Raw genomic sequence first — 144179 nt, 5'->3', positions numbered from 1 at the left:
GATGATATTATTTATTGAAAATACATCATTCATAAATCATTTTAATTTACAATTAAATGGGTTAAATGGGAAACACCCAAATTACTTCCAATTATATGAAGGGACTAGGGAAAGAATTGAGGGTGATGAGAATGTGAGAATCCTGGTGATTTATGTTTCATTCTTTTTAAATTTATGCACTGAGAATGATTACAGGTGCCAGATTTAGCAAATAAAAATAGAGGCTGTCCAGTTAAATTTGAATTTCAGATAAACGAGTGATATTTTTTTAGTGTAAATATGTCCCAAAGATTGCATAGGACATACTTATACCAAGACATGTATCATTGTTTATTTAACTGGACATATTCTATTTTATCTGGCAACCCTACAAGTATGATTTGTGGTAATAAATAGTTAAAAAAAAAAAGTAAATAACATATGCGACGCATGATATGTTAGCAGCAGTTCTCCCCAAATGCTGATTTCTAAAAATTTTCATTAAACTTCTCTGAAATTTCTAGATTTTAAACATAATTTTTATAATTCAGAATTAAAAAAAAATATGGTATTAGAAAAAGACTCTGTATCAAGATAGTTGGTATCCAAAGAAAAGGTAGTTATTCAGGAAACAAAATCCATGTTCCTCTCCTGGATAGTGGGTGGAAGAACTAGCTCGGTATGAGGACCCAAAATCATTACCCATGGACTAGCTGGAGAGCTAATACTTGATTTAAACCCAGGAATTCAAAATGTGAAGGAACTTTTCTCTCAGTAAGAAAAAAAAAAAAAATATATATATATATATGTATAAAATATATTTATACACATACACGTATATACATGTATATATACACATATATATAATCCATTATAATATATCCATTATATAAAAAAATTTTTTAAGTGAAAAAGAGAATGACAAGGGTTTTCTTTAATTGTCAAAGTGTACAAATTAGAAAACGTGTGAATTCAAATCTTGTATGATCCAACACTTCTTGTGTTTGGGCTTTTACCCTACCTCTTCTTCTTTTTTTAATTAATGTTTATTTACTTTTGAAAGAGGGAGAGAAAGAGAGACATACAGAGAGAGCACAAGCTGGGGAGGGGCAGAGAGAAAGGGAGACACAGAATGTGAAGCAGACTCCAGGCTTTGAGCTGTCAGCACAGAGCCAGACGCAGGGCTAGAACTCATAAACCAAGAGATCATGATCTGAGCCGAAGTCTGATGCTCAACCAACTGAGCCACCCAGGCGCCCATACCCTACCTCTTCTTAATGCATCACTGTCCTACTGAGTAAGTAGACAGCAAAAAACAAAACAAAATTCACACCCACCACCAATGTTCTTGTAACTCAAGCATCACAGACCACAGATCCATTGAGGCTTTGCAATCCTTTCAGAATCATGAACATTTGCTCAAAGTTGTTTTGTTGTTAGTAAGAAAAACCTAAAGTTGTTTTTTTCCTGTGGCTTAACAAATAGCATCAAAGAACTTACGTTAATAGTTCACTTAAGTCACAATCAGACACCAAATTTGTTTTGATTTTTATTCATTTTTAAATTATCTTCACTTCCAGGGTGATTGGTTGAAATTTGATAGTCTCTGTGGTTTTATAAATCACCCTAGGAAATGGTTCCTCACGAATTTGCTGGGGTTTTTAATAAGTTTACATGAGTAATGACTATTAAAGTTTATTAAGAACTTAATAAATATTAACTATCCATTGTGGTAATTACTGGCTCTTATTCAGAGTTGCTTTTGCAATGAGAGATGCTGTGAAACGTCTCAAGGGAAATAAAAATGTCAAAGACAAGCCTGCCGCTTAGTAGAAGCCTTGAACTTCAACTTCTGAGTTTCTCCCGCAGTTTTCCAACCCCCAGTCCCGCCAGTAAGAGGGTATGCATGGGGCAGAGCTTAGCAGAGGGTCACAAGATAGCCTCTCTGGTTTTTGACTTGGTGGTTTTCGTTTGGTTTTTATTTCCTCTGTGTTGTAGGTTCATTATTCCAAAACAGGTAGGGTCCATGTGACATGAGAGGGAGAGATATTCTCTGCCTGTAAGTTTTCTTGGATGATGAAAAGCTCACCTTTAATTTCAAAGATACAAGAGAAACAAGGCTGTCTTGTTGATAAAATAACAGGCAGTCCTGCTCTTGCTCCTTTGCATTTCAAAAACCTTGTCCTTCTGAAGTTCAGAGTGCTAACCACATGGCCAATTCACTTCAGGATACTGCCAACAAACTGTGGACTTGCTCAGGCTGCTTTCCATGTCAGCAAGCTGGAGGAAGCCAAAGAACAGGAGAGGAAAGACAGTGATTATGTTTGCCACTCGTTTAATAGCATTTCAAGGGGTGATGTGGACAAGAGTGGGGAGCATGTTGTAAGATAATATGAACTGGGTCTTATCATTCCTCAGAACTTACCCAACCTCTTCAGCCAGGGTTGATTGAGTCAATTTAAAGAAACTGATGATCACATCTCTTTCACTCAGAAAAGAATGATACAACTTAGATCCAACTAGGAAGATACAACCAGGAACTTAGATACAACCAGGAAGAATTAAAGACCAAAGCTTCAATAAGCAGATATTTTCAAAATCTTTGTCCCTAAGATCATATTTGACATGTCTTCTAATAATATCCTGAAAAGAACATAAAAAGAAAGGGCAGATGTCTGAGGAGGAAGTAACTTCATTGAAACCTGGGATCTGGGTGCAAGGGCACCGTAGCTGGGCGCCCCTTTACCAGCTATCTTCCTTCCTTCCTTGAGAATATTCAAAACAGGAATCAAATCCAAGGGCAGAATGTTCTGAGTTTTGTTCAGAATGAGGAGTCCAGCTTCTGTGTCGCTTTCTGGGAAGGTGTTTTCAGGAAAACTTATTCTCTTGGCATATTCACTTCTAAGAGCGTAAGATTTGACCCTGATTTATACTGATCATGAAACCAGAACTACCTCAGAATCATGACACAGAAAAATCATAAGTTCCTTGGGGTAAATATGAGAAACAGGCCGTTCCTAACCAGTTGTAGAATCAAAGTTCATCTCCAAGACATTCTTGGGAACTCAGAATATATTTACCCATAGAGCTATGTCAGACCACCCAACCATGGCCAGTGGCACTCATCACCTAGCCAAAACAGTGTGATACCAACGACATTCTAGAACCTCATTATCATCACTTCTGAGAAAACATATCACAAGTTCCAAACAGCATTATCAGAACCACATCCCTCTCACTCTCCTCAGTCCGTGGCAAGATCTTTCCCCATCTTACAATTCCCATCCCTCTGAGCCAACAGGAGGATTCCTCCCGGCAGCGGCCGGTGACAAGCCAGATCCAATACAGCTTGGTGTGGGGATCGAGGGCAAGGGCGGGGAGACTTAGCTTCCACAAGGCACATGGCATATGCAGGGTGGGGTTGGCTGAGGAGAAGCATCTAGCAGAAGAACAGGAGTACACGAGAATCTCCAGATGTGAGAATTATAGAGCTAAGCCCCAGCGAGGGCTTCAAGTAGAATTCTACAGGAACAGCCCCTACTGGATCTGGTGGAGGCATGAGGAGGGCTCAGGCAGAGAGTGGTGGAAAGGACCAGATGAGGAAGGGCAGCAGTGCCAGCTAGTAGAACAGAGGATTAAGGGCAGTTACTTTCTTGGGTAATGGTTTCAGTAGGGGCTCCTTTGGAAGCCAAGAACAGTAGCATTTGAGATTTTCTGCTGTCTTCACTGGTGGAGACCTCTTGAAATGAAGCTTGCTTATCTGTGGTTCAGATCCACAACTCACTGGGCCCAGGTATCCCCTCAGCCCCTGCTCTGATAACCATGTCCTTGTCCTTCACCTTGACTAGGACCTCCCGTCTCAACACAGTCTTAGTGTTTATCCTTTGGCTCAAGCGCCAGAGGGGCAGGTCAGTGATGCTTCTGATTTCAGAGCTGACTAGACCTTGGCCAATTTATAAGAACATATTCTAGAACCAAATCATTTGTCACCATATCCGTGGCCAGGAGAAGGCAAAGATTTCTGTTTTTTTTCTCTCAAATACTGAAGACCCACTATGTGCTGGACTTACTTTGGTCTTGAGGAAACAAGAATCAATAGTAATGGTGGTAGGGTGGAACCTTTGGTGACAACACACCTGTAATACGATGTGGTAACTACCGTAGAAGCCGTTGGAATCAAATGCTATTGGATCAATAGAAGGGAGTCATTCTTCACAATACGGTGTTAAAGAGACCGAAAGCAGTAGTGAGCTAGATTTGAAGACTGTCAGGCCGCCATACTGAGTACAAATAGAACCACACCTGGAAACACAAAGGGAGTGTGTCTGGGTGTAGCCGCCAAGATCAAAGTGATCACAGTTCCTCTTCCAAACTGGATTCTTTGACAACGAATTTAAACAGTTTTACCTAGATGCCAGTTCATGTTGTCCCAGAGCCACGTGATCTTTCCTTCTCACCTTCATCCCACAGATGATCTTGTTTAGGGGTCTCCATGTAACAGGCAACCTGTTTTGAGAGTGAAGGACAAGAGCCAAGGTCTGTTGGACTGAACCCTGACAACTCTATCCCCTGACTTTCAACCTCTTTGTGGCTTAACTTCCTCATCTTTAAAACGGGGATTCACCAACCTTGCAGATTTGTTATAAGGGCTAAACGATAAAATGCATGGAAACTCTGGTACACTGCCTGGCAGAAAGTGGGCACTGGATACATGGAAATGGCTCGTTCTATTTGCCTCTTCTCCCTGGAGGCTGTCCTGGGGAAAGAAAGGAGAAGGTTGCTTCCCCTGTGATTCTTAGAAGTTCTGTACCTCACAGCCCATGTTCCCGTGCCGGCAGCTTCCCCCTCTTCGGGCCCCAGAGAAACGTGCTTACGAAATTACCGATGAGGACTTGGGCCACATTGTCCAGAGCCTGATACCAGGAGGCACCACCAGATGGTTTCTCCCTTCACCCGAGAGACTCTAGGATTTCTACCATGTAAATATGCCTCACTGCCACATGTTCCCACCCTCGGGGAAGTGCTCCCTGTGGGGGCCGTGCCCTCTGGCCAGAGCCTGGGGAACAATTTCCTTTCTGTTTCCCACAGGCTGATCTGGTGCCATCCTGCAGCACGTAAGGAATGTAGCCAGGGCAGGGCCGGCAGTCGTGTACAGGGCCCCACTGTCTCTCGGTCACATGCTGCCTCTGATGTCCCTTCCGGGAGCCTTTCCCCTGCCATGTCTAAATTCACACAGCTGTGGGACGAAGCTGTTGGGATGGAACAGGATGTACAGATACCAGTTTGTGGAGCATTTACCCCTCCCTGTATTATTCTCTTTCCTCTCCCCACTTTCAACCAGGTAGTAGGCTCCGATTGTTGTCTAGGGGTAGCAGGTGGTGGCTCTGAGTGTTTTGAGGGACGGAGGAGTGGGGGAGGGGTGCAGCAGCCTGCAAGTCTCTGGCTTTCACTTTCTGAACATCGAAACTTTAAGAAAAATGGACAGCATTTGAAACAAATGAAAGGTTATAAAGAGAGTGTCTTGAAGAAATAAGGGCTGCACAGACTTCCCTCTCACTTTCTGACTTTCCTTCCAAACTGGAAACAGAGACTCCAGATGGGAGAAGAGGAGCATGAGCAAACCCTTCGGGGCCTGTATTCATCTTCTATTGCTGCGCAATACATTACCACAAACCTAGCAGCTTAAAACCCTATTCATTATTAGCTCACAGTTCCACAGGGGCCGTGCCTTCTATGGTCCTACAGCTCACGGTTCTGTAGGTCCAGTACAGTGTGTGCTAGAATATCACAGGCTGAAACTGAGGTGTCAGCGAGGCCGAGCCTTGTCTGGAGACTCTGGGAGAAATCACTTCCAGGTTGGCAGAACCCAGTGTCTTGTGGTCTTAGGGCTGAGGCCCATGTTTCCCAGCGGCTGTCAGTCAGGGTCACTCTCCATTTTACCTTCAAGCCTGTGATGGTGTGTTGAATCCTTCTCATGCTTTGAATCTTTGATTTCCTGTCCTGCAACCAGCAGGAAAAAAGACTCTGCTCTTAAAGGGCTTACATTATTAGGTCAGGCCCACCTGAATATTCTCTCTAATTTAAGGCGAACTGATTTGGGACTTGAGTTACACCTGAAAAATCCATTCACACCAGTCCCCTAGATTATTGTTTTCTGAATAAGAAGAGGTATGTGTATTCCTAGGACCAGGAATCTTGGAGGCCATCATAGAATTCTGCCTACTGCAGTCCCAGAGCAAAGAACTGGACCCTGATGCTTGGCAGCACCGTTAAGGCTATGAAGGGACTGGCTGGGTGATGTGGCCAAGAACACAGGATCATAGGAAGCCCTGCAAAGGTTCTCACGTGTTCTAGGCTTGGTTGTGAAACTAGTATGACAATATCTTCTCCCCAGTCCTGAAGCCACTATGTGGAACTAGACAGTGGACACCTGAGAAGTGACCAGTAGTGATCATACTCTAGAAACTAGGTACTGTGTCAAAGCTTAGACATGCAGTCAGAAATTAAATCGAGTTATGTACGTTAATGACAGTGATATTTCTTGCACATCCACAAGATAGCAGTTGGAGACCTGATATATTTTTTCATTATTTAATGAATGAATGAACAAAGGAATAAAGCTAGTAATTAATAGTTTGCAGACGTTCACAAGAGCCACCGGCTCCTTGAATCAATCTCTTTCAGTAACAAAAAAATGCATTAGGGCAGCTCTTCTTAAAATTGTGTTTGGAGAAAGGCTATTACGTATTATATAAAAAATAATTCTTGGGGTGCCTGGGTGGCTCATTGGTTAAGCATTTGTCTCTTGGTTTTGGATGAGGTCAGGATCTCATGGCTCATGAGATCAAGTCCTTCATCCAGCTCTGCGCTGACAGTGCAGAGCCTGCTTGGGATTTTTTCTCTTTCCTCCTCCTCCTCCCCCTCCTCTGCTCACACATGTGTGCATGCTCTCTCTCTCTCTCTCTCTCTCTCTCTCTCTCAAAATCAATAAATAAACATTAAAAAAAATTCTTTAATCAAGATAATTGGGAAAACGCTAGATCACAGTAGTAAACTGGGTTCTTTCCTGAAGGATTTATTTTTACATGCTTTAAAATGCCAATGTGCATTATTTTGAGTGGGATAGCATATGCCTCATTTCCAGAATTTCTTCAATAACCTTTTGATGCTGGTAATGCATCAGGAGGGATGGGTTGGAATGCTGCAGTAACAAAATTCAGTGGTTTGCAACAGCGTGCTTTATTTCTTACTCACTTTACATGACAGCTGCTTGGTGGCTGTAGCTCTTTTCAACATCTTTACTCTTGGATCAAGGCTAAAAGAGCAACTCCCACTCGGGCTATTGTAGGTCTCATGGAGGAGATAAAAGGAAAACTGCAGAACCTCATGAAGGTCTTGGGCTTTTTCTGTGAGTGGCACACGGCACTCCTGTGCCATTTCATTGGCTGAAGCAAGTCACGTGATATCAGTAGGAAGAAGATATATAATCCCCCTACAGGGAACATGTGGTAATACTGGTTTTGTGTGGAATATGGTTTGAAAACTCCACACTAGGAACACAGGACTTGAAAATCACTCTGGGTTTCGGGGAGCCTGTATTACATATGACAGAGGAAGAATCAGAACCACAGGGCAGTGCAAAAATTCACGTACAAATCTTGGATTGTATTCTAAATCTGTTTATGCTTTTCTTTCAATTTAAGAAACACTAGAAACAAGAGAAAATGGTATAATTATCCAAAATTTCACTCCTTCAGTTTAATTGGACTCTCACCTGTCACTGCCCTACCATCCACTAAAGCCCCTTCATTAAAGGAACTTTTAATATACACGCACACAACTTAGGCACTTATATGTCTAAGTTAAAACTCACACATGTATATATGTACTCATATATATGCCTGATTGGCTAGTTATGTATCAATTATATAAAATCTCTGTAGTTTTAAATTCAAATAGTTATACACTGACAGCTAAAGAGTCCATGATCGAATCTAACAAAATACCTTATGGTGGTTTTAACTGATGCCCTTTCCAAAAGCCTGGAACTGACCCAGTGACTGCGTTTTGTGATATGTGTGGGTTTACCCTCTCCTGGGCCATAAGTTTTGAACAACTTAACTAGTAACACTTGCATTTTCATCTCTGCCCCAAATGTCTTTGAGTCATAGACAGTGAGACTGACCTGGATTTGACTTTGCCTGAATGAAACTCGTCCTTGTTCTCAGCCATGTGTCATCAGAAGTAGAAATCTGGAGGTGGATGTGATCCATGTGCTGGCTCTTCGGAAATAATGCAGCTAGAGAGGCTACATACAAAAGATGTTGTATTTCAAGTCCCTTAAGTGGCTTTATGCAAAACAAGTCATGTTACACTGCCTAAAAGAAGACAAACCCAGCAGCAGAGTGTTCACAAAACAATAATCCATGCTCTTTCCTCCTCTACATGGTCTTTATAATAGTCAAATTAGCTTACATTATTTTGTTAGCTAAAACCTATAATAAAGATGTAGTAAGAACCTCTCACTAACTTATAACTAGAAATCATAGCTAATCACCTTGAAACATCAGTGTTTCAAATTGATCTTATTATAAAACTGACCAGAAGAATGGAATATGACACTTTCTTCTTCATCTAGGCTATTAAGAATATGCATTTTAGTTATAGCTTTGGATAAGTGTTATAAATTTCATTTCCAACTTTTCACAGCACCAGAGAACTAGAGGAAATTTAAAGAAAAAAGAAAAGGCCAGGGCTGTGTCAACAAAGAGCACAAATACAAGCTAATGTGACTATAGCAAATAGGTACTCCATGTTGGAGGGGAAATAGTATATATGTCATTGGCTTGTAAATATTTTGAATGGCAAGTTTTAAATTTCCTTTTTATAAAACCAGCTTTAAGAGAATCTGAATATAGTTGCCTAAACCTTAAACTGATAGTAAAAGAAATGCCTACCTCCATCATCACCTCCAACCCCATTTATGCACAACAAACTTACAAAACAGTTATAAAGCATCCCTTTAACTTAACAGATAAAAAATTCACTATGAAGAGTTTTTGCAACTTCCAGACTATAAAAGGTCATTTCCCAAGAGCCTAAAAAAATTTCTGCCTGCTGAGAAGTAATGACCACATGTTTGGCCACACTCTTTCCCTGTGTCCTGACAGATGATGCTCTGATGCTCACTTAATACTCAGCTCAGAAAATCGAACAGGGGCTTCTCCATCTTCTAATCACAAATCCCCACATCTGCTTTTATCCGTGCTTATGTACTGTGCTCTCCCCTTTGACAAGAAAAGGAATGTTGCTGCCCCTATGAAGCATCTCCCCTCACTCTCTGGCACCCAGTGCCTTCACCTGTACAAGGAATTGCTTTTGCCATTTTTCTTCTTTCCTGCAGCCTCTATGTATTCTTCTCTGAATGGTTCCATCCAAACATGGACCAGCTCATGGTTTTCAAGCTCAAAAAATGAATGGCAGTGGCAACTAAGACAAACTCTCCTAATCCCACAGCACCCCGTTTCTGACTCCCTGTTCTCCTCTTCACAGCAAAACTTGAAACATGAATCCTTTCACCATCTTCACACCCTCACTCCCTTTTCCTCTGGTCTATTCTGTCTTTCTCCCTCCCCTCCACTGGCTGATCTTGCTAGGGCCACTGACAAGCTGTGTGGTGCCATTTCCAAGGGTCACATATCTGCCCTCATGTTACCTGGACTCCCAGGAACTCTCAAAGGGGTAACCACTCCCTCATCCGTCAAGCACTTTGCTTTCTTTTTCTTTTGTCAGTGACCCCACACTTTAGTCATTCTCTTTCTACCTTCTGTCAGTTTCTCCTCTCCCTTTTATGTTCCTCTTCTTGGCCCAATCTCTAAGGTTTGAATGCCCCAGGATTCAGTCTTTCCTCTCTACATTTTCTACCTGGGCTTACATACTAGTTATGTGCTAATGACTCAGGAGTCACAAGTTAGGACTCAAACTGCAAATAACCAAAAATCAAACTGTCCTAAGTAATAAAGGGGGGAGGGACTCATTGGCTGACATGACTGAAAAGTCCAGAGGCAAGGTAGGCTTCATGGTTCAATGATGTCATCAGCGAACCAGTTTCTTTCTAATTCTCTGTCCTGCCTTCCATGTTATTAGCTTTATCCTCAAGCCAGTGTGTCCCTTATGTTGACAAAATAGCTATGGCAGTTCCAGACTTTACATCCACAAATCATGCTGTCCGAAATGAGAAACAGGATTGTTTCATAGTAGGTTTCTCAATGCTCTCAGAAAGAGAAGAAACATTCTTTCTTAAAAGATCCCCCAAAATGTGGGGTGCCTGGGTGGCTCTGTTGGTTAAGCATCTGACTCTTGATTTTGACTCAGGTCATGATCTCACAGTCATGGGATCAAGCCCCAATCTCCTTCTACCTTTCCCTCCCTGCTTCCATTCATGCTCATGCTCGCTTGCTCTCTCTCTCTCTCTCTTTCTCTCTCTCTCAAAAAAAAAAAAAAAAAAAAAAAAAAAAAAAGAGATTCTCCCAAAATGAAACCCTGCATTTGCCCAAATTTTTCACAGACCTACTTCAGATCTGATTCTTTTCCATAGGGTAATGCCATGTACAGGATGGCTTAAATCCAAGTTTCCTGAATCAGTTACAATGTGAGAGAGGTATGCAAAAGGCCTCTATAAGCTTATTAATCCATTTCTTCTCCATCTATGTTGAACTTAGGCCAATTACATTAAGATATATGTCCCTTATTCTTAGTTCTTTGTATAGCCTTGCAACTTTCCTGTACAAAATTTTCATATTCTACATATTTGAAACCTCTATCCTGAAGGGGCTGCTGATTCTCTATTATTGTGCCTTGATTTTTATAACAATGTATCAATTGGAGAGGCTTGGAAAGAAATAGGATTTAATTCTATTTGGTTATGTTTTGTTTGAGATGTGAGAGTAAGATTGGACCAAATGGCTTTTGGATATAGGTCTGGAGCTTAATTTTACCAGTTTTTGTTGCTATCTATAGTAAGTGATATGAATGACTGGATTTAGGAAGGTTTGTGCTTCTATCATGTAGACCTTTCTCTTTCTTTGCATCCTAGAAAGAATTTTTGGCTGAATAAGTTTTATAACTAAAATTAGAATCTTTTTGTGTATAAGCATTAATAGTGACTCCAAGAAATAATTGCCTATAAGGAGATGAATAGATTTTTTTAAATATAAATTTTCTCAAAAAGTATACATCAGAAATTATAGTTCTTAAATTTAGACTTAAATAAATACAGAACAAGTGTCTTCAAATTATCTTGAACTCAGAAAGAATGGAAGTATGAATGTATTAATGGAGTGAATAAAGAACAAGAGTTGAGGGGCACCTGGGTGGCTCAGTCGGTTAAGCGTCCGGCTTTGGCTCAGGTCATGATCTCGCAGTCCGAGAGTTCGAGCCCCGCGTCGGGCTCTGTGCTGACAGCTCAGAGCCTGGAGCCTGTTTCAGATTCTGTGTCTCCCTCTCTCTCTGACCCTCCCCCGTTCATGCTCGGTCTCTCCCTGTCTCAAAAATAAATAAACGTTAAAAAAAAATTAAAAAAAAAAAAAAGAACAAGAGTTGAATCCTGGGCATTTACATGGAAACTAGGTTAATTTTGTAAAGCTGCATTATGTTTTAATACTTCACATATTTGCCTTTTAAGAAATATGTACATAAATTCAGAAATCCCTTGAGACATCTTGGACTGTTCAGAAACAGAGTAATTTACAGTCATATTACTTAAAACTTCTTGATTGCTAAACTACTTGGTGAAAAATTAATCACATGACTGACTAGAAATCATTTTGGCTTACTGTATTTGAGGTAGGGTCACCTTAGAAAACAATCTTTATATTAATTAGAATTGAAATTACAACTAAACAGATGAAATGTGTTTTGAGTTCTTATCCAGAGAGTTTATAGATACTTTGAAGTAAACAAAATCTTAACAAAATTTTATAGTCAAGAAAGGAATAAGAAAAAAATGGCTCTGACCCTATGTGTTGTCTCTATGCTGAATTCTGAGTTGGGAGATTTATTCAGTCTTTCTTGTCTTTCTGGCAGAACTATCCCCAGATGGATATCCTCCTATGGCAAATAGAGGTGCCATAGGATTTGCACATTGAGGGTCTCCTTATTGATGGCTAAAGAGGGATTCATGGGAAGAATTTGGGCTGAGGGGAAATGGGAGTGGAGAGAGGAAAAGAGAGAAGGAGAGAAGCTCATAAAATGTAGACATAAACCACACTAGATGGGAAAAAATTATACCCTGTCCAAAGTTACATGATATCATTTTGTCTTCTTTTTCCCTGCCAAGGAGAGATCTCACGTACATAATATAGGCCACTGGTGACTGTAGAAGGGTGTGGAATTGGAAAAGAAGAGGGTACCAGATATTGTGATGTGCCGGGAGCCCCAAGGCCTCATAATCCACACTTTGATGTTAGTTTCCTATTTTTGTTTTAAAAGGAGAAAAGAACTGTGATTATTCCATTAAAACATGAGTAGAGTTCATCTTTTATTTTGTGTGGAGATACAGAAAAGGAATGTCTTTGGGTTATTTTGGAAGTAGATTGACAGTTGGGGTAACAGCAGAAAAACAAAAACAAAAAAACACAAGAAGTTCTCTGAAGTTTTTTCTTTTGAGTAACTGAATGGATGTTGGATGCTACTGACTTAGAAAAACGGTTAAGAAATAGGATTGGGGATGAGGATTGAAAATGAAGAGTTCTAATTTAGCCATGTTGACTTTGCAGTGTCTTCAGTAGTCCAAGTGAATTGCAGACATCACAAGTTCCATTGCTGCACTTAGAATGACCTATTCCTCTTTCACTGGGATGACACCCCCATCCACCCTGTCTCCCGAGGGTAAAGCCTGAATGTCATCAGAGACCAGGCCTTCCCTTCCCCTGCCAGCCATCACTAAGCTCTGCATTTCACCACCTTATTATATCTGAACTTCATGTCCAGCCCCACCTCTATGATCCAGTTCCCACTACTCTGTGCCTCTTCCAGTCATTAGGACCAAAAGAGTATTGTGTGTAACTGTAGTTGGGTGGTACCCATCATCACTTAAGACACAACTCAACAGATGATACAGATTTGGTGATCTGGAGTATTGTGCATTTTGTAAGTTTCTTTTAAGTCTTTCCTTTTTGTATCTTCCTCAGGCACCCTAGTGCCAGCACTGCTCTCTGTATATTACAGTAATAATTAGGTGTTATCTGCCTTGCTGACATTTAGTTTCCTTGACCAGGAAAATGGGAAATGACAATAGGTAATGTTACCAGGGCGCCCGCCACATTCTGGTTGACCAGAGCTCCAGTTAAGGCATCCAGACTGGTTCCAAAGTCTGAAAAATGTCAGCATCACCCCGTTCAGCCCAGAGTTTCCAGGTGTGTCCAGCTCAAGAGCTCCAGCTGAACCTAGTATTTCCTTGTCTCTTTCAAGTTATAAAGCAAGAAGGAGGGAAGGAAAAGAGGAAGAGAGAGGAGAAGAAAAAAAGCTGTGTGTCTGTCATCTCGTGTCCACCCTCTCAAACATTATCATCATTCTAATATAGTATGATATTTGGATCATTTTCCTGTTTCAAGGAATGGATCTCCAGTGAATGCCAGAGTCTGCTGTATATATAACCAGTGTTGCTTATGGAATACAAAGAGAAGAGGTGATCATAAGTGATTAAAAATTGTTTCAATTCAATTTCTTCAGAAAAAGTTCTTGGGATGGGAGGGTCTGCCTTGGTATTGACGGGAGAAACAGAGATACCAGGCATGGCGGAAAGGAAGACAGAAATTATTCTGATTAGGGAAAATGGGGTAAAACCAGTTTAGAGGCAGCTCGTGAGGAAGTATGCATCAAGAGATGGGAACATACACATGAGACTGGTGTCGGCATTTAGCGGAGGTTAGTAGAGCCCATGTGCAGGAATCCGAATTTCATGCCTGAGGTAACAGAGAAATTCTCAGAGCAAATTTGACCAATTATCTGCAACCCCACTGCAGCAGCCATGGTTAGAAGCACACTTCCCTTCTGTTTTCCAGACCCCACCTCCATAAGAAGTTAATTTGTGTTGCACAACCCAGTCTTCTGGCTTAGACAGAAACATTTCAGTTTTTTTAGAAATTACCAAAAATATTTATAGCTTGACTAAGCTAATTTAAAACACATAGCAGAAGCATGCCGTGCCTTACGCTCTCTGGGCTGCAGCTGTGGGAGCGGCCCTGCGCCTCTCAGCCAGGGGTGGCTCCATCAGTGGGGACACCGTTAGCAGCACTCTGCATTCCTCAGGAACACTGCATAGATTACATAGGACCTCTTTGCTCACTAGGTAACTAACTGTTTGGCATGGATGCAACCGTTTCCTGTCACATTTCCTTCAGAACCTAAACTTTCGAGGCATTGGAGACTTGAGTAAGACTCTGCGCTGGTCTCAGGGTGAGGTATTTTGTGTCCTGACCCAGCAAAATATTTTACAATCTGTTTCCTAATCCTGGAAAAGCTGAGTCTTACCCTTGTATAAGTCTAAAATGTGCCCTAAAAAATGAAAGCAATTAAATAAAACAATGGGGAAAAGATTTCCTTTGTTCTGCTGAGAAGATTCAACATTTGCCCCAGGGCCACACCCAGCCCCGCTATCAGGAGTCTCCACTGAGTAAAGGCGGCCAAGGGAGCCCCGAGCACCTGAACCAGACACCAGACATTCTGCACCTTCCCCCTCGTCCTTAAGTGGAAGCACTGATTATTCTTAGCTTCTGTAATATTAAGAGACACACCAAAAGTTCTCCAATCTCCATAAAACATAAAGTTGATCAGTTATAAGTATACCGGACAGACTCTTATTTTTCTGATTAAACTAGTAACGCTTCCTCTGGAAAAACTGTTTTGCCATATATTAGGGCACGGAAGGAGAAATAATTTTTTTTATTTTTGCTCCAAAATGTACATGGAGAAAAGGAAAATGGAAGAAGGGACAGGAGGGGAGGCCACTAGGAAGTGGGAATGACCACCAGCCACTTTTGTGCTGAAAACGAAGCAGATATTGGTTTCAACAGTGCATTTGATACATATATGCCTCCTGATAAAAGCAAAGGGAACAAAATTGCAAAGGCCAACATTATCATAGCTGTCAAGCGATATGCAAATTGTGGTCTTAAAATAACCCCGGGAGAGGCCTGGGCTTCACCCACACGAAGGCGACCTCTTTGCTAGGCTGCTCTTATTGTTTATACTAATCTCTGGTAAAGTGACCGTGGAGTTTCTATGAAGCGCAGTGTTGTGATTCATGACATTAAACAGATGAGAAAGGGCCCTCTCCAGAAATGAGCCTCTCGGCTGAGGCTGGGCAGAAAATAGCCTGAAATGAGTCACACCACATAAGACGGTACAAAAGATGATTCACTGGGTCCCAAGGAAAATAAATAGGAGTGAATGGCTAGTGTACCCAGGGAAACCCAGTCTCAGCGGGCAGAATTTATTGGTCTGCCTCACATTGAGCCCAGTCACTGAGGCTGGTGGGATGAGGTGCTGGCACTGAAAACGTGAAGGGTGGCAGTGAGGGGACAGCTGTTTTTGAGGTGGCAGCGCCACAGCGGCCACTTGCTTTCAGTTAAGGATCTTTGTGGCTGAGCGATACATCTGCCCTAAATGCTGTGAAGTATATGACGTGAAATGGTTTATCCAGAAGGCTGCACAGCTGGCATCGGATAAAACATTTGGAATCATTTTAGATGTACATTACCTAGAGGCAGCATTCCCTCCCCAGTGCTAAATTTAAACCATTCCTGTCATTTCAGACTCTCTAATGAAATCTGTTTCTCATACGATGTCTGTCTTGGAAATAGCATGCAACTCCGCACCATAAAATGGAAGAGAATTTGAAACCTACAAATCACCCATTCTTCTACCTTCCTCTCCCATGCGCATGCTTGTGCACACACACACACACACACACACACACACACCCCTACCTCTCTCTTTTAATAATTTCACAACAGTAAAAGGGATGCATGGAAGTGATAAAGATGAGCTCCCCAGGATGGCGGAAGGAGAGGGAGGAGGTGACTGATGCCGGCCAATAACTCTCAAACAGCGGCACTGAATGACTCATGCAAAGGCCCAGAGGGATCATCGGTTCCCTCAGTCGCCCTTTAGAAGAGAGACAGAAAACGTGATATTATAAATGTTCCCACAGAATCACAGCTTTACTGGATCCAAGAGAACCACAGGCTTACGCTGCTGCTCACTATGCTGCGGGGTAAATAAGCTGATGTGCCCTACATAACTAGAAACCCAGCAGAAAACATTCAACACACACACGGTTCAATATCCAATGGGAAAGTTTATGTAGTCCGATTGAGTCTATCCTATTCTATTCTTGAATATTAAAGTAAGTTTTAAAACTTTCCAATATTTCCTCAATTTAAAGGCAAAATCAATATGTGAATGTTAATGTCCTTATCTCAACTGTAGATTCCAAAACTATTTTAAGAAAATTAAAAACCAACTTTAAGCAGAACCCAGAAAGAGTTCCACTTTGAAGCTAAACACAAATGCTCTTTGCTATTCATAAAGAGGGGACTTGCTCACATCACTGATGATTAAAACACACAGTCATAGGAACACCACATCTTTAACTTTTCCCATATGTCTTGGTTTTGCATGATGATGATGCTACTGCTTACCATAGTTCTTCACCTCATCTGGAATTAGTTAGCCAAGGAATTGGATGCTATTGCAAGGGGGCCAGGAAAGATGCCTAGGATCCTGTCCAATGTGTAGCAGTGCTCATAAATGTCTATAAGTGTAAAAAAAAAAGGGGGTTGGCAAGCCTTGTTTTGTCTGAATAACCTCCCTCCCTTCAGTGTGGCTCAGAGAGAGGTTTCTATGGCCCTCTTTCAAGCTGAGCAGACAGACAGGATACCAGCAGCCCTTATCAACAATGGTTCATGAAGAACTGGAAAAAGTCTTTGTAGGATGCCAAGGCAGTAGATCCTCTGAACACTACCTTAGAGTCCAAACAATCTGGGTTTCTGGATCTCTTGAATTTTCAGGTTTTTCTATCAAAGCAGTTGGCCAAACTTGTTGTGGCCACCATGCATTGTGACATTACATTGCTCAAATAGTTTATGTAGCTGAAAGCGTCCACTCGACATTTCAAGGAATGTGCATAAAGCCACTGGGGAAGAAAGTGGTTCTCCATAGGAAGTCCTTAAGTCTGACGTCAAACATCACTTCAGGTGTGAGAATGTCCTCTTTTTAAGCCATATCATCAATACTTCTAGCCTTAATTAATGCAAGGAAAACCACCTGCCATCTTCACTACCGCAGCTAAGAGCTTTAGCCTTCCTGAGGTTCTACCATGTTTTTTCATCCATATTAAGTATTGCTGAAACACCCAGTCCCCTCACACATTTCTTGATGTGGGACTTGCCATCAAAAGTATAAAAGTCAATCCATTATGGACAAGTAGTGTATATCAGTATATACTGATGAATGCAAATTACTTTTGTATCACTTATCATATTACCTTGTGATGAAAGATCTGTGAACTCACAAGATCAATTGCAAAGTCATCTACAGAAAATATCTGCCTCTATTGCGACCAGATGATATTGCTATATTATCAAGCCGAAATATCCTATACTGGCTCTGTCCTACAAATTGGACTGCTAATTATAAATACCTTCTAGATGGAGTCAGCCCAAAGTAAAAGTTACCTCAGTGAAGGTATGTTAATGAAGGTCAGTTCATTCCCACTTGTTACTAAAATCTTTACTCAGTGCTCAGAACAAAGTTTGATCAATTGTCTATTGACTTTCAGAATGCACACAGAATCCATATTTTCTCTTTGATTAAAGCATGCAGTGATTAGCAGAGCAATATATACATACTCAGTCACTTAAATCTTTTTTGAAAGTATCACAAGATGCTTCAGAGCCAAGAGTCATGAAACCAAGACAAATTGTCAAACATAAACCAAGGCACAATTCTTAGGCATGTTCCTTTTCTAAGGAATTCCTTTTCTAATAGCAGTTTATAATACTGGCTGTCCCTTCAGGGTTTCCAGTGTTCCTGGTCAAGGCTGGGCTGTGCTTTCTACAGAGTAATCAGGGTAACCTAACGGCCACTGCCAATGTGTAAGGGGGACTCTGAGCTATTCCCTAGGGCATAGGTCCAGAATTCCACGTTCTGTTTTCCCAAGCAGCGAATAGCCTATTTTAGAACAGAAAATGAAAGGTGATTCCTACTTAGGTCAGAGAAGCTCAAAGAGCTTTGTGTTTTTTAAAAAAATAACTTTGATGGCAACCCACTGAGATAAGGATCAGGTGTCAACCAGATTCTCATTGGGAGATAGCAATCGTAGGCAGGGAAGGGCATGGTATGCCAACAAGCAGGCTAGAGTACAGCCAAACATTGGGGGTTAAAAGTCTGTACTTGGCTTCCTGCCGAAGTATCACTTCATGCTTTCATGCCACACATTTTATTCAATATGTGAAGCTAAATTCAGAATCATCTTCTTGTTAGTGTACGAAACTTCTGATAATTGAAGCCCTGACCATTAGAGCCAGTACTGTCTTTGTTAAAATATAGCCATTGTTATGTTTGGTACTACTTGGAATTATATTTTGATGGAAAAATCTGTATAAAATAAATACCAAATTTAAGTCATTAGGGCTACTAAGCAAGTTATTTTATCACCAAAACTATTATTCACAATTTCTTCAGTGTTTTTTTTTATTCCATATGTTCTGTTAAATTGAGAGCATGCATTTAAATAGTATCCTGCACTAATCAGAGGTTTTGAAGCCCTTATTCAGTAGCCAGTGTAAAATAATTCACTATCGAATTGATTTTTTAAAATGTGTTCTGTGCAGATCCAGGCATCCTTAATACCTTTAGAAACCAAATTAGGTCCTAAGAAAGCATTTGAAGTGTGTGCCCGGTACCCAACATTTCTAACATTAAAATAGGATTAAGTTACATCTGTATACGGGCATAAAGAGCATGGAAGTAGTTCTATATAAAACATTCTTCTCAAGAATGGGGTGGAAAGGCAGGGGCTCTGAATAAGACATCAGCATTTACTCACATGACCATTCACAATGGGAACAAGAACTCAGCCTATTGGTGTAGTCCCATTATACTGGGGTGTAGGGATAGAAGAAAAAACAGAAAATAACTTGCCTTTTGCCTATCTTGGAAAGTGAATAGGAGTGCTGTTCAGTCAGGGAATTTTAAGCCTCAATACTTAAATGTATTGACATAGCTTTGGGGGGCGGGGAAAGGGGATTTCATTGAGGTTATTTTAAAAGTTCTTCCTTCTGTTCAAAGAAAAAAGCAGGGACAGTGTCCATAAAGTACATTGCCATTCAGAACTACCACCACAACCACCCCACCACCCCCGCAAAGAAACAGAATGACTTCAGTCACCATATGTGGTTTGATTCCATCTAAGTATAACCTTAACAATTCTTGCTAATCAGTGTTCTAGTTCTATAAAAAGAAGTATAGTACTTTGCAGTCATTTCCTAATTAAAACCATGTGCAAGAAATGCAATGGTAAAGGAAAGGAGGTCAAATGTAGAATTCCTTGGAAGAGGAAAGTGCCTATTTTCTCTTTATGCTTTGACCTTTGCTTGATTTCCACTGTCTACATTCTCTAGCTCCTCACCATGATGTCCCTTGAGAGCTCAGGCCTGTCCTAGTTCCAGAAGTCTTTCAACAGTCTGTGCACTTTACCTGCCTCTGAATCCAACACTGTTGGATTTGGTGATGAGTCATACCGCCAGCACAAGACCCACTGGCTCAGATTCCCCCGTTGCCAAAACTCCCAAGGTTTGTCTAAACCCCACTTTGCCCATTCCCTTCTCCAGTTTGGCCTCATTTTCAAGATTGTGTCTCTGCCCAAGTTTCCCTCTATTTTTTGGCAGTTAGTTGCCCTGTCTAGTAGACTCTTTACCCTCAGAGACAAGCACTACATCCTGAGCCTGAGTTAATGGAAATTGAGCCCTGATGGTTCTCACCAACCCATAGCTCTTGCCTCCTGTCCTCTTAACCAAATAGGGGAAGATCATCTGGGATCATGACTTTTGTTTGCTGACTCCTAGATCCCAAGTTCTCAGTTTCTGTGTCACTATTTACTCACTTAGCTGGAGGATTGTGCAACTTTTCTCCAAGATGGTGAAGATAATCCCTCCTATCCTGCGTGCACTTTTTTTTTTAACTTGCATTTTGAAATAATTATAGGCTGACAGCAAGTTGCAAAAATGGTACAGAGTCCCATGTAGGCTCAACCAACTTCCTAAAATGGTGGTATCAAATATATAGCTAGGGGTGCCTTGGTGGCTTAGTTGGTTAAGCGCCAGACTTCGGCTCAGGGCATGACCTCGTGGTTCGTGGGTTCGAGCCCCACGTCGGGTTCTGTGCTGACAGCTAGAGCCTGGAGCCTGCTTCAGATTCTGTCTCTCTCTCTCTCTCTCTCTCTCTGCCCCTTCTTGGCTCACTCTCTCTCTCTCTCTCAAAAATAAACATTAAAAAAATTAAAAAATACATGGCTACGGCTTATTGGACAATATATAGTGATCTAGCACACTATCAAAACCAGGAAATTGACATTAGTATATTGCTAACTAAAGACCTTTACATCATTTTTATTTTTTTAATTTTTTTTAACGTTTATTTATTTTTGAGACAGAGAGAGACAGAGCATGAACAGGGGAGGGGCAGAGAGAGAGGGAGACACAGAATCCGAAACAGGCTCCAGGCTCTGAGCTGTCAGCACAGAGCCCGACGCGGGGTTCAAACTCACGGACCGTGAGATCATGACCTGAGCCGAAGTCGGACGCTCAACCAACTGAGCCACCCAGGCACCCCAAGACCTTTACATCATTTTTAAACCTTTATTTGTGTGTGCATACAGTTCTATGCAATGTTATACCATGTATAGATTTGTGTAACAACCACCACAATCAAGATACAGAACTATTCTAGCACCACAAAAGAACTCCTTCAGGCTGTCTCATTGTATCTGTGTTCATCCTCTCCCAGTCACACCATCAACTCTAGTCTCTGTCCTTTGCCAACCACTAATTTGTTCTCTATCTATATACTTTTCTCATTTGAGAATGTTATATAAATGAAATCTTACAGTATGTAATCTTTCAAGATTACATACTTTTTTCACTAAGCATAAGATCCTTGTCTATCCTGGCTGTTGCTTATATCAACAGTTCATTCCTTTTATTGTAGTGTAGCATTGTTTGGATGTACAAGTTTGTTCAATTGAATGTGGGATAAGGAGGGATTATGGCTGCCATCTTGGAGACAGGTTACATAATTCTGCAGCTAACTGCATAAATACTGGCACAAAGACTGAGAACTTTTCACACACATGTAGGAGACTGGGTTTGAAGATTTAAGTTGCTTCCAGTATTTTGCTATTGTAATTAAAGTTACTATGAATATTTGTATACAGGTTTTGTGTGAACATAAGTTTTCATTTCTCTAGGATAAATGCCCAAAAGCGGAACTGGTGGGTCATATCTTAAGTGCATGTTTAGTTTTACAAGAAACTGCTACACTATCTTCCAGAGTGCCTGAACCATTTTTACATGTTCAACCAGCAAATGAGACCCAGTTTCTTCATATCCTCCCAGACTAGTAATTGGCATTATCACTAGTTTTCATTTTAGCTGTTGTAGTAGGCGTATAATGATCTCTCATTGTGGGTTTAATTGGCACTTTTCTAATGGTTAATGCTGTTGAATGTAGTTTCATGTGCTTATTTGCCATTTGCATCTTCTGTATGGTGAAAAATCTGTTTATATCTTTTGCATATTTTATAATTCTTTTTTTAGATGTGGTTCCTTATTTTAGATATAGTCTGTAGCTTGTTTTTCATCCTCTTAACAAGGTCTTTCATAGCACAGAAGTTTTAAAATATGTGAATTTTTTTTAATGAATCATGCTTTTGATGTCCTAGAACTTTACACTTACAGGAGAAACTAAGAACATATATTTGTATGTGCTTGAATCTGTGTAAAGGGGCTGAAAAAACACCTAATCTAATGAAAATGTGGGGCATCTGAAAGCAGGAACCAGAGGATGGGGGAGAGGTAGATGTGACTTTTCATCTTTTTATATTCAAGTTTTTAACAATATACATATATTAATTTTAAAAATGGAGTATGGGGGTGCCTGGGTGGCTCAGTCAGTTAAGCATCCCACTTCAACTCAGGTAATGATCTTGTGGTTTGTGAGTTCGAGCCCCATATTGAGCTCCTCGCTGGCAGTGCAAAGCCTACTTTGGATCCTCACTCTCTCCTCTTCCTTTGCCCCTCCCCTGCTCACACTTTCTCTAACTGGAGTTAGATCAGTTTTTTTTAATGTTTATTTTTGAGAGAGAGAGAAAAGGGGGAGGGGCTTAGAGAGAGGGAGACACAAAATCTGAAGCAGGCTCTAGGCTCTGAGCTGTCAGTACAGAGCCAGACAGGGGGCTGGAACTCATGAGCCACCAGATCATTACCTGAGCTGAAGTCAGACACTTAATTGACTGAGCCACCCAGTCACCCCTTCTTTCTTTCCTTTTTCTTTCTTTCCTTTCTTTTCTCTTTTCTTTCCCTTTCCCCCTTCCTCTCCCCCTCCCTCCCTTTCTTTCCTTTTCCTTTCCTTTCGTTCTTTCCGATCAGTTTCAATACTGGCTCCACAGACTAGTTAGAGCTTGGGAAGGTTATTTTAGTTTTGTCATCTATAAAATTAAATGTAAAAATAGACATAGTATCAGCCGTTTTTATGAAGATTAAAGAAGATTATGTGAAAATTAATAGTGAACTAATTATGGATTGAATTATGAATCATAAATCAAAGTAAACTTTATATTTTAATATAAAATAGTTCAAATTTTTTTCTGTTGCTTCATAGTTATCTTTGGTGACATACTGCTCAGTTTTTCTAGGCTTTGTACTTTCTGAGAAATTACAGTGGCTATGTTTGTGGATTCTGCTCCTCTAATTAATGTTGTTTTGATATGTAAGAATTTTTTATTTGTGCTTATAATAAGATATATTCTTTGTGCTTATAATAAGCTATATTCTTTACATGAACTAGCAATCTCTAGTAGCAATTATTCTTAATGTATCAGTGAAAACCCAGGGCTCAGAGGTAAAGTGCCTTGGTGGTTTGTCTAATTCCAGAGCTTCGTATTTAATTTTGATGCCAGTGTAATCCAGAATATTCTCCATAGAACTCCAATTCCTTAGGGGTATTGCTCAAAATAATAAAATAATAATAATAATAATAATAATAAAGTTCACTGGTTAAATGAATTTAGTATAAATTTTAAAATAAAGCACGTTGGAAAGGGCCCTTCTTGCGAGTCTGCAATGCAGAATCTGAGGAATACTATAGTCTTGAACCCAGCATTTCCCAAATTAAGTTTACCACAGGGGTTTTAAGAAATACACAGCACTATTAGAATCACTCAGAATTAGCATTCTATTGAAACATTTTAGGGAGCCCTGCATTTAGCATATATTCTGCCCTATTTTCAAATACTTGATATTTCTGTAAACTAATTCTAATATAGCTTCACAAGAACTCCAGATAGTTCATTTACATGGCATTATAGCATCTTACTGATGAAAGTAATCCTGTGGCAAACTTAATAAATATGCTTTAGATTTATGAAAACCCCAGAGGAGTAACAAGTTTTACACCAACAACTCTGAGGACAAATGGTGTTAAAGAGAACATAAATGTCCTTTCTGATAAGCCTGCAACTTTTCACCTTTAATCGTGTACTATCCTGAAAAGTTGAAGATAAGGTCTTGTTGTGGGGGCTGTATCTAACTAATGCAAAATAATTGTTTAACATACATACAAAGAATCAAATCTCAGTCACAACCTTTAATTCTAGTACTTTTTACCTATCTCTTCTTATATAAAGCTCTTAGAAACGTAAAACATTACATTATTTTCTGCCACCTTCAGCTCAAATGTCACTCCCTATATAGAAGAGAATGTACTCGCTAGTCCGTGTCCTTGAATTTTACCTTCTATGCAGTAGCTATTTAAATAAATGCTCGGTGATGAGTGTGGTGTTGATGATGAAGGCTTTAGACACATAGTTATGGACATGTATCTAACATAAAATAATACTAAATGGCTCTTTTTCTAAAAGTTTTCACGTCTAATGATTGCAAAATGAGTCAAACACACTATTTTATTGCTTATTAGACTAGTCACTGCTACGTTATTCTTCTTAAAAGGTAAAAGAAAATTCATCTTTTCATTTCAGCCTACTGTTATTTCCATTTCACTGGGATTGGAAATAAAAGGAATACTAGAGTTCTAAAACTTGCATGTTTTTCTATTTTTATTGATAAATGCAGTTAGTAATTTGTTTCAAAAACTTTAGGTTTTTTTAAAGAAACGTTAGAAACAATAGAGGATTTAAATGAAACCAGTGACATAGGTAACAAATAGAACTTTAGAGATAAATAGCTATAAACTAATTTTCTCTAAAAAATTAATTGAAATTAAAATAACAGTAAGTTTTAGGGGCTCCTGGATGGCTCAGTCGGTTAAGAGGCCAACTCTTGATTTCGGCTGAAGTCATGATCTCATGGTTCATGGGATTGGGCCCCACGTCAGGCTCTATGCTGTCAGCACAGAGCCTTCTTGGAATTCTCTCCCTCTTTCTTGTCCCTCCCTCACTCGTGCTCTCTCTTTCTCCAAATAAACTTTAAAAATAAAATGACAATGTTTTATATCCTCTAAATATTATGGAAGGAATGAAGAATTGAGTTACAATGACACAATAATTATTTTTAATAGAACCATCTGTAATTTCTACCAATAGAATACTTCAAAAACGTTTAAAATAAGACATTCAATAGTGTCAGGCATAAGTTGTTATGAATTGAACTTAATTATGCTTTTATTTTCTATCTTATTAAATGACTTTTTTCAGTGAGGGTGGATATTACTACTTCCTTTGTCATAAAGTATACAAAATACACTTTTGTAATATTCCAGAACATGTTCCACAGAATTTTAAGACTTACTCATTAAAGTTATACACTATATTGGAGCAAAATTTAGCTTGATTTGATGTTTATGACTTGATGTAAAAAAATTTTTATTTTGCCTTCTAATTTTAAACTTGCTTATTTGGCACACAATAAAATGAAAACAGAAAAATAAAACTGATGAATGTACTTTGTGTAATTCTGTTTAAACATTTATCTATGTTTAAACATTATCCACCTACCAACTGTAGGTATGTTCATACAGAATGCAAAAAACCCTTACCCTTCCAATTCTTAAGCTAAAAATTTTGATACAAATCACAACTAAAAATTCTAAACTAATACGCCATCTGTTTCTATGAATCTGAAAGATAGTGCTTCATTTGAAGACTTTTATTAAACATTAAAATTTGGACTTTTGAACTCCTGGTCACCTGCAAAAAAGCTCTAATTTCTAATTTTAGAACACTTTTAAGATTCACATGTTCTTAAAACACAAACTTCAAAATGATTCCAAAGAAGAATCTTAGCCTGAAACGGTACACAAAACTGAAACCAATTTTTAAAATGCGTAGCTTTAATAGAAACCAACCCAGGTACTGATAAACTTTACCTGATTTTGTTAACTTCCTGCTTCATTTAGAGTTATTTTCTTTACCGACTCATATACCATATAGGAACACCCAGCAATTAATATGTTTATTAGAAAAGGGTCTAGGGGCACCTGGGAGGGCCAGTTGGTTAAGCGTCTGACTCTTGAACTCAGGTCATGATCTCGCAGTTTGTGGGTTCGAGTCCCATGCTGGGCACTGTGCTGGCAGCGAGGAGCCTGCTTGGGATTCTCTCTCCCTCCTCTCTCTCTGCCCCTCAACCGCTATCTCTACTTCAAAATAAATAAACTTAAAAAAAAAGAGAAAAGGGTCTATTCAAATATGCTTATCTACTGCTGGTATATTTTGGCAATTTATCAGAATACACAGTTATCTCTATATCATTTATACATCACAGTAGGATTCAAAAGTCTTTAACAAGTCTAAAAAATAGGGCTATGAAACAATTTTAATATATGCAAATAATCTAAATGCTTATGTTATATTCCATCACAGATTTTTGTCTTAAAATATTTGATAGCTATAGCAAATGAAGATGGAGGCTTTATACTTGTGCATCTTTGGAGACTGGGGCTTATTTTATGAAGGAAACTTGGCTGAATAATTAGAGCTTTCATATTAACCAGGTTCAGTGTACTTGTTTTACAGTCTCAGATTTTAAGATCAAACACAAGTTAAATCAGTATTTATATTGAGCAAGAATTGTCTTTCTTTTCTATAAAGCTATGTACTTATTGTAGTTTTTAGTTTATAGTTAATTTTACAATTTTTAAATTATTGTAAAATAATTAGAAAAGCTTATAAGTCAATCCCTGCTAAAAAAGACTTGTACCAAAATAGTTGCTCTTTGACCCCAGCTCAAAGGCGATCATGTTCAGCTCTTTCAACCTATTTCTTCTTTATTTCAATGAGTTTTTAAACCACTTTATTGAGATGACTAACATGTAAAAAGCTTTACATATTTAATGTATACAACTTGATAAGTCTGGTAATGTGAAACCATCACCACCTTTACCACCTTCAAGGTCATAGACCTATCCATCACCTCCCAAAGTTTCCTCCTTCCCTCTGTAGCAGCAGCAGCAATAGTCATTGTCATCGTTGTAGTGTGTGGGGGGTGGGGTGGGGGGGGCGCGGTAACAGAAGATCTACTGTCTTGGCAAATTTTAAGTATAAGATCACTACTGTTTGCTATAGATGGTATGCAGTAAAGTAGGTCTCCAGAACTTATGTATACAAAATGTTCTGGGCTAACTAGGAAAGGTACACACACACAAAATCAGGAAGCGAGACCATGCTTTGTGGACTGCAACATAGGGGTGACTAGTAGGACTGATGAGCTCATGAGATGCTATTGTGAGGTAAGCCTGATGATACTGAATTGGCTTGGGCCACAAGAACAAAGTACTGTGCTGAAGTCTGCTAAAAGCTGAAGTTGTCAGTTAATCCATGGTTCCTGAAACTCCTCAGTATAGATAACCAAGTCTACTCTGAGAAATGAGAAAATTCTAAAAAACCAGGATACATGTGTTGGACCCAAAAGAGGTCAAACTGGAACCAGGCAAAGAGGAAAATCTGCAAGAACTAGAGCTTTTCTGTAGTTCCAGTCAAGTAATAAGTGGAGGCCATTCTGCTTTAAGTTTGATGGGATTCATACACATTTTGTCATCTTATACTGAGATTCAGTCTTAAGGATAACCCCCGGTTTGATCAAAGGTGAAGCTTGTATTTACTTCTTTTTCTTGTTATTCAGAGTTGATTTTCAAGAGGAGGCTGAAGATGTCTTTCCTCTGTCATCTTAAAACTGGAAGTCCTACTGCACACTAAATTGTGCCTTGAAAGTGTCTGTAAGTAAAAAAAACTTACACCGCTTCCAAATCTTTCTTTTATCATCTCATATGCACATGAAAGGATTGCAGGTTCCCTTAATATTTTAGCCTAACTTTAAAAGAATACTATATATATATTTGCCATCTATTTCAAATGCCATCTATTTTAAAAGGAGTGTATTTATAGGATTTTATTTAGGAGCTCCAAATGCATCCTAAACCAAGCTCCATATCTAAAGAAGTTTGTAAATATTTTGAAAAATACTTGTATTATATAAACTCATATTCACAACTTAAAAATGTATCCAGTTCTGGGGCACCAGGGTGGCTCAGTCTGTTAAGCATCTGACTCTTTCAGCTCATGATCTCATGGTGGTGAGATTGAGTCCCATGTGGTGTTCTGCACTGGGTGTGGAGCCTGCTTAAGATTCTCTCTCTAAAAAAAAAAAAAAAAAAAGTATCCAGTTCATTTTTTGTGCAAATTAAACTCAAAAGTTCATATGCACATAATTAGTGTATAAAAGACACATAAAGGGAGAGCTTATAGCACAAAATACCTGATTACTTAGGAAATGATCTGTCTTGGATATCTGAAAATGAGTTTGGCCTTGTAATTTTTCCCCACACAGTTTCAGTATATACCATTTAACTTTTATTTTCTAACAGAGAATGTAACTAGGAAAAATTTTCTCATTGAGGTATAATTGACTTACGTTAGTTTCAGGTGTACAACATAATAATTCATTATTTGCATATATTGCAAAATTATCACTGCAGTAGGTCTAGTTAATATCCATCACCATGTATCATTGCAAAATTTTTTTCTACACACAATATGTGTGTGAACCACAATTTTTTAGTCATTCATCCATCAATGGACACGGGCTATTTCCATATTTTGGCTACTATAAAAATTCTATAAAAGATTTTTATTTTTCGTTTTGTTAATGTGATATATCACATTGTTTTACAGATATTGAACCATCCCTGTAATAAGTCCCACATGATCATGGCACATGATCCTTTTAATGTATCGTCAAATATGACTTGCTAGTATTTTGTTGAAGGTTTTGTATCAATGTTCACTGGGGATATAGGCCTGTAATTTTAGTTTTTTTGTGTGTGGTGTCCTTGCTGGTTTTGGTATTAGGGTGATGCTGACCTTGTAAAATGAGTTTGGAAGTGGTCCCTCTTATTTTTCAGAAGAGTTTGATAAGGACTAGTGTTAATTCTCCCTTAAATGTTTGGTAGAATTCACCAGTAAAGCTGTCTGGTCCTGGAGTTTTGTTTGTTGGGAGGTTTTTTGTTTTTTTTTTAATTTTTGAAAAAGACAGAGTGTGAGCAGGGGAGGGCCACAGAGAGAGAGAGAGACACAATATCTGAAGCAGGCTCCAGGCTCTGAACTGTCAGCACAGAGCCCAACGTGGGCTGGAACTCACCAACCTCGAGATCATAACCTGAGCTGAAGTCGGACGCTTACCCAACTGAGCCACCCAGGCTCCCCTGTTGGGAGGTTTTTGATTGCCAATTCAATCTCCTGAATAATCAGTTTGTTCAGATTATCTATTTATGATTCAGTCTTACATGTTTCTAGGTATTTATCCATGTCTTACAGGCTTTCCAAATTGTTGGTAACTTAGGTGATCCTTTGTATTTTTGTGGTATTAGTTATAATGTCTCCTCTAATTTTGTGTGCTTTTTCCCTTGCAAAGTCTTGCTAAAGGTTTGTCATATTTATCTTTTCAAAAATCAGTTTACTCTCATTGATATTTTCAATGGTCTTTTTAGTTTCTATTTATTTCCATTCCGATCTTTCTTTCCTACTACTAATTTTGGACTTCATTTGTTCTTTCTCTAGGTGTTGAGGGGTAAAGTTAGGTTGTTTGGAATTTTTTCCTTGTTTCTTGATATAGGCATTTATTGCTATGAACTTTAATCTTAGAACTGCCTTCGCTGCATCCTCTAAGTTTTATTATTTTGTATTATCATTTTCCCCAAGGTATTTTTTGATGTCTCTTTTGACTTTTTTGACCCATTGGTTGTTCAGTAGCATATTGTTTAATCTCCACATATTTCTGAATTTTCTAGCTTTCTTCCTGTGATTGACTTCTAGTTTATACCATTGTGGTCAGAAACGATGCTTGATATGATTTCAATCTTCTTAAATTTATTAAGACTTGCTTAGTGGCCTAACATGATCTATCCTGGAAAATGTTCCATGTACACTTGAGAAAAATGTGTATTCTGTTGTTTCTGGATGGAATGCTCAGTATATCTTATTTTTTTAACGGTTATTCATTTTTGAGAGACAGACTGCATGAGCGGGGGAGGGGCTGAGGGGGAGAGAGAGAGAGAATCTGAAGCAGGCTTCAGGCTCTGAGCTGTCAGCACAGAACCTGACATAGGGCTTGAACCCATGAACTGTGAGATCATGACCTGAGCCAAAGTTGGGTGCTTAACCAACTAAGCCACCTGGGTACCCCTGGAATGTTTAGTATATTAACTGTTAAGTCCGTTGGTTTAACATGTCATTTAAGGCCATTATTTCTTTGATTTCCTGTCTGGATGATCTTTGGAAAAAATTTATTTTCTTTATGGCAAGTTATAATTAGGACTAGTGAGTGGATTTTAGGGCACTTAAGAAAATTCAAAATCTTTTTTTAAAGTGTACTAAATATTTGAAATTAAAAGGGAATTGTAAGCAATTTACACATATTCCCCTCTTGCTATCAATTAGTAAAAAGCCCTCCATTTGGTGATAAACAAAATTTAAGCTTTTAAGTTTCTATAGCAAGTATGTTTGCCACTCTCTTCCAGTTACCAGCCTTCTTTGTACTATGAAAAATATAGATTATCAAGCTAAGCATATCTTCCCTTTTCTTTCACCTCAAAATGGCCCCTATACTGTGGTTTTTTTAAACTTTAGCATGCATCAGCATCCCCTGGAAAGCCTGTTAAAACACAGATTGCAGGGTTCCACTCCAAGTTTCAGATTCAGTAGAACTGGAGTAGAGCTCAATAATTTGCATTTCTTACAAGTTCCCAGTAGTTTTGATACTGCCGATCTGGAGATCAAATGGAGAACCACTGCCCTATGATTATACTAAATTTTCCCCCTCAGTTTAAGAGAAAAATAAGTAACATTTCTCTCCAATAAATTTTACTTTGTACTCAATTCCCTCTTCATCTCCATTCTGCAATTATTTCCTCTACCCCCAGCATCTCCAATCTCTGTATGCACTGACTTCTTCCTTTTGCCTTCTTGATGAGTAAAGCTCTGTTTTTAAAAACACAAAACAAGTGCGCAATCTACCATTTTTCTCATGCATTTACTTATTCACTGCCAAATGGAGGTAGAGACAGGAAAAAAAAATAAAGGTTCATTCTCTTTCCTCTTGTCAATATGCCAATATTATATTGGTGCTCCAAACTGCCTAAAGTTATCAAAATCCAGAAGGAAAATGAGCTGGTTGATAAAGTTCTAGACTTCAACCTCGTAAGACAGAATAGCAGAGAGAAGAACAGAGAATGGATCTGAGGTGCAAATAGATAATATCCAGCACAGTCCAAACCTTTTGATCTTCACCTATTCTTGTCCTTTATTTAGGTAACAATTTCATTCTTCAACATAGAAAACAAAGTTCTGTAAACTGCCATTTCATAAGATGTTGGTATCAATTCAGTCATATTCTTCTCATTAACACATGGAATAATCTCCAAGATTCTACACGTGTTAGATGATAAAATACATTTCAACAAATTTAAAAGGTTTGAAACAATACAAAATAGGTTCTCCAAATTTAACAAAACTATAGAGAAATTCTCAAATATTTTGAAATTAATATACTTTTAAATAATCCATGGCTCAAAAAAATCAAAAGGAAATTAGAAAATATTTTGAACTGAATGAAAATACAACATATAAAAATCTATGGAATGTAGGTTAAACAGTGCTAAATGGTAAATTTATAGCTCTAAATGCCTATATTTGGAAAAAAGATATTAAATCAATAAGCTAGGCTTAAACATCTAGAAAAATAGCAGTAAATTAAAGCTAAAGCAAGCAGAAAAAGTGAAAAAATGAAGACCAGGGTTAAAACCAATGGAAAAAAACACAGGAAAAGATCAATGAATCCCAAAGTTGATTCTTTGAATAGATTGACAAAATTAGTATGATCAAGGAAAAAAAGAAAACACAGACTACCAAAATTGAGAATGAAAATGGAGACCTCACCAGCAACCTTACAGAAATTAAAAGGATTAAAATACTGTGAAGAACTTTGTGCCAACAAACTAGATTTAGATAAAGTCCTAGAGACATAAATTATTGAAACCTACTCAAGATTTAAATAAAAATCTCAGTAGGCCTGTAGAGAAATAGAAAATCAATAATTAAAGATCTTCCCACAAAGAAAAGCGTACATCCAGTTAACTTCACTTGTTAATTCTAGCAAAGATTTAAGTAAGAAATACCAATCATTTATAAACAGTTCCAGAAAACAGAGGAAGGAATACTTCTCAACTTATTTTATGAGGCCATTATTACATGGATTCTAAAGCCAGAATAAGATAACAAAAGAAATGAAAACCACAGACCAATATCCCTCATGAATTACAGAAGCAAAAAACCTCAATCAAGTATTAGTAAACCAAATCCAATGCCTCTTTTGAGGTGCTGTTAATGGTGCATTTCTTGACTACTGGTAAATCACTGAGCTGAATATTTTTGTGTTGTGCACTTATCTGTGTTACGGTTCAAGATTTTAAATAAAATACACACAAGAAAGAAAAGAATGCCTAGTCTGTGCCTTCAAAGCATAAGTAGTTTAGTGAAAGATAAAGACTAATAGAAAGACAAAAATAATGGCAAAATATGGCAAATACCCTAAAAAGTATAAAGTGTTAAAAGGAAATGGGAACACAGTTAATCCATGTATATACTATCTTTTGTTTTTCTTTTGGTGGAGTATGGGGAGGAAAAAAAAACAGGAAAAAGTTTATAAAGAAGCAGAATCTGGGTTGTGTTAATCATGGATAAAGAGAATTTCAACAGGTGAAGAGAAAGAAAAATTTAGGCAGAGATCTGCATGAACAAAGCAAAATCTATTTGGGAGAAATATCAGGTCAAGTTTGGCTCTACCACCACATGTAGAGATTGGGGAAAAAAAAACATCACTGGAAGGCCAAACCGAGGAAATATGCATTTACTTACTCAAAGTGTAAAGGGAGTGACTTAAGTTTTCAAAGCAGAAACAAGACCTATGCTCTGGGGCTATTAGTTTGGGAATTAATAAGTGTATTGGGTTGGACAAGGCAGATGGAGAAAGGGGTAGCAGCTAAAGACTAAAGCAGTGGTTCTTAACCACATTCTCAACCTTTCAGGAGGAGTTAGATCAAAATGATTTTCATGTCATTTGCCTTTTTCTGTCTCAATCTCTCAAGTTTCCAGATGCTATATGACAAGTGACATTGCAACAGATTGAATGCAGAAGCAGATCAAACCAGGCAACAAAGACCTAAACCTGAAATACTGAGTCATATATTTTTATATGTAAAGACAGAAAATGATTCCAATCTCCTTACTAATTTTGTTTTATAAAAATATTCTCATTAAAAATGTTATTTATGTTTACATATGATGGTTTCTGGTTTTTAAAGGAATTGAATTTTTACAGTTTTGACTTTGAATGCATTAAATACAAATAGCTATAACACATAAACAAAAGCTCTTTGGAATTCTCAATAATTTTTATCAGTATAAACCTTTGGTCCTGAGACCAAAGGTTTGAGAATTTTTGTAAAGAAAAAAGGACATAAAATGCAGTAGTAGTAAGAATGAAATGGAAAAGATTAAATAAAAGATATTGCAGAGACAGAATCAATAGGAGTTGGACAACTGATAAATGTAGGGGTCAAATGGGGAAAGAGAAAAAGTAGAATCCAAGAGTTCAGCCCAAATGACTTAGAAGAATGACAAATTGAGAGATAAGGAAATAAAGATCAGGAAGTTTGGGGGTGTCAAGAATTCAGTTTTGACACAAATGAAATGCCAGCCAAGTAGAGAGATGACATGTAAGAAAATACAATACATAAGGTCTTAAAGATCTAGTTTGATGGTCATGTGGATAGGAAAAACCAGCTTGTTCTGGTATCTTACATAACTGAGCATCACTTCAGGCAAAAAAGATACACATAAGCATTACCATAAATCTTGGATCACTTGTCCCAATTCCTTAGTAGAAGGTTGTTGTAGTTTGTTCTGAAAACCTCTCTTAAATTGACAATTCTGGAAAGCTTCTTTCTGGATTACATTTATCTTTACTAAGTGCTTTTTTATATTTTCTCAGTCTTGGTTAAATTGTTACAGACAATTAGCAATTTCTAAGAGGCACAGCTGTAGGGGAATCGGACTGAAAGAAGACCTCATTCTCATTAGTCACTTTCTCTGGAATTCATTTTCTTCAGTTGATCAAATAGAATCTGCAGGGTTAGTCTATTAGGCTTCTTCAGATCTAAAATTTTATGAAACAGCTATTAACACCCTTATGAGCAAACACATGTACCCCAACCTCCAAAAGAGTTACAGAACCAACTTAGATATTAACTAGCAATATTTCTCAACTGTCTCTGTCATTTCTATATAGTAGGAAAGTCTTAAATTTGTTTTAAAAGCCATCTCTTCTGAACTTTTGACAGGTCCCAAATCCTAGTATTTTGTCAAAATATTTGACTTTACTTGACTGGTAGAGTTGTCAACTCTGCAAGTTTTCAGGATATTCTTATTTTATACCCCCACCTCCACGTAACCATCACCTTTCCAGGCTAAAGAGTTCTAGGATTGTTTTGGTCCACCTTAAAAACCTCTCCATCCCCTGATCCTTTAAATTGTCAATTTCTAGATTTTCTTCACTATTAGGTCTTAAAGTCAAGGGATTAAAGATGAATTATTATAGGCAGAATATTATTTTAGGGGGAAAAAAAAAACCTTTCACTTTCCTGGGCTTTTTGGTGGTAAAGTATTTAGGTTACTATTTTCATGGAATTGTTTACAGAGTTATAGTGCATAGTAGTGCTTCTCTTTCATTTTACTAGCAAAAGAACTCTTTTTCCCAATGAAATTTCATATAATACCTTATAATACCAAATGGGCCATACAGTCCAGTGCTCTGATGGAGGTTCGTAAAGGTCTGAAGCTCCACAGACTCAGTCAGCCTTTGTCCTTCCTTCACATCCCATCCAACAAAGATCCTTTATGGTGCTTCCTATAGGCAACGTGGAGTACACCATGAAAACCATCCCTTTATAGCATCTTTAAATGTTAAAGATGCCAATAAAGAGCTTCGAATGAAATAAATCCATTACTTCAGAAGGCCTCTTTACTGCAGCTTCAATAATATAAAATCCATTTTTTTCAATGTAGTCAAACATAAAACTGTTCACAGATGCATCTTAGGAAAACCGCCTTATTTTAAGCAATCAAGGAGTGAATATACAACACCAACTTATTACATCTATTGTATATCAGGTGGAATAATTAATAATTCCTCCTATGGTAGATGTCAATATAGTATATCAAAGACACATTAGCAGTAAAATAGATCAATTATTTTTTATTGCACATTTGCTTACAAATTTACTGTTTTCGGTAGAGCTAAATCTCAAGTATTAAGTTAATTTCAGCCATATTTCCATCAACTGAATTACAGCAGTGACTTGCCTCTATGTCCCCCTACGATTATGTTTCAGAAACTAGAAGATTAACCTTCCCAATCTGTCTAGTTTACTAGAGCACACATTTAACATTTGTTTTTAAAAAATTTAACCACTCAAAAACAAATAGCATACTGTAAAGAAAACAATGTTTATGTCTATTGATATAACTCAGGCTCAGAGAACTTCTGATTATATAATATTGTAAAGGGTCTTCAAAACTATTCAATTCTTATATGTATAATTAAGCATTTATTTTGGAAAATTTTAACATTTTGAGAAACTGATTCTCTCACAATCAGGCTTTTATAATGTTTCCCCTCCCCACCAAAAAACAACCCACAATGGCTCCAAATTTTATAAAGGAACCATTATCTTGGACTACATTTCAGAATTGTAATCATATTCTTTTCTCACTGGACTCTGTAGTTTAATGCAGAATGTGCTGTACAAATTGAAAAACTATGGCATTCGAGCAGTCTAAGCTTTAAATAGACCTAGAACATGATAGCCTGATCAAAAAAGACCCAAGAATGGAAACAACTACTATAGCGAATACAAATTTTTGGCCATTAATGGATCAGAAATAATGGCTGATGCTCCTACTTTAAGCTCATCAATATCACATAAAAAAAGAAGAGTGACAACAGACATTTGGCAAAATCTACTTATTTATCTCAAATTCTCATGGAAACTTATTTTTAATGCCTCACTCTTAAATTTTACACTTCAATCACTCGTATTTTTTAAGATTGTTCAGAAGAAATAATTCTACTTAATCTTAACCAGTAAGTTTTTCCTCTCACACATTTTTACATAAAAAGTTACTAAAATCACAATTCTGTGGCATTTGTTTTTAATCATACAAACATTAAATACCTAAACTTCAGTAATTATATCCTTTCTTATTCTATCTAGAATGTTACCAAATTGTAAGAACTCTTTTCCACAGCTTTTCTTTATAACAATCATGATTTATGAAAAAATGCATTTCAACTCCACAGCAAATTAGCATCCATGCTTATTCCACATAGGTACTGCTAATGGTCCCTGTGGTGTCCTTTCAATAATGACAAACTCATCAGGGTTTCCAAATGCCTCATAGAAAACCAACAAATCTTGTATCGCATGCTCCTCGATCTGAAAGAAGGGTGGAAAAAAAAAACAACAACAAGCCTTGCTTTACTATTTTAGAAGAATTATATTAGCTTCCCAATTTCCTTTTGTGGAAGTACCACTTTTTGTGAATACAATGCAGCAAAACTAGGTATCCTGCTATCCCCTTGGCAAGAAGGATTAAGGCCTAAATTAGAATAATCAGATACCTACCCAGCCTTGAATTTTAATCTTGAGCAGAAAGGAAAAAAACAAACAAACAAACAAACAAAAAAAAACAACACCTGAAAATAATTGTTGGAATCCATTCATTCCAGTAACTTCAGTGAGATACTGTACAAGTCTTCTAATTCTTGCTTCTAAGCTCTCTGGGGCAACTGTGGGTCTTACCTGTTTCTAAGCCTGGTTCTCAAGTCTTTCAACTAAGTCTGAGGAATTCTAATAACCCTCTAATAGTTTCCCTTTCCCTTAAGTTTGCCAAAGTTGGTATCTGTGGCTTACAACCTAAGAACACTTACTGACACAGAAGCTGGGTGTAGAACTGGATATTGCTAAGTTCGTTATCGATCACTTTTAAAAACTAAAATGGTCTAAAGTATCACCAGTGCTAAAAAAAAAATGAGCTTATGATAATTGGTTCTAAATTAATTATCCTGAATACTTCAACTGATACTTATTGAGTGCCTCAGTTTAATTTTATGTTTACATTTTAATGTAATAAATATACGCCCCTTTGCAATGAAAACAAACATAATTTTAAGACATGTGGATGATATGTAATGTAGTTCTTCCCTAAATTAAGTCCATTATAGGCAACTTATTTACCTGAATCAAAGCCAAGGGTTTTTCTCGACTTCTGATAAGAGCTGCTTCCTGCTGTAGTTCTTCTTCTACAATAGATGCAAAAGTGACGGGGGCTACCATGGAAGGAGCAGTCAATGAAGAAGACAGCCAGGGACTGAAAGAATAGTAACAATGAGTTTTCATTCATCTTCCCAAATTTTGGCATATAAAATCTCCTCTCAAATACTCTTCCACATTTTTTCCCAATGACCTACAATTTAAGGGGACTTGGAAGCTTTTGCATTCTCTTTATAGAATGGTAAGGTGAGAAATAGAAGAAAGGAGAGCTAATACTTTATTTGGATCAGTGCTGCAGAGATCAGTGCTGTAGAGATAACTTTAGAAAACACCAATAGGTGAGATGGAGCAGAAACAATATAACTAAACAGAAAGGTAACTAAAACTGTGGAGCAGACAGTAGTTAGATAATACATTCTATTCAATATCATACTATTCTCAATGTCTTAATATTATCTTTCAGTGCTAAGCAACAGCGTAGCTTTGAAGGCTCCAAAACTAATCAGTTAGCCTTGGGACTATCCAGAAGTCGTAAATCTGAAATATGGCTGCCTTCTAGTCCTGGAGAACCATGAGTGGAACATCTGCAAAACAAATGCCAAAACTGGAGATTAAGACCTCTGGTAATATTAGCAAAACTATTAACAGAAATAAAGAGGAAGAATTACGAATCCCTGAGTCAGGTCAGATTTCCCTTTAAAATTATAAGTAAAAAACAAAACACAAAAAAACTATACTCATAAAATCATGTGTATAAAATACCACAGAGGATGATCTTGCAAGAAATGGTCTATTTTTATAATAATATTCATATAAGCATTTACTATTATCAAACATACATTAGGAAATACAGAAAACTTTGTAAATAAAGTTCCACATTAATAGTTTATGAATAAAAGTGAAAAATTAGCACTGTTTCAAAATACATATAAACAAGATAATTAGCAGCCAAATTCTGTGAGCAACTATTATAGTAAATACTTTGACAAGCCAGGAATTAGAATATAGAGATCATATCTTATATTTCTATCCTATAAGAACTCACAAACTAAATGAGGAAGAAAACATATAAAATGACATAGTATAGCAGAAAATAATTTAGTATCTAACAAGGACTATAAAAATCAAAAAAGATTTGGTTAGGGGCACCTGTGTGGCTCAGTCGGTTAAGTGTCCAACTTCGGCTCAGATCATAATCTCACAGTTGGTAAGTTTGAGCCCCACTTTGGGCTCTGTGCTGACAGCTCAGAGCCTGGAGCCTGCTTTAGATTCTGTGTCTCCATCTCTCTCTTCCCCTCTCCCCACATTGTGCTCTCTCTCAAAAATAAACATTAAAAACATTTTTTTTTTTTTTTAAGATTTGGTTATTTGAGAGGGCTTCATGGAAAAGACAGTAACGGGGTACAGGATAAGGGGGGTAGGAAGTATTCCTGTAAGGGAAAAACTTAACAAAGGTACTACAGAGACTGGCCTAATTGTGGAATTTTACGGCTAGAAAGGTACCCTAGAGACTATCTGGATTTATCCAATGCTCTCTTTCAGGAATGAGCAAATGTAGGCCTAGACAGATTTAAAAGAAAGTCAGAGAATGAACAAACAGGGCCTAAAATATTGACATCTTGATTTGTTTATGCAGTTACTGGGTATGTGTAGCACTATGGTGCTGAAAATCTGACTGATTAAAACTCAGTCCCTCCCCTCAAAAAATTTTGGGAGGAGAGATTTAAAAATCTATCTAAACAATGATGAAAGAACATGAGATAAAACAACTGATACCTGTACCAATATGTACTAAGTAGTATGGATTCACAGGAGAAACTGGTATACTATGGATGAGGGTATGTACTGCTGTCTTCACTGAGGAAACTGCATTAAAGCTGAGGAAGGTGGCACTGACACAGGGTTTTTGGTAGTACAGATACATGGAATAGTAAAAGATTCTGGTGGCTTAAGTAAAGGTAAGTTGTTCTTTTCAATAAACAGAATGATTGGCTTAAGAGTTTGGATGCGATTAAAAGGGATATAAAGTTAATAAAATGAACCAGTAGGGCCAGAGTACAAAATGCGCTGAAAGCTAAAATGTTCAGACCTGAAGTGTGGGCAAATAAATTTACTGAGAGTATTTTCATACACATTATCTCATTTAATCTTCATAATACTCTGTAAAAAAAGCAGCATGTATTATTCCATTACACTGATTAGGAAACTTAGACTCAAAGAATATTACATGATTGCCTTATTCACAGGTTGGGTAAGTAGCAGGGACAGCTGAAAGCTGGTCTTTTTTACTCAGAGTACAGTATGTTTTCCATGATCACAAATGCCTTTTTTCTATTATTCCCCTTAGTTTAGAATACATTCCACTACAAATATCTTCTTATTCTTTAAGGATTGGCTCAAATATCACCTCCTCTCTACTCCTAAAGCACTTCAACTACTATTACAGAACTTTACACACTGTGTTATTATTATTTACACGCCTGCCTTAACTGCTCGACTAGTCTCTCAAGGTACACACTGTGCCTCATTCATGTTTGTCTCTCAGTGTCCAGCAGGACATGTGGAACACAGTCATTTGTAAAAATATAATTAGGAATAATGAACTGAATCAGCCAAAGGATTTTAAGTATGAGATAAAAACTACAAAATAAATAGAAAAAATTCTACATTCTGATGGAATAAAGAGGTATCTTAAAGACTAAATGCAAATTCCCATGGTTAAGTTCCTGGAAAGGTTCTTAGGAAAAAAAAAGTCCTAAAGTCAATAAAGTCAGTCCAAGACTGGAGATTAGAGGCCTTCCAGGGGCACTGAAGCATAGCATGGAATAAACACAGATAATGACTTAAGTGGTGCTCAAAACTCCCTCTGGTGTCTGGGGATCAGCTAAAAGTGTTAGACACTTGCAAAGAAATGGAAAAATATTGTGTAATCAATTATTATTCAATTAAGTAAGAAGCAGCAGCTACAAACTGTCTGTGAAAATGCTATGATACTGGCTAAAACAAACTGAGTATCAGGACTACACTATCTTATACAGGCCTTATTAAATCAAAGTTAGGAAAATCAGAGCTTAAGTATAACAATTCACCTGTATAACAGATTTTATAATAAAGTACTTTCATATACATCATCAGATATAAGCCCTATAATAAACCTGTATGACAGGCATTATTGTTCTCATTTCATGTGATAAAACTGGTTCAGGAGAGGTTCACAGAGGGCTACTATGTTAGACTGAAACTCAAATCTGTTTTATAAAATGGTAATCCCAGAAGTCTTTCCATTAATGGTTTTTCAATGGATAATCTCATTAGTTATAAATTTACCCAAACAACTGCAAGTCCATGAAAATTTCATCTTAGAATGAAGCAAAACTGTTAAACAGAGCTCTGATTAAACAAATGTCAAAACATGCTAAGTTTCCAGATAATAAACACAACATTATTAAGCTTTAGGTATTTGCAAAACAGACATCTCAAAAGACAATCTATAAAATTTAGCCTTTTGAAAATAAAAGCAACATTGAAAGGCTGGCTAAAATAAAATCTTCTTTCAGAGATTTTTGTTCAAAGAACGTTAATCTTGCCAAATTTAGACTTTGAGAATAAATTACTTCTTATACAGTTAAAAAAATTCTGTATTAGCTTAATTATAAAGATTTTTATGTAAGTTTAGAGCTGATGTAACAGTTTTTATCTCACAACTAGTTTTCCTAACCAATAAGAAACACGAGATCAGTTTCTGCCCAGAATTACGTAAGGGGGTGTTTAAGTGAAAGGAATATGAAAGAACACACAAGTAACAATAAACATAAATTACACAAACCCATTTTCTACATTTTAAAATCCCCAAATAACATTGCCATTCCTAGATTTCTCTAGCCTCAGGGGAAAAAAAAAATCACAGTTTCTACAATTAAAACAAGATGTAGGATTTGAGGAATTTCCTAAGATGAGTTCCATCATCCCTGCCATGAAAATTCCCTAAAGAATCATAGCATTTCTGCTTTTTGCTCTAACACTGTTTCCTCTATTTACACTATTTCCTCTATTTACACTACCCCCTCTCCTCTCTTCTTTTCAAAAACAAGCTTTTGAAATGCTTGTGGTAATGCAAATAGATCAATATTTTTCTAATACTATTCATATGGCCATATATATAATGGTCAAATATTTGGCACTGAATAAGAAAAGTGTTTATGAACTAAACACATCTCCAGCCCATGGCCATTTTTTCCCCTTCTCTGAACCACTCATCTATCACTTAAATCATATATTGCCTTGTGACTTCATATTATTATACTGTACTCCAATTTCATTCCTGACCTTTAATTTAACTTCCATGTAGTGCCTATATAGACTTACCAAGTAGATTTCAAATACATTTAAGGGACTAGGCCTGTATATAACACTTTTATATATACACATAATAGAGGCTAGCAGAATGTTGTGCATATATAATTTGGTGAATTAATATTTTACTTCACCTGTTTTATTATTTCCTTTTTAAAGAGCTCACTTATGGTTACACATTTTCTGTGATGAAATTAAAAAATGAAAGTCAAGCTATTTTACTCGTTAGTGATCAGATAAAACACAGTGCTCAGTGATAACTTAGAGCTATTTAAAACATTAACTTCCACTTACCAAACAGTCAAGCTATGGATGGCATGACACTATTATACACTCCTTTACAATTTCCAAACCAGTGTAACAGCAGATGCCACTTTTCACAATTAAGAGCCTTGATGTTATAGCACACTCTAGTGATCAACTATGAAACCACAGATCCTCCATATTTTTCGAGTTCTATGACAAATAAAGACTTATCCAAAGAAAATAAAATTTCAATCTACAGCATTAATATTCAAAATGTAAAATTATTACAAAAATGAACTTAATGTTCATATCTTACAATTTATATACCTAAGGCACATAACTCACTCATTAGAAAAAAATGTTACTTGAAACAATTTTACCTCATTTATTCATCTTTTTCTCACTGAGCACCTACTACATGCTAGAAAATAAGCGTTGGTAATTCAGTAAGGAGCAGCGATCAATCTTCTCTCATTGAGATGACTCTCCTCTCCTATGCTTTCATTGAATATATAGTTGGATATAAAAACATTAAAATACTTGTAGGTGAAAACACTAAACAATGAATCACACTAATAACAACTGTAGAAAGTGTGATGAATAAGAAATGCTATGGGAACACATAGAAAACTGACGCAGGAAGGGAAGTCTGACTTCTCCGTAGAATATGACTGAATAGAGACTGAAAGAAGAATCAGAGTCAACTAGTCAAAGGGTACGCAGGTGGCCAGAAATAAATGGCATTTGAGAAAAGAACTAGAATACAGAGATGTTAAAAGAGAAAGAAGAGGTTGGCAGGAGCCAGACTATGTAGGCCTTAAAGGCCATATACAGATTCTAGCTTTCACCCTGCATTTCAGTAAAGAATATACTGGCTCAATATACTGGAGGAATGTAAGAAAAGCCATGGCAAGTACCAGTTAGGCTACTCAGGTGGCCCAAGTGAAAGATCGCAGTAATATGAATGAGGGAGAAAAGTGAAGATAAAGTTTACTATATGATCTGATAAATTTTCAACATCTAAAAATGACATGTCCTAATGGCAGACTAGATATTGGTCAGGAAAATAGAATGTTAAAGACTTGCAAATGCCATTTACCAAGGAAGAAAACTCAGGAAGAATGGGCTTTTTAAGAGAACTTTTGTCTTAATTTTAAGCTAAGTATTATGATATACCTTTTTGTTTCCAACTAACCATAAAATATTCCATTCTTCTCATTAAGAACTGGACTTTTTATATGTATTTTTTATTTGAAATAGAATTGACAATGTCATCTTAGCTTTAGGTGTACAACTGTAATTCAACAGTTCTATACATTATGCTATGCTTAACCACAGTAAGTGTAGTCACCATCTGTCACCAAACAACATTATTACATATTATTGGCTATATTCCCTATGCTGTACTTTTCATCTCCATGACTTACTTATTTTATAACCCCAAGTTTATACCTCTTAGTCTCCTTCACTTATCTTGCCCATCCTCCCAACCCTCTCCCCTCTGGCAACCACCAATCCATTCTTTGTATTTATGTCTCTGTTTTTGCTTGTTTCTTTTGCTTTTTTAGATTCTGCTTATAAATGAAATGATATGGTATTTGTCTTTCTCTGATTTATTTCACTTAGCATGGTACTCTCTAGGTCCATCCATATTGTCACAAATGGCAAGATCTCATTTTTCTTCATGGCTAAATAATATTCCATTACACACACACACACACACACACACACACATATCTTCTTTATCTATTAATCTACCGATGGACATTTATGCTGCTTCTATACCTGGCTATTGTAAAAAATGCTACAATAAATATAGGTGTGCATATATCTTTTTGAAATAATATTCCTGTTATCTTTGGGTAAATCAAGAAGAAAAAATCTGGAAAATTTTTGGAAGAAAAATCAGGGAAGGGGATGTTTTTTGTATATATTTAAAAAAAATTTTTTTAACGTTTTATTTTTGAGACAGAGAGAGAGCATGAGCAGGGGAGGGGCAGAGAGAGAAGCAGACAGAATCTGAAGCAGGCTCCAGGCTCCAAGCTGTCAGCACAGAGCCTGAGGCGGGGCTTGAACTCACAGTTTGTGAGATCATGACCTGAGCCAAAGTCGGATGCTTAACCGGCTGAGCCACCCAGGCGCCCCATGTTTTTTCTATATTTTTGTTTGATTTTATGAAAGGGGTATGAGAAAAAACATTGTTTGGTTTTGGACATAAAGTTTACAGTATTTCAGAACATCTAAGTGGGATGAAGATATCAAGAAGACAGTTAAGTAAGTCTGAAGCTCAGATGATAGTTGTGGGCAGGTGATAAAATTTTTGAATCTTTATAGCTAATAACTGAAGATAGAAGCTCATGAAATAGTGTAGAAAGAATATAAAGTGAAATGAGAAGATGACCTGTAATTGAACTTCAAGTAGAATGAGTCATAAAAAAAAAGTTCATGGTTTTGGCAATATGGAGGTCACTGCTGAACTTCGCCTCAACTGTTTCAGTTTAGTAATGGGCCTGGAAGCCAGACTGGATTAAGAAGTGATTGGGAGCTGACAGCCCTTTTGAGAAATCTGGCTGTGAAGGGAGTAAGGGATTGGTAATGATAGGACAACTGTTAGAAGAAAGTGTGGGAGATGACTGAGGGATTGATTACCTCACCCAGACCACAAGAGAGAGATTTGAGCATATTCAAAACCAGATGGGAGGTATCTACCTAAAAGGAAAAAGGCTGAATATCCACAAGAAAAGAAAGGGATAATTAGCAGCTTAAGGCTTTTGAAGTGGAAAGGAGTTAAGATGCCAGCACAGGTACAAATACTAACCTTAGATAGGAAAAATAACTCTTCCAGTGCAAAACAAGAAAGGAGGAAAAAAAAAAGAATACATGCAGATGCAGATTTGTGTTTCATATTAATAAGGAAGTTACATGTCTTTCTATTTAAAAGTGGGTCTACATCACTCATCACACAATTTACAAAAACCAATGGTATTCTTATTTCTTTTTATTATTGAAAAAGACTATATTCAGTTTTTAAGAGTATTATGATACAGGATCATTACTGAGTATAACAAAAGCCAACTTAAAATTTTTAAAAACCTGGGATTGAAAAACATGAGAGATAATGATTTAAAACATCTGTTTAGAATTTGTAAACATACACATTTATGAAATATATAAACAAATGCATGTGTATGTGTACAATGGCATTCAAATGAAGTTGAAAATAAACACTTTTACTGTGAGAACTTAAGAGACTGACTGTTACTTATGAATGGAATAAAATGTCCTTCCCTCAACATTGTTAAGAAAACACCTTATAAATACTGAATAGTTTGTCATTTCAGTGTACAATAAAATGTTCACCAAACATTTGTTGGTATTTTTTTTCTGAAATACATTTTTAAAACTAATTAAAAATATACAAATACTTTTAATACATTGAAGATCATTGGCATGTTAACTTCTATTGCCAGGTTCATTCATTCTTACATTAATTCAAGAATAAAATTTCTTCTGCCATCTTTGTTTAAGTGAACTGTGCTCTTAAAGAATCTGTGAGTTGATTTTTATATCATTTATAATTACTTATTTCAGTCAAGATTTTCTTAATATTAGAGAATTAAAATATGCTTTGTACACTGAATTGTGTAAGGTTTTTCTTCTCTTTTGGACTGTGTTCTAAATAGGCAGGGGCAATGTTAATTTTATCACTGTAACTCTAGTACCTAGCATCATGTCTGATAGAGAGCAGGTAAGTCATGAAATATTTGTCAATTTTAAGACTACATATGTCTTACATCACACCCAATTCTGTATTTATGACCCTAACAAACCAGCCTTAATATTCTTACTTTTTCCTAAGTAAGCATATAAAAACGTTTATCTGTTTCATATGTTAGAGTTACATTTAAGATTTTTATTTTAAAATCATGTTCTACTAATAAAAGTTTTCATAAAGATAGAAGAGAGAGCAAATGATTTTTTCAGATTCTTTCTGATCCCTGATTTTCCATATTGTAAGTAAATGGCTCAAGATCTTTGGTCCCAAATATACATTTATCTATAATAAGGCAGTCAGTCATGACATAAACTACAAAAATCGTTTAAAGAGTTCATCTAAACCAGTAGTTTCCAATGTTGTTAGAAGACTTTGACAGTTCTTCAGGAGCTGCTTGTAAGGTAGATATGATAAGGTTAAACTAGTAATGGTTCCCACATCCCTCTTCTTGATTCAATCAGCAAAACATATTTGATAACATTGGAATTGGACATAAGATTTCATTTAAAAAAAGGGTTTAGGGGGAAAAAGGCTTAACAAATAGTGAAAAAAGGTTTATCATTACCTAAAACAATATTAATCTGGTCACAGCTGACATTTTTAATTATGTTTTTGTTTTGTCTAAAATACTTTAGGGATTAATATCTTTGGGAGATGTCGTATTAGCAAAAATAAAAAAAAATTCCATTTAGTCAACCAACTTGAAACACAGTTCTTTCTTCCAACACAGGACTATCTAATGCTCTAAGAATGTTCCTTTTTGTACAGTGATTAAGAGAATTTACATACCATGGCAAAGAAGCTATTTTTATTAGAAAATTGCTCTTAAATTATGCTTAGATTTTCATGTTCCACGTAAGCATTTAAAATACGAAACTCTTTTAAAATACACTGGACCTTTCAACAATAGCCAAATTATGGAAAGAACCTAAATGTCCATCAACTGATGAATGGATAAAGAAGTTGTGGTTTACATATACAATGGAATACTACTTGGCAATGAGAAAGAATGAAATATGGCCTTTTGTAGCAACATGGATGGAACTGGAGAGTGTTATGCTAAGTGAAATAAGTCATACAGAGAAAGACAGATACCATATGTTTTCACTCTTATGTGGATCCTGAGAAACTTAACAGAAGACTATGGAGGAGGGGAAGGGGAAAAAAAAAGTTACAGAGAGGGAAGGAGGCAAACCATAAGAGACTCTTAAAAACTGAGAATAAACTGAGGGTTGATGGGGGTGGGAGGGAGGAGAAAGTGGGTGATGGGAATTGAGGAGGGCACCTGTTGGGATGAGCACTGGGTGTTGTATGGAAACCAATTTGACAATAAATTCCATATTAAAAAATTAAATAAGATGTATATACAAAAATAAATAAATAAAATAAAATACAATGGACTTTAAAAACTTGTATCAAAAATAGCTAGAGAAAAAACTGGAAACACCCAAAGTCCATCATCTGTTTTATATCTACATAATGAACTACTACTCAGCAATAAAATGGAATGAACTATTGATACACACAGCAACATGGATGAATCAAAAACTACATACTGAATGATCCTACAGGTATAAAACTAGAATATACAAGGTGGTCTATACTGACACAAGCAGGTTAGTAGCTGCCTAGAGAGCAAAATGGGGTAGGGAGGAAGAAATTACAAAGGGGCATGAGGAAACTTCTAAGAATGATGGTTATATTCACTGTTTTGAGTGTAGCTGGTGATGGTTTCACAGGTACATATGCCAAAACATCAAATTAAATACTTTAAATATATACAAGCTTACTATAAGACAATTCTACCAAAATAAAGCCTCAAAAAAAAGACATGTTAATTTTCAGTGTAAAAGAATGTGTAAAAATCCACCTGATAAATTTTTAAAGATTTCAGAATGTGAAACTACCATAGAATTTTTTAAGGTAGAAAATGTGTAAGTTTAACTTATTACCTTTCAACTTTTGGAGACTGGGAATTTTCTATTCCTTTAAAACAAACTTTTTTGACATGATCTCCTGAACTGTGACCAGTAACAGATTTTTTTTCTTCTACTAAGAAATCCCGGAATGACTTAGATGAAACTGAATGTAGAGAAGATGCCCTGCAAAAGACAAAAGATCATGTTAAGACATCCATTTTTTAAAAGGTCAGTGCTAGAAATCACAATGGGAGAATGGGGAAAATGTACACCAAAAATTTTACAATATTATGTAATTAGTTTTTAAGGCGATGCTGGGTTCTTGCTGTCAGTTGTGAACTAATCAAAATGATGTGATTTAAAAAAAAAAAAAAACAATGGAGACCAACACTGAAGATAACCCAGATGTTGAAATTAACAATGATATTAAAAACAAGTATTATAGCTATGCCTAAGGCAACAATAAAAAAATGTGCAGAATAAATTAAAGAATAAGCCCAGAGAAAAATAAAGAATAAGCCCAGAGAAAAACTATGAAAAAGAATAAAACAGAAATTCAAGAACTTTTAATTCAATATTTAAAAAACAAAATTCACTGGTGAAGGTAACAGCCGATTAGAAAATAGTCAGTAAAACTGAAGATAAAGCAATACAAAATTTTGAATCTAAACAGAGGGAAGACTGAAAAAATTTCCACCATGGTGACTTAGATAATATCAAAAGGTCTACCATAAATATAACTGGGAGTCCCAGAAGGGGAGGTGAGAAATATGGCTGACAAAAATATTCAAAGAAACAATGCCCAAGCATTCCCCAAATCTGGTAGAAGATACAAATTTAAAGATTGAAGAATTTTAGCAAACCCCAAAGATCAATCTAAAGAAAACCATACTTAGGCACATGAGCAAACTGCTGAAAACCAAAGATCAAAAGAAAATCTTGAAAGCATCCACAGAAATACAACACAGTATGAAAACACTTAGATTATTAGAAACAAGGATAGCCAAAAGACAGTAGAACAACATCTTTAATAAGAGGAAAGTAAGGAAGAAAACTATCCATCCAGTTCTCTATATGAGTGAACCTGGACAAGGATCCTTTCCCAAGTCAGGCTCTGAAATGATTACAGTCCTCGTTGAACTCTGATTGCAGCAATGTGAGACTTGAGCCAGGGGCACCCATAAGCAATAACTCTGTGAAGCCATATCCAGAGGATATGAGACAATAGGACCCAAAGGAACTATGAGACAATAAACACTAGTTGTTTTAAGTCATTATTTAGGGATAATTTGTTACAAAGCAATAGATAATACAAGATACTACTGGAATTAAAAAGATGATAAAGATTATAATAACTTTGTGCAAATAAATTTGACAACTTACATAAAATGGACAAATATCTTGAAAATACAATTTATCAAAGATAACAAAAATAGAAATAAAAAAATATATAGACCTAGCTCTATTTAAAAAAATTGAATAATCCCGCAGTTTTTTTTTATCGCAGAAATTGACAAATTGATTTTAAAATTTATATGAGAATACAAAAAAAAATTAGATTTGTCAAAGTATTCTTAAAGAAATACAAAGCTAGAAGAAGATAAAACAAGTCACAGGAATCAAGACAGAGTGGTACTGACATAAGGATTAACAGATCAATGGAAAAGAATAGAGAGCTTACATATAGAACCTCATATATACAGTCCTTCTACTTTCAATAATTAAATTACCAAAGCAATTCAGTGGTGAAAGTAATTATCTATAATAAACAAATGGTTTATAAAAGAAACCTTTACCTTTATCTCACACCATATCCCCAAATTAATTCAAGATGGATCATATATCTAATGTAAAAGCTAAGTAACCTAGAAGAAAACAGACGACTATAACTTGGTGGTAGGCAAAGTTTCTTAGGACTTATATAGGAATAAACATCAAATACAGAAATGATGAATTAGACTTAATGAAAATTAAAACTCCTCATCAGAAGGTATTAAGAAAACAGAAAACATTTGCAAAACACATATGTGACAAATGACTTGTATCCAGACCATAAAAAGAACTCCTGGAACTAAAAACTTAAAAACACAAATAATAAAAGTCAAGGGAATTTCAAAAAGCGAAAAGGATTTGAATGTACACTTCACAAAGAAAGTATGCTAATGATGAATAAACACATAAAAAGTACTCAGTATTCACCAGGGAAACACAAAACCTCAATGACAGGCTGCTACACACCTACCAGAATGGGTCAAATTAGTTGACAATACCAATGCTGGCAAGAATATGAAATAACCAATACTCTCATACATTGTTGCTGGGAGGATAAAATGGTACCACAGTGCTGTGGGGAAAGGACTGGCAATTTTGTAATAAGTAAACATGTATCTTCTGTATAATCCAGCAATTCTCCCTGGTATTTATACAAAAGAAATTAAAATATATGTCTATTAAAAGGCCTACACAAGAATGTTCAAACAGCAGCTTTATTCACAATAGCCAAAAACTGGAAATAGTCCAGGTGTCCATCAACAGGAATAAATACAAACTGTGGTATATTCATACCTTGGAATACTACCGAGTAATAAAAGGGAATAAACTATTGGTTCACACAACCCAGATAAATCTGAAAAACATGCTGAATGAAAGAAAAAACATGCTGAATGAAAACAGAAAAAAGTATATTATGTTTTGTTCTCATATAAACTTCTAGAATGGGCAAAACTAATCTGTGGTCAAAAAAGAAAAATCACCACAGTGGTTGACATTGATATGGAGAAGGGACCAGGATGAAAAAGAACTTTTTGAAGAAAACTTTCAGCGATAATGGTAATGCCCAGCAATTTATTAAATAAAGATAATAAACAATGACCAAGTGAGGTTTTTTTCTCCTGGAATGCAAGGGTGATCTAACACTCACAGGATAAAAGAGAAAAATCCTATAGAAAAGTCCTACAATCTGAAATATGACATATATTTAGGGATAAAATTAACAAAACACAGATAGGCATGATCTATACACTGAAGACTATAAAATATTGCTAAGAGAAACTAAGGAAGATCTAAAAGATATTACATCGTTCATGATTGGGAGACTCAATATCGTAAATTGTCAATCCAATTCATCTACAAACCCAAAACAATACCTAAAAAATACTAGTAGGCATTTTTGATAAACTAATCTAAGATTTATACAAACATGGAAAAATTTAAATTACAAAAATAATTTTGTATAAAAAGAACAAAGCCAAATAAATTATACTATCTGATTTCAATATTTACAAAAGCTATCATTATCAAGTCAGTGTGATATGGGCATAAGGATATATACATGTAGATCAAATGGAACTCAATAGGAGTCCAGAATTAGACTGACACATATATGGGCAACTGATTTCCAGCAAAAGTGCCAAGTAATAAAATGAGGAGAGGACAATCTTTTCAATAAATTGTGCTGGAACAACTAGATACCTGGTGAGGAAAAAAAAGGGGGGGAGAACAAAAACCTTGGGCTCTATCTTACCCTATATATAAAAATAAATTTGAATCACAAACCCAATCATAAAAGCTAAACTTATAAAACATCTAGATCAAAACAAAAACAAAATTTTTGTAACCTTAGTCAAAGACACAAAAAGCCCTAACATCAAGTAACAACAAAAAACTGATGCAATGCATTTTATCAAAATGCAGAACTTCTGCTCCTCAAAAGATAATGTTAAGAAAATGAAAAGCTAAACTACAGAGTAGAAGAAAATATTCACAAAACATCTATATCTAACAAAGGTCTTACTTCCAGAATATAAAACTCTAACAGTACTATATTAAGAAAATAAATAGCCCAATTTATAAGGCAAAAATCTGAAAATGCATCCCAAAGATATGAAAATGGCCAATAAGCCCCTGAGAAATGTAAAATAAACCACACCTACCAGAATAGCCAGAATTAAAAAGATTAAGTGTACCAAGTGTTGGATAGGGTATGGACAACAGGAATTCTCACACACTACTGGCAGAAATGTAAAATATGACCATTCTGGAACACCTGGTGATTTTCTGATAAAGTCTAACATTCACTTAATATATGACCCAGCAATTTCAACCCTAAGTAAATAAAAATACAGGTCTATTAAGACTTGGATATAACTTTTTTTTCATCAAACAAACTGGAAACCCAGTATTTCTCAACAAGAAAGGAAGAAATTACAGATACATGCAACAACATGGATGAATCTCCAAAACTTTAAGTTGAATGAAGGAAACAGAATATACTGGACTTCTACCATTTATATAAAGTTTGAGAGCAGGCGAAAACTAAGTTATAGTTACAGAAATTTCATCAGTGGTGGCATGGGAGGAGGGTAGAGACTAAGAAAAGGTATTTGGATGATGGACATATTTTTAAAATTTTCATTGGGGTGGTGAATATGTAAATGTAAATACATTTGCCAAAACTTCTATATACAAAGTTAGTTCGTTTACTGTATTTAAATTATACCTTGATAACGTTATTAAAAAAAGAACAGAATAGAAAAGGAAATCTGCACTCCTTCCCAAAAGACTAAAATAAAGTTAAGACATTCCAAGTTTTGGTAAAGAGGTGGAAAAAGAACAACTCATAGACCACTGATGAGAATGTTTTGTGATATTCACTAAAAATGAATACATGCATATCCTATGACCCAGTTATTCCTAGTTATATACCCAATAGAAATGCAACTGCATGTATACCAAAGACATGAACTAGAATATCTATAGCAGAACCGATCCTAATAGTAAAAAAAGGAGGATACTCAAATGCTAACAAAAATTGAATGAATATTTACACAATGGATATTAGTACTCATCAAAATATGAATGAGTTTCATAAATATAACATTGAACAAAGGAACACAATTCTATTTATATATATTAAAAGAAAATCTATGGAAAGAAAAGTCAGAGGAGAGTGGATGATAAAAAAGATAGTGGGGTTGGTGGCTGGGGAGGGGGCATGGCAGGGTGGCAGGAGGGGACTAGATACTGGTAATGTTACTTCTTGATTTGAATTCTGAGTGCGCAAGATGTGTTCAGTTTGTGAAAATTCAACCTATACACTTGTGATAACTGCACTTTTAAGTGTATATAATGTTTTAATAAAAAGTTACTTAAAATGTAAACCTAATTTTACATGGATAAAATAGAAATAAAAATTAAGTTGACCCTAAATACACAAAATTAATCACACTCACTATGGGTATAATACTTTGATAATTAAAAGTAGAATGTATTTTAGAATAATATTCACCAAAAACAGGCAAAAATTTAATCATCTATACAGACGAACTGAGCTTTCAAAGATCTCATACTCAGATTTTTATGATATCAGAATCTCTTAATAATCAATGCTTTATTTTACTATCAGTACAAAAGCAATTTGCAGGATAACAGTCAGGATTAGGCACACAGGCTCTGTTGCTAGACTTCCTGGGTTCAAATTTTGGCTCTGACCTTCATAAGTGGAACTTTGTGCTTCAGTTTCCTCATCAATTATATGAGGATACAAATACCATCTCCATCATGATAATGTTTGAGAATCAAATGTTAATTTATGGAAAAATACTTAAAATAGTACCTGTTACAGAGAAATGCTATGTAAGTCTTACTATCCATAATTTTCATAGCATTTAACAAAACTGTGATTTAAGAGAAAAAGAAGACAATGAGAACAAAGAAGTTCTGACATGAAGAAATATAATCAGTTATAATAGGCATAGGCTTAGTATTTTTCTAAAGTCTGAGAAAAATTAAAAAGATAACCCTTACTTATTATTTTGCACACTAGATCTACACCATATTCTTGGCATCATTTTCAGAATCCTTAACATTAGATAGTCAAAATTCTCAGCAATAATAATGTAAACAATTTCTAGGCCTAAGTTATTTTTTTTTTCTATTTTCTTTACTCAGAAAACAAAGTGGCCATGTCAATAAGTGAATACAAATGCTAACTGGATAATTCTCCAAAAAGTTAAACTCATATTTGGAAGAAACCTTAAAATCCATACCTAGATTAAGTTCATAAACTATTTGAGGTAGTCCATAAAAAAGTGAGGACTTCTAAAATCCTGTATCTTGTCTGAATAACTCATTTGTACCTGAATCTGACCTAATTACCAAATTATATTTGTAAAACACTTTAACATGCATCCTGTCATTTAATTCTTACAATAACAATCCTGAAAGATAAGCATTTTTATCATCTCCTATGTTTAAAAGAAGAGTATAACCAAAGTGCAGGGATCACGAGAGATAAGGCAGAACCAGTTCTTAATGATGGAACCCATCCTTGCCATCTAGTCTACTGTTGCCTTCTGTAAGAAATCAAGACAATACTTCCTATAAAGTGCCAAAGATAACACAGATACTGATGATCCACACTTTGTTTTGCTATTGTATGAGATAAGCATCAATTCATAACAAAACTAAAAATTTTCACCAAATTTCTATTTGCTCAATAAAGATTAGATCAATACAAAATGTCTCACATAAGATTTTTCTAAGAAAAAAGTTCACCAAAATTTAATACATATTATAACCATATTACAAATTAAGTTATAATTTATTAAAATATTAATGGCTAAAATTTACATATTTGATTAGACATTGTTGAATATACTAAATGTTTCATGCTTTGACTCAGTTTCAGCTTCATAATACTCCTGTGAAATAGGTACTATTTTTAACTCTATAGACAAGGAAAGTAAGACCAAGAAAGATTAAAAAACTGATCTAAGTTTACATTATTCCCAAGTAGCAGATACATGATTTAAACTCAAGTAAGACTCACTCCAGAACCTAAGCTTAATCACTATACTGCTGTGCCATATTTAAAAGTTCTTTACTCTAAGTAAAACCTTAAATCACATCAGAGAAATTTTCCTTAGAGATTTGTACTAGAAACATGATCTACTAAGGTATTCATGCTAAAAATATTTCTTCAAAAGGAACTTACCTATAACTTGATGAAAAATTTTCCCAAAACATGTACATACACAAAACATAATAAAAAGTTAAACATATATACAAAAGAAATCACTCCCCATTTCTTTAACAACTCTTTCCTCCTCCCCAAAGCACACATACCTAACAGTTTCCATTGACAAGGTAACTATGGTGTAAAGTACAGTGTAACATTAGCAATTTGCGAACACTGCTGGCAAAAGTTCTTGCTGGAGAATCTACTGAATGTCCCCTGTAAGTAATTCATGTTTCTAAATACAGAAATTTCATAATGATCTGAAAAGCACAAGTTGTCAGATTTATCCTAGCAGTAATTTAGGGACTCCTAGATATAAATGATATATATACTTCTTAAAAACTCTGAATTTTTTTTTTTTTTAAAGCTACTGATAATATCTCCTTTGGAACAAATGTAAGTAACAGCGCTTCCAAAATATCTTAAACTCACATGTTCATTAATCATGCTTAGTGGTTACCTATAAAAATGACTTACCCAGATTTCTTTAAATGAGTTCTACTATTCTTTCCACTGATGATGCCATAATTTGGAACAGTGTCTGATTTCCCATGATTTTGCTTTCCTAACCCAGGCTCTGGCTACTTGCCATCTTAGCAGCCACAGTAACTTTATGAAGAAGCATTTGTAGACACTTACAGCCACACTAAAACTTAATCAAGATTTTGTTTCTCAGCTACAGCAGCGCTGAAATTTTTGCCTTAATAAATAAAATTTTCAGCTCTAAAGAGTTAAACATTGAAATTAGTTTATAATTTGTGGGTTACCTGCATATGGAATTTGGAAGAATTTATATTTATACATCAAGCCAGGCCACAAAGCTTGCGCATTCTTCCACTCAAGATGGTGAGAAATGTATTATTTCTCCAAGTAAAACAGTTGATAATGAAAACTGGCCAACTCTCATATACACTTGGTGTTTGCACACTAGATTTAAATTCAGCCAATCAGAACTTATTCTAATGCAAGAAAACAGTTGTCTTTAATACATAATATTGCCACACCTAACTGTAGACAGCAGGAGCACAACTATGTACTATGAGTTATATAAACTAGGTGAACGAATCTGCCAACAAACTAGTGAAAATCCTTCCCATAATCAGAAGCAGACTCACAGGGCTAATTTGGGATGTGCTAAGAAGTTGCACCTTAACCTCAAGATAAAAACATAGCATAAAAAATCTTGTAAGGAAAAAAAAATCTCGTTAGAGGATTCTTCAGGATGAGGAAGATACACTTTTAAGAAATATCTTTAAAAACTTAAATCACTACAATACTGAATATACGTTATAAATACAATCTGTAAATCAGATTAAAATGCTAATTTAAGCTTTTATTTTATTTTATTTTATTTTTTTTAATTTTTTTCAACGTTTTTTATTTATTTTTGGGACAGAGAGAGACAGAGCATGAACGAGCATGAACGGGGGAGGGGCAGAGAGAGGGAGACACAGAATCGGAAACAGGCTCCAGGCTCCGAGCCATCAGCCCAGAGCCTGATGCGGGGCTCGAACTCACAGACCGCGAGATCGTGACCTGGCTGAAGTCGGACGCTTAACCGACTGCGCCACCCAGGCGCCCCTAATTTAAGCTTTTCTAATTTATTCATAGCACAGTAAAATTTAAATCTGACCAAGTTTCATTAGATGAACACTTACATGGGATACTCTCAGGAAAACAAATCTATTTCATTTTTAGTTTCTTCAAACATATACTACATATATTTGCACCCTATGTGTAAAAAGTATTCAACGATCAAACAATGATTATTTCCATTTATACTAAATATGGATCAAAATCCATGAATATCAAACAACCATTTTATAAATAGGTTCTTAAAATCTCTAACAAATATTTTATTAGTTCCATTAACTTATAAAATTTCCATAACAAAGCATATGTATACATTTTATATGCTTATTTGATTTTTAGATACATATTGACAAATTAATACCTATATTTTACTAAGTTCCATCAGCTCACTGTACAATGAGTACAAATAAAAGTACATATATTCAGAAGAATTTAGCAGAAAGAAACTTTAAAAGATCCTTCAGATACCAAAAATATAGTCTCAAGAAGCCAAAAATGCACAAAAAGTGCATAAATAATTTTATAATTCACTTTGATAATAATTCAGAATAAAATTATAATTAAACTTACTTGGTATCCTAAGATACATAAAATGATTAGTTTGTACTTTTTAATTTTATTAAAGTATGGTTGACATACATTATATTAGTTTCAGGTGATTCAACATTTATATACACTGAAATGATCACCCACCATAATCTAGCTACCATCTGGCAGGAACATTGTTACACATTATTAACTATATTTCCTATTCTGCATTGTATCTATGTGTCTTATTTATTTTATGACTGGAAGTGTGTTCCTTTGACTTTTTAATCCCCTTCCCCTTCTCCCATCTGGCAACCACCAGATTGTTCTTTGTATGAATGAGTCTGTTTCTGTTTTGTTCATTTGTTTTTTAGATTTTATATATAAGGAAAATCATAGAGTATTTGTCTTTCTCCTCCTTATCTCACCTAGCATAATATCTTCTAGGTCCATCCATTTTGTTGCAAATGCCAAGATTTCATTGTTTTTTATGGCTCATATACCACTGTGTGTGTATACACACACACACATACATAACACATCTTTATCCATTTATCCATCAATGGTACTTACTTGTATCATATCATGGTTATTATAAATATTGCTGCAAAGAACACAGGATTCTATATTTATCTTTTCCAATGAGTGTTTTCATCTTCTTCAGATAAGTACCCAGAAGGAGAACTGCAGGATCATACGGAAGCTCTATTTCTAATTTTGTGGGAAACCTTCATGCGGTTTTCCATAGTTGCTGTACCATTTTGCATTCCACCAATAGTGCATGAGAGTTCCATTTTCAACACATCCTCACCAACACTTACTATTGTCTTTTTGACAATTATCATTCTGACAGAAGTGTGGTATCTCATTGTGGTTTTGATTTGCATTTTTCAGATGATTAGTGATGTTGAACATCTTTTCACATGTCTATTAGTTACCTCTTTGTATGTCTTCTTTGGAAAAATGCCTATTCAGGTCCTCAGCCCATTTTTTACTTGAGTTGTTTTTGTTTTTTTTTTTTTGGATATTGAGTTGTAGGAATTCTTTATGTATTTTTGATATTAATCCCTGATCAGTCATATCATTTGTAATTATCTTCTCCAAATTAGTAGGCTGCCTTTTCATTTTGTTGTTCACACTGATGTCTAAGAGCTTACCACCTCCATTTCCTTCTAGTAGTTTTATGGTTTCTGTCCTTAAGTCTTTAATGCATTCTGAGTTTATTTTTGGATATGGTATAAGGAAATGGCCCAGTTTTCCCAACACCATTTGTTGAAGAGATGTGTTCTTTTCCCATTATATGTTCTTGCTTCCTTTGTCAAAGATTAATTGACCATATAAGCATGAGTTTATTTATAGACTCTGTATTCCGCACCATTGATCTATGTGTCTGTTTTTGTGCCAGTACCATACCTGTTTTGATTATTACAGCTTTGTTCTTTCTCAAGATTACTTGGGCTCTTCAGGTTATTTTGTGATTTCATACAAATTTTAGGATTATTTCTTCTAGTCCATGAAAAATGCCCTTGTTATTTTGATAGGGACAGCACTGAATCTATAGATTGCTCTTGGTAGTATGGATCATTTTCTGGGTTATTTAAAATGATGTGTGTGTTATCTGTTGTATTATGGGACAAAGTGAGCTTACGGTCCTCCTAATCTGCCATCTTCCCTGGGATCCTCCCCTACTTTTTGTTTTTAAATAATAAAAGTGAATAATGGCATAGCTAAAACTATATTACTAAGCCCAAAGCTTCCTCATGTGCTTAGTTAATTCTCTCAAGTTATAGCATATTTAGTATCTTGAGAGCTGATCCAAGAACTTTTTTTTTATCTTTTCTATACTTTTCTTAATATTTATTTTTTGAGAGAGAAAGAGAGAGAACAAGTTGGGTAGGGACAGAGAGAGGGAGACACAGAATCCAAAGCAGTCTCCACGATCTGAGCTGTCAGCAAAGGCCTGACACGGGGCTCCAACTGACAAGCCATGAGATCATGACCTGAGCTGAAGTTGGACGCTTAAGTGAATGAGCCACCCAGCTGCCCCTCCATACTTTTCTTTAGGGAAAACACAACTCAATGTTCTAACAGCTATCCCACAAACCCTACAGAGGGTGACCAAATCAGTCTACCATAGTCTCATATATAGAAGGTGTGCACAAATACTGATGAATTTAAACATTCTACTAAACCCGTTCTCTCAAGTTTTACTCTCTTTTATTCTTTACCTGGGTTTTCCCACATCTTCCTTTACTTTCTTTTCTGTGATCATGCTTTAGATCTGTAGTAAGTGGTTCTGACAGGCTACAAAGAAAAGGGAGGATGGAAGGGGTGCAGGAAGTACAATACCCTATTTTATACACCTCAAAACTGCTATCTGACCTCTTTGGAGATTATTCCTATTAATCTCCAAATTACAGGTAAACTGTAATGGAGAAAATCTCTATAATAGCAAGTAAATACTCCTGCTTACAGAAGTGACAGTGAGGGGTGCCTGGGTGGCTCAGTTGGTTAAGCGTCTCACTCTTTTTTTTTTTTAACGTTTATTTATTTTTGAGACAGAGAGAGGCAGAGCATGAACGGGGGAGGGTCAGAGAGAGAGAGAGGGAGACACAGAATCTGAAACAGGCTCCAGGCTCTGAGCTGTCAGCACAGAGCCTGACGCGGGGCTTGAACTCACGAACCGCGAGATCGAGATCATGACCTGAGCCGAAGTCGGACGCTTAACCGACTGAGCCACCCAGGCGCCCCAAGCATCTGACTCTTGATTTCGGCTCAGGTCGCAATCTCTGTGAGATCGAGCCCCACATCAGGCTCTGCACTGACAGCGTGGAGCCTCCTCAGGATTCTTTCTCTCTTCTCTCTCAAAATAAATAAACACTTAAAAATAAACAAGTGATAACGAAAACCAAGATTATTAACACTGCAAAGATATTCATGATGTATACAGAAGGACAAAGAAATTAAGGTGGTAAAAATTGTTTATCCAATTTTTCTATGCTATATATTGTTTCTTACAACAAATGAAAAAAATGTAAGGCTCCTTCCTTAAATTACTTTAGTAATACATGCTAATTAGAATACAAAGAAGAAACTGTATCTATACAAAACATTTTGAAATCTATAATAGAAAGAATGACGAACAAATGAACACACCATGGTGCATATGTCAAAACAAAAAAATTATTTCCCAAGGTCTAATTTTTAACTTAAAGAGAGGAGTGAAATACTTGAAAAGTTAGGAGGGAAACCCAGAAGCCAAGAACTACCTTAAAAGGTAACACACAGATCTCTGCCTATTTTAATAAAACTTAAAGCATACCATGCATTCACTGGTTTCGGAGTTTTTGAAGGAGCAGTTAAAGCTGTTTCCATGCTACTTGTTCCTGAATTATTTTCTTTGGTAGTCATTGCAATCATTTTTCGTTGCTTCTGAGAAAGTTTAACTCCATGAGAAATTATTTTGCTAGAAATTAAATGAATTAGCATTAATTTCTGCTTAATGAAGGTTACAGGTAATTACACTGCTTTCTGTTTATTTGATGTGATTTTACTATTACTGGATCAAAATGGCCATAAGATTCAAGAGTGACAATATCAGTTTATACTATCGACGATCAAATAACAGTTACTAAATGAGCCTTCCTACTAATACATTTACATCACACTTGCACCAGAAATAGTCCACAATGATACTTTAGAGGCAAATTTCTGACAACACCATATTCTACATGAGTTGGACTACCAACCAACTCAATCTTTGGCATGTATTTAAGAAATGTTATGAAGGCTATAACCGTAAATAAAAAAGAGTTTATAACTTAGTTTGACATCAAAAGCAGAAAAACAAAAACAAAAAAAAGTCCAGTATGTCTTTCTAATTGAGTTTAACATCAAATGCAGAAAAAGAGTATAGTAGGTCTTTCTAATTCTTTAGGACGGAACTATAAAACAACATGGTCTTTCCTTTTTTATGAGTTTTTAACCAACCCCAAATTTGTCTTTGGTGTAGCTCCACATTTTTGTCTATTTTCTTCAATTTGCATGATGGTTCGGAGATCCATGACAGGAGGGCTGACAGGACTAAAATACATATAAAATTTACTTTACAATACAGTTATTTATCCATAAAGTCCAATACCCAAACTTCACTGAAACTATAAATTATATGTAAGATTGATAATGAAAGGATAATTTAGGTTTATTTTGTCAGCTGTGGCCAACTTCAAAAAGGATACTTTGAATGAAAGCTACTTTTATATATATAATATATATATATATATATATATATATATATAACTAAAATGCATCCAAAGCCATAACATAAAACTAAAACTCTTAAAAAAACAAAACCCAAAAAAAAAAAAAAGCCAAGCAATAGAATAATTCTTATCTAACTTAGGCATAAGAAACTGAAGTTATGTTTAAATTCTTAACCTTTAAGATGAACAGAACTTGAAAATTATATTCTGTTTTTAACAAAATTCTTCCTACTGTCTACTGATACCAACCACAAAAATTTTAAAGTAAAATTTGGGGATGCTCAATAATATTAGAAACCCACCAGAGGAAGTTGTACTATAATGAGAAAAAACAAATTCTACCATCCTTAGAAACAGCCGATCTATTTTGCTGACTTTACATCAAGCCAGTTATCTTAAAACACATTCAATAAAATAGTCTAGTGATTAGAAGATGCTTCTTGGGGTTCCCACAAATATGTTTACTTAAAAGGCAAAAAAAATTGAGACTGATTTCTAAACTACTTTTAGACTATGAAACAACATAAACTGGCACATAATCTGGTCTTCCAACTTTGCAAAATACAGCATATTTCAAAATAATTATGTAAATATAATTGGTAAGTCAATTAACAGTTTTAGCCTATTATAAACCATAGCAGGTGTATAAATATGAAGCGCAAGCTCAATAATTACTCTGAAAGAGTGCATTCTAATTATATCGACTCCTTCAATTAAAAAAATTGACTTTTCTAAATAAAAGAAAACTATGGATGCAATACAGGCAAGTTAAAAGCAGTGTAACATTGTTCTGAAAATTAACTGTGAATAACAATGTATTTTGTGAGATCTTAAATACCCCTTAACTTGCTAAAAAGAAAAAAGAAAAAAAAAGAAAAAAAAAGATACAATAAACCTACAAATGACAAAATGGTCTTCCTGAATGGGAGTCTTAATATACACTATCAAAAAAATAGCTTATTATTAAGTCACTATATATCTAGATATAGATATCTGTGGGTTATATAGTATTTACTGGCATTCACAAATGACAGTACAAAGGGAACTAAATTCTGTCTGGGAAAAAAAGTGCCTATTTTAGCTAGCTAGTAATCTGTATGCATCTAGGTAATTTTCTGTGTATTAGAAATTTACATTAATACTTTTTAAATGTGCTTCATTAAAAATTTCAATTTGACTAAAAATAAATAGTATTTCTCCAACTAACAGGTACAGAACAAAATGAAAATCCTACCTGAAAGAGCCAGCAACCCAACTGGAAGAGCTTGTAGTATCAATTTTGTTACTGGGAATGGTCTGTGGAGCAGATATGTTAAGTATTGGTGATTTTTCCCATGGTTTTAAATCTTCCCTAGAATATGCAGGAGGTGTACCATTAAGATATGGTTTAATTTTCCCCTGGAGGTTAAAAACAAAACAAAACAAAAAAAAAAAACATTAAAAAATAAATAATAGTAGACACCTATTGGTACTTAATAAATATTGGTTAAATTATATTAAAGCATAAAATCTTATAACAATAATCATCTAGCATTCTTCTACTTTAGCATCTTAACCAATTCTCAAAACTTCTAAGTCACTATAACCCAGTTACCATGAGCTTTGAGAATAATTTTTAGGAAAATAAGTTTGCACATTAAATTCCCATTAATATGAGCATTAAATAAAAATGTTAATAAAAGTTGCTGAAATAAGATATGAAGCAGTAACTTTAAAATTAATGTCCATGACTTTATACCAAACTTTCATTTTGTTTCATATTAATGTCATATAATTCATTCTGAATAAAATTAAAGGTAAATAATACTGACAGCTGAAAAGGAACCTTAAAACAATTGCCATTATAATAGGTCAAGGAAGTTATTAAAATGGTTATTTCCATTGCTGGGACAGATTCTTATTGCCAAACATTCACAGCATGCCTTTAATTTTCCTTTTAAACCCCAACTGTCCTCTACACCAACCTTGGTGTTAATACGAATTGCCCCGAAACCTCTATCTAGCTACATTAAAAAAAAAAAAAAAAAATCAATTCTTGAGGCCTAGAAGACTAAGAAGAACAGATAAATTTTCCACTGTCTCATGAATTTCTCGAAGTTCTAATAGTTTTGTGGAGGACTAGGGATTAGAGAAAAATGACCTATATCTAATAAGTTATTTTCCTTTCCTGTACATTAACAATTATGGAATAAAATGTTAAGAGAGGTCTAAAAAATGGACTCTCCGGCGTGCAAATGGACTAGAAATTCTGCATTTTATGTCAATTGTGCTGGACCAGGAGAACTCCATTCCAGACTGTATTGCTCCCATTAACATGATAGAGGGAAGAGACTATGCAGAATTTGAAGTTAGGCTTCCTTTCAAAATCATTTTCCTCTGACAGTTCTTTGGTGTTAACTGACATTTCACAAAGTAAATTTCAAGTAATTTAGCTATATTTTTCCAGATGTCTATACAGTGTTGCTATCTTTTGCATCAACATTATATTTTAATTTACAGAAAGAGGATTAGAAATGTAATGTCGTAGAGGGCTGAAACTGCCATTAAAATCTTTAAAACTAGAAACATAATGCAAATTTGAGAAAACTAATACTACATATATTACTAATCATATGTATTTTTTTATAAACCAGCCAGGAGAGTATTTTAAAGTTAGAGCAAAAAAATAATAAAAACTAAAAATAAATTATATAAAGATCTAAAATCTGAAGTTAAGAAAACAGTGCATTAATAAATAAAAACAAACCTCAATTTTATCTGACTGAAATCCTGCTGTGAAATCTGGGGAATGTAAATCTCTAGGACTACCCACTCCTGCATAGCTTCCTTCAGAATCTGATGTCAGCAGTTCTGGAAGAGATTCCACAGAATTGGTCTTACCAGATTTTAATAATCCTAAAAGGTAAAAATTTTAAAACATTTAAAATACAGTAAACATGTGTATATTACATTCAGTGAATTAAATAGAGCTAAAAGCTTCCATTTATCCAGATTTAATAACATTTAAATTATATTCACTGTATCAAATCTTGACAATTCAAGCTAACTGAAGAAAAAAGTTAAAGTAAAAAACTAAAACAGGGGACTTTAATAAAACAGCAGTTTTATCCATTTCAATTATACAGCAATTATGCAATAAACATTAAGGAAGACACTTCTTTGGGATGTGCTTTGAGAAGTGATTCAGAACTTCTTTCTCCCCATTAAAAAAAAAAAAAAAAGACAAAATTAATAAGCTTCAGACCGTCCCCTTTCTCATCTGTCTCTCTGTACCAAGTTCTCTGCATGCATGCAGACGGGGATTGGCCTCATTCTGTGTGGGAGGAACACTGTAGCCTTTCTACCTCTCATCTAGTCAAAGACTGGATGACTTTGGCCCCGTAGCAGAGGTTATGCTGAAGCCAACCGTGGCCTGATTGACGGTTTTTACTTCTGGAGAGGGGGGTGGAATCTGTGGATTGACAGCTACTTTAATTAGCCTATTGCCTAAAGCAAAGGGCTGTTATGAAATGTACATACCATTTCTTCTCCCAGGCAAGCTAAACACCTGTTTCCCTGCCATATTTGGTATCCAGATTCATTAGTAGATCAAAGTCATTTCAAATATAAACAGAGAAAACAAACTTTTGCTTAAGTTCATGTGTTTACTTTCACATATTTCAAATTTAGTAGAATCTAAATGAGGTAGCAAAAAAACACATGACATGAGGTATAACTAAAAATTTGACTTAAAAATAAATAAAACACATTTTGCAACAATGTGGATGAACCAGAGTGTATTATGCTAAGTGAAATAAGTCAGAGAAAGACAAATATATGACTGCACTCATTTGTAGAATTTAAGAAATAAAACAGATGAATACAGGGGAAGGAAAGCAAAAAAGATAAAAAACAGAGAGGTAGACAAACCGTAAGAGTCTCTTAAATACAGAGTACAAATGGAGGGTTGCTGGTGGGGTGCTGGGTGGGGGGATGGGCTAAATGGTAGGCATTAAGGAGAACACTTGTTGGGATGAGCATTGGGTGTTATATGTAAGTGATGAATCACCAAATTCTATTCCTGAAATCATTATTACACTGTATGTTAACTTGGACTTAAATTTTTAAAAAGGAAAATAAATAAAACATACTATCTCTTATATATTTAAATAAGTGGGTTTTCCTTAAAGTAAATCACTCTGACAAGATATATGCCTCTTTTGTTCCTGTCACTGCTCAAATAGTTTGGAAATAACATTCAGCACTCCCCCCATCTTTTAAATATTTTTAAGAGCAGCAAATTTTTAAGAGAGTATATTTAATGCCAGAATGCTACCAAAAGTCAATTAGAAATAAATCTAATGAATAAAAGGATGTTTAAACTGGCCAACAATTATTTTTAGTATAAACATTTTCACAGATGGTCTTCTAACATAAAGGATCACACAACGAAGTTTACTTCCAGAACAGGCTTTTTGGCCCCAATTAAATTTGACCTTTCAATCATTATCTGCTTTGGCCACAGAAAGAGTAGTAAAGCAGGAAGAATAAGAACTGGAATCAAAAAAAATAAATTCTATTTCTGTCACTACCTCAAATCACTGAAGTTTTCTGCACTTTTGTTTCCTCAGGTTTAAAGGAAGGGACAAAAATTTAGTTCATTACTAATGTCTCTTCCATCTCTGAAATATAAAGATTCTAACAAGTGTGCTAATAATACCATTATTTAAAACAAACCAAGTATCTGCTTTTTCCCTAAGTCTTTTAGGCAACTGAAAAATAACTAGTTTCATAACTTCCTGTCCGTCCATTTATTCATCTTTCCATCAATCCACCTACACGTCCTTCTACGCACTAGAGGTAATTCGTGTAACAGAGAGAACACAAAATCACAGAATTTTACATATTAAAAGGTCCTAAGTAGGAATCAGGAGATGTAGTAAACGTGAAAGACCGAGCTTCAGTGCTTCATCAATCAATCCAGGTATATTGTCTTTTTTATATCTTTCTGTGTTATCTAAAACAACTATTCTTGACATTGTTTATTCCTTTGAACATTATCAAACACATCAAGTACCTCATTTATAGATCATGTTAAATATAAAGACATTCTTTCTTTACCCTGAATGACAGCTTTTCTTTTTTTTTCCACAGGGACAAAATGTGTACTTGTATTTTTCAAAGTTACCTCATCAGGCTGACTAAGAAAATACTGCTGACAGAAGTTATACCTGTTTATGTCTTCCTACAGACACACATACTATTTCTTAGAGCCATACTGTAGTCTCATTGTGGTCACACTTCTGTATTTTCATCTAAAGCAAGTATTACAATTTCGATAGTTTAGATCTAGATCTAATCAGAGGAATCTAGAATGTGAGATAGTCTATACCACTGGCCTGAACTTTTGAAAACAAAACAAAAAGGTGTGAGAGGTGCTGCTCTAGTTAAGAGACTAAAGAGACATTAATAAGCAAAGGCAGTATCTATCTTCACAGGATACCAGGTGTTTTTTAAGGTTAAAACACAAAAGGCTATAAAAACATTCCTGGACAACTGGAGAAATCTGAATAGAGACTGTAATACTAGGTAATATTCATGAATTGATGTTAATGGTCTTCGATGTGCTAATGATATTATGGTTGTGTAGAAGAATATCCTTATTCTTAGGAAATTCGTATTAATTTATATTAAAATGCCATGCCTACAACTTCCAAGTGGATCTGTAAAAAATGATAGACTGTCTGGAGAATGAAGGAAGTGAGCATGCAACAGAAAGTCTATAAAAAATAGCAAATGTGGTAACAGGTTAACAATAAATTTGGAGGAAGGGTATCCAGATTTTCATTCTTTCATCTCTTCAGTAAAAGATTTTCAAACTAAACTGCGAAAACCATTTTAGAAAAACTACATAACCTTTACTTTCAAACAGCTCACATAATGCATAGATATAAAATATGTTGTATTCTATTACTGGATTATAACCTTCTAATGCACATGAATGGCATCTAACTTGGAGTACTGATGTAAATGAAATGAATCCATGTGATAATAGTGTCTCTGTCCTGTTTTGCCCATCACTAACAGTCTATGCCACTGGACAGAGTGGTCTCTCTAAAAAAAATTTTATCCACTCACATTATATGCCTTAAAAATCCATCAATCGATTACTCATAGCCCTCAGAATCACATTTAAATTCCTTAGTTTAGCATAAAATCCCTCCAAAATCTGACCATTGCCAATTACCACTTATCTACACATGCCCTATATGGCTGAAGCATGCTGACCAAAGCACAAGAAATATGCAGTTCTTTCCAGTGCCTCTAGCCTTGGGAGTATATTGCCCCCTTTGCTTCATATGTCTATCAGCGTGCCTCCTTTTCTTGGCCAATTTCTCTTCATTCTTCAAGATCCAACTCATGAATCATTTTCCTCAAGAGGTCGTTCTTGATCTTCTCAGATTAATATGGGCTTTTTTTTTTTTTTAATACATTTATTTATTTTTGATAGAGAGACAGAGCACAAGTAGGGGAGGGGCAGAGAGAGAAGGAGACACAGAATCCGAAGCAGGCTCCAGGCTCCAAGCTGTCAGCACAGAGCCTGATGCAGGGCTTGAACTCACAAACAACAAGATCATGACCTGAGCTGAAGTCAGACGCTTAACCAACTTAGCCACCCAGGTGCCCCTAATATGGGCTTTTCTTTTGTGCTCTCAAAGCAAACTTCAATCAGAATATTTATTACAATATACGATCATTTTCCATAGCCTCCCTAAGACAAAGGCTATTTTCTTTCAGTAGGCCTGGCAAATGGCATACAATAGTATTTGATACATGTTAAATTAATTAGATAATAGAGACATGAAAGATTAGATCAGGAAATATATCCTAAGACACTTTCACTAACCTGTAGATGGTGGACTCTGAATAACGTCTGAAAGGTTATAACCTCCAGAACTATCCGAACGCTTACGTGTCTTCTTTTTTGCTCTTGTTTTTGCCTTCTTGAACATACTTTCCCTACGAAAAAAGCAAATACAAAATTCATTTTTTAGAAATAAGTTAGAGATTAACAGCAAAAGAACTGTGCATTTTGAGCAAGAGAATAAATATACATATATATGTGTGAGTGTGTGTGTGTATAGCATTTTAGTCAAACAGAGAACACAAAAAATAGGCATGCTCTAGTTGCATTTATCTATGTTGCTCAGAGTAAATTACTCAGTTTTACTGAACCTCAGTGTGTACTCTTACTAGATGTAACTCTACTATTTCTGTGAAAGTTAGAAATAGGGAAATACTTTTAAAAGTAAATAATCAAATATCATAAACTTCAAGTAACCCAAATGCTAACAAACACTAGAAAAGAGGTTAAAAACAAATCTGGAGCCTAACAGCAGTTTCTCAGTGGGCTACACAGTTAGTTACTATTATATATATAGTAAATGACTTGAATGCCCAAAGATTTTAACAAGGCATTTACCAAGTACAAGGTAAGTAATTCTATAACCAGTTGATAACTGAGCCTAACACACAGTTTGGAAATACTAAACAGGGCTTGTCATATGTTTGGCCACACTACAGGGAGATTATGTAGAACCTGGGATATTTTGTTAGAGGATTCCCAAACGTCAGTCACTATAGGTCATATCTCTTGAACCAGTCAGTAGGTTCTCTATAGAGAAAAATCCATAATGGCTGATGTAGTCTTGGTTCAATCTCTCCAGAGGGCAAATCTTTCAGCCAAGATGGAGGAGGAACAATCACTTGGTTGAACTGAGTTCAGAAAAAGGTCAATTTTCTTTGAAAGAAGCTAAAAAAATGATCTTTTTCAAATCTAACCACTCACCCTGGTCTTCATAAACCTGCTACCTCTAATTCTTAAAACTTTCTGGAATTCTGTCTTAGTTTTTTTTCCTAAGTCATTACTGCTCAGCAACCACTTTCCAACTTCCAAAACTATTAACACCTCCTAACTGCTGTTTCTCCTTTCCTGTTCTCTCTGCTCTAGTGCAATATGCCTTTTTTATTTATTGTAATTTTAGCAGGGTTTGGGAAGGTAGCTAAGATAAATGCATTTATTCAACCTAACATGTTAACTTAAAGGTTGTATTCCTTTTATATTTATAGTTAATTTTGTTACATCTGCAAATAATTATGCATTTACTTTCTTATAGCAAGACTAAGAATAAACATAAATACATACTTCCTATTTCAGGATTCTCCAATTTTCTCTTTCAGTATAAACGTGTTAATAGTGTCAAAGATCAGGGAGAGGAGTGGAAGAAGAGGAGGGAAGAAGAAAGAGAAACAGAGCTTACGAATAATTCTGTTCCGTATTTATGTCTTCTTTCAAAAAGATATCTCCATCTTCTACTTCCAAATAGCTAATATCTGGTCCGTCCTGATATGGTGTAATGACTCTTCTATCCATTGCTGGAATCTATTTTTTTTTAAAAAGTCACTTTTTAAATATAAAATGTGTAAAGATTTTTTCAAAATAGGTATAATATCCCACTTGTTTTGATATGTGGGGACATTAACAAGGAAAAGTCTAGAATGCCTAATGACTTCCTACGTTTACAACAAAGGGAAAAATGATTAGACTCATTAAACAGATTATTCCAAAAAATATCAAAAAACACTTTCCATAAAAACTCATTATTAAATACAAATTAATCCAATTTGGGGGATAATATGAATCCATGTTTTTGTACTGTCCTGATGTTTAGTAAATTAACAAGTAATGAAAGACTTGAAAAGTCTTCAATAATTTTCATTTATAAAGGAATTAAAAGTTATTAATCATTAAATACTTTCAATTATGATTATCATACTAACCTGTGGAATCTATAAAAAAAACAAACAAAAACCCTATGTCTTCATTTTTAAAATATCCTAATGTATTAGAATTTATTAGGAAATTATTTCAGTGAGAAGTCTGATCTAATATACTACTTTAATTTGATTATATTATTGAAAAAACATAAACCTTACCATTTTTCTATAAAACACAGAAAGATCCTTCAAAACACCATCACTTAAAACATCAAGAGACCTAAAAAATAAGATACAAAATTCTATTTTAAGGCTTAAGTAACTTAATACCTACCAAGATTTTCAAATCTGTTGAGACACTTTACACTGCTGAATAAGTACATTATTTTTAAAATCATCAATATGCCATCAATATGCTACAAATTCTTTTTGAAAGTATGTATAGTTATATATTTCAAATAAACAGGAAGATACATACACAAACATCTTCAGTAAAATCAAACCCTTAGAAAAGATTTTTATATCACTTATATCATAGCAAAATTGTAAATATAGTTCTTCCTCAACATCCCAATAAATCTCTTAAGTTGAAAATCTCTTAGGTCAAAAATACATTTAATATACCTATTTACTGAACAGCTTAGCCTAAACTACCTTAAACGTGCTCAGAACACTTACATTAGCCTTGAGTGAGCAAAATCATCTAATACAAAGCCTATTTTAAAACAAAGTGTTAACTACCTCATGTAATTTATTACTATATGAAAGTAAAAAATAAGTGTGTCAGTTGTTTACACCCTTGAAAACCCTGTGTGTCACTGGGAGCTGCGGCTCACTGCCACTGCCCAGGATCACCGTAAATGATCACCAGGATCACTTATACTTTTCACTAGTATGCGGAAAAGATCAAAATTCAAAGTTCAAAGTACAGTTTCTACTGAATGTGTATCACTTTCACACTACTGTAAAGTCGGAAAATCCTAAGTCAAACCATGGTAAGTCAGGGACCACCTGTATTCATTTTCCACATCTGTAATCTTTAGTTCCTAAAGTATTATAGTGATAGAACAATGGCCTGTCATGATACCTGAATTCTATCTACAGCTATCACTGCTAGCAATTACCTGCATGACTTTGAGCAACTAACTTTATCTCTCTGGACTTTAGTATGTTCATGATGTATAAAATGTTTGGACTACATCAGTTGTATTCAAAGTAGATTTCAGGGAACTCTCCAATTCCAAAGAGATACTTTTAAGGCATGAGTAAAAACTTAAAGTTTACATTCTAAAATATATGTTAAACTATTTTTATGAGTGCAAAACAATTTGGATATTTAAATCTGTACCATACCAGTTTTTAACATTTTGAGGATAATTAACCTGTATGTTATATCAATTTTGGTGCAGCTCTCCTTTTTTAATATCTTTATACATATTTATTTATACTCCCAGCAAACAAATAGTTGTCTAGGAATGGTTAAATTTGTACAAATCTTTGTTTTAATTCAAGTTATGCATGTCTACTCATGTAAAATTATACAAGTAGAGACATCACCACAGCGCACGTCCCATTCTTAATGGTTCATCTGACACCTGTCACAACGTAACTATTGAACAATGGTAGTGACACACATCATTTTCCAATATCATATTTTTTTTTATTTAAAAAAAAAATTTTTTTTAATGTTTATTTATTTTTGAGACAGAGAGAGACAGAGCATGAACAGGGGAGGGGCAGAGAGAGAGGGAGACACAGAATCTGAAACAGGCTCCAGGCTCTGAGCTGTCAGCACAGAGCCCAAGCGGGGCTCGAACTCACGGACCGTGAGATCATGACCTGAGCCGAAGTCGGATGCTTAACCAACCAAGCCACCCAGGCGCCCCCCCCAGTATCATATTTTAAGTAGATCCAGTGCTTGTTTTGCATTTTGGTTGATTCTTATCTGACAAATGAATGAGCTTAGTTTGGCAAAGCAAAGTAAAAAAAAAAAATTGCTTTGATTAAAATCATTAATGTGATGTCAGCAAAGAAATTTATTCTGAAACCCTAGCGAGATTCTGATACCAAAATACCAGAGGCATTTTAAAATCATACTAATATCCCATAACATTAATATGCACTTGAAAAGCATTTTCACAAAATAACAAAGCATTATACTGCCAAAAGAATTTCCTGTGAATTGAATCCTACATAGCAATTATTAAGAATCAGTGATTCACCTCTAAAAAGTAGAGCACTTTTATTTCATATTTTAGAGTTCGTTTCATTAAAGACCATCCTGACTTTGAAAGCTGAGATGTGAAAAACCTATTACCATATATAATAAATTATGCAGATCAAAATTTTGATTCTTTGAAAAAAAAGTGTCCCTGGGTTTTCTCATCTATAATATGAGGACATAAACAGAATCTATGTCATCATAAGGTTTACAGGAAAATCAACTGAGATCTATATAACACTTTTAGAATGCTGCCTGGCACATAGTATTAGTTATCATTATTATATCCAAAACAAAATACTGAAGCTTCAAAAGTGCAAACTGACATGTGGAACTCTAAAACTTCTATGTTCACCAAAACACTCATTTTCTCACCACCAACTTTATAGTAATAAAAATTAGACCTTATATTAAAAAATAAATCTGCAAATTTATTTCACCAAATAATTCCACTACTAAAAATAGTGGAATGCTTAGATATAAAGAACATACTTGTAATTTTTTTCCCCACAAATTTCCAACAAAAATGTATGCTTTCCATTGAGGGCAAGAATTTTACTTATTTTGTTCACTCTTGTAGCTTAGCTGTGGCTGGCATATATCAAGCAAGCACTCAAATATTGATGGAATGATTGAATCCCCTTACATTTTTTTCTACAAAGCTGTAATTTGTCACTATTCTTTTAAATTGCTAACATGTCTGCTATTATGTATAAATAATTGCTTTTGCAACAGTCATACAATGTATGCACCCAACGTACCTTGCTTCAAGTAAAGCGGCCATATTCAGTCCTATAAACTGTAAACAAGACAGTTTCAATTGTTCAGCATTGTACATTGCTGCAAATTCCAGTAACATAGCAGCATTCTTAAGGGTAACTACAAAGAAAAGACAAAGTGAGACAAAAGCCATGTTACTACAGCAAATAATACATACTTATTTTTAAAGTTGTCAGGTTTGAACAAGGAAAACTGAAAGTACTTTCTTGCCAAAATAACTATAGTAGGGCAAATATAGAATGCACTTTTCATCCCCATGTGCCAAAGTATTTTAAATGATTGGTTATGAGGCAAAATAAACACACCAAAAGAAAATAGAGATGATATGTGTCACCTAAAAATTGACAATTTTCTATCTAAGGATTTTAGAATAGTTTTAACTTTCACAAATAAACCTTCCTTTTCATTTATATAGACAGAACAGTCTCTTTTCTATAAAACTAAGAAGATCTTAAGATTAAGAGAAACCAGGGGTGCCTGGGTAGCTCAGTTGGTAGAACCTGCAACTCTTGATCCTGGGGTGGTGAATTTGAGCCCAACGGCACAGAGATTACTTACAATTAAAAAATAAACTATTTTAAAAAATAAAAAATAAAAAACGTCAAGAGTAACGTTAAGGGTAATTTAAAAAAAAGACTAAGAGAAACTGACAAAATCATTCTATAAAATATATTTACATTGAGTAATCCATCAAAATTTATGTGGGCATATTTACATAAACACATATACACACTATATATTTGGAAAATATTCACATTTAAATATTACTATATCAATATTCATGGCCAGTACAGAATCTGGTATAACTGTACAAAAGATTCTGGATTTTATTACAATCCTAGTAACTTTATGCATGAAGTGTCCTATTTTGCTAGAGACTATCTCAGAATATTCTACTCACCTAGTAAATGACTTTGGCTTTCCAAACCCCTTCATTCTTTATTTACTATGAGTCCAAACCAAGAGAGGAACATAACTATTTTCTACACCTGGCTTACCCTATGTTTTTTTTCTTCCTTCTAATTCTGTCAAAAGGTGTAATTGCAGTCAATAATGGTTTTTGCTTCGCTCCTAACCAAACCTAATATGAACCCAAACTCTCCCATTTCACACACAAAAAAATGGATCATATAAAAACTTTACAGTTGTTCAGTTGAGAACAAGGATTACCCAATAATAAGAGATCAAACTTCTGTTGAACTCTTCTCTTGCTAAGTTCTAGGAAGATCAAGATATTCATTAATAAGGAAGCTGTGTAGCATGGACCGAAAAAGAATATCCAAGGAATGCCAGGAAAGTCAACTGAACAACTAAAAATATCTCCAATATGTATACTTTTTATTTTTAATGTTTATTTATTTTTGAGAGAGAGAGAGAGAGAGAGAGCGCTGCGCGCGTGAGCGCGTGAGCAGGGGAGACACGAATCTGAAGTAGGCTCCAGGCTCTCAGCTGCCAGCACAGCACAGAGCCTGATGCAGGGCTCAAATTCAAAAACCATGAGATCATGACTTGAGCCAAAGTCAGCCATTTAACTGACTAAGCCACCCAGGAGCCCTTCCAATACGTATACTTTATTCCTGTAGTATGTTGTATCCTTTATTTTAATATATTTCCATTTTGTAGCTTAAAAGATTAGAGATGTTGGGGTTTTTTGTTTTTTTTTGATAACCTAGGAGAAGTCTCTCCACAAAGCTCAAGAAAAGTAACTATATAAGACACCAGAACTAAGACAAACTATCAGCAAGAAAAAATTAGAAAATTCTGACAGGAAATCCTTTCATACTTCCTAAAGTATGACAATGTGACAATGAAGATGAACAAAGATTAACAAAGATAAAATTAGAAACTTTTATATCAGGCTAAGAAAATCTAACCTTTATCCTAGAGTAAGCAATTAAAAATACCTAAACACGAAGACACGATTACTCCCAACAGAAAAATTAAAGAAAGTAGACAGAAAGAGGACTTAAAACATTACAGTAACACTACACAGAAGGGATGTATAACAGTTACCTGAACTAGCATAGACACAGAATAAAAAGGTAGGGGGAAATATGATTAATAAATATAGTTAAGATGCATCAGTTCTGACAACTGGAAAAATTTGGACGTAAAGAACAAAAACAATATAAAAAATAGCTTTGGGTTTCAAAATTTCAATGTTCAAAAAGACAGCCATGCAATGAACTGAAATAATGAATTATTTATTAAATGAAGTAACGAACAGAGACAGAAATAAGAGTTTAAGGGAAAAGAGATAAGTTTTGATCAAATATATAAATAAGATGATTATATAAAAATTCTAGCAAGGGGGCGCCTGGGTGGCTTGGTCAGTGGAGCGTCTGGCTTTGGCTCAGGTCATGATCTCATGGTTCGTGGGTTCAAGCCCCACGTCGGGCTCTGTGCTGACAGCTCAGAGCCTGGAGCTTGCTTCGGATTCTGTGTCTCCCTCTCTCTCTGCCCCTAACCCACTTGCATTCTGTCTCTGTCTCTCTCAAAAATAAATAAACATTAAAAAAAAATTAAAACAAAAATTCTAGCAAATAGTAACAGATAGCTAAACACAGGCTTACAGCCAAGACCAGGACAAGAGTGAATAATTTCTTTGAGGGGCACCTGGGTGGCTCAGTAGGTTAAGTGTCTGACTTTGGCTCAGGTTATAATCTCCGTGAGTTTGAGCCCCATGTCAGGCTCTGTGCTGACAGCTCAGAGCCTGCTTTGTATTTTGTGTCTCCCTCTCTCTGTGTCCTTCCCCCACTCCTGCTCTCTCTCTCAAAAATAAATAAACATTAAAAAAATTTTTTTTAAATTCTTTCAAACTTTCATCTTTGTAATTTCAAAATAAATTTCATACCATCTTCATTATTCAAGGTTTCATGACATTTCAAAAAATTTACATATTTCAATTATCAGATGTACATATTTTCACATATTAACATGTCTGGAAAATGGATGTGCTTATTGTTACACAAAATAGCTTAAATGTTTTAACATTCTTCATAATTCAAAAACATAATGGTGCACTTTACCATATATGGTAAAATGGTAAATTTATGGCATCAAAAGTCAATGAATAATCCTGTATCAACCTGCAAACATAGTAATATTCAAATTCAAAAATACTTACGTTTCTCGGTTAATGCAACTTCACAAATCCCTTTCAATCGAGTTATGAGAAGCTGATCAGCCACCACAAGAACACTACAAATAAAATCCACATTTTGAGATTCTAAAAAAAGAAAGAAAACAAGCAAAACTATTACTTTGTACATTATACCTATGACAAAAGTTCAAGTAATTAAGACACAAAGAATGAGAATTATAATGACTATTTTCTAAAGAGTGGCAACTATGATAAATAGTAATAATGTGAGACTTTTCTACCTTTTAAGTGGAAAGCTGTAAAGAAACACACCAAAATGCCTTGGTTCATACTAGGACCATAAAATGGGTAACTTGAATTGATCTTTTTAGTCTATAAAGCATTTAGTCTAAAATGACTGATTTATTAAAATCTCCCATATTATTAAACATTTCTCAATCTAATAAATAGAGGGAAAATTCAAATCTCAGTATCAAAATTATTATGTAGATATGTGTTAAATACATATAACATATACATTAAGAACAAATGTATATACAGGCAGTGGGGTGAATAATGCTTTTAGATGCTCATATTTGTTTTAAATAAAGAAGCCTAAGGAGCTGGGAGGCTCAGTTGGTTAAGCAACCGACTCTTGATTTCAGCTCAGGTCATGATCTCAGTTAGTGAGTTTGAGCCCCACATCGGGCTCTGCGCTTACAGTGCAGACCTGCTTGAGGTTCTCTCTCTTTCTTCCTCTCTCTCTACCCCTCCCCTGCTTGTGCTCTCTCTCTCAAAATAAATAAACATTCTAAATAAATAAATAAATGAACAAAATAAACAAGCAAGCAAGCCTAAGAGTACATTTTCCTTTTAAATTATAGGAGTTCCTTATTTAAAATAATCTTTCTCGTCCCGAGTACTATTAACGCCTAAAGCAGTAACCCTGAGCCACTGCCAGAATAACATAAATACAAAAACAAAACAAAACAAAACAAAACAAAACCACAATAGGAAGAAAAACAGATTAAGAAGAAAAAATGTCGAAAAACTATTTTTGACAAAAAGGGAAGAGGTGAACTCACTATGAATAGCAAACTAAGGACTACTTCCAGAATTCCTCTTCTCCACAAAAGCAATGAAGATACTAGGAAAATTGTCAACTTTTTCAAAATTCTAGAAGTTAGCCAAAGGCTAACAGTAATCTAGGGAGTATTGACTCAAGAAAAATGGCTGACTCTTGGTAAGAACAGTGAGCAATGGAGCACTGTAGTTTTTTCTATTTAAATCTTCCCCTTCCCTCCTCCAGTCTTAAAAACCAACAAGCCTGCAATCACAGTGAAAACAAACAACCAAAGCCACTGAAGACAACAGAAGAGTTACAAAGCAACATTATTAAAGATAAGTCATTATTTGACATGTGCGGCAGGGCTTGTCTTTATTTTGACCTGACTCAAAGCTTTTACTGGTGTGAACAGCCTCTTCCCCCAGGGTGTTTGTTAAAAACAATCAGTTGCAATTAATGTTGAAGCTGACTGAGACAATGATAATAGATGGAGCAAACAAGAAGCAGATAAAAAACATTTTTTTTTTTTAATAAAAGCTAGGGAAAAGGATGTTAATGATTAGATGTTTGTATCCCCTGAAAATTCACATGTTGAAGCCCTAATTTCCAGTGTGGCTATATTTGGAGATGGGGCCTCTAAGAAAGTAATTAAAAGTAAGTGAAGTTATAAAGGGTAGGGCCCTGATCCAACAGGATTAGTGTCCCTCTAAGAAAAGAGATACCAAAGAGATAACTGTCTGTCTCCCTCCCTCCCTCTCTCCACAACACACACACAGAAAGACCATGTGAGGACATAATAAGAAGGCATTCATGTATAATAAGCCAAGAAGAAAGTCCTCACCAGAAACCAACCTTACCAGACTCTAATCTGGGACTTCTAGCCTCCAGAATTATGAAAAAATGAATTTCTGTTGTTCAAGCCACCAGTCTATCATATTTTGTTATGGCTGTCCCAGTTGACTAATACAAATGTCCATGGGGGCTTTGAAAAGTCCCAAAATATTGCTGTGAAACCAGAAGCCCACATGTATGTGGATGACTGTATACACGCCAAGGAAAAACTTAAGGTCCTAAATTTTTACCTCTGGCTGAACTTGAGGCTCTGCTAAAACAGAAAATAAGAGCTAAAGCAGAGTCATGAACTGCTTGCCTGAAAAATGAAGGCATGCCCCAACACACACAAAGAACTCCATGGCAAAGGCTGGGAATTTATTGGTTTTAGGCATTTAAAGAAATTTCTAACTTATCAGCTGACCACTAAGCTAACCCAGTAGACACTTCAGTGGTCACACAAGACAAAGAATAGAGATTTTACAATATTAATTAGTTCAGAAAAGTCAAAAAGCAAACAGCAAAGACTTTTTAACAAACCCCAGGGAGGGAAGAGAATCTGACTTCAAAAGTTACCACATCATATTACTTAAAATGTCCAGTTTTCAGTTTGTGAGCTCAAGTCCCACATTGGGCTTGCTACTGTCATCCTGTCATCACAGAGCCCAGCCCACTTCAGATCCTCCCCCCTCTCTCTCTGCCCCTCCCCCACTTGCACTCTCCCAAAACATAAATAGATATAAAATAAAATGTCCAGTTTTCTATGAAAATTATGCAAGATGCAAAATACATGTTAAGTACGGCCCATCCACAGGAAAAAAAGCAACTAAGAGAAGCTCTCCCTGAGGAAATGAAGATGCTGCATTATTAAAGTTTAAATCAGCTATTTTAAATATGTACAAAGAACTAAAGGAAATGTCTAAAAAATTAAAAGGATGTATGAGGATAATGTCTCTTGAAATCAAGAATATCAATGAAGAGACACAAATCACAGGTCAACTGAAATAAGCAATCTGAAGAACAGAAAGAAAAAACAATGAATAAAAATTAATAAGGCATAAGAGACCTATGGGGACGCCTGAATGGCTCAGTCAGCTAAGCATCTGACTTCAGCTCAGGTCATGACCTCATTACTCTTGAGTTCAAGCCCCACATCAGGCTCTCTGCTGTCAGCACAGAGCCCACTTTGGTTCCTGTCTCCCTCTCTCTCTGCCCCTTCCCAGTTCATGCTTTCTCTCTGACTCAAACAAAACATCAAAAAAATTTTTTGAGACAAAAAAAGAGACCTATGAAACACCAGCCAGCATATCAAGATACATACGGGAGTCGCAAGATAAAAGTATGACCTAAAGAATATTTTAAGAAATAATGGCAGAATAGGGAAAAGTAAAATGTAGAGGTTTTGTATGCAATGGAAGTTAAGCTGTGATTAGTTTAAAATAGACTGTTTTATGTATACTGTTACATATATGTAAGCCTCATGGTAACCACAAAGGAAAAACGTAGAGCAGATACACAAAAAATGCAGAGAAAGGAATCAAAGCATACCACTACCGAAACATCATTCAATCACAAAGGAAGACAACAAGAGAGAAAAAGGAAACAAAGGAACTACAAAACAGAAAACTGACAAAATGGCATTATTAAATCTTTACCTATCAATAATTATTTTAAATGTAAATGGATTAAATTCTCTAATCAGAAGACAAAGTGGCTGAATGGATAAAGAAACAAGATTCAACATTATGCTGCCTATAAGAGACTCAATTTACCTGTAAGAACACACATAGGCTGAAAGTGAAATGATGGAAAAAAATACCCCATGCAAATGGTAACTAAAGGAGAGCTGGAGTGGCTATACTTCTATCCGACAAAATAGGCTTCAAGTCAGAAACAGAAGAGACAAAGAGGTTATTATATCATAATAAAGAGATCAATAAATCAATAGGATAGAACTATAAATACACATACAACAAGTATACAACAATGAAGCACCTAAATATATAAAATACATAAAATGAAGGCAGAAATAGTCAACAATACAGTAATAAAAGGACTTCAATATGGATATTCATATTCAAATACAGATAGATCATGGAGACAGAAAATCAACAAGAAAACATCAGACTTGACCAAAACTACAGACCAAATGAAACACATACATATGGAACATTCCACTCACAACAGCAAAATACACATTCTTCTCAGTGCACATAAACCATTCTTCAGGGCAGGTCATACATTAGGCCATGAAACAAGTCTTAACAACTGAAGAAATTGAAATGATACCAAGTATCTTCTCCAACTACAGTGGTATAAACTAGAACAAGAGGAAAATAGGGAAATGTGTAAATACGTGGAAATTAACACAGTAATTCAAAGAAGAAATCAAAGAGAAGTACAAAATATCTTGAGACAAATGAAAATGGAAATACAACATGCCAAAACTTATGGGATACAGCAAAAGAAGTTCTAATTCTGATAAATGCCTTAACAAAAAAAGAAGATCTTGAAAGAACTTTAAGGGTTTTATATAATAAGGAACTAGAAAAAGAAGTCAGCCCAAAGTCAGAAGGAAAAAATAATAAAGACTGAGCAGAAATAAATGAATTAGACATTAGAAAAACAAAAAAGATCAATGAAACTAAGAACTGGTTGTTTGAAAAGATAAAATTAACAAACCCTTAAGTAAACTGAGAAAATGATCCCTCCAAAAATTAAATCATAAATGAAAGAGAAGATATTACAACTGATATCACAGAAATGTAAATCATTAGAGATTACTGTCAATAATTATAAGCTAACACATGGATAACCTAGAAGAAATAGATAAGTTCCTAGAAACATACAAGCTGCCAAGACAAAATCATGAGGAAACAGAAAATCTGAATAGTCAATAACTGAGTAAGGAGACTGAATCCATAAATCAAAAATCTCCCAAAAGTAAAGCTCTAGACCAGATGGCTTCATGGGTGAAGTCTACCAAATATTTAAAGAAAAATTAACACCAATCTTTCTCAAACTTGTCCAAAAAAAACTGAAGGAGAGGGAACACTTCCAAACTTATTTTATGAGGCCAGGATTATCCTGATACCAAAAGGAGTCGAGGACACTACAAGAAAAGAAAATCACAGTACGACACCCCTGATGAACATAGCTGCAAAAATCCTTAATAAGAAACTAATCAAATTCAAAAGCATGTTAAAAAGATCATATACCACAATCAAGTGGGATTAATGCTTGGTGCAAGGATGGTTCAATACATGCAAATCAACAAATGTGATACTATCGTAACAAAGAGGAATAAAAATCAGGGCAAACTGATTTTCAGTCAGTTAAGCGTCTAACTCTTGATTTCTGCTCAGGTCAGGATTTCACAATTCATGAGTTCAAGCCCCTCATCAGGCTCTGCAATGAAAGCACAGAGCCTGCTTGAGATTTTCTCTTTCCCTCTCTCTCTGTCCCCACCCCCCATCATTCTTGTTTTCTCAAATACATAAACTTAAAAAACAAAAGAATAAAAATATGATCATTGCAGTACATGCAGTAAGTGCAGAAGACAAAATTCAACACCCATTCATGATAAAAACTCTCAACAAATTAGGTAGAGAAGGAAGATACCTCAACATAATAAAGACCATCTGTGACAAATCCACAGTTTAATATCATACTCAACAGTAAAAATCTGAAAGCTGTTTGTCTAAGATCAGGAACAAGACAAGGACCCCCACTCTTGCCACTCCTATTCAACATAGTACTGGAATTCTTAGCAAGACTAATGAAGCAAGAAAATGAAATAAACATCATCCAAATTGAAAAGGAAGAAGTAAAACTGTCTCTGCAGGTAACAAGATCTTATATCTGGAGAACCCTAAATACACCATCAAAAATCTATTAGAAGTAACAAATAGGGGCACCTGGGTGGCTCAGTTGGCTAAGCATTCCACTTGGTTCCAGCTCTGGTCATGATCTCACAGTTTGTGAGTTCGAGCCCCAAGTCAAGCTCTGCACTGACAGTGTGGAGCCTGCTTGGGATTCCCTCCCCCACACCCAACTTTCTCCCTCCCTGCATCTCTCAAAATAAATATAGAAACTTTAAAAAAAAAGAATGAACAAATTGAGTAAAAATTGCAACATAAAAATCAGTTGCTTTTCTATGTACAATGAACTATCCAAAAAAGTATTAATAATCCCTTTCACAATTATATCAAAAAGAATAAAACACTTAGGAATAAACTTAACCAAGGAGATAAAAGATCTGTATTCTGGGGCACCTGGGTGACTTAATCATTTAAACATCCAACTCTTAATTTCAGCTTAGGTCATGATCCCACAGTTTGTGAGTTTGAGCCCTAAGTCAGACTCTGCAATGGCAATGGAGAGCATCTGCTTGGGATTCTCTCTCCCTCCACCACTTGTGCACACTCTCCTTCTCAAAATAAATAAATAAACTTAAAAAAAGAAAAAGATCTGTACTCTGAAAACTATAAAACATTGATGAAAGGAATTAAAGATAACAATAAATGGAAAGATATCCCATGTTCATGGATTGAAAGAATTAATACTGTTAAAATGTCCACTCAATCCAAAACAATCTACAGATTCAATAAAATCCTATTAAAATTCCAACAGCATTTTGCACAAAACAGAAAAAGCAATCCTAAAATTTATATGGAACCACAAAAACCCTGAATGACAGAGTAATCTTGAGAAAGATGAACAAGGCTGGAGGCATCACACTTCCTAACTTCAAATTATGTTGCAAAGCTACAGTAATCAAATACAGTGGAACACAACACGCAGCCCAGAAATAAACGCTCATTTTACAGTCAATTAATCCTCAACAAGGGTATCAAGAATACAAAATGGGAAAAGGGTAGTCTTTTCAATAAAGGGTGCTAGGAAAACTGAATGAGCAAATGCAAGAGAATTAAGCTGGATCCGTACCATATAAAAAAATTAACTCAAAATGGATTAAAGATTAAACCTAACACCTGAAACTGTAAAACTCGTAGGAGAAAACAGGGAAAAAGATCCTAGTCTTGTAAATGATATTTTGGATATGACATCAAAACCACACACAATAAAAGCAAAATAAGCAAGTGAAATTACACGAAACTACAAAGCTTCTACAAAGCAATGTTGAAAACAATCAACAAAATGAAAGGCAACCTTCAGAAAGGGGAGAAAATATTTGCAAACCATATCTGATAAGGGATTAATATCCAAAATACATATATAAGAAACTCCTACAACTCAATAGCAAAAAACAAACAAACAAAAAAAAAAAAAAAACCCACAAATAAACTCAGCTAAAAAATGGACAAAAGAGCTAAATAGATATTTCTCCAAAAAACACATACAAATGGCCAGCAAGTACATGAAAGGTGTTCAATGTGAATAATTATCAGAAAAATGCAAATAAAAAGTATAAAAAGTGAGAGGTGCCCTTACACCTGTTAGAATGGCCATTATCAATAAAACAAAAGATAACAAGTGCTGGCAAGGATGTAGAGAAAAGGGAACACTTGTGTGCACTACTAGCAGGAATGTAAAATGATATAGCCACTATGGAAAACAGTATGGAGGTTCTTCAAAAAATTAAAATATAACCACCTTATGATACAACAATCCCACTTCTGGGTATTTAGGCAAAAGAATTGAAATCAGAATCTTGAAGACATTATCATGTTCACTGCAGCATAAGTAATAACAGTAAAGATATAGAAATAGCCTAAATGTTCACTGATGGATGAATGGATTTTAAAAAATGTGGTATATACATACAGCTGAACACTCCATCACACCTATGACCAAAAATACTTTGTAACTAAAACATCAGTGTATTGCTTGACAAAGTATATAAACATAATCTCTTCATAAATTTTGATTCAATTCTTCGTCTAGTTCTTTTCCCTCAGATATATTATCACAAGGGGGAAAACAAACAAGAAAAAACTTTGTAAAGTGTTTGTCAAAACCATATTCCATATCATCAGTTCCTCATCTCAATCATGTAAGTAGTAGGGTATGAAACTGTTCAATCTAATCTCAACCATTATATATAATTCTTATAGAACTCATTTTCACAGAGGTAATGAAAATTTTCTTTATCCACTCCTTTACTATTAGTAATCATCCCTATTGCTTATTCTAAATTAAGCCTCTGTTGATGGCTTATTTCAATTAGATTAAAGATTCATGTTGATTTTGCCATTATTCAATTATATCTTAAACATCTAAAATGCCCTCTTATGAATACCTTTTATAACCACAGCTTCATCAGTATAGAGGTAGTCCAAAATAACTTTCAGTATGTCAGAATGTATTGGCATCTCCAGAGCTGTACAAGTGGAAGCCTAAATAAAGTAAAATAATTAATTTTAAACTACAAAAAACTACATTCTGACTGGTACAGAAAATTCTGAACAGGAATCACATCAAATGCAAAAAAAAAAACCAAAAAAACATTTATAAAACACAAAGCTAAAATGACATACGTTTAATTTTAAAATGCCTTATAGCATGGAGTAGCAAGAAAAATTGAAACAAAAACCAAATACACTGGTACTCCAAATACACGTCTAAATAATAAAGGGGAAATTTTGATTTAAGAAGCCTTTCTGCAATAAGTTTTAATTCTAAATGCTGCTATTTTCCAGCAGGCTTCAGCATAAATCAAGTTTAATACAAAAATAAAATTAAGTTAAAATATCAGGCTCCCATTTTAAATTTCTTTAATATATTATACTAAACATATAGAATATATTTTAAAAAGTATGATTACCAGCCATGTGTTTTCAACTTAAATCTTACCTCAATCCATGAGCTACTCAGCATACTATGAAAATATTCTGAGAAAAGAAAAAGTATAAGCTATTAGAACAGTAAAACAATACTAAAACCAACAAATCAGGAACTAATAAAAAGTATATTTACCAAGTCTGGCACAAAGAACACACTTATGACAAGGAAATTCCTTTCCATCCACTGATTTCATGGTCACATCACATAGAAATGAACTGAAAAAAAATTTTTTTTAATTGAAGCAAGAGTGATTTCTTTACATATTTAGCAAGTAGAAAATTTATTATAGGATTTGGCTTAACTTGATTTTGTCTTAATTAAAGATAGCAGACAACAAACAACTTGAGGGCATACATACAAATAAAGTACTTCATCTCCTTCCACTGGAGGAAAGATAAAAAGGGCCTTATAATAAAGAATATTTAAAGGGAACTGAATACAGATAAATATTCAAGAACAGACTTCTAATTTTCCTTTTTCGGTACAGGCCAGACCAAGTTTTAATAATATAATAGTAAGTGACATCATGATCAAAGGTCTTTAAGTCAGTTCCTTTTACAACCTATTCTTTGCTAAGCACAATCTAGATATCTCCATAGTTTCTTTCTCCAGAACTTTTCACCTACAAAGTAAAAATACCTAAAAACAAAAACTTTTTGTTTTAATATGTATGTATTTTGGGGAGAGCGCAGGTGGGGGAGGGGTGCGGGAGGGAAACAGAGGATCCAAAGTGAGCTGACAGACTGACAGGAGCGAGCCTGATGTGGGGCTCAAAGTCAGGAACTGCAAGATCACGACCTGAGCGGAAGTCGGACGCTTAACCAAGCAAGCCACCCACATGCCTCACAAAAACTTTTTAATAAATTATATTCTAAATATTTTTTATTATTAAAAAACTTATACTAAAGGAAATAATCATCATAATGATGCAGAGGCATAATTAGTTTGGTTTTAGGGTAACACTATTTCCTACCTATTGAAAAATACAAAACTTGGGCCAAGAAAAAATAAAAATTTTTTTCATTTATAATGAAAAAACTGTTAAAAAACTGTTTAAATGTCTTACTGAGAAGTTAATATTTTATCCACTTACCTTAACCGTTCTCCAATATTTCTAGAAATGAAGACTAGTAAATTCACTAGTCTATTGAATTCACTAGTCTAAAGACTATTCACATATTTTGTTTCATATGTCAGTAAGAAGAGCTCTGTTTTCATAGTTAGGTTCAAAATCTAGAGATGAAAAGTTTGTCTTCATTTCCTAACTTACCATTTTTTCTGATTTAGCTTTGATTTGTTACCAGTTTTCTTCTCAATAACATTAATTTTTCCATTTTCAAATCTGACTCCATCTAACCTGTCAAAGAGTAGATAAAAATTAAGTTGATGGACCAAAACGAAAATCCAGCAAATTACAGTACCTTACATCTGAACCTAATTATATAATTTATATCACCTAGAAAAGTATCTCAACAAACCCTACTCTGTGATAAAAAAAAAAGTACCATATATTCTCCTTCCAATTTTAGTTCAATTCAAAGTACAGTTGACTTGTGAACAATGCTGGGGTTAGAGTCACCACCAGCACTCCCTCCAAGGAGGTGATATCTGCATATAACTTTGACTCCCCAGAAACTTAATGACTAAGAGCCTACTGTTGACTGGAAGTGTTCCCAGTATCAAAGAGTAGATCTGTTTGTATGTCTGTGGTTTGTATGTTATATTCATATACATATTATATTCTTGCAATAATGTGGAAAAAAGAAAATGTTAAGAAAAACATAAGAGAAAATACATTTACAGTACTATACTGCATTTATCACAAAAAATCTGAATACAAGTGGATCTGCACAGGTCAAACCCATGTTTCTCAAGGGTTAACTGTATATTAAATATCATCACTGACAAAAAATATATCAAAATCATACCACAAAGCCCATTAGTGTTTTTATATAGGAAACAAGATATACACTGTTCCTCTGCTCCTACCCCACACATAAGGTTATACTTTCACAAGCAATATACATACTTTAAGAAAAACAAGAATTCCAAAGAATCTGGCTTATATGACAAATACTGTCTTAGGCATTTTACACATGCTATATAACAAAACTACATGAGATCACAATTATCCACCCCCCCCCCCCATTTTCTTTACTGAGAAACTGAAGTTCAAAGAAACTAAGAAATCTTGGCTCCAGCCAGTCATAGTAAAGAGGCACATATAGGTATTTCTAGTTCAAAAGATAGTTCTCTTTCCAGCATACCACACTGCCTACCATTCCAGATCCCTGTTATACAAACACCATAGAGAGTTCAAACCGACTAACAGCCTCCTCATCCTTTAATGTTTTAATCCTCATCCTTTAATGTTTTAATCCAGTGAGTCCTGCAGAGATAGCTTTAGAAGAAAGGAAAGAAGGAACATATCCATGTACCTCCCTCTAAAAAGGAGGGTTGGGGAGAGAGTTGGGGGAGGGGAGAAGAGGAGTAGACAAGAAAAAGAATTTCTAAAAGAAGGACATAATGAGGTTCAAGAATAGATATTAAGGAGAGGCCATACCTACTACTCAAATTACTGAAACCAAATTTCTTTGCAACATTTTGCAACATTCTTACAGGATCATCTTCCCCAATACTTTTCCCTTTATTGGAAGATTTAGGTTTGCTTTTCTGCTTTTCACTAACTATGTGAGCTTGATTACTTCTGTAAACTTCAAATGCTGACTTCTGATTATCTTCATGGCAATTCATTTTATTTGAATGAGAATTCAGAGCGCCCTGATATTCTTCTGGTTTTTTGTTTAAGTTTATTCTTGGTGTGAAGCCATGAAGTAAAAAGTCACAAGTATCTGTGTATATAAATTGTAACAGGTACTCAAACAAGTCAGGATGAACCTTCTCTATCACAAAGAGATGGCATCCCGCAGAATCTTCATCTTTCCGGTAAACATCTGCAAAGTCTAAAGTAGTCCCATCTGAAAGAAACAATTTTTGAAAAAAGTCAGAATGCACTGCCAAAATATATTTATGTGCAGGGAAGATTCTATTGCCAACTTGAAATGTCACATCATGTATGTTGTCCGTTTCATCTGTTTCCCTTAACAGTTTGCCAAACTCTTCAAAAAAGGATGATGAAGATACAGCTGGAATTTCATAAAGGCTAGAAATGAAACAAAAAATCATTTTTACTTTCAAGAAAATGAAAAAAAAAAAAAAAAAAGCATCCCTAGCCTTTTCTCCTTTTAAAGTACAATTTCTTTTTTAGTTACAAACTTACAAGACTTTATATCTGGTATTTCCTAAAATATAAGCATACTGCACAGTCTTAGATACTATATTACTCTTTAAAATGTTTCTATTCCTTTTTCTGTTTTTCTCCTAATCTAAAATGACAAGATTTAAATTTTCCTTTAAAAGCAGTGTTTTCTATTTCTATAGGGAAACACTAGGCTATAAATCCAAATGACCACTTCATAGAAATTTTCTAAGTGACTGTAACACAAAGAACTATAAAACTAAAAACATCCAAAAAAGGGTACAGTTCTCAACCTTTTCTTTTGTATCCTTTTATTCTTTATCCTTTTAAGTGAAGAAAACCAAATATACAAAGAAATGAGCAAATACTTCAGGTATGATCCCAGAATAGGTCAGAAACTCAGGAAGTAAAGATAAACACACACACAGACAATCACTCCACAACACTGATTGTTTCAATACTGTAAGAATGTTATCACACCTTCCCAATCCACATTCCACCCTTCCAGGTAGGGGAACCATCCTCCCAGTTTGTCCTGGATTGAGGGGTTTTCCAGGAGATGAGACTTTTGGTGCTTTAAATGGGACAGACCTGGGCAAACCAGGTTGGATGGTCACCCTGCTTCTAGGATTTCTTTCCAACAGTACCCTATAAACATTTATTAAATATTTAATATTTATCTTAACCTGTCATCTCTCTACCAATGTGACTTAGGAAAGATTTGCACTGAGAGTCACACTACCCTACAGATGACTATATTCTACCTCTTCTTTTATTAATTTTCATATTCAAGGGTTAGATATTTTTTCAAACTACGTAACAAATATTTATATTTCTCAGAATCTGGGAACCTAGAGTACATCTTAAGTACTACAATATAAATAAATATTGTGCATGTACATATGTATCTTCAGTATTTTCAATAAATATCAGTTTACAAACGAAAAGAAACTCTCATCATTTCCTATAACAAATTCCACCTTTGAGTTATCCAGCTAATATGATTTTATGTCTAAAGTCTCTTCAAGTCTTGGCAAAAGCAGTTCAATTAAATTTGTTCCAGCAGCTACTGAAAACAAAAGAAAGGGATTATTTCTTCTAAAAAATGAAATTTAATATATACAAGTGTACCTTGTTTTAGGATCTGACTGCAGGATTGCAAAGTTGCATCCACTTGGATCTGTGCTGACACTAACAGCTCTATGGGCAAAAGTAAGTTTCTCAAGTCGAATTCTTTCATACACACTATTTATATCAGAGACACAAGACACATCTGATGAGGAATTATGAAGATTTGATAAAATCTCTGCTAAAAAGAAAAATAAATAAACTTTCATTAATGGAGGCTTTATTGAAGCTATTAAAATGGTTTAAGAGTAAAGAAAATAGAAAAACAACTAGAATATGGAAATATCTTTCATATAGAAGTCAGTCCTCTTGAAGAACTATATCCTACCTCTCTTCAACACAATTTGTACCCTATGTACAGGTATTAAACAGGAAATTTTGGTGAGTCCATTCTCAATTATCCACAATTTCATCCCTTTCAGCAAAAACATCCTCCACACTGCAACCAAAGTTATCTTTCTAAAAAACAAATCTAGTGTTATACTGGCTTCTAAAATTCCTCAGCTTGCATTAAAAATATGTAAATTTAGCATGCTCATAATTTCTATGCTTGTTTGTTCCTCCACTTCCTTCTCCATTCTTCCATTTATTCAGCAAATATCTGAGTGACTACACTGTGCTCCTGTGATACAGTGATCATCAGTCTATCCCTTGTGATACAGTAGTGATGTTAGGCATGTCCCTACCATCTTGGAGTACAAAATGTAGCAGAGAAGACAGATGTTTAAACAAATGATTGTATCATTACAAGTCAGATCAAGGCTATGAAAGAAAAGTATGAAATCTGCATGCAAAGAAATGACTCCAGCTGCAATATGATGAATGTTGGAAGTAATTAAAAATAAAAACAAAGAGATCATTTAGGAAATGACTTTAATAAGAATCCAGAAAAAAATAAATGATAACACTGAAGTTACTGTAGCAATGAAACTCGAGACAAGTGGAAAGATTTCAGAAATACTTGAGACTGAAGTGAAAAAACTTGGTGACAGATTGGATACAGGGATGGGTGGGGGGGGGGGGATGTGAGGTGTCAAAGATAACCATTTAGTTGGAAAGAAAACATTGCAAAACAGATGTGGGAGCAGAGATCATGAATTCAGTTTTAGACCACTAAATATGGCTAAGATACAATTCCAAGGACTTCCTACATTTACAAGTCAAAACCTGCATTTTGGTTACTCTCTCAAATCCACTCTATTTCAGTCTTAGAGGGCTTTCCTAATCTTACTCTGATACTCAAGTTATTTCAGTTTCTGTGCTCTCAAAAAACCTAACATAAATATATTAGTATTTTTAAACTGTAAATATTTATATACATGTCTACTATCCCTACAAACTTACGAGTGTCTGAGAACAGGGGCCCATCTTACATATGTTTTGTATCATTAAAGCATAGTCCTATATCTGGCATGTAGCAAATATACTTTAAATGTTTACAGACTTGCATAATCTATAAAGAAATAAAAGAAATACAACAAATCATTAATCACCCCACTGTGGCTTTATGATTTCGAAGAATGTTTGTAATTGTCTGAGTATAAATGTGCTCTATATATGTTTTAGCATACAATAACTGATTTATTTATTCAACGGATAGCTTAATAAGGGACTACTATCTGTCAGAAAATATGCTGAATGCTAAGGATACAGTAAAGCAGTTAAGGTCCTTGCCATCTTAACAGTCTGATAGGAAAAAAGCATTAAAAAAATTAGTCACAAAGATAAATACATGAAAACAAATAAAAATGAACTGCATCATGAAAATACAAAGGGAATATGAGAAATGAAATCGGGTACCCTCAATTTAGATTATGGGATCTGTGAAAACATTTCTGACATATAAATTAAGCTGAGATGTGAAAAATTAGAAAAAGCCCTGGGACTACTGAACAAAACTGAAAATCTGAAGGTCAATGTGACTCGAGAGTGGTAAATGAAAGGGAGAGAAATCAAGATGATTTCAGAGACACAGACAAAGGTCAGAGCAAGGGCTGTAGAGGCCATGTTTAGCAAGTGCAGAAACCATTAAAGAGTTTTTAAAAACACAGGAATATTAGAATCAGATCTTAAAAGATCGCTCTGATAATCAGTTAAGAACAGATAAAAAGAAACAAGAGTACAAATAAGGCAACATATTTTTTTGCAGTTGTCCATGTGACATGGGCTATGGTGGGGCCAATGAACTGTGAAGAAGTAAATGTATTCTAGTTTCTCCAGAAGAAAAATCAACAGAGAATAATTATAATGAAAGAAAAAAGTTGCTAACCTAAGTTAAAAAACAATGCAAGTAATCCAAACATTTATAAATTTATAATCAGAAAAAATTAAGAATGAACTATATAATGAAAAGCTTCTATTTTCAATGGTGGCATCTTAAAGCTATCCTTTATATTCATCAAGGAATGAAATAAAACATCTCTATCTAGCAGCTGTTTAATATAACTACCTTTTCTTTTTAAAATTCTCAATAAATATGAAAACTTTATTCTTCCCATAATTTTCCCTTAAGTTATGAAATGTACTGTTTAAAAACTTTAACTGTATATATACATGTAAAAACAAAAGTACAAGCCACTCAATTCTCAACGTAGGGAGGAAGAGTAAAAATGGAGCTTGGAAGATGGTTCAAATGCATCTGAGGGGCACCTGGGTGGCTCTGTCAGTTAAGCATCTGACTTTAACTCAGGTCATGGTCTCGCGGTTCGTGGGTTGGAGCCCCACATTGGGCTCTGTGCTGACTGCTCAGAGCCTGGAGCCTGCTTCGGATTCTGTGTCTCCCTCTCTCTCTGCCCCTCCCCAACTAATGTTTTGTCTCTTGCTCTCTCTCAAAAATAAACAAACATTAAAAATTTTTTAAAAAAAGAAAAAAAAAAAGCATCTGGGAAGCTGTTTTTTTTTTTTTTTTTTAAACTTTACACTTCCCGACCCCTTGAGCCAAGGCTAGCAACAGTGTTATGTTCTATTAACAGTAGTGATCTTCTATTACTGATAGGAAGGAGCCGTGACCTCAAGATCTACTGAGACAGATGAAAGGTTGAAAACTCGATTTAAGTGGACTGAATTCACTCTGCTTACCTGCACACACACAAACCACAATCAAAAGAGGAGACCTAAGGGTAAAACCTAATAATACTTGTCAAACCTAATGATAAATACTTGCAAAATTAAAAAGTTAACTGAAAGGTACTTTATGTGCTACTCACGTATATGAACTGACCTTTCTTTTCAGAATTCTTTCTTTTTTCTTCAAACCACTTCCCTTTAAATCCTTCTCCATCCTGTGTGACAAATAAAATGTCTTTTCTATTTAAAGCAATATCAGAAATGAACACCTGGCGTGGATAGGCCCATCGACACTGCTTCAGGGAACTGCTGACTGATCTCCAGCAAAATACCTAAAACCAAATTACATTGGAATATAAATATATTCCCATACAGCATTTGAACAACCAAAAACTGAAATCAGGAAAGAGTATCTATAAAATAAAAGTTCTAATTAATGTTTCAATGTTCATTCTTCTATGGAAAAAAGATACTATAAAAATCTTTTAAAGAACTGTGTCTTTCAGAAAAAAGTATATCAAACAAATACGAAGCATTAAAAATATTTCAAAGACACTCCTCTTAAGAAGAAGCAATCTTCAGTATTACTTGTTTTTGGCAAACAGATTTGCTACAATGATAAAGAAAAAATTATGAAAGCTAAATCTTAGATATCAGACTTGTGCAGTACCATCTATTTGCAAGAATGAAAATCACCCTATGAAAACCCAAACTTTAACTCTCAAAAAAAAGATGTATGAATAACCCAATTATAAAACTAAAACAAAATCTTAGAGATAGAAAACTCATAATACAGTTATGGCTTCCAAGTGGTTCTGCAAATCTTAGTGTTCCTGAGAAATGGCTTAGACGCTGATGCTCAGGGATGGAGAAAATAATGAGAGGTGGGGTGCTGAGTTTCACAATCCAGCTTTATCCAGAGCAGCAACTCTTGTCTGCTTTATATATTTGCATTCCAAGAAAGATCTCATTTGAAAAATTAATACTGCTTAGTTTTAGAAGTTCAATCCCCTCATAATTAAAAAAACTAAAAATGGTTATCTGCCAAGGTCACTCAAATTTACATAAAAAAGACTATACTGATTGATTCCTTCAGAGCTTGGTTTTCATAGTAAGATTCTAATTTTGCAGAAAGTAAAAATCCAGAGGTATAAACTAGATCCATATTAATATAAATGAAACATATCCTAGAGTCAAATGTTTTTTGTACTATTTTGTGTAATCCCATGCCTCTGCTTCCATTAGTACAAATTAGAACTCTAATTCTAATATACTTCCCTATGTTAAAATGATCAACTATAGGTTTATATCTGTTCAGTACCAGTAGGTAGAGCTTTATGATTAATTCTTCAATTTCAAAAATGTCAAATTTTATAGCACTATGTAAACCTCAGAAAATATTCTCATTGTATGTTTCTACTTCATTAACAAAAAGCAATCTGTGTTTTTCTAGCCACAGTGTAAAATTCTTTATGTTACTAATGTATACTTTTAATTTAACAATTTCATTAGAGAAATGTACTGACATATTTGAACAGGGAACTAAAATTAGAACTCTACTTAAATGGAGAGAGATTAGAGAGTCATCATATAGTGATCTAGAAATACATTATCTTTTATATATGACAGTTACAGCCTCTGAAAATATACATATGTGTATATTTGTTTAAAACTAAATCTGGAGAAGGGCAACTAGGCGACTCAGTCGGTTAAGTGTCTGACTCTTGGTTTCAGCTCAGGTTATGATCTCACGGTTTGTGAGTTCGAGCCCAACATCAGGCTCTGCACTGATGGTATGGAGCCTGCTTGGAATTCTCTCTCTCCCCCCTTCTCTCTCTGCCCCTCCCCTGCTCACTCTCTCTCAAATAAACTTAAAAAAAAACACAAAAAACACTAAATAGGGGGAAAACTTTCTAATTATGCACCAAATTTTTATTACTATCTGTTTAGCTATTACTTTTTTTAAAGAGTAGTTACATATATCATATCTATTCAACTTGATATCTTTATCAGTACTCAGTATACATATCAAATAATCCATCAAAATCCCGTATTTCCATTTTAAGCGCAGTAAATGAAATCTGGAGCTACAGTTTTAACTAATGTTTCACAGGGCAGCTTTGTTAATGTCCTCAAACTTTCCCCGAAGTACCAGCTCCATATTAATTAGTACTAGATGTCAAAAAGAGAGAAATAAAGTCAATAGAAATCATTATCATGGTAATTCATGTTCGCATTATCAGATCCTCTACAGCTATCAACTGAGAACAAAATTACTACATTTTTGCATAAATATACACTCACCCTTCCAGCTCCATCCATTGCAAGAATGCAGATTTTCTGACCTCCATTTTCCTTCAAATTTTCAGGATCAACCTTGTATTCCATACGCCCCCCAGAAACAAGAACTTTTTTCAAGTTTAGTTGCCTAGGTGAAAAAAAAATTCTACATTAATATGTTCTCTAAAATACACATGCTCGATTTTAAAGAAATTACTATTCAAACAATAATCTAGGGTGATTATTGTGAAAGGTAAAGGAAGATGATTTGGACTTTGGTATCCTTAGTCCCTTCTTTCCATAAGTTTCCCCTACATAATGGCCATTTCTTTTTATAGCAAGTCCTTCCCTCCCAAATGCCTCTACCCACACATATACACACATTTGACACTTAAAGCCCCACTTGCTAATGCACACGTTCACTCTATTTTAAGTAACTGATAAAACTAAAAGCTCCTAAGTATATTTGCAATTTAACAGAAATGAAAAACTAAATTCAAAATGAAACAAATTCTTAATTTCAAATATGGACAACCCTAAACAGCTACAGCTACCAGGAAAATCATTACTAATTTAATAACACATCCACTAGCCATTCCATTATATCTGCACATGTGATATGCCCATAGCATTGTGTGAAACCTACTGCTAGTCCAGTCATTGTACTCCCTTTCAGATATTTTGCTTGCATTAAGATTTTTTATTCTTTAGTTTTCAAAATTACTATGTTGTAGCAATTTGTAACAAAAGAATTTTCTTAGTTAGAAACTTGGCTATAACATATTTACACAATTTAATGTTATTAATCAATAACAAAATCTAATATCCAAAAAAAACTACCTCATGATCAGAAAAAAAGCTAGTCAGTTCCAAGAAACATTTATGTTCACACTTTCATGTTTCTAAAACTGAAATATGACCTACAATTAATACCCTTCCAATTGTTACACATAGAAGCTAAATTGTGGCAAACTGATGGTTGACATTCTCTGCTCATAAGCTAATTTCATGGATGGAATCTGTTTATGAAGTACCATCTCATTTACAATAGCAAAAGCACATTTTGTTGCATTTCAAATTAAATGCCTGATTGCTTATTTAAAAGTTAGATGGCTAATCTTTAGAAATCCTGCACACTATTGCTTCCACTAATTGAGCTATACTCTTCCAGGTAGTTGAATTTCATCTTATTTGTTCCAAGATGTATTTCTCTACTTGTATTTATTACTGTAATTATTGAATAAGATAACATATAAGCCAATAAAATATTACTCTTAAAAGAATGTTTTTTTCTGAAAGTTGAATACTTTGGAATGACACATGAAATATGTAAAGCAAAAAGCTGCCGTCAAACCAGAAATGGATTAATCGACTATATAAGATTGAAAATGTATGAAAAGTAAAGGACGCTTACCATATTAATTTATCTCACAATTGTTTTAATCACTTGCTCCTTACACTGTTCAAGATGAAATCAGAGATGACACCTTCTGGGTATGGCTTATGCATGAAAGATAGGGAGGGAACTCCAACTGGTGGACCTAGTGATACTTACACCTTAGTTCTAGGATTCCCTGCTTTACCTGGCTTTTTGATGAACCAACCAACTGCTGCTAAATTAACTGCATTCTACTAGACTTACTTTCAGTAACAACAGGCTACACAAATATAAAGATAAAAAATATACCACTTAGTTATAAATACATGGACTGAATCCATGGTATATGATTAACTATTTTTTTTTTAAATAAAGAAGTGCATAACAAAAAAAAGGGGGTACACATGAACCAATGATGATTGTGTCACAAACCAAGAATTATGATTAATCTAGTTTTGTGTACCTGAAGCATTAAAAAAATGAAATTTATAGGTCACCCTTAACCATATGTTAAACATAATTCAGAAATACTGCTTTATAATTTACAGAGAATTTTAATTTTTTAATGTTTGTTTATTTTTGAGACAGAGAAAGACAGAGTGTGAGCAGGAGAGGTGCAGAGAGAGAGAAAGAGACACAGAATCTGAAACAGGCTCCAGGCTCTGAGCTATCAGCACAGAGCTGGACATGGGGCTTCAACCCACGAACCATGAGATCATGACCTGAGCCGAAGTCAGACGCTTAACCGATTGAGCCACCCAGGTGTCCCTACAGAGAACATCTACTACATACATTCCCTGGATGCTTGTCAAAAGACTAAGGTCATCAAATGCAAAAACCCTTTCCTTTCAGATTTAAATTTTCTCCATTCCACTTTCTCAATCCGACACTTCAGATCATATAGCATAAAGCTGATAATCAGAGTTTTGCTGGAAGAGTTGAGTTATTATTAAAGTGAGATTTCTTTACAGAAATACACTTACTTAGAAGCCATCTTCTTGCACTGATAGTCTGTAAGTAAGTAAATATCTCCCCTCGTGGTAACACAGACTGTGGCCCCATCACTTGCAGCAACCAAAGACAAAGTGATATCCTTATGATGAAGGGCAGAGACCTGACGAGGAGCAGTTACATACTTTTCTCCATTGGGATCTGGCAAATAACCTAAAAAATTGCACAAATAAATCACAAAATATCCACTTTAAGAATTCAATTTTTTTTTCAGACATTGTCATCAAGATTTCTTACCCAGTTGTCCACCATTTAGTCCCATAGTGTAAACAGCTTCTCTAGTCCATAGCACTGTATGAAACCTGCCTGCTGCTACTCCAATGACTGTCCTTCCTTTCAGATATTTTGCCTGCATCTATTCAAAAAGACAAGACAGCAGTTTACTATGTATCTATGAACTAGTACAATTTTTACAAGATCCAGTTGATGAAGGTATCAATATATGGCATACTCACCATCAGTACCCCTCGTTCTAATGACAGAATTCACTAACAGATCTCAGCACTAACACTGAGACTCCAACTGTTCTCAGAACACAAGACATTTTGATATAGCCATTTTAAGTCAGCAATTTTAACATATAAAAAATTGGCATGGTATACAAACCAAATCATTCAAACTATCAACAAGCAATATGCAAAACAGGCATTTTCATTTCATCAGAAAATGTAGTACTTTTAAATTTGACACATTTAGGGTCTTTCAATGGCACTACTGACATTTTTAGCCAGATGACTTATTGACATAACATATCATACTGATTGTTGTGCAAATATTGGCACATTCAGGGTCTCTCAATGGCACAACTGACAGTTTTAACCAGATGACTTATTGATATAACATATCACACTAGCTGCTGTGCAAATACTGAACCACCCTCGCATCCCAGGAATAGCCAAAGCAATCCTGAAAAGGAAACACAAAACTGAAGGTATCACAATTCCAGATTTCAAGTTATATTACAAAGTAGTAATAATTAAAACCGCATGGTATTAGCATAAAAATACTCATGTATCAATGGAACAAAACAGAAAACCCAGAAATAAATCCACAATTATATGGTCAATTAATCTTTGATTAAGTAGGAATGAAAAAACAATGGGAAAAAGACAGTCTCTTCAAAAAATGGTGCTTGGAAAAATAGACAGCTCCATGCCAAAGAATGAAACTGGATGACTTTCTCACACCATAAACAAAAATAAACTCAAAAATGGATAAAAGACCTAAATGTGAGACCTGAAGCCATAAAGATCCTTGAAGAGAATACAAGCAGTAATCTCTCTGAAACTGGCCATAGCAACTCTTCTCTAGATATGTCTCCTGAGGCAAGAGGAATAAAAGCAGAAATGAACTACTGAGACTATATTAAAATAAGTTTCTGCACAGCAAAGGAAACAACCAACAAAACCAAAAGGGAACCTACTGAATGCGAGAAGATACTTGCAAATGACATATCTGATAAAGGGTTAGTATCTAAAATATATAAAGAATTGACACAGGGGCGCCTGGGTGGCGCAGTCGGTTAAGCGTCCGACTTCAGCCAGGTCACGATCTCGCGGTCCGTGAGTTCGAGCCCCGCGTCAGGCTCTGGGCTGATGGCTCGGAGCCTGGAGCCTGTTTCCGATTCTGTGTCTCCCTCTCTCTCTGCCCCTCCCCCGTTCATGCTCTCTCTCTGTCCCAAAAATAAATAAAAAACGTTGAAAAAAAAAAAAAAAAAAATTTGAAAGAATTGACACAATTCAATTCCCAAAAAACAAATGATCCACTCAAAATGGGCAGAAGACATGAACAGACATTTCTCCAAAGAAGACATACAGATGGCCACAGACACATAAAAAGATGCTCATCATCAGGGAAATACATCAACACTACAATGAGATATCACCTCACACCTGGAAGAATGGCTAAAAACAAAAACACAAACAATTGTTGGCAAAGAGGTGGAGAAAGGGGAACAAACCCTCTTGCACTGGTGTGAATACAAACTGGGGCAGCCACTGTGGAAAACAGTATGGAGTTTCCTCAAAATATTACAAATAGAACTACCCTATGATCCAAGAATCACACTACTGGGTATTTACTCAAAATTTAAAGGAATACATGTACACCCATGTTTATTGCAGCATTATTTACAATAATCAAATTATGGAAGCAGCCCAAGCATCCATCAATAGATGATTATTCAGCCACAAAAAAAAAAAAAAAAAAAGAAAGAAATCTTTCCATTTGCAACAACACAGAGCTACAGAGAATAATGCTGAGCAAAATTAGAGAATGACAAATACCGTATGATCTCATTCACATGTGGAATTTAAGAAAAAAATGAGCAAAGGAGAAAAAGACAGAAATCAAGAAAGATGTTTTTAACTATAAAGAACTGAAAGTCACCAGAGAGGTGGTGGGTGGGTGGGGAGATGGGTGAAAGAGCTGATGGGAATTAAACAGTACACTTACCCGATTAAAAAAAAAAAAGGAAAATGAAGAAAATGAAAAAAAAAAAAGAAAAAAATTTGACATATTCAGTGCAGCTCTACTGACATTTTCAGCCTGATGATTCTTTGTTGTAGGGGACTATCTTGTAAATTACAGGTTTAGCAGTGTCCCTGGACTCTACGTACTAGATGTCAGTAGCACCACTCCCACCCCTACTCACAGTGCAACAACTAAAAATGTCTCTGCACATTGCCAAATGGCTCCTGGAGATGCAAAAGTAACCCCAGTTGAGAATACTGGGTATGTCCAAAGCTCCAAGACAGCCACACAATGAGAATAAAAACAGAAATAAAATCTACCATTTCTAAAGAAATCTACAAAATGATTAAATATCCACAAATTCCACACTATAGAAAATGGATCTTCCAACCAAAAAGTACCACAGATTGGAGAGTACCTCTATTCCTGAGTAATACTTCCTTTTGATCCATTATTCATCCACAATGGAAAAGCATTAGATTTAATAATTTACTAAATAAAAAATGTATATCTAATAATTTTAGTTTTTAAGTTTATGCATTCATTTTGAGAGAGTGCCACACGTGCGTGAGGGGGAGGGGCAGAGAGAGAATCCCAAGCAGGCTGTGCACAGCATGGAGCCTGATGTGGGGCTCAAATCCACAAACAGTGATATCATGACCTGAGCCAAAATCAAGTCAGATGCTTAACCAACTGAGCCACCAAGGCACCCCATATACCTAAAAAATTTAAATCCAGAGGATTAAACCAGTAAAGAAATTTAACCTCTGAAATACAAAATTTTATGAGCTGAAAACACGTTTGTTATTAAGTGATGATTCTAATAATATATTAATTTAGAGCACCACTCCTAGTTCTGTGAACTAGGTCTGTGAAATTGAGCAGTGGTGGCTGTGCAAATGGGAGCTGGAAATTAGAACAAATAACAGTGGCTTTTGAACGTATGTCCCCGCAAATAATCTTGCCAGGTAGGATTTCTGTGCAGAGGCATATTTTCCATGAGCCCAATAAGCTCAGGCTTCTGGGTAACTCATTTGGATAGCCCATTTTGCATTTATTAATTTCATGTCTTTTCTTAAGGACGCCCTCAAAATTATTTGTTTCAAACCCCAAAAATGTGGATCCCCCTCTGTTTGTGAATACTTAAAAAGATGAGCGGCATCTGGGTGGCTCAGTCGAGCATCTGACTTTAGCTCAGGTCATGATCTCGTGCTTCACAGGTCCCAGCCCCGCATCCGGCTCTCTACTGACAGCTCAGGGCCTGGAGCCTGCTTTGGATTCTGTGTCTCCAATCTCTCTGCCCCTCCCCTGCTCACATTCTGTCTCCCTCTCAAAAAAAAATAAACATTAAGAAAAATTAAAAAAAAAAAGCTGAATCAAAGGCAGTTTGGGGCCTAATTTCCCAAGTGCCTTCTTTCTTACTCCAAACAAATGCTAATTTATACTATGCTTAATGACTCCTGTGAAAAATAAAGTATATACCATGGAATATAAGTAAAATAAGTTGCATATCAATATCTTCCATCTTTTTATCCACACAGGTTTTATAACAGTCATCTTGTTGTTTTAAAAAAAAGAAGTTTACCTGTCTGGGTACATTACAACTGGAAGGTGGAGGAATAATTCCTAATTGATGAAAAATATTTAGTCCAAATGTATAAACACATCCATCTTCAGTCAGTACAACAGTATGATCCTTTGCAGCTGCCACCTGGGAACAATTATGACCACTCAGTCCTTCCACAAGCCTAGGGATCTACAAAGTAAAATTAGCTTAGTATAATATATTAGTCATTTATACAAAAATGCAAATAGAATCTGGTGATACTGTATCCAAAATGACAACACTGATAAATGGCTGTATCTATCATAGGTAAACCCTACAATTCAGCAAGGGACAGGTGAGTTTAATAGGATATGGACATTGGCTTATGAGTAAAATACAAAATCCCAGCAAGACATTTCAATAAAATAATTCAGTCCAACAAATGATTTTTGAGCCCTTATCATACACCCAGTGCAAATTTGTTTGGTATAAATAAAGGCAGCTCTTCAGCCAAAGTATTCAAGTACTGAAAAAATAAATAAAAATACAGGAAAATACAGGTGTAAGGAGTAAATGAGTTTTTAAGTATAAAAAAAAAAGTCTCTGACACAACATAAATGAAGATGATAATGCCTATAATCTCACAGGACTGCTGTCAGGCTTAAGTTAAGGTAATAATACTGCATGAAAAGTATGACTGATGCCTAGAACATATAAACCCTCAAAAAATGGAAGCTGTTGTCATACCTCTCTATTCTTTGTAAAGCACCCTGTAATAGATGACAAATATACCAGTAATCCCTTCAAAAAAAGTTACCTTAAAAATACCTACTGAGGCAATTTTATTGAATGTAATGATTAGCAGGTTTCTTCTAATTAGCACTAAGTTTTAGTAGCTTGAGAGTCAATTTTGTGATTATACAATGAGAATAAGGGCTCAACTTTTAGACCACAAATACTCTGATGAGAAGTTAAAAAAAAAACATATCCAGCTACTTTAAGAAAAGCATTTTACAATTAGTCTGGCTTTTAAAATCTCAACTATGGAATTATTTTAAAGCTTATTTATACACTCTCATCTAAGTATTTGCTATAAGCAAAATATAATTTTTCTATGATGCTTTAGAATTGTGCATATCAAAATCCTATAATTTGAACATGATATATACCAGGAAACTGATTTTTTTAACTATATTATCAATTGGTATATAACTCTCTGCTTACAGTAGGTTAAAAATAATGTTTTTTTTTAGTTAACAGAAGCTTCCAGTTTATGGAAATTTTACTGAAGTTACCTAAAATGAGTAATGACATTTCAATTACCAAGCATGTCTGTTCATCTCCATGGCCTAAACGTCCTCCAGGACCATGACCACAGGTATAAACCTGCCCTTTCTGAGACAGAAATACTGAGTGAAATTTACAAAGCACCACCTAAGAGAAAACAAGAGAATATTATTGAATTTCTCTGAATAAAATAGGTTTTATTTTATATAAAAACACAAACTACAGAATATTGCTAACTTTACACTGGATGATAGGTATGTGTGGATTTAACTTTTCTCTACTTTGTACATGTTCTGTAATAAAAATTAAAACTATATATGCTTTATTTTAAAACTATCCCTAAAAACACTGATAAATAGGAAAAAGAACAAAGAAATTAAGCATATATTTCCCACAGAAGAGACTAAACAAAGGGAAATATAAATATCAAGTGTTCAACCACAAAAAGCAGTAGCCAGCTGTTTCCCAGCTTTATAAAATCCCAAACAAGAACTGGGCAATGCAACATGAAACACAAAGATTAACAACTAGCAATATATGTTATTAAAGCAAACAGTGAAAATGCCTTAAGCATATTTTTTAAAAAACATCCTATGTTAGACTGGTGGTTAGTATGTCCTTTTAATATCTCTGATTTTGTCTAATATGTCTTTAATATCACTACATGGATTTAAATAATTTTATATTTATTTTCAAGTTTTACTCTTTTCCCCACTTCCTTTTTTACCTGCCATGTTTCCAACATCCCCCTTACCCTCTTGGTCCACACACTTATATACTCACAAACTCTTACCAGAAGATAAGGGTACTTAAATGACTGAACTTCATCAAAAGGCAATTAACAGGAAACCAAAAGCAGTTTTAAATACAGGCATATCTTGGAAATATTGTGGGTTTGGTTCCAGATCACCACAATAGGGAGAATTTCTCAGCAATGTGAGTTAAATTGATTTTTGGTTTCTAAGAGTACATAAAGTTATGTTTACACTATACTATAGTCTGTTAAGCATGTAATAGCATTGTGGCTTAAAAAAAAAAAATAACGTATATATCTTAATTTTAAGAATACTGGGGCCCCTGGGTGGCTCAGTTGGTTAAGCAACCGACTTCGGCTCATGTCATGATCTCGCAGTTTGTGAGTTCGAGCCCCACGTCGGGCTCTGTGCTGACAGCTCAGAGCCTGGAGCCTACCTCAGATTCTATGTCTCCCCCTCTCTCTACCCCTCCCCTGCTCACGCTCTGTGTCTCTCAATAATAAATAAACGTTAAAAAAATTAAAAAAAAAAGAATACTATATTGCTACAAAGTGCTAACCATCATCAGATCTTTCAGCAAGTCGTAATCTTTTTGCTGGTGGAGGCTCTTGCCTCATTGTTGATGGCTACTGACTGATCAGGGCGGTGGCGGCTAAAAGTGAGGATGGCTATGGCAATTTCTTGAAACAAGTCAACAATGAAGTTTGCCAAATCAACTGACTCTTCCTTTCATGAACGATTTTTTCGGTAGCGTGCGATGCTGTTTGATAGCATGTTACCCACAGTAGAATTTCTTCCAAAACTGAAGTCGGTCCTCTCAACCCTGCCACTGCTTTAGCCAACTAAGTTTATGTAATATATTCTGAATCCTTTGCTGTCATTTCAACAATCTTCAGCATCTTCACCAAGAGGAGATTCCATCTCAAGATACCACTGTCTTTGCTCATCCATGAAAAGCAACTCCTCATCCCTTTAAGACTGATCAGGAGATTGCAGCAATTTGGTCACATCGTCAGGCTCCACTTCTTGTTTTAGCTCTCTTGCTACTTCCACCACACCTACACTTACTTAACTCTCTCAAACTCATCCACCAAGGCTGGAATCAATTTCTAACCTCCTGTTCACGTTAATATTTTCACCTATTTCTATGAATCATGCAGGTTCTTCACGGCATCTAGGATGGTGAATCCTTTCCAGAAGATTTTCAATTTACTTTGCCCAGATCCACCAGAGGAATCACTGTCTATGGCAACTATACTTGCATGAAGTGTATTTCTTAAATAATAAGACTTGGATGTCAAAATGATTACCTTGGTCCATGGGCTACAGAATGGATGCTGTGTTGGCAGACATAAAAACAACATGACAACAACAATCTCGTGGTGGCACATCTCCATCAGAGCTCTTGGGTGACCCGCTGCATTCTCAATGAGCAGTCATATTTTGAAAGAATCTTTTTTTCTGAGCACTGGTCTCCACAGGTGGGCTTGAAACGTATATTTAGTAAACTATGCAGTAAACAGATGTGCTGTCATTCAGGCTCTGTTGTTCCAGTTGTAGAGCACAGGCAGAGTAGATTTAGCATAATTCCTAGGGGTCCTAGGGTTTTAAGAATGGTAAATGAGCACTGGCTTCAGCTTAGTCATCAGCCCCTAACAAGAGAGTTGCCAGTCCTTTGAAGCCTGGAAGGCAGGCATTGACTTCTCTCTAGCTATAAAAGTCCTAGACGGCATCTTCTTCCAAAAGAAAGCTGTTTTGTCTACGTGGAAAATCTGTTGTTTTGTGGAGCCACCTTCATTAATTCTCTTAGCTAGATCTTTGGGATAACTTGCTGCAGCTTCTACATCAGCACCAGCTGCTTCACCTTGCACTCTGATGTTATGGGTACGGCTTCTTTCCTTAAATTTCATGAACCAAACTCTGCCAACTTCAAATGTTTCTTCTGCAACTTCCTCACCTCTCTCAGCCCTCACAGAATTGAAGAGAGTTGGGGCCTTGCTCTGGATTAGGCTTTGGCTGAAGCAAATATTATGGCGAGCGTTTGATCTTCTATCCAGGTGATTAAAACTTTCTCCATTTTGGCAATAAGGCCGTTTCACTTTCTTATCATTCACGTGTTCACTGTAGTAAGCACTTTGAATTTCCTTCAAGAACCTTTTCTTTGAATTCATAACTTGGTTCACTCTTTGGTTCATAAGGTCTAGCTTCCAGCCTATCTCAGCTTTTGACACTTTCCTCACTAAGCTGAATCATTTTTAGCTTCTGAATCAAAGTGAGAGACATGCAACTCTTCCTTTCACTTGAACACTCAGAAGCCACTGCAGAGTTCTTTTTTTTTGTTATTAAAAACAATTTTTTTCAATGTTTATGTATTTTTGAGACAGAGACAAATGAGCGGAGGAGGGGCAGATAGAGAGAGACACAGAATCCAAGGCAGGCTCCAGGCTCTGAGCTGTTAGCAGAGAGCCCAACGTGGGGCTTGAACCCATCAACCGCAAGATGATTACCTGAGCCGAAGTTGGGACACTCAACCACCGAGGCACCCCCGTTGCAGAGTTCTTAATTGGACTAATTATAATAATTTGTGTCTCAGGGAATAGGGAGGCTCCAAAAGAGGTAGAGACACAGGGAACAATGGACAGTGCAGTACACATTTATCAAGTAAGTTCATCATCTTATATGGATGCAGTTTGTGTTACCCAAAAACAACTACAATGGTAATATCAAAGATAACTTATCACAGCTCACCCAGAAGAAATACAGTTGACCCCTGAATAACATGGGTTTGAATTTCAGTGAACATCCACTTATATGCAGATGTTTTCCAGTACATACAGTACAGTACTTTAAAGGTATTTTCCAGGGCACCTGGGTGGCACAATCGGTTACATGTCTGACTCCAGAGCTCAGCTCAGGTCATGATCTCACAGTTTTGAGTTCAAGCCCCACCTTGGGCTCTATGCTGATGGCATGGAACCTGCTTGGGTTTCTGTCTCTCCCTCTCTCTGCCCCTCCTAGCTTGTGCTCTCTCTCTCTCAAAATAAACAAACTTTAAAAAATAAATAAATGTATTTTCCTTTCCTATGACTTTGTTAATAATATTTTCTTTTCTCTAGCTTACTTTATTGTAAGGATATAGAGTATAATGTATGTAACATACAAGTAGTGCTATGTTCTCAGTAAGACTCCAAGTCAATAGCAGCTAAGTTTTTGGGAAGTCAGAAGTTATGCACAGATTTTTGATTGCATGAGGGGTCAAGTGCCCCAACCCCCAAGTTTTTCAATGGTCTGTATAATACTAAGGAAAAAGTTTGAAATACTGAGAGAATTACCAAAATGTGACACGGAGACATTAAGTAAAGAAACGGTATTGAAAAAAAATGGCAACGAAAGACTTAATGCAGGGTTGCCACAAACCTTCAATTTGTAAAAAATGCAGTATCTGTTAAGTACAATAAAGCGAAGTGTAATAAAACAAAGTATGCCTGTTTGTGTACCTACATACTTAACCCTTCTGCCACACTTTACTATTTTTTTAATGTATCTAACATTCAGTGTATTTATTTTACCTTATATAGTATTTAAAAATTCTGTTCGCTTACTTTTAAAAATCATTTGCATTTACATTTCTTAGGCCATCTATAAATATTTCTAACTTTGGATATAAAAAATGATTAAGAAATAAAGAAATCTTAGGGGCGACTAAGTGGCTCAGTTGGTTAAGCATCCCACTTCGGTTCAGGTGATGATCTTGCAGTTTTTGGGTCTGAGCCCCGTGTCAGGCTCTGTGCTGACAGCTCAGAGCCTGGAGTCTGCTTCAGATTCTGTGTCTCCCTCTCTCTCTGCCCCTCCCCTGTTCATGCGCTATCTCTCTCTCTCTCTCTCTCTCTCTCTCTCTAAAAATAAACATTAAAAAAATTTTTTTAAAGAATTAAAGAAATGTTAGGATTATCAGAAATTGACTTAGAAAAAAGTCAAGCTCTTATGGAAAGTAAGAAAATTAGAAGCTGAATTGCAAGCTCTACTTACACATATCCTTTAACTACTTAGTAAATTCTGTGAATATGTACACTTATGGTAAGTTATGTATAAAGTCATTATCTCATTTAGCTGTATCACAAATACCCAGAAAGTCTAAAAACCCAAAATTGTACTCAAATTTGTAATACAAAGATAGCATTTGTAAAGGAAAAAAATTTGAAGCCAGAAATACATTTTGTTCAATTTTATCTCCAATCTTAGAATGCCACTCTATATTTCTGACTTCTATTAAACAACCAATACCAGAGTCTAATAAGTCTTCCAACTTTAAAACCTCCGAATTTCTTTTTAAATCTTTATTTTTGAAAGAGTGAGAGACAGAGAGAGAGAGAGAAAGTGTGAGCATGAGAGGAACAGAGAGACAGAGAGAGAGGAAGACACAGAATCCAAAGCAGACTCCAGGGTCCAAACTGTCAGCACAGAGCCTGACACAGGGCTTGAACTCATGAACCACGAGTCCGTGACCTGAGCCTAAGTCAGACGCTCAATCGATTGAGCCACCCAGGTGCCTCAAAACCTTGAGTTTTGTTTTGTTTTGTTTTTAATTTTTTTTAACATTTATTTGTTATTGAGAGACAGACTGGGAGTAGGGGAGGGGCAGAGAGAAGAAGGAGACACAGAATCTGAAGCAGGCTCCAGGCTCTGAGCTGTCAGCACAGAGTCCGATGCAGGGCTCAAGCTCACGGACTGCGAGATCATGACCTGAGCTGACGTCGGACGCTTAGCCAACTGAGCCACCCAGGTGCCCCAAACCTCTTGAGTTTTTTTTTTTTAAGGAGATAACTAATTACAGCTTTTCACCTTAATTCTCTAGAATATACTGTGCTAAAATTAATAATCTCAGCTAATTCACTTGGTTCTATAGTACAATATCAGCCCCTTTCAGTGGCTAATGGGATTCTCTATATAACTGGTGCTCAGTAAATATTCCTGTAAAACTTGTCTTCTCTTTTCTGACTGTACTTTACACTGTTTTTCTTCCTCTCTAACCTATCCATAATGCTTGCTTCAACCCTCATTCTGTGGTAAATAAAATTCCTTAATCCTTAATCTCTTCACAAAATATTCTCACTTCCTTGCCTTACGTGTTGCTTTCTCCTTAAGTGTACTGTTTCATGTATAAGCCTAACCAAGTGGAATATGCTCATTTCCTCTGTAACATATATATCTTAGGATCAGAAGGTAGTCTCTGGTTTCCTAATGCCACCATTTCTTCCTTCACTAGCTTAAAAATTCTTGTTCCTGAAAACTCTCAGCTCATGATAACTACATCCTATATTAATTCATAAAAGGAAAAGAGGTATCTTTTGTAACTGCCCTAATTGTGATCAATCATCAGTGGCTGCTAATGGGTGGAATAGCATTTTAAGAATTCTGAGGACCTAGTCAATCTCAGGTGAACACACACACACACACTGCATTATAGAAAAAGAGGATTATGTCAACAGTAGCAAAATCCATGGAAGTGGAAGATATCCTTCAGCATAATGAAATAAGCCCAAAGACCAAACCTTCGCAATTATATTAACTAAAATTTTATAATTACTCATATTTAGGAACTCAGGTTCCCTCCCGTAAAACTAATAACAATGAGTTGCAATAACAAATTCACTTGAGAAACAATGTAAAGAACTCTTAATTTTTGTGAAATGGAAACAAATGCTAGAAAGTCAACAGAAGCTCTACCTTTTTAAAGCTAAAGTAATATCTCTATAGTGCCTTCTAATTTCGAACCCTGCTTGCACAAACATCTCATAGTTTTATGGTATTTATCACAGTCTAGGTAGGATTAAAGCTAACAACATCTAAAACAGAATTAGTGAAGTTCTATTGATCAATTTGTTTATTAAAATGTTATCATCCTTTCAACAAAGTTAACACAATCTAAATGAAAAAAAAATAAACTATCAAACACAATAGTTCTTTTTAATCTCTGAAAGTACTCAAATTATACTTCAAACTACCTGCTTGATATAAACCCCACTCCTGGAGAACAGATCCACCAATTCTGGATGGTGTTTGCTATTCTGGCTCCCATGACCCAGGGTGAAATTTGTATTATCTCCCCAAGTGTAGACATCTGTAGGATCTAAAATGTAAAACAAATACCAGTTTTAGTTCAATCTATAGATACACTCTACTAATCAGTTTTCCTCAACATAGACTCTTTACAGGAACTAATTTAACCATCATGTTTAGAAAGATGCTGCCAACATTATCACTTACATTATGAAACTATTAACACATTATCTAATTCTAGGAATAGAAACAGAAAATCCAAATCAGCACAGTCCTGTATCAATGTTAGGAATCTAACATTTGTTCCTTGTTTCATTAGCAGTTAGTTTAACTGCCAAATGAGTAAAATATCACCTGCCATATCCATTTAGTTGCCATGAAAATAATACCTATAGTTATTTAAATATAGGATGTTTATTACATTATATATAATATATAATATAAAGGTTCTAGATGAAGCAAATGTGATATTAGTTACTGTTCCTACAGAAACATTAACTTTAATAGTTTACTCTTGATAGATGCAAAAATCACACCAGTGATCAGGGTAATACCCATTAAACTGGGATAAAACTTAATCACAGCTAAGTTTTAAGTCTTCATTTTTATTTTGGAAGGCATATAAATTTTTCGACTAGATCTATAACTGTAACCTGCAATATAGTACCCAAGGTAGAAATAAAAATGAAGAATGTGTCCTTGCTTGTTCACTAGTTAAATGCAAATTATGGAGAGGCTCCATTTAAAACTCTTCTCCTTTTCCACCAATTTCCATTTCCAAAGTTGAAAAGCAAACAAATTGGAGAAATAAGTGAAATCAGAAGGATGTGAGGGTAGAAGAATCACATCCTTTCCCTCTCTACCTCAAGTACTGATGTCACTTTCTGGATGCACATTAATTACAGTAGTTACAATTCCAACTGTCTTCCCACTTAGGCTGTGTTCTTACTCTAACATAGTATAAATTGAAATTGAAAATGCAAAATCAATCAGTGTTCTGAATAAAACCCTAAAATTATCAACCAATATACACCAAAAGTATTTTTACCAAAGTAAAAATTCCTTGCAGATATCCACACACAAATTTTCTCAGGTATTTTTTTTTTAACGTTTATTTATTCTTCAAAGAGAGAGAGAGAGACAGAGAGACAGAGAGAGAGAGAGAGAGAGAGAGAGAATGAGCTGGGGAGACACAGAATCCGAAGCAGGCTCCAGGCTCCAGCTGTCAGCACAGAGCCGACACAGGGCTCATACCCACGAACCATGAGATCATGACCTGAGCCGAATCCCGAAGCTTAACCGACTGAGCCACCCAGGTGCCCCTTCTCAGGTATTTTAATAAGAACAAAGTTTCATTAAAATTTTCTAAGCTATACCTTAATGGGATATATTTGCAGAATTTTCTTACCAGTAGTTTTGAATACTACATGAGTTGGTCTATCCTTCATTACAAGATCCAAAGCTGACAAGCCTTCTTTGTCTTGAATATACAGACTAACACCATGCTAAAAAAAAAAAAAAAAAAAAAAAAGAAAGAAAGAAAAATAGAAAACAAATATATATAAATATGTTACCTCCTATGCCCACTCACATTTTTCGCACACACAGAAGAGAACTAAGAAAAATAAGATATCTAATTCTTAGAATATAAAAGAACCAGAAAACATTAAGAAATAAAATAAGTAACATTTAAAATCAAAATGAACTAGATGTGAAAGTTTAACACAGTAAAGCAAGTCTGGTTCCCTAGAATGCCCTAGCTCTGGTCTCTCTGTCTGTGCCTGTCCATGTACACATACACATTATGTATTTAAAGAGCCATGTTCCATGTCTAGTCCAGTTAAGGGCTATAAAGATTTCAAGGCAATGACAGAACAATCATTCTATTAGAATTTACTGTTTATATAATGTGATCACCTTGGCCCCATCTCTTTTTGCCTTGAATGTTATTATACCAAGTATTTACATTTAAGACAACTATATTCCTTTATTTTTATATTTCTATTTATATTCCTCTATATTTCTATTTGTGTGATATAGGTTTTCATCTTAGTATCGTTTAATTGTGGCTTCTCTAAATCACATATAATTAATGGTATCTTAAAAAAATCTGAGGATGTGTGTGTATATGTGTTTTAAGGATGAATTTAAACTAATCTTTAATTTGTATCTTCACAGTTCAAAATCCAACACGAAATAGAACATTTAAAGCAGTTAGCACACCCCTACCCCTATCACCATACTTTTGTATCTTCTAAAATATGGTGCAAGGGGGCAGGAGGGATAGAAAGCAAGGTTCGATTCATATTATTGTTATTTAACTGTAGTTTTTAAAATATAAAACATTCTTTTCAAAAACAACTATTACTATTTGTTGATAGTTTAATAAGACATTCAACTATTAGACTTATCCTTATTTTAACTGGTGCAAGTCATCACAGCCCATCTGTACACACAGTTCACCTGGGTAGTTACAGGCAGAGATGAACTATGAAGTTATTAAACTCTAAGTGTAATATGTTGGAACACTGTTTTAGGTTACTTAAGAAAGAAGAATCTCCTCTTACCTTGAAACAATGGATTCCTAATACACTAAAACCAATTCTAAATTCATTGTGTTCTAGATTCATTGTGTTATAATACTTGATTACATAAGGACTGTCAATGAGCAAAAAAGACTAAAATGAGCTATGAGCTAACCAGTAAAAAAAAAAAAAAAAAAAAAAAAAAAAATTAAATCAGAATGATCTAAGATCTTAATAAATTTAAAGTTATATGTTACCTAGTATTTTTTTTTAATTAAATGTAATTAATCCATATGAGAAGACCTGAGCTTGACCTTTTAAGAGTAACAAAGGTAAGTTCCAAGATAGGGTACTCCAAGCTAAGAATTTAACAAATGGGCTCCCAGAAACTGAGATCCCTAGAAAGTTTATTTTGCCAGTTTTATAAATTTTCCTAAACTTTATACATACCAACTAGATCTTAGTAAGACTACATACATTTGTATCATTCTAAGTAGCTCCAATTGCATAAGACTACATTTATTTATTTATTTACTTACTTACTTATTAGAGCTCCCTAGATATGGGACTCATATTTTCTAATATGCTCATCTTAAATTCTAAAGGTTGTAGGACCAGTGTGTAGTCTATCCTACTTATTTAAAGATCAACTCTTGGGCTCCTGGGTGGCTCAGCTGATTAAGCATCCAACTCTTGATTTTGGTTCTGGTCATGATCTCACCATAGCAAGATCAAGCTCCACACTGGGCTCCACGCTGGGCATGGAGTCTGCTTAAGATTCTCTCTCTCTCTTCCCCTGCCCCTCCCCAGGTCACATACATATACACACTCTGTCTCTCAAAAAAAAAATTGTTTAAAAATAAATAAAATACAGATCATGCCTCCGAAAGAATAGGTAGATTCATTAGTTTGTTAAATATCATCTAAGTATATACCAGGCTTATAAGCCTGAGCATTTGTTGAGAATATCTACAACAAGGAGCAGATGCGCTTTATATAGCTATTCCACTAGAAACCATTGGTAACACTACTGAGATACCTGTCTGCAAATACAGAGAACTGTTTTGACTGTCTTCCTCAAAAACAAAGCATATGATAAAGATTGGCATGCAGATAATTTCCTTGGGAAAAGATCCTAGAAAGTGAGGGGCTAGGAAAGTAGATAAAAGGAGGAAAAACCAACACAAAAATGTGTTATCAAGTAGGCCACTGCTAAGGAGACTTGTGAATGATCCTGCCAGGGCATTCCGGAAACCTTATACAATATATCACTGAATAATTCTCCAGTCAAAGAATAAAAGGGCTAAGTGTTTACCTTCATTAGCAAACAGTTGCTCTAAAGGGGATTTAACTCTCCTGTATTTTTGGTCGGTTATGCATGAATGCCAAGCTCTGGGGCATAAAATAAGGGGCATGCATTAGATGCTAGAAACAAGGTGCAGATTTACACCTACACAAAGCTGCTAGAAGCCTATGCACAGACGTGAGGCCAAAATGACATGAAGTGGTTCAGCAAAAGTATCTGATACACCAATTTTTCCAAACTTAGTTTTCCAACTTAGTTATGAGCTAAGTTGAATGAGTTTAATATGGCTCTCTCACTATTGCTGCCCATATACTGCCAAAAAAGGGAGGATCAAAAGACTATCTTGAGATTATAATTTCCAGTGGGATAAATTGAGATATACTCTTCTCTTCTTCTTTCAAGCCTATTCTTTAAAGATTTGGAAGTACATTTGGATAAACTGGCTAGATGTCCTCATACTAGAAAAAACAGAAAAATAAGCATTCTCTTATATTCAAAGGACATGGTTTTAACATCATAAACTAGAATAATTTTAATAAACTGGTCCTGCTACCTAATTATCCTGGAGGAGGGAGGTGGGAAGGTACTTCATATCAGTTCTATTTAGTTTATAACCATTCTATTTGAGTTTAAGGAGATTTGTCTTGCTTATAATTTGACAGTGAATTTTATTGTTCTGGTTCATGACTGGTCTATTCTGCGAGGTATCGGATATCCCTTCTAATAAAATATCTTTTACTTAGGTAACCGTAGTTGGTTTCTGTTTCCATGAAATAAGATATCTAATACACCAACACTTATTGTCCCATTTGTTTATTTAATTATTTGGTTTTGGTCTATCTCCTTCTACTAAAATAAAAACTCAAAAAAAAAGGATTCTGTCTGTTGTGTTCATTACACATCCCTAGGACCTAGATTAATGCCTGGCACTCATCAGGCACTCAAAAAAAAAAAAAAAAAAAAAAAAAAAACAACAAAATTGTTCCAAATAGTATTATAGTATTGCTATAAATAGTATAGCATTTAATCCACTAAATCCTATGATTTAGTTCTTCTATTTACAAATAGAAAAAATTAAAGTTTTTCCAGAACAGTACCATAAATAAACCACCAGTATGAAAGAATAATGGTATAGCAACAACAGATACAGCAAGACCCTACAAGCATAAACAGTCTTTGCCAGGCACACATCTTGTCATAGAATCAAGGAACCAAAGAAGATATGCATAAAATTCGCTGCCTCTACTCCAGCTTTTGATAGACAAGAAGTTTCTACTGAGGTGGTTGCTGTTGTTGTTGCTGTTGGCAAACAGGAACTGAAAGTATGGGTTTATATTTATTGTACAATTTATTTTGGCAATTAAAAAATCTTACAACTATAAAGTTTTTAATCAATGCAATTTATTTTATTTTATTTTTTTTTTTTAATTTTTTTTTAACGTTTATTTATTTTTGAGACAGAGAGAGACAGAGCATGAACGGGGGAGGGGCAGAGAGAGAGGGAGACACAGAATCGGAAGCAGGCTCCAGGCTCTGAGCCATCAGCCCAGAGCCCGACGCGGGGCTCGAACTCACGGACCGCGAGATCGTGACCTGAGCCGAAGTCGGACGCTTAACTGACTGAGCCACCCAGGCGCCCCAATGCAATTTGTTTTAAATGTATATTTGTGTATGGTCTCTTTCTGACAACCATAATATCCTAAGGGCTATAGTTGACCAGAAGTAGAACTGACATGAACACTCCTATAACTGCAGCTCTTCCAATTAAACAACATTGAAAGGTCAAAGGACAGAAGAATATGCTAAAAATCAAAATGCAGATAGCATATGTTGAGACCTGAATACTAAAAGGATAGGAAAGATTTCTGTGGGAAAATTTTATCAGTGGAACACATCCACTGTTAGATACCTATCATTGATCAATAGGGCTCTGATGATAACAAAAGACAGTCAAACCAAGGGCAAGGAGGCCCAAGGCCCAATTTCCTGGCTTCTCTTAGCCAAGGAGAAAAGAATGATTAAGGATTTCTAAAGGAAAATGAAGCCCCAAAGAGAAGGAAGGCCCAAAATTCAATCCAGACGCTATTTCAAACTGAAGCCCCAAATCCTGACACCTGAATAACAACCCCTATGATAACAGAAAATCCAAGGACCCCCTCAACCTTGATGAGACTAGCGGTAATCCAGCTTTCTAGCAGATACTTGAAAACAGCTGAGGTTTTAGAGGTGGGAAAGGGTGAAAGTAGAGCTGATAAAATGCTTTAACTCATACCAACTAGCTTCCTATATAAAATAAGATTAAAGTAAGGGAATTAAACCAATATTCAAACATTTTACATAGTAAGAGGAATTAAATTAGCAAACATTTTTAAAAATCAAAAATAGATGAAGACCCTTAAGCTAAGCTCCCTAATGTGACCAAAAGTTCCCTGAGGATAGGAAGTGTTTTGTTTTTCTCTGTGTCCTCTGCAAACATGACAAAATGCCTATACAAAAGAAATTTTTCAATTTTAATATCATGATGTCTGATTTTGAGTTTTTCATGTGCATTCATTAGTGAAATGACATTGAGGTATATCTCAAAACACTTCATTGTTTGGCTATAGAGTACAACACACCTAAATTTAATCTACTTGATGGGAAATTTCAAATAAATTAAGCTGACTCTAATCATTAATGTTTTCACAACTAATTTTATCTTAGCCAAACAAGAAATAAACATACTACCCAAAAACAGTCCCTAAATGTTATATTTCAATAACTAGTACCCTTTTAAAGTAGCTAATAATAGTTACATAAAAAGCCTATTTCTTAAGAATACTAAAAGATACATAATACTGATTAAATGATAAAATGTGTGGGATTTACTTCAAAATAGTATGAGATAAACAAAGTCAGTGGGGACATATAGAACACAAAACTAGCCAACAGTCTATTATATATTGTAAACTTTGGTACATCACAAAAAGTTTAAGTAAAAATATATATGGGATTTGAATTCTAAAGAAGAGTAGTTACAATAGAAAAAAATACCAAACAATTGATAAGAACAAACTCAAATCTTTGGAAAGTAAGTGGAGTCTTTGAAAAAGACTAAGAAAAACATATGCCAGACGAAATAGTTTTAAATAAACAAATGACACTTACCTTCAACAGAGACCAAACACAATCAATATGTCCATAAAAAATGCTTCTGTGCAAAGCTGTCCATCCTGATTCCTTGTCTTTCACCAGCAGATCCACTCCTTTTTCAATAAGCCAATCTAATACTCCTTTCTTTCCACAGGAGGAAACAAGGTGGAGAGCGTTTCTGCCAAAGGCATCTTTGATAGTTGCAGCATTGTAACAATAACTGGAGAGAAAGGCCTTTATCTGGTTTTCATTCCCCTTTGTTACCACAGAAAGGACATCCAAAGCATGTTTCAGGGATCGACACTTTGATGTACAGTCAGGGATGGAAGAATTCATCCTAATTGTTTTTAGACTGCTTAATTTTAGTTCAAGACAGTCCGTTAAGACTAATTTTTAAAAATGAAAAAGCCAAGACAAAACGGTGCTATTCAGAAAGATTTATAGAGAATAAATGACCTTTTTAGGATTATAATTTAAACCCTCACGGTAGTAGTATAAAACTATATACCTTTATACAATTTATTTTGGCACTTTAATCAAAAAATTATAAATAGCTCTATAAAGTTTATATCAAATACAAGTTCTTTATTAAAAAAAAAAAAAAACTTTCCACAGTTTATAAATTATTCCTGGAGTCAAGCACCAAGGGGGAGTGAGGAGGGGAACTCCCCCCTCCACACTGTCTGGTCCTTTTAAATATCCATAATTGCAAGGGTGACCTATAAAAAAAAAGGGAAAGAAAAAGTAAAAAATACAAAATCCACCTCTTGCTCTCCTCAAGTACTTTACAGCCACCTCCATATTTAAGTGCCCCTAATTCCTATTTCAAAAAAAATAAAAGTCTATCAACTTTTCACCTTCACATCCACAGTATTCTAGAACTATACTAATCATTCTCTTCTCCTTTAATCCAGTCTCCTGTTTAAGGTTAACCTCTGTATCTGTATTCTGGAGTCCACCTCTTTGCTTCCAAAAGCTTCATTCCTTCTCCCTTACATTTTTACACTTTTATTAGCTATGTCCCCACAAGCTATAAACACACTTAAATTTACCCTCTTTATAGCAATCCCATCTCAACCTTTACCCCCTAAAATTACTTAATTACCACCACCAGCACAACTCTCTCATCATTTGGTTTTTACTAAGAGCCAGGCACTGTGATAATGTTCTCTCTGCCTAGAAAGTCTCTACTATAAGAGGAGATAATAATTAAACATCAGGTATCAAAACAACTAGGTATCAACCTGGAAAAAAAAAAAAAAAACTTTACATACTTACTTTATACCTTACACCAATATAAATTCCAGATGAGTCAAAGACAAACATATAAATACCATAAAAGCACTAGAAGAGCATGGGTGACTCTTTTTTATAATTTCAAACAACAAAAAGTCCTTTCTACCTATGATCTGAAATTCAAAAGGTATAAAAGATTAATACATTTAATCAGTTTAAAACCTACATTAAAATAAGAAAGGAGAAAAAAACCTCAAAGAATATAACATTACTCCAAAAAAAAAAAAAAACCAGGAAATTTATTTTATTTAAAAAAAAAATTTTTTTTAATGTTTATTTACTTTTGACAGAGAGAGAGAGACAGAGCATGAGCAGAGGAGGGGCAGAGAGAGAGGGAGACACAGAATCCGAAACAGGATCCAGGCTCTGAGCTGTCAGCACAGAGGCTGATGCAGGGCTCAAACTCACAGACCGTGAGATCATCACCCGAGCCGAAGTTGGACGCTCAACCGACTGAGCCATCCAGGTGCCCCAAAAACCAGGAAATTTAGACAGATTTTAAAAATGAGACTCATCTCACTAAAAAAAAAAAAAAAAAAAAAAAATGCAAATTGAAACTAAACTGAGATACCATGTAACAACATGGATGGATCTACAGAGTATAATACTACGTGAAATAAGTAAGTCAGAAAAAGACAAATACTATATGATTTCCCTCATATGTGGAATTTAAGAAACGAAACAAATGAACAAAGGGGGGGGAGAGAGACAAATCAAGATAACAGACTTAATCACAGAGAATAAATTGATGGTAATGGGGGGATGGGTTAAACAGGTGATAGGATTAAGGAGTGCATTTGTCAGTGATGAGCACGGGGTGAGTCACAGAACTGTTGAATAACTATTTGTATACCTGAAACTAATATACCAGTGTATGTTAACTAACTGGAATTAAAATAAAAACTTAAAAAAAAAAAACAAACTATGAGATACCATTTTTTATCTATCAGAATAGCAAAGGTTGGTATTACTACGTACTGACAGGATTGTAAGAAAATAGGTTCCCTACCCCATTACCAGTGAGAATATAAACTTATACAATCTCTTTGGAGAGCAATTTACTAGTATTTATGAAAATGTAAAGTGTACACTTTTTTCTAACCCAAGCAATTTTACTTCTAGGAATTTATCTTAGAAAAATATATCCATGTGTGAAATGGCATAAGTATAGGATTATTCACTGAGTCACTGTTTGAAATAGTAAAGTGTGGAAAAAAACCTAGTTAGAAGTAATTATGTTATGTCCATGCAACAGAATAGTATTCATGTATGAAAAAAACAAAGTAGCTATATATTTACTGATATGAAATAATCTGCAATATATACTTCAAAATGTTTTTTAAAATGCGAAGTATATGTAATATCATTTGTGGAAAAGATGTATATGTATTTACATGTTCATGCTTGAAAATGCATGGAAGAAGTCTAGAAGAATACACAAAAGAATGGTTCCTCTGCAGAAGGGCACCAATGGTTGGAGTCAGAAATGGAAGGCAGACTTTACCTGCATTTTACTAGGAACCACTTTTAAATGCTTCACCATGTGCATGAAAAGCTATCCAAAAATAAACATCTAAAAATATACATAAATGCTAATATATTGATTAGAGAGGATATAGAAAATATAAAAAAAAAAAAAAACTCAGCCACCATATAAGAGCCTCTAGCTTCCTTTTTTTCCAATATGCTACGCTGTCTGCTTTGCCCCATTCAGATCTGGAGAAATGAAATACTATTTGTAAACTATCTGACAAACTACTATTCTTCAGTTTCTTTACTTCATGTTAGAAAACTAACTACTGATATATTAGAAATTTTATACCTAGAGTGGACTACTTTACAATCAACATTTCTCCATCATCTTTTTATCATCTCCTAATTTTTTTTTTCAGTATTTTTGTCCTCTGGATTTTTTTTTAATCTCTGGATTATAAGTAACTAATCAATCCATTTCATAATGGCTATATTTTAAAGATTTTATAATAGAAATTCTATGTACATTCTCTTCTCCAAGGTATCAAACTATCATAAATACTTAATAGAACAAACAATCCTAAAATTTGTATGGAATCACAAAAGACCCCAAATAGCCAAAGCAAGAGAGAAAGAACAAAGCTGAAAGCATCATGTCCCCTGATTTCAAACTATATTACAAAACTGTAGTAATTAAAGCAGCATGACACTGGCATACAAAGAAACACATGCATCAGTGGAACAAAGTAGGCCAGAAATAAGCCCACGCATAAATGGTCAATTAACTTACAACAAGGAACCAAGAATATACGATGGCAAGAGGAGTCTCTTCAACAAATGGTGCTGGGAACTGGACCCCTATCTTAAACCATACCCCAAAATTAACTCAAATGCATTAAAGACTTAAATGTAAGACCTGAAACCATAAAACTCCTAGAAGAAAACACAGGCAGTACACTCTCTGACATAGGTCTTGGAGAGGATTATTTTAATCTGACACCAAAAGCAACAAAAGCAAAAAATCAACAAGTGGGACCACATCAAATCAAAAAGCTTCTGCACGGCAAAACCATAAACAAAACCATAAACAAAATGAAAAAGCAACCTACTTTATGGGAGAATAATTTTTGGAAATCATACATCCGAGGGGCATCTGGGTGGCTCAGTTGGTTAACTGTCTGTCTCTTGGGTTCAGCTCAGGTCATGATCTCAAAGTTCGTGAGTTCAAGCCCCACATCTCTGTTAGCGCACAGCCTGCTTGGGATTCTCTGTCTCCCTCTTTCTCTCTGCCCCTACACTGTTCACTCTCTCAAAAAAACTAAATAAACTTAAAAAAAAATCAGATATCTGATAAAGATCTATAATTTATATAAATATCCAAAGAATTCATACAATTCAAGAGCAAAAAACCAAACCATCGGATTTAAAAAATGAGCAAAAGATCTAAACAGACAATTTTCCAAAGAAGACATACAGATGCCCAACAGGTACATGAAAAATTGCTCAATATTGCTAATCATCAGGGAAATGCAAATCAAAACCACAATAAAATATCACTTCACTCCTGCTAGAATGGCTACTATCAAAAAGATAAGAAATAACCAGTATTGCCAAGGATGTGGAGAAAAAGGAAACCCTGTACACTATGGGTAGAAATATAAATTGATACAACCACTATGGAAAATAGTATGGAGGTTCCCCCCAAAATTAAAAATAGAACTACCATATGATCCAGCAAATCCACTTCTGGCTATTTATGCAAAGAACACAAAAACACGAACTTGAAAAGATATATGTACCCCTATGTTCACTGCACAGTCAAGATAAGGAAACAACCTAAGCATCCATCAATGGATAAATGAATAAAGAAGTTACACACACACACACACACACACACACACACACACACACACACACACTGAAATATTACTGAGTCATTCATTCAAAAGGATGAAATCTTGCCATTTGCAACAACATGAATGGACCTCAAGGGCATTATGCTAAGTGAAATAAGTCAGAGAAAAGTAAATAGCATGACTCTTTCATGTGTGGTATCTTAAAACAAAAACAAGCTCACAGAGAACAAATTGGTAGTTATGAAATTTGGGGGGGGGGGGGGGGCAGGGACAGAAATGGATGAACCAGTTATTTGGTTTTTCTTGTTTTAAATAAACTGAATAAATTTTAAAAATAAAACAAATTCTCCAAAATATTTTTTAATTTTAATTTTTTAAATATACACTTTGAATGACAAAGAAAAACAGTTATAAGAAGGTTATTTAGAGAGACACATATGAGTTTACTATACGTGTAGGGAAAACTGTGCACCATAGACAGGTACGAAGCATCGCCAATCTGCACTTTCCACTCCCATTTCAAACCACACTAAGAATAAGAAGTCCTAAATCTAACTGGTTCTTCGCTAGTCTGACTTCCCCATCTGGAGATGTCAGTAAAGAATTAGAGTACTTCTAGTCCCTTCTAGTTCTAGTTCTGTTTCTACTGGTCTGCATGTTTTATAATTTGATATAGGCTTTCTAACATCCCACCTTAAAGTGTTGGTGTCAAAAGCAAAGCATTTTGTAGTTAGTTAACATAAAGAAAAAGGCGCCAAAGCCTGAAGTGTTTAAAATGTGAAAACTGGAAAATAAGCTATACGGCAAAATAGTTACTTGTAGTTAATTTCATTCTTTTGAGGCTCTAAAATTTTTCCACCTTTGCATTTTCAGTCCATTCATAATACCTGAAAAGAACTACTTACCAGCAAATACCTCACACACTACACAAAAGAATTAAGGTATAACAGAAGAAAATTCCCTAATATGTTACTATATATAAACATTTTAATGGAAAAAAAAGAAATATCAAATGCAAAAATGGTAGCATACTAAAATATATGGAGAAACATACAGAATACTAACAACATAAATAAGGAAGTGACTAAGAGCTAATGTTTCTTAGCGTCTTACATATTTGGATTCAAATATAGCAATGCCAGCTGTTACCAGTTATGTAACTCTAAAAATTACATAATCTCTCATTTCTTCATTTGAAAATGGAGACAATGTCACCAACCTCAGAAGGTTACTGTAATGATAAATGAAACTACTAAGCACTGTACCTGGAAGTTCAACAAACAGGTGTTCAACAAACAGCAGCTTTCATTACTATTATTTCTTCAGTAACAAAAGGGTAACAAATTTAATCTCAAAATTCATGTTTGAACTTCACTGTCTCTGCTACCTGGTTCCCATGCATACTTCTACAATTAAACCACATATACTAAGGTTATCAAAATGACTTCCAAATTGCTAAATCTTTAAAGATACTTTCTGTTCTTACTTGACTCCCCTGCTTTTGAGTCATTAACACTGCATTCTCCCAAGGCATCTAGAAAGGGATACTGAAAGCATAGGGAATTACTGAAACATTTAAGCATGGGCTCTCTCTCACCACATCTTCCAAAGACTTTGTCACCTCCCCTTACCTTCGCATGTTGGCCTTCAGTCTTCTTTTCCTTTCTACTTCATACTGTCCGTGGATAATTTCAATTTCTTTCTAGTTTTTAACTGTAACCTACATGCTCATAATTCCCAAATCTGTCTCCTACCCTCACATCTCTCCTAAATTCCAGGCCCGTATTTCCAATTACCAGTGTAAATGTTATTTATGCATTCAACAAATGCTTACTGAAGGCAAAGAAAGCAAAGGAAATATTTATTAAGCATCTAATATGTACTGGACATCTTACATCACAGAGAGGTTAATTAAGTAAGCCAAGAGAATCACTGCACCAATAAAAGAGGAGTTAGAACTCAAACACAGATCTGTTTAACAGCAAAGTTCAAGCTATTTCTACTACAATACACTGCCTCTCCAGTGCATCCACTGTATGTCACAAGGTACTAGGAATACAAAATAAATACGGCATGTATATTTCAGATAAAATGATAAAAGTATAGGCTCACGGATAACACTTAAGTGAAACTATAGCTCATTTAACATCTGTATTGAATGAGCAAAATTTATTACCTTTCATAGTCTCTACCATCAAAGGGTCACAGTTCGATAGAGACTGATTTTTTTAAGGAATAAAAACATATTATAATAAACCTGGTAAAGATAAAAACAAGTGAATCATAGGAATAAGGAGTTGACGAGAGACATAGAGAAAATTTCCCATATTAGGATGAGCACAGGTTTCCCTGATAAATTCAGGGTAGGTGGACATTCAAGGCAGAGGGAACAGTAAATATAAATAAAAGCATGAGAATCATTTTAGTCTATCCTGAAAATTCCAAGTAATTCAGAAAACAGAAAAGAGTGAGGCCTAACATATACACAAGGATGGACCAGATTATGTAGACAGGCCTATGTGCCCTTCTTTGGGATAAAGAAAATGTGCAATTCAGAGACACATTTAGATATTTAAGCTCTTGAATTGACAAGATATGGTGATAACTCCCAGGTTTCTGGCCTGATGATACATAGGGCAGCCAAGCAGAGTTAAGGGGTAAAACTTTGGAAATAAGAAAAACAAAACAAACTTAAAGAAAGCAACAAATAAAAATTGAAGGTAGAAAGTTATTTTACATGTGAGGATTATGAAATGCTGATGGAAAACTGAGTTGGAGGAGTATAGCTAGCTACAGACAACTGTTCAGTCTTAAGAACTGGCCCACCACAAAAGGTGTTAGCCAGCAGAGGATGAGCCCTTAACAAAGGTCATAATCGTTCCACTTATCCTTGGTTAGGAGTTTAGGTATCTTCCTAAAACACAAATCTGATCATGCCATTCTCCAAACCCAATATCTCTATTTCACGTAAGGTTAGCCTTGTGATCTCAGGAAGAGGATATCAACTGAGTCTAGAGACCATGCAAAATTCAGACTCTAAATTCAGAACATCTGGCTCAGCTAGTAACCCAGGTACACCACTAACTAAATGATCCTAGGCACGTCACAATTTGCTAAGCTTCAATTCTCTCATTTGGAAAAAGGGGATAACAACTATTTCCCGAGTTGTTCTGAAAAATAAATGAGACAATTCATTCATATGTAAGCACCCAACAAATATTTAAGAGGAAAAAAAAAGGGAGGAAACGGGACGTTATTGGTAAGGAGGTCGGAAAATGGCATAACTACATTAGAGTCCTTTCTGCTTGGAATCCTTTTCACCCAAACTTTTACAAGGCTGCTTAACATGCCATGGCTTACAGAGTGTCTACCATCTGTTGAACTTTCATACGGACAACCACGGTGCGTCACATAAATTTCAGCCTCATACTGCCCCTTTATATATGAGCACCTTCATTTTACAATGAGGAAATTTATGTGAAAGTTTAAGTAGCCTATACTCTAGATTCCACCTATTCTCCTCTACCCAAACTGCTCTCTCAAAATGCAGTTAGGAAATCTTTAATGAGAAGTAGAATAGTGTAGTAGAAAAAAATTACCCTTATTTGTAGCCATAAGAATTGGGTTCCTACTATCTAAAAGCTTGGCCAAATAACTTAATCTCCCTATTCCAATATCTCCATCTGCAAAGTAGATGATAATAACTTGCCCTGTTAGTATGTACCTTTGCCTACACAAAGATTTTAAGTTCTTTTGGGGTGGGGGGAGAATACTGTATTTCATTATATTTCTTACTATATATATGTGTGTGCAATATATATATATAGTATATATACTTAAATATATATATAAGTATATACACACACATATATTCAATAAGTAGGTTTATTGGTAAAAACACTAATACTAAAACATCTTCCTTTTAAACTTATATACATTAAATTAACTTACAAAGCTACAAATTATAACTCATAACTGAAGAGTCATAAACATCTTTAATTCCTTGTGTTAAGTCCTGAAAAGAGTTCACGTAACAATTTTAAAACACAAGCACTTACTCCTTTAGAAAATTAATAATTTTGCTTTATCAATATTACATTTTAGTCTAACATTTTCTCAAATATTCCCTTGGTACAAAAAATAGGAACTTGAATACTTTATCAGTGTTTCACAACAGAATAATTGCCCAATTTTAGGGGGCAGGCACATCTCTACATGTGGCAAAAAGTCATTGACCTATTAATAATAACAAACTTTGATACCGTTTATAATAATAAGCCAAGTAATACTGAGCTCCTTTATGTAATAGGTAAATCCATTTATGGTCTATGGAACTTTATATGGTCCTAAAGCATAATGAGAGTAAAAGAATGTATTAAGTTCCTTCATAGAATTTAGGATACTAAGAGCCCTCAATGCAAGGTTGTTGTTTTTTTTTAATTAAATAACGGAACAGCCATTTTTAAAAATTTCTTGAGGTAAATTCTGCTTTGAATAAAGTTTCTACAAATATCTGTAATAAGTTCTTTTTAGAAAACAGATCTTTCTGTCTTCATCTAATCTATATCAGTTTCTAAAACCAATTAAAAAGCAAGGAATTGAAAATAGAAAAAGGAGTGAGAAGAACAAGTAGCTATACAAGAATGTGAACTGGTACATTATGGGTAAAGAAACACAACCACTCATAAAAGTCACATTCTTTCAGTAATTCTATAAATATCGAATTTCGAACGCTCTACTTCGAAGCATGGAGCGGCGGAAAGGGGCGGGAGTGCTATACCAATTTCTGCTTCCTAAAAAGAAACCCTGAGGTTTTATTAATATGTTGGAAAACAGTAGCCAAGGATGTCTGCTGAACTAAAACTATTTAGAACCGGACAAGACACAAGAATAAAAAGCCTCTATCGTCTCTGTCTCCCCCACCCCCAAAAGAACCGGTCCCTTTTCACCGGTCTTGACTACAGTCAATTCACACAGAACTTCACAGTTAGTATCCCCAAAGTGGACTAAAACTATGTGACCCCCAGGAAGGGATAACGCTTCAAGGAATGGCTTCAAATTCAAGGTTCCAAGGGAAGTGATAGGGTCAACTATCTGAAACTAGCAAGGCAGCAACGCTGGAGGGCGTGTCAGGCAGGCCAGCAACGTAGCACTTTGCTGAACAGACCATTCATTAGCAGAGCCACGCTGCGGGGAGGAGGGCGCTCCGACTCGGGCCCCTCCGCCCGCTTAGCGCCGTCTTGCACGAAGTGCGTCAGTCTCGGGGCCACTGGGTCTCTTCCCCGCGGTCCATCCGCGCCACTGGCGTCCCCAGTACCCCGCACCCTCTGGAAACTGAACACTGTCCCATCGCCCCCCCGCCACCCCCCAGGCTGAAGAGACGCCGTCGCCTAAACCCGCTCCGCACGGGGGAGCCGCGCTGAGCACTCCCTCACCAGTCGCTAGATGAAAGTACGCCGGTGGTCTCCGCGAGACGGACACACAGTAGCGCAGGGACTCATCCTTAGTGAAGACAACAGGAGAAACCGAACGATGCCAGGGGGAGGCTGGTCCCCACGCACGGGAAAGCTGCGGAGGCGACTGCAACCACAGCCGCGACTACAGGCACGGGGAAGGGGGCAGGGGGGGAAAAAGGCCGGCGCGGGCGGGACCCAGGAATAAGACGGGCGTTGATTGGCTGGGGCTCGTGTATGCCTCATGAGGATTGGCTGGTGTTTGCTCAGAAGGCCTCGCGTGGCAGCACCTAAACTGTGGCCTTTCCCGGGAATCCGAAGGGAACATGACCCCCCGGCCTTGGGATTATCGGCGCAACCCGGAGGTGGGGAAACATAGCAGTTGGGGACTCTCGGCCAACAGGCCAACAGCGGTGGTGGAAATGTCTCTTGCAGGGTCAGCCATGGCCTAGGCAGAAATGTCAGCTGCAGCCCTGGAATTCAGGATAAACCCCGGTGCGGCGAGGGCCCTGGAGACCTGGCGGAATGCCTTGGGCAGCCGGTCACCACGCAGCAGAAGCCAAAAGCGGAGGCATCTTGCACAGAAGAGTTCTTCCGTCGACCCAACTGTGGGGTCATTGGAAAGCCAAAGTCATTGTCTCGCGCAGAGACGCATCCTTGTCCTTTCCTGCCCGTTTCTACATTCAGATTATCTAAGAGTCACTCCCTTGGTCTGAATGCTTCACTGCCTTCTTAGATCGCTACTGTGGGACTTGCTGCCCGTTAGGGTCGCGTCGCTTTTGTGCCTGATCTCCAGGCTCACACTCTGCTTTCCCCCACTTAACTCTGCATCCAAGGCCGGTTTTAAAAGTGGCGGAGTGGAAAAAAAAGAGAGTGAGAGAGAGAGGAAAGAAAGTAGCAGTCTTAGGAAAAGGAGGAGGAAATCGATGCTAGGATACTAAATGGGAAAACACTGCTGCCAAATGTCTCATACAGTAGGCATTCAGTAAATGTTCAAGGAGGGGTAGTTTGACTCAGAACAAACAACACTAGCAGTTAGGAGTTGGCTGTACAGCTTTGCCACGTTGTCAATTCTACACGCCACTCTTTCTTCCATCTGTAAAACCAAGTTGGACTAGATGTCATTTCAGCTCTGCTCTCTTTGTAGCTGGTTAGTGAGGGGAAAGGGTAAATAGCTCTCCTGCTGCCCTTCCCAATACAATGTTCTTTCTTTGCCCTTATTCTCATTTCCGACTTTGAGGTAACAAAACCCAGTTAGTAATGTAAAAATTAAGTGATTTGAAAATAAGCTATATATGAGGACTTTTATATTAATGAAGAAACCAGTAATGAAAAGAATAATGTAAGTAAATGTATAGACCTGACATGAATTCAAATCTTTTCTCTCTTATAGATGTAAAGCAAGTTAATTAGCTTTTCTGAAGACTCACTTTCTTCATTTGTAAAATAGGATCGGTAATGCATTTTAGAAACAAAAATACATTCACATTTGTGGAAAATGTAGTTATATAGATAGAGTGGCTAGTACTTCATGAATAATCTTACTTTTATAAATCAGAAGGTATTTCCAGGGGCCCCTGACTGGCTCAGCTGGGAAAGTATGTGACTTTTGATCTGTTTGTGAGTTCAAGCCCCACATTGGGTGTAGGGATTACTTACAAACAAAATCTTAAAAGAATAAAAAGTATTCCCATAGCAGCAGAGTTATTCCAAAAGTCATTCATTCATTTTAACAATTACCAAGTGCAAGCACTGGAGATCCAATAGTGAGAGAAAACACATATGGACCTGGATAATCCCAATGTAAGAATAGATTGCAACCTTTACAAGTACTACAAAGAATACTATCAATTTAATCTGACTTCTCAAAGAAGTGACACTTGAACTATGATCCCAGGAATAAGTAGGAGATAACTAGACAAAGCAGAAAAGAAGGAACATTCCAGTCCAAATGATGTAGAATTCTCATTTCCCTGGAAAATTGAATGCTTTCACAGATACTGGTTATTTGCAAGAAATATTGAAATATTGAAATAATTGCAAGAAATTGTGCAAATGAAATACAATTAAGTGAAAAATGCATTGCAGATACTGTTAGGGAAGGAAGAGATCAAAACTAGCCATTTTGTGAGGATTTTTAAACATTTTTGTTTGTGTTTACACGTAAAAGAAAGAAGAGACAGCAGTATACCAATGATTATCTCAGTGTGGTGAAATTAGGGGTGATTCTTAATTTCTGTCACTTTGAATTTTATAATTTATTTTTCCTTGCAATAATTAAATGTGGACTTAAAAAAAAAACAAATTTGCCCCCAAAAAATGGACTAGAATTTCTGAAGCAGACTTAAAGCAAGAAATAAATCTAGAGATGGCTTTAGAAAATTGCAGTGACGTAGACATGGAGGAGAATAGCTCAGGTATCAGGAATAGAGTTTGAGATGAGGCCAGAAGAGAGCACTACAGAAATATTTTTAAACAACACAGCATTTGCAGTACTCCCTAAATGTCATTGTTCCAAAATAAATTAATAGTGCTCTCCTTCATAATCAAAATGCGTTGTGCTGTCGTTCAAGTTGTATATAGGCAGTGCTGCCAGTGCTGCCCCTGCTTCAGCTGGTAACCTAAGAATGTTAGAACTTGTATAGTTCCATTGGATCAAAACCCAAACCTGATTAGGTTCTGCAAGAATGGTTATTACTGTAGGAAGGTCAACAGTGCAGCTGACCTAGAGATGACTGGAACCTTATGGTTTGGCCCTATTCTCTTCTGCTCCAGACCATTTTCCATGTGAGAATGCTTGGCCAGCCACAGCTTTCTGACACATACCTCAGCTTTTCCATTAGGGAAGACAGCACTGTGCCCTCTGCCTCAAGCACGAAAATTCCAGGGTCCCTGATGGGTTCATATTGGCTCAGTTTAGGTAAAGAGTCAAGGGTATGATGCTTGATGGCCTCTATGAGAGTCACCTTCAAAGCAGAATAATGAATAGCTCCCCCAAAGAGGGCAGGGGGCAGGGAAGACAAGATAATAGACAAGGTGTTTCTATACTATTAGATCCAGGGAATATTGCTCCAGCTACATTCTTTCTACTCAATGATTATCCTTCAAATCCTCACGTAGAGGAGGCTACCTCCTTAAAAATCTGTGAAGCCATCCCTGATGCACCTTCCTAACAGTTATCCCCTCCTCTCTACTACTTCTATAACTTATTCATGTTATTGTGTCACACTATATTATTCTTAGATTTACTATTTTACAGTGGATGCAGTAAAGGCAAGGGCTACAGAGGCATACTGCCCGAATACAAAATTTGACTCCTCTTCTTAGTAGTTTTGAGACCTTAGGCAAGTAACATAACCCATCTAGGTCTCTGTTTCCTCATCTCTAGTTTGTTCATAAAGTTCTTATGAAGTGTAAATGACATATCTGTAAATTTCTCAGTAGAGCTCTTAGCCCTTAACGAAATTGACCTATCTCCACTCTTCTGGTTGTATTTGTGGGAGAGCATTTGATGGGTGGGATGGGGAGAAAAGGAATGACCCACAAGATGGCAGTATTTGAATAGAACTTTAGAACTGTATAGGCATGAAAGCAGAGTCCACCAATGAATCTAAAACTTTAAGGCAAATACTGGAGAAATTCAAGGCAAATTGAAAGCCTACATGAAACAAGCAAACCTGTGAGAAAGCAACCTTATAAACTTGGCAGGCTTAGCATCATTTCATAATCAGGACAATCTGAACTCCCTAAATGCTCTCTCCCCTTTACGTGACTAAGAATTTGTAGTGTTCCTTTCTTAGAATTGCTTCTGTTCCTTCTTTACCTAACTACTTAATCAAATCAAGCTGTTAACACCACTGCTTCCTTTTTTAAAAAGGAGGAGAAAAGCAAGTTTGATTTAAAATGGCAGAGTGGGCACATGATACAACCTTCTCTTCATGCCATAAATCCCTAGACCTGGCAGAAAAGACATATTTTAAAAGCTTAAATTCAAAAGTGCATTAGAAAATAAGAAGTTTAGCTGTTGATGGTCCAGAACTTAGAATTTCCCAGAACTTATGAGAATGGATTGGACAGAAGAAAGGAGTAACAGCCCCAAACAAGACAGAACTGCTATAAAAAGGTAATAGCAGCACCAAAACGTGTTCCTCATCTTAAAGTATTTTTTTAATGTTTATTTATTTTTGAGAAAGAGTGAGATAGCACAAGTGGGGGAGGGGCAGGGAGAGAGGGGGACAGAGGATCCAAAGTGGGCTCCGGGCTGAAAGACAGCAGACACCCTGATGCCAGGCTCCTGAGATCATGACCTGAGCTGAAGTCAGACACTTAACTGACTGAGCCAGCCAAGCGCCCCAAAAGTGTTCCTCATCTAGAGGTGACTATTGGGAGCAAGAAAGGAGTCCAGACTAAGCCACAAGGTAATTAACTGGAGTCTCACAGCAGGAGAAAGTGAGCCAACTGAAGCTCCTCGGCCCCCTATCCCATGATGACAACAGGGTATCTGTCTCTAGATAGAATACAGGACCTTCAGTTTAATAGATGGGACAGTGTCCATGTGTCTAGTAAACCCTGGAACAATCAGGAAGCTCTTAAACACAGAACACCAGTCCCTAGCTCTTCCTGTTCAGCAGCATGCCCCACCGCTTCCTCATACATCTAAAGAAAAGACAGCTATACAGGCACTGGTCACAGGTCTTACTCCTCACCCCAGAGTGTGCAACAAATTAAAAAGAAAAAAGAATCTCAAGTACACAGATGAGCACAGAAGCAAGAATTGCCAAATATTCGAGGAAAGCTAACATCCTGAGAGACAAATTTACAAATCCAAGAAGCTCAGCAAACCTCATGCAGAATAAATACAAAAATAACTATGCCTAGAAACATCATAGGCAGGGGCAGCTGGATGGCTCAGTTGGTTAAGCGTATGACTGACTCTTGATTTCAGCTTAGGCCATGATCTCACAGTGCCTGGGATCGAGCCCTGAGTGCTGAGAGCCTACTTGGGATTCAATCTCTCCCTCCCTCTCTGTCCCTATTCTGCTCCTGCTCTCTCTCTCTTTCAAAATAAATAAATAAACATAAAAAAAACCCATCATAACCAAATTGCTTAAAACCAATCATAAAGAGAAATCTCAAAGCATTCAGAGAAAAAAAATGAAATATTACATAAAGGAAGAATGATTTGAATCACCATGGATTTCATACAGTAACTGAAGCTGACAGTAAATCGATACCTTTAAAGAGCAAAAGAAAAAAGCTATCAACGCAGAAAATCTTCCACAATAATGAAAGCAAATGGAGATGTTTTCAAAGAAATAAAAATTAAGAAAAAGAGCAGCTATTGGAAGTGTCCCCACAAGAAATGCTAAAGAAAATTCTTCAGTCTGAAGGCAATGTTGCAGATGGAAACTACAAATTTCAGTAAGGAAGGAAGAACATGAGAAATGGAAAACACTCAATGAAATAAAGTCAATCCCCATGACAGGCATACCTCAGTGATAACTCAGGCTCACTTCTAAACCACTGCAATAAAGCAAATACCACAATACGACAAATACCACAAAAAGTGAGCAAAATACTTTTTTTGATTTCCAAAACATATAAAAGTTACATTTACACTATACTGCAGTCTATTAAGTATGAAATAACATTATGTCTAAAAATTAAAAAAAATATACACATACCTTAATTTATAAAATACTTTCTTGGGTTCCTGACTGGCTCAGTCGGTAAAGCATGCAACTCTTAAGCTCAAGGTCATGAATTCAAGCCCCATGTTGGGCATAGAGCTTCCTTTAAAAAAAGTAATAAAATAAAAAAATACTTTATTGCTACAAAGTACTAACCATCATCAGATCTTTCAGCAAGTCGTAATCTTTTTGCTGGTGGAGGCTCTTGCCTCATTGTTGATGGCTACTGACTGATCAGGGCGGTGGCGGCTAAAAGTGAGGATGGCTATGGCAATTTCTTGAAACAAGTCAACAATGAAGTTTGCCAAATCAACTGACTCTTCCTTTCATGAACGATTTTTTCGGTAGCGTGCGATGCTGTTTGATAGCATGTTACCCACAGTAGAATTTCTTCCAAAACTGAAGTCGGTCCTCTCAACCCTGCCACTGCTTTAGCCAACTAAGTTTATGTAATATATTCTGAATCCTTTGCTGTCATTTCAACAATCTTCAGCATCTTCACCAAGAGGAGATTCCATCTCAAGATACCACTGTCTTTGCTCATCCATGAAAAGCAACTCCTCATCCCTTTAAGACTGATCAGGAGATTGCAGCAATTTGGTCACATCGTCAGGCTCCACTTCTTGTTTTAGCTCTCTTGCTACTTCCACCACACCTACACTTACTTAACTCTCTCAAACTCATCCACCAAGGCTGGAATCAATTTCTAACCTCCTGTTCACGTTAATATTTTCACCTATTTCTATGAATCATGCAGGTTCTTCACGGCATCTAGGATGGTGAATCCTTTCCAGAAGATTTTCAATTTACTTTGCCCAGATCCACCAGAGGAATCACTGTCTATGGCAACTATACTTGCATGAAGTGTATTTCTTAAATAATAAGACTTGGATGTCAAAATGATTACCTTGGTCCATGGGCTACAGAATGGATGCTGTGTTGGCAGACATAAAAACAACATGACAACAACAATCTCGTGGTGGCACATCTCCATCAGAGCTCTTGGGTGACCCGCTGCATTCTCAATGAGCAGTCATATTTTGAAAGAATCTTTTTTTCTGAGCACTGGTCTCCACAGGTGGGCTTGAAACGTATATTTAGTAAACTATGCAGTAAACAGATGTGCTGTCATTCAGGCTCTGTTGTTCCAGTTGTAGAGCACAGGCAGAGTAGATTTAGCATAATTCCTAGGGGTCCTAGGGTTTTAAGAATGGTAAATGAGCACTGGCTTCAGCTTAGTCATCAGCCCCTAACAAGAGAGTTGCCAGTCCTTTGAAGCCTGGAAGGCAGGCATTGACTTCTCTCTAGCTATAAAAGTCCTAGACGGCATCTTCTTCCAAAAGAAAGCTGTTTTGTCTACGTGGAAAATCTGTTGTTTTGTGGAGCCACCTTCATTAATTCTCTTAGCTAGATCTTTGGGATAACTTGCTGCAGCTTCTACATCAGCACCAGCTGCTTCACCTTGCACTCTGATGTTATGGGTACGGCTTCTTTCCTTAAATTTCATGAACCAAACTCTGCCAACTTCAAATGTTTCTTCTGCAACTTCCTCACCTCTCTCAGCCCTCACAGAATTGAAGAGAGTTGGGGCCTTGCTCTGGATTAGGCTTTGGCTGAAGCAAATATTATGGCGAGCGTTTGATCTTCCATCCAGGTGATTAAAACTTTCTCCATTTTGGCAATAAGGCCGTTTCACTTTCTTATCATTCACGTGTTCACTGTAGTAAGCACTTTGAACTTCCTTCAAGAACCTTTTCTTTGAATTCACAACCTGGTTCACTCTTTGGTTCATAAGGTCTACCTTCCAGCCTATCTCAGCTTTTGACACACTTTCCTCACTAAGCTGAATCATTTTTAGATTTTGAATCAAAGTGAGAGACATGCAACTCTTCCTTTCACTTGAACACTCAGAGGCCATTGCAGAGTTATTAACTGGCATGATATCAATAATTTGTGTCTCAGGGAATAGGGAGGCCCTAGGAGAAGTAGAAGATTAGAGGGAATGACCAGCTGGTGGAGCAGTTACAACACTCAAGATTTATTAATTAACTTTACCACTTTATATGGGTGTGGTTCGTGGTGTCCAAAAACAACTACCAGTGTAACAGCAAAGATCACTGATTAAAGATTACCATAACAAGTATAATAATAATAAAGCTTGAAATAGTGCAAGAATTACCAAAATGTGACACTGAGGCAAAAAGTGAGCAAATGCTATTGGAAAAAAAGGTGTCAATAGACTTGCTCAAGGCAGGGTTTCCACAAACCTTCAATTTGTAAAAAATACAATGACTGCAAAGTGCGATAAAACAAAGCACAATAAAATGAGATATGCCTGTATTCACAGATCCCGCATTCACGAATTTGCCCACTCGCTGAAATTTATTTATAAGTCAAAATTAATACTCAAAATGCCTTCACCGTAAATCAGGGACATATGCAGAAAAATGAAAAATTGAGCCGCCTAGTGCATGCACACTCCCAGCATGTTCCCAGCTGAGTTCAAACAAGATAAATGCTCTGCCTCTTTGTTTCAGCCATCATGTAAACAGGTGTCTTTTCCTGTCTATTTAGTACCAGATTGTTTGTATATGTGCTTTCCTTGGTGATTTCACTGCTTGAAATGGCCCTCAAATGTAGTCTAGCGTTCCTAAGGCCAAGGCTTTAATATCCTTTATTAAGAAAGTTTGTATGTTAGATAAACTTTGTTCAAGCATGAGTTGTGGTGCTATTGGCCCCTAGTTCAATGTTAATGAATCAACAATATATATTAAATAAGGTGTCTTCAAACAGAAACATGCATAAAACAAGGTTATGCATTTATCAGTTGACAAATAAATTGTGACCCAGGCTCCCAGGAACCTAACCTTATATTCCCCCTGGGAGAGTATCCACTAATTTGGTATTTGGTATTTTTGGTGACTTTTAGAACACAACTATTTTAAATAACAAGAATCACTGTGCATAAAAGTTTATAATTTCTTATCAATGTCTTTAAATACATATGACTCAAAAGCAAAAACTATATTGCCTATGGGTTTATAATGAATGTAGATGTAGTATAAATGCCAACTATAGCCTAAAGGACAGTATGAAGAAAATAAATGGACTATACAAAGCCAAGGTTTTTATATTTTGCATGAGTTGGTACAATACTAACAAGTAGACTTTGGAAAGTTAATGATGCATACTGCAATCCCTAAAGCAGCTGGTAAAACAAAATAATGCGAAGAAGTATAGCTGAAAAGCCATACATAAGTTAAAATGGAATCATAAAAAATGCTCAAATATCAGAAAAAGTAAAGAAACCAGAAACAGTTTAACAAAAATCAATTAAGAGAAAATAAATAATAAAATTATAGAAATAAATCCATCCCTAGCAATAATTACATCAACAATTAGGTATTAAACACTACAAATGAAAGGCAGAGGATGTCAGAATGAGTTGAAAAAAAACCAAAAACCAAGTGTATGTTGTCCAAAATAAACTCACTTTGAATATAAAGAGGCAGGGGTGCCTGGGTGGCTTAGTAGGTTAAGCATTTGAGTGTTGATTTCAGCTCAGGTCATGATCAGTTTGTGAGATTGAGCCCTGCCTTACTCTCTGAGCTGATAGTGTGGATCCTACTTGGGATTCTCTCTTCCTCTCTCTGTCCCTCCCTGACACTCTCTTTCTGTCTCTATCTCTTTCTCTCAAAACAAATAAATAACTTTAAAAAAAAAATCCATGACCTAAGCTTCCACACTAAGCAGTTAGAAAAAGAGCAAAGTAAATTCAAAGTGGGCAGAAGGAAGAAAAAAATAAAGAGAAACATCAATTAAATTAAACATAGAAAAACAATAGAGGAAATCAGCAAAGCTGAAAGTCATTATTTGGAAAGATCAACAAAACTCATAAAGTCCCTGTTACAGTTAGTTATCAAGAAAAAAATAAAAATTGGGACTGTCAAGAATTTCAAGTGTTTGAGATTGTACCCTACTTGCAAAGCTAATAAGTTAGCCTGCCAGTTTCATGGATACTGGCCAACTGAGATTCCTGGGTCAGAGACAGGACTTGATTACTCATGGTGCAGCAAGCAACATGAGCTTTATGTTTGCATCACTTCCATTTGACAAGAATGACACAGAGTGGCCCCGGTAGATGTTGCAAATGTAGTGGGTTGGCAAACCAACTAAGGAACTCCAAGCTTAGGACACTTAACATTTTAAAATAAACTGCAAACAAACCTGCCTTTTTACCCTTGAAGTAGAAATTATTATACTGGACAATAATCAAACCTATCCTCTGCTCTGGAGGGAGCCACTATCACTATTTACCAAGGCTTTTTCCTGGAACAATGTCCTTAAGAAGATAGGGACAAAGCTGTCAGTGACTCAGCTCACAAGATGTGCATAAAAGTGAAGAGGCCCATGGGTAATTGTTTCTCAAAAAGAAGCTCAATTACCAGTATCAGGAACAAAACGTAGTTATCACACTGAAAAAGAAAAGTAAAGCTGGAGGCATCACAGATCTGGACTTCAAATTATATTACAAAGTGTCAGTAATGAAAACAGTATGGTAATGGCTCAAAAACAAACACATAGATTCATAGAACAGAATAGAAACTCCAGAAATAAACCCACAATTATATGGTCAATTAATCTTCAACAAAGCAGGAAGGAACATCCAATGGGAAAAAGATAGTCTCTTCAACAAATGGTGTTGGGAAAACTGGACAGCAACATACAAAAGAATGAAACTGGACCACTTTCTCTCACCATGCACAAAAATAAACTCAAAATGGATGAAAGACCTAAATGTGAAATTTGAAATCATAAAAATCTTAGAAGAGAACACAGGCAGTAACTTCTTTGACATTGGCTATAGCAACTTCTTTTAGATATGTCTTCTGAGGCAAGGGAAATAAAAGCAAAAATAAACTATTGGACTACATCAAAATCAAATGCTTCTGTACAGTGAAGGAAACAATCAACAAAACCAAAAACCACCCTATGGAATGGGAGAAGATATTTGCAAATGACATATCTGATATGCGAAGGAAACAACAGCGAAGGAAACAATCAGCAAAACTAAAAGGCAACTGACAGAATGGGAGAAGATAATTGCAAATGACATATCAGATAAAGGGTTAGTATCCAAAATCTATAAAGAACTTATCAAACTTAACACCTAAAAAACAAATAATCCAGTGAAGAAATGGGCAAAAGGCATGAATAGACACTTCTTCAAAGAAGACATCCAGATGGCCAACTGATACATGATAAAATGCTTAACATCACTCATCATCAGGGAAATAAAAATCAAAACTACAATTAAGATACCACCTCACACCTGTCAGAATGGCTAACATTAACAACTCAGGCAACAACAGATGTTGGTGAGGATTCGGAGAAAGAGGATCTCTTTTGCACTACTGGTTGGAAAGCAAACTGGTTCAGCCACTCTGGAAAACAGTATGGAGGTTCTTAAAAAAATTAAAAATAGAACTACCCTACGACCCAGCAATTGCACTACTAGGTATTTATCCAAGGGATACAGGTATGCTGTTTCGAAGGGGCACATGCACCCCAATGTTTATAGCAGCACTATCAACAATAGCCAAAATATGGAAAGACCCCAAACGTCCAACGATGGATGAATGGATAAAGATGTAGTATATGTATACGATGGAGTATTACTCAGCAATCAAAAAGAATGAAATCTTGCCATTTGCAGCTATGCGGATAGAACTTGAGAGTATTATGCTAAGCAAAATTAGTCAGTCAGAGAAAGACAAATATCATATGACTTCACTCATATGAGGACTTTAAGATACAAGACAGACGAACATAAAGGAAAGGAAGTAAAAATAATATAAAAACAGGGAGGGGGACAAAAACATAAGAGACTCTTAAATATGGAGAACAAACAGAGGGTTACTGAAGGGGTTGTGGGAGGGAGGATGGGCTAATGGGTAAGGGACATTAAGGAATCTACTCCTGCAATCACTGTTGCACTCTATGCTAACTAAATTGGATGTAAAGTAAAAAAATAAATTAAATAAATAGCTCAAAAAAAAAAAAGACATACAGATGGCCAACAGATACATGAAAAGATGCTCAACATCACTTATCATCAGGGAAACGCAAATCAAAAACTACAATGCATTATCACTCACACCTGTCAGAATGGCTAAAATCAACAACACCAGAAACATGTGTTGGCGAGGATGTGGAGAAAGGGGAACTCTCTTCCACTGTTGGTGGAAATGCAAACTGATGCAGCCATTGTGGAAAAGAGTATGGAGGTTTCTCAAAAAGTTAAAAATAGAACTACCTTATGATCCAGCAGACTACTAGGTATTTACCCAAAGAACATAAGAACACTAATTCAAAGAGATACATATACTCCTATGTTTATTGCAGCATTATTTATGTTAGCCAAGATAAGGAAGCAGCCTGTGTCCATAGATTGATTAATGGTAAAGAAGATGTCATACACACACACACACACACACACAATGTAACATTATTCAGCCATAAAAAAGAATGAAATCTTGGCATTTGCAATGACATCAATGGAGCTAGAGAATATAATGCTAAGTGAAATAACTCAGAGAAATACAAATACCACATGATTTCACTCTTATGAATTTAAGGAACAAAAAAGACAAGCAAAGGAAGAGAGAGAGAGAGAGAGAGAGAGAGAAATCAAGAAAGAGACTCAACTATAGAGAACAAATTGATGGTTACCAGAGGGGAAAGAGATGTGAGGATGAGTGAAATAGGTGATGGGGATTAAGGAGTGCACATGTTGTAATGAGCACCAGGTGTTGTATAGAAGTGTTGAATCACTATATTATACACTTGAAACTAACATAACATTATGCTAACTAACTGGAATTAAAATAAAAACAAAATAAAAAAAATTTAGGTAGCCATCACTATAAATCCTACAGACATTAGAAGGAAAAATAAGAGAACACTATAAACAACATTAGGTTAAAAAGTCAGAGCCCTGGGTTGCCTTTGAAGAGTTGGAGATAGAAACTGGCAAAGAATATGAGGGGACTTTCTGAGGTGGTAGAAATATTCTGTACCTTGATAGGGATGTGGTTTACACAGGTGTGTGCATTATCAAAACTCAACAAATGTACATTTGTGCACTTGTAAAATGTACCTCAAAAGAAAAATAAATAGGAAACATATGAACTTAAGCAATAATTTTTATGCTGGAGGGATTGTCAATTGATACCTACAATTTACTACAAAATGCATCAAGAAAAATTATTTGGAAGAAAAGGTAAATAGGTGGTATATAAGTGATAAAGGAAGTATATTAAAAATATTGACACTATTGGGGTGCCTGGATGACTCTTGGTTTTGGCTCAGGTCATGATCTCACAGTTCGTGAGACTGAGCCCCTCCTTAGGATCTGTGCTGACAGCATGGAGACTGCCAGGGATTCTCTCTCTCTCTCTCTCTCTCTCTCTCTGTCCCTCCCCCACCCCCCCACACACGTGCGTGCGTGTGGGTGTAAGTGTCTGTGTGTGGTCTCATTCTCTCTCAAAATAAATAAACTAAAAAAACATGTTGATGCTGTAATCTTTTTTTTTTTAATTTTTTTTTAACGTTCATTCATTTTTGAGACAGAGAGAGACAGAGCATGAACAGTGGAGGGGCAGAGAGAGAGGGAGACACAGAATCTGAAACGGGATCCAGGCTCTGAGCTGTCAGCACAGAGCCCGATGAGGGGCTCGAACTCACAGACCGTGAGATCATGACCTGAGCCGAAGTGGGACGCTCAACTGACTGAGCCACCCAGGCGCCCCTTGATGCTGTAATCTTGATGGATACATAGTCTCACAGCAAAATTCTTCCAAATTTGTTACATGTTTAAAAAATTCAAACTAAAACATTGGAGGAAAGAGACTTAAAGACCTGTAAATCAAGTACACTGAACTTTATTTGTATCATGATTTGGACACATAAACTGTAAAACTATTATGAAACACTAGGGGAAATGTGAACACTGACTGGTTACTTGTTCATTGTTTTTAGGCCTGTGTAGGATATGCCGTCAGTTCCTAGGTCCCACAGTCCCTTACCACTTTGGTGCGTGCTACACAGAATTAAGCGGCCAGCACCTGCATTTCTTTGCCTGAGGACCTTCCCTGCCTGCTAAAACCTTTGCCTACTCAGTATCGGCTTTTGGAGGAACCCACAGTATGACGTTGGGATGATGGCATTTTAGTTATTTTTTTTAAAAAAAGAGTTCTTAATTGTTGGACATATTAAAATATTCACAGATAAAATCACATTATCTGGGATTTGTTTCAAAATAATCCAGTGTCGGTAGGGAGAGTAGGTGAAGGTAGGGATGAAAAAAAATGGCAGAATGCTGATAATTGGTGAAGCTCAGTGATGGACCGGAGTGTTCATTATATACTATTGTCTACTTTGTGAATGTTAGAAATTGTACCGAAAATGACCGGTAGGGGCTAATGGTGGTAAAAGATCTATTGAGAGGCTTGAGCACAAACTCTGCCTGGCTTTATCAAGCAGACTCGCCCGAGAAAGATACTGGTTTCAAAGTTGACCAGAGAATCTGCTCTAGAATATTCACAGAAACCTTATTTATAATATCCCCAAACTAGAAGCAAGCAGAATGTCTTCCAATGGGCAAACAGTTAAACAAGCTATGATTTAACCTATACCTTGGAATACTATTTGACAATGAAAAGGAACTATCTATTGATAACACATAATGACCTGAATGGATCTGAAGAGCCATATGCTGGATGAAAAATGCCAATCTCAGATCATATATGATTCCATTTATATAACATTCTTGAAATGACTAAAGTATAGAGATGGAGATAAATTAATGGTTGCCAGGGATTAGGGACAGGAGGTAGTAGGTGTAACTATAAAAAGGTAGTAGAAAGGAGATCTTGCGGTGATGGACCACTTTTGTATCTGGATGGTGGTGGTGGTTACATGAATCCATAGATTTGCATAGACCTGTACACACACACACGCACAAACACACACAATTAAGTTCATGTAAAACTGGTGAAATTTGGGTGAGTTCTATGGAATGTACCAACATCAATTTCCTTGTTTTGAATTTGTGCTATAGTTATGTAAAATGTAACTATTAAGGGAAATTGAATGAAGGGTACAAGGGGCCTCTCTGAACTAGTTTTGCAATTTCCTGGGAATCTCTATCACAAAATAAAAAGGTTTTCTAAAAAGTAAAGAAATGGAAATAAAGTTTTTTAAAAAAGGCATTCAGATTTTTTTAAAGTAATCTCTATACCCAGTATGGAACTGGGACTCATAACCCCAAGATTAAGAGTCATATGCTCTACCAGCTGAGCCTATCAGGTGCCCCATGTATCCAAGATTTCAAAGGTAGTTAGGACGAAGGCACTAGCAGTTGAATCCCATATCCAGTGTTAACGATGCAAAAGTCCAAGCTTCCTTCATCCAGAAGTAGGCATGGTAGAGGCTTCACTGGAAAGCCCAGTAGCCCAATTATTGCCAGGCTATGTAGCCTATAAACCTGATTATAAGGCCCTCTTGGAGATTGGTAAGGTGCACAATATCTTAATGCGTTCCTTTTCTGCTTAAACAAGACAATATGGGCTCTGTTGTTGGCAGCTTTGAACACTGGCTGATTTTTATTCTAATCACTTTAATTGCATATCTGAATTTTCTGAGGCATTTTAAGGAGGGATAAACAAAGCTAAAATGTATATACATGGAGGTCACTCAGAAATCGCTGTCAGGCTACACATTAGTAAATGGATATATGATACTCCTCAAGAATTTCTTTGTTATGAGCCTGATTACAGCTACTTCTACTTCTCTAGAAGTAGAGAGAACTGGAACTTATGTCACCTTGCAACTATTAATGGCCCTGTCTTTCTGAGTTTTTTTTTTTTTTTTAATTCTGAAATCCTTAAGAAACCAGAACTCGTGTGTACTTCTGTGTCCAGAACACGGTTTTTTCTTCTATACTTCATTGATGATATGCAGCACTGGCCCTTTAAACCTCTTGAGTGGCTCATACTGGTTCTTTTTTTTTTTTATATTAAATATAATTTATTGTCAGATTGGTTTCCATACAACACCCAGTGCTCATCCCAACAGGTGCCCCTCCTCAATGCCCATCACCCACTTTCCCCCCTTCCCCATGCCCCATCAAAGGCACTGACCAAATGGGAACAGATATTTGCAAATGACGTATGAAAAAAGGGCTAGTATCATACTGGTTCTTAGAAGGGAGGAATTAAGCCTGGAAAACAACCCTACTGCATCAAGCACACCTTAAATGAGGGCTCTGTAAGGGGAATGTTGAGGGCTTTACAATTGCCCTATACTGCGAGCAGATCGGAATGCACAAGAGGACAGGCAAAGGACCAGAGAAGAGAGCAAGAGAAAAGAATGAGAAATGTAGTTCTGAAAAAAGGAATAAGACTTACAGAAATTATCTTGGCTTAAGTAACAGGAGAAGGAGGAAGAGAGCCAGGGCAGAGTCTTTAAGGACCTCACAGTCACAATTTCCTTTTATTATTGCTTTGTATCAAATGTGTATGTGGGTTTGGATCTTTGCAGGTGTTAGGACTTTGTACCTAATTTACTTAGGTTGTAACATGAAGAAGTTAATTTATAAAACTTACAAGAGCAGAACCACACAACTTCATTTGAATGGAATTTTTATTTGGTCCCAAACAGAAACAGTCAGTTTTATTTTATACCTGTCTCTTGATCTGAGTTTTACATTTGTGGGTAAAATGTAGCTAATTAAGCACTTCCTAAGATTTTATGTAATTGCTCAATGGATTTCCCCCAAATGGAGACGATAGGGTCATCAGAGGTATACACACTGTGATGTGCATAACAATTTCTTCTACATAGCTTTGTCATTGTTCCTTTTATATTTTCTAAAATTCTACCATTCATTATTCAAATTTTAAACAAAAAAACAAAACAAAACAAACAAACAAAAACAAGAAAAAACAGGGAAGTTGGGGTAGCTCTGAGTCTGCCAAGGGCCACAATTAACTACTATTATTACCTACTTATCTGTGGTGCTTTCCAGTTTAGAAGGTATTTTGAGGAGCCCCTGGGTAGCATCCGACTTTGGCTCAGGTCATGATCTCACTGTTCCTGGGTTCAAGCCCCATGTCAGGCTCTGTGCTGACAGCTCAGAGCCTGGAGCCTGCTTTGGATTCTGTATCTCCCTCTCTCTGCACCTCCCCTACTCGCACTCTGTCTCTCTCTCAAAAAATAAATAAACATTAAAAATAGTTAAAAGAAGGTATTTTGACATTCTTTGTTTCCCATTAAGATTTTTGCTTCTATTCAACAATCCTGAGAAAGAAGTAGGGACTTAAAGGGTTATCAATAGGTATTAAATTAAAAAGATAATGCTTAAAGGGGTTAAGTGACTTGTTCAAGGTCACAGAACTAGTAAAAAGATCCCTCATCGTTCACCTCAGAAACAGAGTAAGCCTGCTGCCCTCTCTAATGCTAACAGATTAAATGAGAGAAAAGAGAGCCCAGGGGAATTTCCTCTAATCACCCCACATTAGCTGAAAAGCACAGATTGCCTTCTACTTCCTCTCAAATCCCATTGCACTTGCCATCTGTAAAATTCACTTGAGCTCTTCTTCATATTTTGTCTTGTCTTGCTTTTAAGAGTTTAATAAATGATGGATGAATAGTGTGTGTGTGTGTGTGTGTGTGTGTGTGTGTGTGTGTTTTAACTCCCTAATTATATAGTACAAGTATTAGAAACAGGAACCTAGACTTTTGTATTCTCACAAAATTTAGTGCAATGCAATGCTTACAAATAACTTTTTATTTGAATTTAATTAGAATTTAATTAGACTAGATAATAGCATGGAAAATGCTTCCCTTTGCTCTAGGGAAGTAAGATTGAGAAAAGGAAAATTTTAGTGAAGGTAGACCATGTACTTTCATGGCTATTGAATCAATCACCATCAGTCTAATTCATTCTTTTGCTAAGACATTTAATTCCCTTGACCTTGTTGTACATGCTCACCTCAGTCATAACCCTGGATCAACCTACAAATCTGCTTTCTTCACTGTTTACTTTGGTTAGGCTAGAGAAAAGGTTACAAGAAATAGAACATTTAACATACACTTGCTTAAATAATAAAGGGTATTTGAATGGAAAAGTCCAAGGTAAAACTGCCTTCAAATGAGGTTTGATCTTGCAGCTCAAATGATGTGAGCAATACCAATTTTTTTTTTTTTTTGGTCTTTTCACTCTGCTTTCCTCCAATTTGGCTTTATGCTCAGACCAGGCATTGCTCCATTGCTTTCTGGTTTTCAGTAGTGCTACTGAGAATTCTGATGCCATTCTTGTTCCCAGTTCTTGGTATGTGACCTATTTTTTCCCATTGGAAGCCTTAGGGTTCTAGAATTTCAAAATAATCCTTCTTCATTCTTATCCAGCAAGGAAAAGCAAATACGTGGTTCAATGGTTCACCATTGAACCAATCATTCTAGCCAGGTAAATTGAATAGACTGAGAAGTTTAAACTCAGTTCTGTGTTCTATATTAGAGCCAGAAATTGAATCAATTTTCCTGGGATCATATGGGTTCCTAGTGGGAATTAGTAGTTACTGGAAACAGGAAAATAGATACTATAGAAATAACAGACATGTTAGGTACTTTTCTTCATCTTGGCTGATAGTTGTTAATAGAAGAAACCAAATAAACACATGGAATGCACAAATAAAAATCGTGCTCTCCAGCACCTGCGGGGTTATTACATTAATCATTCCCTCCTTCACA

The 144179-nt window shown here is 35.7% G+C and overlaps 1 protein-coding gene and 1 long non-coding RNA gene across 6 annotated transcripts; both read right to left on the bottom strand.

Moving 5' to 3' along the window:
* Window positions 1–1639: 1639 nt before the first annotated feature.
* On the bottom strand, window positions 1640–27890 carry LOC109263343 (uncharacterized). 2 transcript variants are annotated; one of them, XR_008422971.1, is made up of 4 exons: window positions 26685–27890; window positions 8165–8287; window positions 4437–4485; window positions 1640–2259 (listed from the first exon to the last, which is right to left on the bottom strand). It is a non-coding gene; the product is annotated as an uncharacterized LOC109263343 (long non-coding RNA). The 2 variants fall into 2 exon arrangements; XR_002078172.2 differs by lacking the exons at window positions 1640–2259; window positions 4437–4485 and adding an exon at window positions 7200–7572 and having other exon boundaries at window positions 26685–27886.
* A 7173-nt stretch (window positions 27891–35063) lies between these two features.
* Window positions 35064–125856, bottom strand: IBTK (inhibitor of Bruton tyrosine kinase). Of its 4 annotated transcripts, none has more exons than XM_019442723.2 (28): window positions 125659–125856; window positions 115614–116317; window positions 110044–110140; window positions 108581–108705; window positions 101857–101967; window positions 100573–100743; window positions 96753–96870; window positions 96488–96668; window positions 94151–94274; window positions 92001–92178; window positions 88784–88961; window positions 86957–87556; window positions 85664–85750; window positions 84526–84608; window positions 84403–84440; window positions 83849–83945; window positions 75735–75836; window positions 72589–72706; window positions 69826–69886; window positions 69150–69271; window positions 67736–67848; window positions 63596–63744; window positions 62084–62247; window positions 60578–60670; window positions 59910–60053; window positions 47482–47631; window positions 37120–37252; window positions 35064–36318 (listed from the first exon to the last, which is right to left on the bottom strand). In XM_019442723.2, exons 2-28 carry the CDS (start codon window positions 115932–115934, stop codon window positions 36187–36189), a joined length of 3990 nt encoding a protein of 1329 aa, XP_019298268.2. In that variant the 5' UTR covers window positions 115935–116317; window positions 125659–125856; the 3' UTR covers window positions 35064–36186. The 4 variants fall into 4 exon arrangements, with proteins under 4 accessions (XP_019298268.2, XP_019298270.2, XP_019298269.2 ...); XM_019442725.2 differs by having other exon boundaries at window positions 63596–63699; XM_019442724.2 differs by having other exon boundaries at window positions 88784–88958.
* Between the last annotated feature and the right edge of the window lie 18323 nt (window positions 125857–144179).

Source organism: Panthera pardus, unplaced genomic scaffold (assembly GCF_024362965.1).
Source record: "Panthera pardus isolate Hobbes unplaced genomic scaffold, ASM2436296v1 HiC_scaffold_17, whole genome shotgun sequence".
Classification (NCBI taxonomy): Eukaryota; Metazoa; Chordata; class Mammalia; order Carnivora; family Felidae; genus Panthera; species Panthera pardus.
The sequence above is the reverse complement of the archived record's forward strand: the minus strand, read 5'-3'. Positions and strand labels throughout refer to the sequence as shown.

What these genes read in the sequence shown, in the direction of transcription:
- IBTK (XM_019442723.2), bottom strand. Translation starts at nt 115,934, where the DNA reads ATGAATTCTTCCATCCCTGACTGTACATCAAAGTGTCGATCCCTGAAA. An exon ending in CAATGGATGGAGCTGGAAGG is followed by an intron (nt 92,179 to 94,150) that starts GTGAGTGTATAT and finishes ATTTGGTTTTAG; the next exon opens with GTATTTTGCTGGAGATCAGT. An exon ending in TTCAGTAATTTGAGTAGTAG is followed by an intron (nt 85,751 to 86,956) that starts GTATGGCCTCTC and finishes ACTCTTTGACAG; the next exon opens with GTTAGATGGAGTCAGATTTG.